The 112,441-nt window shown below is 38.2% G+C and overlaps 4 protein-coding genes across 9 annotated transcripts; 1 reads left to right on the top strand and 3 right to left on the bottom strand.

The window, feature by feature from the left end:
- Window positions 1-1,457: 1,457 nt before the first annotated feature.
- On the bottom strand, window positions 1,458-10,762 carry ncmap (non-compact myelin associated protein). Of its 2 annotated transcripts, XM_066717289.1 has the most exons (5): window positions 10,426-10,762; window positions 10,049-10,152; window positions 3,419-3,503; window positions 3,002-3,086; window positions 1,458-2,827 (listed from the first exon to the last, which is right to left on the bottom strand). In XM_066717289.1, exons 2-5 carry the CDS (start codon window positions 10,082-10,084, stop codon window positions 2,554-2,556), a joined length of 480 nt encoding a protein of 159 aa, XP_066573386.1. In that variant the 5' UTR covers window positions 10,085-10,152; window positions 10,426-10,762; the 3' UTR covers window positions 1,458-2,553. The 2 variants fall into 2 exon arrangements, with proteins under 2 accessions (XP_066573386.1, XP_066573385.1); XM_066717288.1 differs by lacking the exon at window positions 10,426-10,762 and having other exon boundaries at window positions 10,049-10,407.
- A 3,950-nt stretch (window positions 10,763-14,712) lies between these two features.
- On the bottom strand, window positions 14,713-51,169 carry rcan3 (regulator of calcineurin 3). 2 transcript variants are annotated; one of them, XM_066717286.1, is made up of 5 exons: window positions 50,996-51,169; window positions 49,368-49,662; window positions 21,114-21,287; window positions 20,466-20,637; window positions 14,713-18,226 (listed from the first exon to the last, which is right to left on the bottom strand). In XM_066717286.1, the coding sequence occupies exons 2-5, from the start codon at window positions 49,566-49,568 to the stop codon at window positions 18,072-18,074; spliced, it is 702 nt and encodes a 233-aa protein (XP_066573383.1). In that variant the 5' UTR covers window positions 49,569-49,662; window positions 50,996-51,169; the 3' UTR covers window positions 14,713-18,071. The 2 variants fall into 2 exon arrangements, with proteins under 2 accessions (XP_066573383.1, XP_066573384.1); XM_066717287.1 differs by lacking the exons at window positions 49,368-49,662; window positions 50,996-51,169 and adding an exon at window positions 39,137-39,478.
- Window positions 51,170-58,975: 7,806 nt separating this feature from the next.
- nipal3 (NIPA like domain containing 3) lies at window positions 58,976-71,119 on the bottom strand. 2 transcript variants are annotated; one of them, XM_066717284.1, is made up of 12 exons: window positions 70,751-71,119; window positions 67,208-67,276; window positions 66,647-66,818; window positions 65,961-66,020; window positions 65,528-65,673; window positions 64,822-64,918; window positions 64,509-64,644; window positions 63,949-64,037; window positions 63,700-63,763; window positions 63,175-63,269; window positions 61,372-61,397; window positions 58,976-60,500 (listed from the first exon to the last, which is right to left on the bottom strand). In XM_066717284.1, exons 1-12 carry the CDS (start codon window positions 70,835-70,837, stop codon window positions 60,423-60,425), a joined length of 1,119 nt encoding a protein of 372 aa, XP_066573381.1. In that variant the 5' UTR covers window positions 70,838-71,119; the 3' UTR covers window positions 58,976-60,422. The 2 variants fall into 2 exon arrangements, with proteins under 2 accessions (XP_066573381.1, XP_066573380.1); XM_066717283.1 differs by lacking the exon at window positions 61,372-61,397.
- Window positions 71,120-87,918: 16,799 nt separating this feature from the next.
- grhl3 (grainyhead-like transcription factor 3) lies at window positions 87,919-106,777 on the top strand. Of its 3 annotated transcripts, XM_066717282.1 has the most exons (16): window positions 87,919-88,040; window positions 91,662-91,842; window positions 91,971-92,035; window positions 92,984-93,269; window positions 93,448-93,578; window positions 94,177-94,333; window positions 95,392-95,503; window positions 96,049-96,143; window positions 97,938-98,096; window positions 100,738-100,816; window positions 101,248-101,387; window positions 102,319-102,350; window positions 102,720-102,808; window positions 102,920-103,005; window positions 104,038-104,102; window positions 105,603-106,777. In XM_066717282.1, exons 1-16 carry the CDS (start codon window positions 88,024-88,026, stop codon window positions 105,715-105,717), a joined length of 1,809 nt encoding a protein of 602 aa, XP_066573379.1. In that variant the 5' UTR covers window positions 87,919-88,023; the 3' UTR covers window positions 105,718-106,777. The 3 variants fall into 3 exon arrangements, with proteins under 3 accessions (XP_066573379.1, XP_066573378.1, XP_066573377.1); XM_066717281.1 differs by having other exon boundaries at window positions 93,493-93,578; window positions 102,720-103,005; XM_066717280.1 differs by having other exon boundaries at window positions 102,720-103,005.
- Window positions 106,778-112,441: the final 5,664 nt, after the last annotated feature.

Here is a 112,441-nt window from a genome sequence, read left to right as displayed (position 1 = left end):
CTACATGTATGGCAGCCATTCTATTCCATTCATATTTTTATTTGGAATTTGGGAGAAATGTTGTCAGTAGTTTATAGAATAAAACAAAAATGTTCATTTTACCCAAACACATACCTATAAATAGTAAAACCAGAGAAACTGATCATTTTGCAGTGGTCTCTAAATGTTTTCCAGAGCTGTGTATATATATATACACTCACCTAAAGGATTATTAGGAACACCTGTTCAATTTCTCATTAATGCAATTATCTAACCAACCAATCACATGGCAGTTGCTTCAATGCATTTAGGGGTGTGGTCCTGGTCAAGACAATCTCCTGAACTCCAAACTGAATGTCTGAATGCGAAAGAAAGGTGATTTAAGCAATTTTGAGCGTGGCATGGTTGTTGGTGCCAGACGGGCCGGTCTGAGTATTTCACAATCTGCTCAGTTACTGGGATTTTCACGCACAACCATTTCTAGGGTTTACAAAGAATGGTGTGAAAAGGGAAAAACATCCAGTATGCGGCAGTCCTGTGGGCGAAAATGCCTTGTTGATGCTAGAGACTGGAAAAATGTTGCCTGGTCTGATGAGTCTCGATTTCTGTTGAGACATTCAGATGGTAGAGTCAGAATTTGGCGTAAACGGAATGAGAACATGGATCCATCATGCCTTGTTACCACTGTGCAGGCTGGTGGTGGTGGTGTAATGGTGTGGGGGATGTTTTCTTGGCACACTTTAGGCCCCTTAGTGCCAATTGGGCATCGTTTAAATGCCACGGCCTACCTGAGCATTGTTTCTGACCATGTCCATCCCTTTATGACCACCATGTACCCATCCTCTGATGGCTACTTCCAGCAGGATAATGCACCATGTCACAAAGGTCGAATCATTTCAAATTGGTTTCTTGAACATGACAATGAGTTCACTGTACTAAACTGGCCCCCACAGTCACCAGATCTCAACCCAATAGAGCATCTTTGGGATGTGGTGGAACGGGAGCTTCGTGCCCTGGATGTGCATCCCACAAATCTCCATCAACTGCAAGATGCTATCCTATCAATATGGGCCAACATTTCTAAAGAATGCTTTCAGCACCTTGTTGAATCAATGCCACATAGAATTAAGGCAGTTCTGAAGGCGAAAGGGGGTCAAACACAGTATTAGTATGGTGTTCCTAATAATCCTTTAGGTGAGTGTGTATATATATATATATATATATATATATATATATATATATATATATATATATATATACATACACATATACACATCTCATGAATATCAATAATACAGAAACAACCCCCACCCCAAATACAATTAAGAGCAGATAAAGGTTTTTCAGGGAAGGAAAGCAGATTGTCAAGTTTTTCAGGACATATAAGTCCTTTCAGGATGGTTCAGTCAAGTTTAAACATTTATCAAAGCTGTACCTGTGAGCGCAAACATCTATCAAACCTTCATTAAAAAGCAGTGTCCAGCTGCTTTGGCATATTTTATTAACAAGTGTCGTGAATAATAATAAAGAAAGACAATCAAGTCCCGCATGTATATGTGAAATCACCTTCTGGAAGGTACTCTGGCAGTGCATATTCATATACTACACTTAGGAATTCTCTTTAATATCTCATTTTCAGTCTTATGTTATTGGTACACTATATAACATATTGCACAGCCATGTTAACAAAATCGATCAAACTTTTTTCTTTAACAATGTCACAAAACTTTTATCAGGAAATAAATATATTTTCTCTAGACAGTCTCCCTTGTTTTTAAAGTAGAGGCTAAATAAAGTACATAATAGCAGAACTCTGCTGAATGTGCTTTATTGCACTTTATAGGACACAGAAGGCCATTGTTAAAAGGAAACCCAACTCCACCTGAAAAAAAAAAAACCAAAAAAAAAGGTGAATTCAAGAAAAGCGCCATTGACAGAATGAGGGATTATAGAATTGACATGAAACCAGAGAAAAATGAGGTGAAACCTTCTTGGAGGTAACACAATTATTGTTTTAATAATTAGATATGAGAACCAGGTCCGTTTAAAATCAGCACGACCAAAGTGACAAGGACACTTATACTGAATGGATTCCTAGTATTTTTATATCACTTTTAAAAGCCAGAACTATAGGCTATATATCAGAAATGGAAAAAGACCCACACAAATAGCAATTTCAAACACAACTACACGACTCTTTCAATAAATCATGTACAGCATATACCCTGTAAGCTCGACACATGGACACACACACAATACTGACTGTGTACAGAGAGCGGCAGCACAATCTTATAACACAAGGCGCTTTCGTTCTGCGCTGCTCTGCCAATGGGAACGGTGGAACTCTGCAGATCTGCGCAGAACCTCGGAAATCTGAGCTGCAAGAAGGAGACCACAAGGCTATCGTGTGTGCCAGTCACAGAGCCCCAGCTGTGCCCGTCCTCTGCCAGCTCCTCGTCACACCTGCTGCCTGTTCTCCTGTCCTTACGTCCTCGGTTGAACATAAGAAACTCCCCAGGGCAATCGTTTTTTCAGTCTTAATGAACTGTATATAAGCTGTGTATAGTCAGGATGCTAGCTGATGTCCATTGCATTTGCCATATGTATGGTCACAACGGCCGGCTGCCCGTTTGAGTTCGCCGGGGCAAACACGTTATAGTTATTATTGTATATGCTCGGCGTGGGCAGCTGTCTGCCATTCTCCATGGAGCTGCTTGTAAAGGGAAAAGGGCCTGCCGGAGCCGGGGTGCCCGCTCTTAAATTACTCATGGCTAAGTTGGTCTGAGCTGTGGAGGACGTTGTCTTTTTGCGGCGTGTGGTTCCCAGTATCCGCGATGTGCGTGTTTTTCTGAAACAAACAAACACATTCATAAATAGCTTAATAAATTATTTGTAAGGCTGTATAAGGAAAATGTTACACAAGTTTAATTATTTAAAATAACAATTAGCCATATATATATATATATATATATATATATATATATATATATATATATTATAGGCTAAATAATGCATGGCCTACCTGTTACATGTCTTCAATATGATCAGTAGTATACACAAAATTATGGTAATTCCAATGACAATAAGAGCGATCATAGCCCCTGCACCTGAAAGAAAACATTAAAATCATGTAGAATATCTTGAATATGAATGCAATGCAATTACCTAAAAATGCAGAAACATGAGTGAGAGTGGGGATTGGTTGAGACACATGAACATTGGTGTAAAGAGGGTCCCTCCTGAAGCACGTCTGGAGTGGGCAGAGAGTAAAATAAATTGTAACAAGTATGCCGCATCTCTGTTTCTTTCTCTTTTAATACTTATGTGCATATTGAATTGCTTAATTAATTCATTTCAATTTAATTTGTTTATTCTTTTTGCAATGGATTTGCTGCTACATTCCTCAATAAGCAAACAAACAACATTTACAGAGTCTTACTTTGATAGATCATTTGTTCTCTGGATTTGGTGGTGGTGGAGTTTGTCACTGGTGATGCTGTTGTGCTTGTCATCTCCAGGAATGTCTTGGAGGGGAAAACAAAACAAACAAAAAACAAATAATTGAACTCTGTGCCATACCTTCGCCTTCAAAGCCCTCAAATCTGGATTTACCTGCTTCATATAGAATGACGTGAATTGTGCTGAATCTTAAATGAAGCATGTGAAGGAGGGACCGTATATTGATGTGCATAACAGTGCATTTCATATAGCATTTCACTATGTAAAAAAACTAGACAAATCAACAGAACTGGTACTCGTGTTAAGCCATAAGCACCAAGTATGGCGTTTTTCAAAGCATTAGTGGTGGACACAAATATGATTTTTTTTTTTTAAGTAAATAAAGCACACCACTTATTTTTACATACTGGATGTGTATATATACAGAGAGGAGTGGCATTTGCCGTCGACTGATTGCTAAAAGTAGCACATTCATTGTTAATTCAAGAAAAGAATGAAGCCGAACCACATGGGAGTTGTTAACAATGCATTAATGTTGACAAGAATAAAGTTCTTCTGTCTGCCTGCCAGACAACATTCAAATGATTATCTGTTGGTATGGCATTTGATTGTGCTGGTTTTGATTTATCTGAGATTACAATCAAGCAGCACCTGCCTCTGAATGTGAATAAAAGTGCATCTGTGAATCATTTTTAATTTGTCAAGTGCCATACATGCAATGAATGAAGAATAAGGATCATAATGTTACCGTCAGCATTAATATTTGGAAAAACTTGAACAAGCCCAGAGCCTCACTCAGACAGTAACTATGGTACACTGTTAGGTTACTCAGTACAACTATTCATAGATTGCAATTTTTAATGCCTTTATCTTTCATCTGCTAATTACACAGGCCCACCTGTGGATGTCTGACTGGCTGTGCTTGTTTCAAAGTCTTAGAGAGCTTGAACGAAGTCCAGGAATGTTACACAGACAGATGTATCAAACACAAAACTATAAAGTACAAAATAATATGCTTTACAGATGTTTAAATATCAGCAGGGAAAAGCAAAGTTTTGCCTGGATGGGGTAACATTACCAGGATACTTCAAGTCCTCAACAGCAGTTAAAGATCCTTTATCCAAATTTCTGTCTTAAGCTCACACTTATTGTATGTGTCTGTTCCTGCCACAAGATTATAACATGACATACTTATTCAAAAACACAATACTCTACTTTTTATTTTTTAAAGCCTTATTTGACAAAAATGGAATTCACAATCCCACAAAAGAATGTGAAAAGTCTGATGTTTGTTCGTGGGTCATGTATAAATCATAATTCAATACAACAATTCCAGCCTCTTTTAAAAACTTTGAAAAAGTGATGTTCAAAAGATTTTGCTACCCATCTTATTTTTTTACCTTATTAAAATAGACTGAACAATTATAGCAACAGAATGAGATATTCTTATTTCTGAAGGTGGTTCTCTTAGATGTAACTTGCAACTGCTGCCAATTTGATAATAAATAAAACAACAACCAAGAAAACAGATCAGTTCTATTTTAGTGTGACCTCTTTCATTTCCAACTGAGAGAAAACCTTAGCATCTCTTCCTGGACAGGTAACCAGAGAAGCTTTTATTTAAGAACAACAGAACAATAACGTTGTAATTTAGGCCTGAATCTGAAGCAGATTTGGGTTACTTTGGGTTGTTTTTCTATTCTGTTTTAGAAACAAAATATCCATTGTAATCAGACTACATTGTCTATAAAGGCCTCTGTTTAGGGAACATACCTAACAAGCGATGAGCCAATTAGCAAACCCCTTTACCAACTTATAGCCTTATAGAAACAGGGATGTGTGTTAGGGAGTTAAAATAGATTCTGCAAGAAAGGGAGAATAATATTATGAATGGAAAGTGTAAATTTAACCTGAATGTTTTGCTGTAGCACTTGTTGTCTAGATTAAACCTATTGTCATGTTGCATTCTTAAACCTTCAACAAATTAGTACTTTTACATTTGTTATGAATTGTTCTGTTTGGGGGCATTTACCGGGACACAAGCCTGGTTCAATCCATGGCCTACAGCTTCCACTACATTGATAACCTGTAATACATAGGCACTGTTTATACACTATATATACACCGATCAGCCATAACATTATAACCACCTGCCTAATATAGTGTAGGTCCCAAAACAGCCCTGACCCGTCGAGGCATGGACTCCACTAGACCTCTGAAGGTGTGCTGTGGTATCTGGCACCAAGACGTTAGCAGCAGATCCTTTAAGTCCTGTAAGTTGCGAGGTGGGGCCTCCATGGATCGGACTTGTTTGTCCAGCACATCCCACAGATGCTCGATTGGATTGAGATCTGGGGAATTTGGAGGCCAAGTCAACACCTTGAACTCGTGATTCATCAGACCAGGCCACCTTCTTCCATTGCTCCGTGGTCCAGTTCTGATGCTCACATGCCCATTGTAGGTGCTTTCAGCAGTGGACAGGGGTCAGCATGGGCTACGCAGCCCCATACGCAACAAACTGCGATGCACTGTGTGTTCTGACACCTTTCTATCAGAACCAGCATTCACTTTTTCAGCAATTTGAGCTACAGTAGCTCGTCTGTTGGATCGGACCACACAGGCCAGCCTTCGCTCCCCACGTGCATCAATGAGCCTTGGCCGCCCATGACCCTGTCGCCGGTTCACCGCTTTTCCTTCCTTGGACCACTTTTGATAGGTACTGACCACTGCAGACCGGGAACACCCCACAAGAGCTGCAGTTTTGGAGATGCTCTGACCCAAAATGTTCACTTGCTGCCTAATATATCCCACCCACTGACAGGTGCCATGATAACGAGATTATCAGTGTTATACAGAACAAAATATTGCCCCTTTGCAAATGAGGGGTACAATTCAACTCAAATGTCTTTAAAATCACAGAAATATTAAATTTCCAGATTCACACCAGTGATTTACTTCTCCATTCTGAGGTGAAAAGGTAAAGCAATGAAAAAGATAGGAACAATAGGATGAATATGCAAAATACAAAATACTGAGATCCGGTCATACTGAGATCTACCATGATTACCTGGCAACTGTATTATATCCAAGAGGAAACAGAAGAAGAAAATTAGGAACTCACAGCAAAGAAGCACAATAGTAAAATCATGACTTTGCAGATTTTTTTTGTGCCACAAAAGAACTTTTTATCAAATATATCAGACATGACAACTTATGCCAAATGTGTAGAATTTACAGCAGTTCAGTAAAACACACTAAACACATGACTTTGGTTTCCCATCAGAACATGTTAAAAATATACTACAAGGTATTTAATATAAGTAGCTTAGGTTGTTCTGCTAAGAGTTATTTTCCCTTCTAATTTAGCAAAACTTCAGGTTTAACATTTTTATTGATGTGACCTCCTCAGATTCATCTGATTACCTAGCAAGGTTAAGGTCAGAATATAATAACGATCAATGCCTATAGCAATCTTCTCTTCAGCTCTAATTCTACAGAGGGATCTATGAGAAAGAAGTGAGGGCAGCAGTAGCTTTCTAAGTATTACCAAACCCTCAATGGAAGGGAAAGGAGTTTGAAAGTATTGTTTTCTATTTAACTAAACTACTGAAGCACAGTTTTTTTAGAAAGGATTTCTGACATGGAGGTGTGTGTTTCACATCAGAAGTTCCTAGAAAGCCAGGTCAACTTTATAACTTGTATAGTTAACAGATAATGCAGAAGATCAAATCAATAAAATGCAGTTATCAGTTTACACAAAAGAAAACGTAAAGATTTTTTTATTTCATTTGTTCTACACTTTAGGATTAATTTATCAACCAGCTGCTGAGGTTTCCATATGTTCTCTTTGTGCTGTGTTTCCATGTAATAACTCACTATGTTGACTTATCTTTAGAAAGGAAAATTCCCGTTCTCTTTGGATTACACAACCCACCAGTGTATCGCCAATTTACTAATAATAAATGGATCTCATACGCAATGTGGTTTATGCATTACCCCTAAATCATAAAATTGTCAAACTGACACATTATTGCTGGACACTGAAGCCACAGATCTAGCCCTTAAGCTTCCTTGCAATGAGGAATGATCGTGACCAGAAGCAGTGTGGTTTTCTAACATGATGCAAAGTATTTAGACAGCAAGATACAATCACTGCAGGCATGTCAGTGAACATATTACAAATGAGAAAATAAAACGTTTTTTTAATGAGGGTACTTCTACTGTTTATCAAGCTTTCTGGAAATATGTTAGTTAACTGTAATAAGCCTAATAAGTGGGTAATACCCTTACCCACTGGTCAGTCCTTTGCCAGCTTTATATAATCAGACCCATGGTGAGCCTCAGCATCAACAATTCCAATTTCTTTCCATATTTGAAATAACAAATTAACCAGGAGTTTAAGCTTTAACGTATCACCCACAATTGTCCATATTTACTGTAAACATAAACATTCACTGAAAACATTCAGCGATCAGGATTATGTGTCTAGAGTATATGTATATCTGTATTATGGGCACTTTAACAACGCCAAAAACAAAACACTTCTTAAATTATAAGACCTCTGCTAGTAATTGCAACTCCACCAAACATCACCAAACATCCTCTTAAGTACTGTGAGTTTATCTTTTCTATTAAAAGACATCTGAGCAATTGAGGTTCAAAAATGGCAATGCCTGTTAGTTTGGTCAAGGTTAATGTAGCATATATATTTAAAATATCTCCTTAGGTTGGCTTCCATTGTAGGCACATCCACGTTGCAGAAGCATACTTCCACCAACACTTTATAGCGTATTTGACACATGAGAACATGCATTCTATACAACCCACTTCTGTCAATTCTCTGGGCTGTTTGTTGTAATATATAATGCTAGAGATTTATTGTAATGTTGAAACAAATGAATATAAAAAAATCAAATACATTTAGAGCCATGGTCTATATCTGAACTGTCAAATCACAGCCAAAAGGCAGGATTTACAGGATATGTGCCTATGTTTAGGTCTTTATTACAGAAAAGTTGGTTTCAGTGTATTTCTTTTTTAAGTTTCAATGATCAGGTAAATTGTAAATCAGTGGTAAAGTGGTTTATCCATCATCTTATAAAACTGTTCACTGATCTCTGTTCATGCTGGACATGCTCACAATATATATCAACCAAATTAATTTACAAGTAATTGGATAAGTTGGGTAGGACTGGACCAGAGGTTGCGTGTGATGGAGGGTTTCTTTTAAAAATGAAGGGAACTATGATCATATATTACCAGCACTGATTACATATTACATACAAGTGAGGGTCTGTACATCTGCTGACACAATATCACATGAACTGCCCAGAGTCCTGACGCCAACGCCATACAATCACTGTGATGTAAACTGGGCTGCTGCGTAAGAAAGGGTCAGCTGAAACCCACTTCTATCATTCAAGAAACATTTCTGCTCTTGGAATGGCACAGTAAATGTCTGACTGACAGTTGTCCCAATACCTATAACATTTCAATGTATTAAAATATATGTAGACACACACATACATATACATACATGCATACATTTTTCTCAGTATTTAAACTGTATTATACAGGATTTTAGAAATAAGCAACTTTGGAGAATCTGACTGGCTTGATTTTGGATGGTAACGAGTCATTACACAAATTAGGGTAGTCCTTTGATGATTTCGAAAGAAAAGTGGTTGGGAAAATGTCAGCCTGCTGGTATGTTAATTGAGGTGTAATTGCACATTTCTGCATTTTAGGCATTTATTGTCTTTCAGTATCATCTAATAAATCAATCTTTGTGGAATTGACTGCGCAGTCTATACCTCAGCATTGCTAATGCATGACTCCCAGCTACAAAACTCAGTTAAGAACATTTTATAAAGTTGATACCTTTTGTTTTACTAAAAGTTCTTTTATATTTTGGAAGCATATCAAAAGTCTGAACTGTTAATATTTTTTTAAAGAAAGCCTTTCCCTTCTAATTTTGTGATCTTTCTGAATTTAATAACTGGAATATTTTATATCTATAATACAGAGCCTATTTTGTAAAGTATGTATCAGATTTGTGAAGCAGACAAATCTCAGTGTGTGTATCACCTGCCTTTTACTTACTTTAATATTTTATACTGAATGGATCATTTGAATGTGTTAGCCATATTTGTATTACTCTTGTGATTAAAATAAAAAAACATTTGAAAACATATGTATACAAGCTAGCAGCATATTACATCAACATAAAATTTAACTACTTCTTACAAACTCATAAAATCATAATATATATATATATATATATATATTTTTTTTTTTTTTTCCCCATGGAGTAAAAATATAATGTATAAGAATAATGTACAACAGAACCATTGACTAAATACATATTTACTCGAGTGTCAGGGAACAAAAAGTCTCTGGATGATACCTGAAAAGTTCAGCCCACTGACCTACAGTAGTGCTGAAACAGATCTGTGCTTTGAAGTCTGGGCTATGTAAACAACATTTATTCACCAGCAAACATCACAGTCTTACTTGGTCCCCTGTGTTACCTGGCCTGTAGCTGAAGCAAAATAAGAAAGTACATAAAAAAAGAAGAAAAAAGAAGAGAGAGATAACTTTCTTTCCTTACCTGTTCTCCCAGCCGAAGCTGAGCTAGTGCCTTCATCTGAACTCGGGGCAGATCTTCTCTGATTCAGTTACACTCTTTCAGGAGTGACACAGACATAGTCCAACCTGGAGTTAAGGAGCGTGAAGAAGATAATACCAAAACAACAATAAAAACTGAAGAAAGAACCAGCCACAATAACACAAATCAGTAATCCTCTTCCTGCAACCAGAAAAGGTGAAGCTGCGACTGACTTGCGAACGCCATGACAGCGTAATTCCAATGTAAACTGGTTTTTCAGGTTCAGCTGCTTCTGTTCAGCACTGCAGGTGATCAAAGGCTACAGCTATTTGGTCTATCTCAGATATGACTAGCAGCGCGAACAGAGCCTGCCCACTTACTCAGGTTCGCTGGGTGGCAGCCCCGGCTGTCCCCTCCACTCCTCTATGTTTCTCAATTCCCCGGCAGGATTGTGACATGGAGGAAGAACACTCATGTAGGTGTGCAATGTTGGAGTATAAAAAAATGATTGTATTACTGAGTGATCTCCAGTTGATTAATGCATTTTATTAGAAAGCCATAGAAAACATTATTTTCAGGCATCATCACAATACTAATATTACTGCAAAATGATTATGGCTATATCTGTACTTACTGTACAAAAAAAAGACACCCAGACAGATTTGATCCTAAAACAGATGGATATTGTTACCTGTAAAAAAACACACCGAAGGTTTAGCCAGTGTATTTGAGCAGAAACATGATTTTAATCCTGGAGAATTATTTTACACAAGATCATATGATGCCAGTTTTTTTTTACATCATAAAGGTCCAAACATATCTTTAAAATCTTACTCAGATTACCACTGAGGTGTGGTCCCACAGCATGCAGACTGAATTGAATTGAGTTTCATTGAGCTACTGGGCATTGTTCAGCAGATAATAGCAAAATGAAACAGTTTGCAGGTTTCCAGGTCCTGAGATGGGATATACCCAGGAGAAAATGAATCAAAGGCAGAAATATGTAGTTTCACAAAATACCCTGTTTCACCTCTACTGTACACATATTAAATACTTCTATTATTCTTAAACTCTTAATTAATGTGAGGGTGGTTGCAAATATAGGATGATGAAATCAGTCAAAATGATGAAAACTAAACTTGTTCTGAGCGTGCAAGTTTGGACTTATCTCCCTCCCTCCCCTTCTTGACTGACTCAAGTCAATTCAAACATCTGCTATAGTTGCTGGTTTTCCTGTAGAATATTTTGTTTAACTTTTTCACAATATTACTGCCTTTGTAAAGGTACAGACATTAAGTTTTGCACGTCTCATGTTTTTAATGCTACTGTGATTTTAGAAAGCGAAATACACACATATGTACATAATATATTTATTTATTAAATATTTGGTACATCAGGTGGTGTTCATCCACTAATAAAAAAAGGAAATTATTACCCCTAAACTCTTTAAGTCTAGCTCTGGGATCTGCAGAGTCATTGATTACTGAAGCAATAGACATCTGGGGAAAGATTACAGTGTTTGCATAGTCCATTTTTCTGTTTGCGGTTCTTTATTGTATTTCAGTGCTATCTGATTTTCTAGTTATATATAGTTTATAACTAGAAAATCATATATATATATATATATATATATATATATCAAGAAAGAAAGAGCAAGAGAGAGAGCGACATGTTGGCAGATTCATGTTTCAGCTTTTACAACTACTCCAGAATATAGAGAGAAGCAACAATGCAAGAGTAAATACAGAGTGTCATCTGTCTACAAAATATTGGGCGACTTCAAGTCAGAAACAAGCTGACAAGTGGAAACACTGATCAGCAGCAGCTAAAATACCTTTTTAGGTTTCAGTACATAGTAAGATCCATCGCCGCTGGGTAATGTGCTGACCACCAGATGAAGCTGCTGCCAGACACTGTGGAGATTAGAAGAGACTATCACTTGCTGTTGGCGGCACCCATGTGCACAGAACCCATTCACCCCCCCCCCCACTTTACTGTAGGCTGTAAAGAATCCCTATATCACACCTCGGTGGAGGCAAGGTTAATGATTCAACCCCTGAGAGACACTATAGTCCAGCAAAACTACGCATCACAGTCCATCATCGACAGGCACATTTTCAATGAGGTCAATTTGGTATCAAACCGTTGAGCTCCGAGCCTGTATAAATGACAGCATTAGAAATCATATTGACCATTGTCATCTGAAACACCGGAGAGCAGAATGTGTCTGTACTATATATATATATATAGTCTTACCTTCCGCATCCTGTGAATCTGACACTTGTGTGTCTCCCAGCTAATAACACCACCAGCAGCACATTTCACAACAGAAGACAGGACAATAGAAATGTCAGCAGTATGGCATTTACCGTGGTATGCAGGCCCTGCTGAAGGAGGTGCCAAATCTCAGCCCGTTGTCACTCATACAGTATGCCCGAAGCCTCTTGCTGCTGTTCAACACATGAGTCAACTAGTGTTAACCTTAAGACAAATGGGTGAGAAACTGCTTGAGTTACATCCACTGTACATTTATGAATCATTTCAAATTGCCCTCTAGAAAATGATTTTTTGTAAAAACGATCGACTAATATTACATTATTGATTGATCTGGTTTCACAAGCATCTTAAAACTGAAGTCATAATTCATAGTTGAGCTCTGAATGAGTTAAGCTGCAGATTAACTATTTTTTCCAAGTCTTTGCTTATTGACTTATTGGCTTATTGTTTAAATTTACACCAAGTCTAGCAGTACAGAAGTTCTCCAAGACCAGGGCCTGGAGACCAATGTTTCTCTCTCTCTATCCCTCTCTCACATGCTGCCAACAAAATGTAGGGTTAGGCTTTAGAGACTGCGGTGTATTTCACAAGATGCTGGAACTCTTCCGTGAACAGACGCATTGCAAAACTGTGTGGCATTTCCCTCCGATATCACTAAAGTTGGTTTGAAATGAGTTTACTGGCTCCAAAAAATGAAATGAAGCAGATAAGGTTTACGAGGCATCTGGGATTTCAGTAATTGCTTCACCTGGGAGAGCTGTTAAAAAAGCTCCCTTCACTTCTGAACACCTGTTGAGTGTATATCATCGAAATTGCCTGAGCTGTTATCAGTTCATTAATACAGCATTGAGTAAGAAAACGCTTTGTTCTTGGCATCTCTGATTCAGGCAATATAATGGTCGTTGTTGTATTTTTCTTTTTTTTGGGGGGGGGGGGGGGGGGTTCAGCAGCACATTGTAAAAGACAATTTGTTAAATGAAGTCCCAGCAGCCTTGATGGGTGACTGACTAATGCAAACCTGAGACAGATATCAATTGCATATGAGGGGTTTAAAGTCCAATTAAATGAAATGAAGGGGAACACATGGATATATTGCAGTGTTGGCTGGGCTTCTACAGACTCTGTTTACCTGTGGTGGTGGTTAATAGTGCTGCTGGCAATATTCCCGATGGCAATTAAAAGAAACTAAGCAGTCAAAGGAATAATGCCATAACCCCAGAGTTGACACCAAGGTGAGTAGGTGTGATTGAAGCTGTTAAACTTAAATCCATGAACAATGAAGTTCACATGCTCTTCTTCTCTAATACAATGCAGTTATTTCCAACTCCATTAGGTTACTTCATAACCAGGTGACAACTTACTTACTTGATTACTTACCTTGTGTGTTTTCCACAGCTTCTGTATGTATGCATGTATCCTATTCTGCATCAACACAACACAGTACAATACAAATCACACTATGTATACATATGTACAGCATTAGCACAAACACTGTAAGAATTCATTAAAGCCTTACACACAATGATACAAAACCCTACAAGAATTCAATAAAGCATTACACACACTCACACACTAAAACTATTGAGTAAACTATGTAGAACACTAACCTGGAGATGGTATTTTATTTTCAGGAGCTCTTAAAAATTAGAGAAGGTTTAATTCACATAAATTTAAAATACAATCCTTGGTTCGATTGTGGAATCTATTCAATGTCATTGGTAAATTATTTTTTTATCCCTATTTTATTATAATAATTCCATGCTTATGAGTTGCCAGTATATTGAACAGCAATTAAAAATGAATAATCAGGTGTCACTCCCATTAGCCTGGGAGACTACTGACTAATGAGATTATACGTGTAAGGTGGTGTACCTGATTTGCTGTTGTGAACATGTCCTGATTTGCTGGTATTTGCTGCAGAAAGCTGTACGTCATACAATACATGGATGCGTTTTCAATCTTGAGCACTGGGAAGTCAGGTGAAAATACTGCTAGCTAATTAAAGAGAATTTTTACAGCACCTTGTGAAAAGAACATGTCTTGTTCAAATAGCTACATGCAATGCAAACTAACAGAAACACACATACTTATGTAAGACAGAGAACTCATAACCAGTTCTCTAGGACAGTTCTCAGTGAATCACCATCAAACGGTAGATAAACATGTACATTACAGATGTGTACAGTGACCAGTTTACAGCTAATCATTAAAAAACTATAATAGATTATATATTATGATTTTTTTTTAAATGAAGACAGTACATAATGCTAGAGAGTGTCAAAGCTTTTATAGATGAAAACATTGAACAGTGTCATATTAACTGCTTTCAGTTTTCTACTAGACAGGTCACACAAGGAGAAGGAAAGAAAGAAGAAACGGACAAAAGAAAGCATGTTTAAGAATAATCCTTTATATACTTCTATGTGAAACAAATTACATTCATACTTCTACACAAATAAAAGCAAGTAACAGTCAGATAAAACAATCCTGGAAATTATTACATACAATACAGTAAGTACAGATATAACCATAAATTATTGCTTGATTGCTACTTTTTTTTCTCTTAACAACTACAGTACAAGAAGACACGGTATTTATATTTCAACAAAACAGTACAACAGTGACGTTATTGATTTGTAATAGACGTCCAAGAAGAATAAAACTGAGTCCATTTTCGACACACCATGTGATTTGTGAGTGCGAATCCAGTCAAACTAAAAGCAGCTTTTCCGTTCTCACCGTTTATATAATTTCTGGTTAATCTTTAATAAAGCAACCTTCATTTTCCTTTAAAGCCATGAATGATAATATGATTTAAAAACAACAAACAAAAAAAAAACAGACCAAGCTTATTTCATTGGCCACCATAATGTAAAGCTCTGCATACATGTTTTAAAAAGAAAGTTTTGAGACAGAAAATGCACCCAGTTTCAAAGACCCATACTCCAGACGAGTAAGATTACTAGACAAAAACATCATCACATGACAATGCTTATGTGAGCACACATCCTCAGGTGTTTTACACTTGAACACACTACACTGGCTCTGAAGTTAAGCTTACATTAGATAAAACGTATATGTGCAAATACACACAAAGTCATACAATTGTTTCTGATGGCATCATTACAATACCCCCCTCAATCTGAATAAGCCTGCCATCCCCTCCAGAACATGAGGAGCTTCTTGTGCCCGTGTCCCTCTCAACACCAGTCCCTCTGAAACCGGTTTGAATATTGGTATCTGAATCTGGAATTCATAATTCTCACGCTTCTAGGCCGGTGAAAGCAAAGGCTACAAGGTGTTTGTACGCAAGAAGTAAGAAAAATTATCAATCTTAATTAAATACAAAATAAATAATGCTCTTCCATGGAAACCATAGAACGCCCCCTCAAAATAAAGTGCTATAATGCAGACTTGTAATAATCATTATAATAATAACAATAGCATTAATATTAAATCCCAATTAGGTAGAGCATTTGTCATAGTTGTCATTTTGTACACATCTTTGTCATCTTCCATAAACAGTAGGACATGTCAACGCAGGAGTTCTTAAAAAACAAGTCAGTATTCCTACAGCTTACTGTATCAAACATTAATGTGGGGAGACTAGCAAAACATGTTTGTTTACATTTGGGTTTACTGTGACATAGTTTCGTCTTTATGCTCTGGACCAAACTGGATGTCTCCACTTCAAATCTGACTCAAATCAGGTTAGACTCTGCTGAGGATAGCAGTAGGAACTCTAGGCTCAATTTTAAAATATATACAAAAAATAAACTCAACGACACATATTTTAATAATAAATGCCCAGAAAAAGGAACAAGATGTTTGTCCATTGCCATACAGGCTAACAATAATCACAGGCCTGAGAAAAAAGGATTATGTAAAATATACCGTACTTGATTATGCCACTTTTATATTTTGTACTGTTAGGGTACAACTAATCAATAGCAATGAGTATAGAAAACAGCAATGCAATTTGCATTCAAATATAGTATATATATAGATTTTAAAAATAAAATACAGTATAATAAACCAAAAAAGGATAAAGCATGGTTATTTATAAATACATGTTTGACACACATTTCCCCTTTAGATGTCAGTCTGGTGCTAATTACCACCACAAATAGGCAGAGTTTCAAATAAGAACGTGTCATTTGCAATTCACATTTTTGCTTGAAAAAATTCAGTGGATGTTCGTGGTTAATTTTATTCAAGAGTGGATTCTGAAAGGCTAAAGTTTCCCAAACTTAATCAAGGAAACTATGAAATGAGCCCAGTTGAATAATTTTATGTCTTCAATTGGTTAGACTTTTTGGCAATGGTAAGAAAACATTACATTTTTAACACAAAAATGATTTCAACTATTTTGTAATCTATTTTTAAAAAGGGAATAGTAGATATCCCACTCTTGTGAATGACGAGACCTCTGGTAGCTAGTAAACAGAAAGAACAGTCACAATGAATAGATAAGCTTTAGAGAAGCAATAATAATTGTACTGCTCTTTACAGCAAACATCCTTATATATCCTTTCAATCTTCTCTGACAACCTAGGCTATTTACAATAGAAAAGTCTTGATGTTGCTATGGTTCTCGTTTGTAACTTCACAATACTGCCCCTGATATGCAATTCTTTGCCTGACACTTAGCATTATGGGAACATTACAATTATTCTGTGCCAACCTTGAAGCAGGGACTGTAAAACAAGATAAAAACTAACTACTTACAACGTTCACACAGAAAAGTAACTGGATGAATGCAGCCTCACATTAAAAAGTCAACTTAAAAACGACAATGTTTTTTGGTTACTCCATTTGTGTAAGCAGACTGGACATCACAGCTTTGTTTCGTTTTGCTTTCCGTTCACACTGTATACAGTTGTATTTCTCAAACCCGTGCCCTTGCATCATGGGGGTTTAAAACAAGCTTTAAACCAGATCAAAGACTGTCCACGGTTGAGCGCCATCACGATCACAAGTTGCCACGGAGAATAACACAAGTTTTGCTTTCCGTTTTGCCGTTTCTGACCCTTAAGACACCACAGCTACGATACGCCTTGTCAAAAGCTTCATTCCATTTCTCTGTCTCGATGACAAGTAAAAAACACATCAGCTCCTGACTGCTTTAGCATGCATGTGTGTTTTTAGCTTTTACATGTGGTATCAAAGAGGAGAATATACAGTTAATTCAGTCAACATCCTTCCCCTGAAACACTCCAACACCTCAACCAAAGAACAGGGCAAGCTGTGTCTATGCCTTCAACAGTTTGACTTTCCTTTTTTACATACATGAGTATATGTAATGTAAAGCACATCTGTCCCCTCTCAGAGTTTGTTTTTCGCAATGCGACCGGTCAACTGCTATGACTGAGAAAAGCAGAGCACTGGCGATAAAAAAGACTCCCGGTCCGCTGCTTAATTTGGAATCACATGAATGATACTTGTTCATGAGTACGTAAAGAATCAGAAGATTAACATTAACAACAATAGGAATAATAATCATAATCATCATACAAAAAAAAGAACACGGTAAAAGAAAAGCAAGCGAGAAACCACAGTGCTTAAAATGAACAGATGATGCGAGTTTAGTCCGTCTCCGATTCACCTGCCCCGTGTCAGCTTACACAGGTTCCCCCTTTTTCTGTACAAAATGTGCGTGCATGAAAACTCCCGTCTGTACAGGCTTGCCACCTCTGCATGCTCCTTTCCCAATGTTACTGAACTGAAATGAAGCGAGAGAGTCACAGCTTTAGTTGATGAGCTTCGGGGGAGCCTCGGGGCGTCTCGTCTGCATGATCTTCTGTTTGGGCTTGGCCTCCTCCTCTTCCTCGGTCTCGCTCTCACAGACGTGCACCACCACGCTCGGGGTGGACTCGGTGCCGGCGTGCAGCTCATACTTCTCTCCTGAGGGACGGCGAGAAAAGACAAGAGGCTCGGATGCTGACAGGGAATGGATTTTGTGTCCCCCACGCCCCCACCCTGGTGAGAAACGTCTGCTGCCCGACTGAACGCACATCACAATCCCACAACCTGCGTGTGGACTTCCAAGAAGGAAAGGAGAAGATATATGGCATCTAATTGGGTTCAGCTGAATCACATTCCCTTTCTGCAAGAGACAATATTGTGTGTTTATCGATCTTAAAGCCGGAGAGAAGAGCTAGTTCTAAAAGCTGAACTATTAAACTCTTTTCACATTTATGAGATTTTCTGAGAAAAGGACTTATGAGATACAACCTTCCACTCACCTCGTGATCCCTAGAGTTTGAAATATATAACATGACAGCAACAATATTGACAGCGACATGTCACCCTGCCCCCTCTAATTTTATATAAATATTAAAAAATGATTGTATCTAGGATGCCAAGGAGACGAGGTTGGTGAAGGAAATGCGATAAGAGCTTTCCCACACTTCTGCTCCCTCCCTGAGCTCAGGCCCGAGTTCATGCCATCTCCCCGGCTAACCACCAGGTGACGCCACACTGCTGCACAAATTTCAGTTCTGATTTCATAGTAACAAACCCCAAGCGTCTGTTCGTGTTGCAGTAAAAATTCTAATACTGTACAGAGTTTTTAAATGCTCCCAGTTATGTTTCCCAGTTATGCCCTGAAGTGTCTAGCTTCATATTCATGTCAGGCAATTCTAGTACTTTAATAAAAAAACACTCAATTGTTTAATTTTCTTAACCATCTATGTCTTCAAATATGTTTTTGCTCTTCTGGATGTGAGGCTTGTTTTATTGGCGTCTTACTGGCGTCACAAAGGCTCAGATACATGGATCAGCTTTTGAAGCCTCACCCTTTTTGTGTTTGTGCATGTGTGTGTGTGTGTGTGTGTGTGTGTGTGTGTGTGTATGTATCTCTGTATCTCTCTAAAGGTAAAGGTATTTGTAAGAGGATAGATTCTGCACAGTGCACAAAACAAGATGCTGCATTTCCACATAAATCCCTGTGCATTTAATTAACAATACACTGACTTCTTTAATATTAGAGTCCTCCAATATTATGAATACTTATATCCATTGTTATCATTGATTTTCTATCACAAGTCACAGTCCTGGTGTTTTTTAAACTGAACGTCACGCACGGCCAAGAAAAAGTATTCAAACAACAACAACCCAAAAAATCGAATAAATAAAATGGACTGCTAGCCACCTCCGTCTGCCCCACACTCCGCTGATTGCTCTCGATACATTTCCTCAACTCTAATCATCTAACTTGAGTGGCAGTCTTAAAATAAACCCTGTCTGCAGCACTGCTTTCACCTAACAAGATCAGTGGCGTAGTACATTGCGCAATGCTCGAAGACGCTGGTCTCATTAGGCCCTTTGATGTGTGATATTCTCTAAAGGTTAGTGTGAGCCGCAGCAGTCCACCCGCCCGCCCGCCGCCGTGTGCTGCGCATTGCTGGACCACATGAACTGAGCCAGGTCTCACTGTAGATATGGCTGTCTAAGACATAATACTGACGACGGTATTGCAGGGGTCTGCAAATGCAGAGCTTAAGACAGTACAGTATGTTGAGGCTGAGAGACACCAATTGTAAATAAGTATATATATATGTGTACGTGTATAAATATGTATAAAATGTATTTAATAATATTTATAATCTAATACGTATTGGGGTCAAGGAGAAAGAGAAAGAGACAGATATAGGTGCATAGATGGATAGAAACATAGATACGCAGACACAGATAGACAGATTTTATATATATATATATATATATATATATATATATATATATAACTAACAGCTCTGTTTTTCCGAAGTGGCCCAAAAGATTTACTTATAAGAAAAAACAGCAGTTTAAAAAAAAAAACTTTCAGAATTTCAAATTAAGATTTTTTTCAACCTTTTTGTGTGAGTAGCTAAGTAAGTGAGTATGTTAGCAACTGTAATAATGATGTTCCACCCTGATTCAATAATCAGTCGCTGACCATATTTGAAAAATCAGGCCAATGTGTATTACTCATGGCTAGGTACGGTGGCCTGTTGTGATCAGTTTTGTTATTTAATTTGGCTGCACCACACTGGCCCTAGTCAGTAAGTACTTACTGGGGCTGCTTGGCACTGTAGCTGGACTACAGAAACATGAGAAAACATGGACAGAAGATCTAGCTGGCAGCCATGTGTTTTGTACATACCTGGGCCTAATTTGGCGACAGCACACAGAAGGTCGTAGTTGATGCCCGGTGTTGCATCCTCACTCTGACTCCAGCCCACGGGGGGAGAGGCTGGGGGGGAGATGAGAAACTGCTTCACGGGCTGGGGGGGGGCCAAGTAGGATTTGTCAGTGTCCTCCCCCGAATTCTGCACCTGAAACACAGACAAGTAGCGACCAGGCCTCAGTGTTCAGCCACAACAAGCGTCTTCCCGCACATGTGTTGACCTAACCTCTGGTGGAATGGAAAGTTAGCTACTTCAGCCCTTTCCTGTATACTGCACATCGCGGTAAAGATCTCTTTCCTCCCCCCGCCCCTGCACACTGTACGTCTTGGTAAATATTTTCTTTCCTTTCCATTTGTTTGGCTTTGCAGAAAGTCTCCTCCCTGACCCCAATAAGAGTACACAGTTGGTCTGAAATTCTAAATGGAGAAAAAAGGGTCTCGCAAAGAACAAAAGGCCGTGTGAGTTAAAAGGTTATCTATTTTGAGATCGATGCCAAAACAAACAAACAAAAAGGAAGAAATGCCGACTCATCGCTGCACTAACACTCAGTATTGTATAGATGGCAGCTGGGGTACGGCAGCACTTCGATAAGCTGGCCTCTCAACGTGCATCGCAAGCCGCACCTGAGCGAAGTACAGCTTGAGCTTCTTCCCGCTGAACTCGGACTCGTGCAGCTCTATTCGGGCCCGGGCCGCTGCCTCGGGGGTGGAGAAGTTTATCCGCACTCTCCTGAAGCTCTTGAACATCTGAAACGCCACTTGCTCATCGTAGATCCGGAACAGGGCCTCAAACCTCTCCTGAAACACAGAGGAGGTGAAAGTGAATGATCATCCGGCCAGACGGAGTCGGCCAGGATTCAGGGCAGGACAGGTCACGGTTCTGGCAGCAGAGAACTATCACAAAGCCAGGGGAGCCCGGGAGAATAGAAACCACAGCCTGAAAATAGAAACTGTTCCCCAAAACAATTGAGAAGCTCTTCAGATGCTGCTGATAACACAGAAACAATAGGCTTACAGCTACTGAAACATATTTATTTTTATTTTTGTTATCTAACAACAAAATGTGATCATTGGAGGAATTTAGAAATGTTAATATTTGTATAAATGTATAAAATGAGCAATTTGTAAAAACTACTTTCTCTGCAGAAGTGTTGTAAGGAAAGAAAGAATGTGACATGGAATGAGTTACTAATATGATGTTATAGGAAATTATCCTCAAATTATAGGGATTTTGCACTGAGGAGTCTGAAAATTATTTAATGATATAGTGTGAACCTCTACGCATAACATAAACAGCCTTATTTTAACTTAATGATGGGTTTAAACTAGTAATGAGCTAACCTTACAGGTAATTATATAGTTTGTTCAAGGCTTTTCAGACCAGAAAGAAAATTAAAGTTGAAAATTGTCTTTGAAAGCATTCTCACCTTCCCTTGTACACAATGTTATTCTGAGATTCAATTAATTTCGTAACTTGATCAAATATCCTTTTTTTAGATTGTGTTGAGCTTTCATTTATGCTAGAATAAAATGGAAGGCTCTAGCTAGCTATGTAAACCTTTGACTGACACTGCAATACTCACTCTCAAACATGCACTCTCTCTCCCCCTCTCTCACACACACACACAATGCACACACAATCACCCCATCTTCAGCAACAGCACAACCCTGTACTGCAAATAAACAAGTGTTTCAGCCTTCAGTATCAGGGGAATCAATTCATCACTAACAGAGTCACTATGGGTCGTCCGTGTGACCTTCCCCTGCTTACAGGGCAGGCCGAGGAAGCTTTGAGTGCTAGTATGACATAATCCCCTCTCCTCCTGCCAACAGTCAAACCACCTGTGTCACACCAGGACTATGAATAGTGGCGAGAGAAAGGGAAGCAGGAGGAGGAGAAACAGTGACATTCAGATCCGTGTAATGCATCTCAGATTAAACATCGCAAGAGACACTCTGCATCTGCATCGGTGCTTGGCTAAACCAGGACTTGATTTTGTGTGGGGACACCAGGTAGCAGACACACACAGTGGAAGGGAGTGAATTCTTGACAGGCTTTTGGAGAGATGCAGAGAAGGTTAACAATCACCAGTCAGCAGAATTCCAGTCCTGCAATACAATCTGCCATTTACTTGGCATATATATATATAGAATGCTGAAAGGAAGACTGACACAATTATATAAAATGTCAAACTGTAAACCATGTGCACATTGTTGGGCGGGTCAGATTCTGTATTGATGTTTTGATTCACACACGGGTTAACATCTGTAAAGCATCACCTTTAGTTTAATGGATAGGCCTAATTAAATCAGCAAAAGAGGAACAGACATTGGAAATACGAAGTGAAATGCTTTCATAAAAATGCTTATTTGCAATTCAGAGAAAAAAATTACGTTTGAAAAGGGGATCAATGACATGCAAGTTTGTAAAATCACAATCTAACTACAAGTGCAAGACAGGGCAGAGTCATACAATTCACACTGTTTTCCTTAAACATTATAATGCAAAATGTATTATAATTTGTAAAATGTATTATGCCTTGAATTGCACTGTATTATTGCACTTTGTATTGCTCTTATATTTTGTAAGTCGCCCTGGACAAGGGCGTCTGCTAAGAAATAAATAATAATAAAAATAATATAACGCCAGCCACGTTTCCCAAAGCAAGGAAGCAAGTCACATTGACCAGAATCAAGTGCAAATTAAGTTCTCTGCTGGAGACACAAAACACCTCACATGCAGCAATAAATCACCACATAATAGTTAAGGTTTAATACTAAACACTTTGTAGACTATAAAAGGCAAACAGCTACCAGATAAACATCTATTAATGCTTAAAAAAGGCATAAGAAGGAAAAGGGTCCAGGTAAATTTGAATATTTTAAAGCTGATTATGCAACTAAGCACTTCAACAGCCTATTAATTCCAGAGTGCTTTCAATTACTGAGATTAAGTGCCGTACTTTGGAAACAAAATATTATCCTGGAGTCGAAAAAAACAAACAACAAGGCTAAATAATTCAAAGGCTGTGTATCTCTTTCAGGACAATGTGACACCAGAACGCCATAGGGGGACTAATCAGTAAATGGCCAAGTGTCAGGATGGGTGTAGGGCTACAAAGCAGTAGAGGGGACATCCTGGGGCTGCAGAGAGTGGACAATCCACTTCCTCTGCTGGTCACAGCGGTCTCTCTTTCAAGAGAGACCGGGGTGGCCGTTGACATCGTGCCACAGTGAAATAAACAAGTGTAACTCTCCATGCTTTTATCCACAGGCTAGCAATCCTTTTTATTTTTTAACAATACTACTTTTTCCATTTACTGAAACTGTGCCCATTTCTGTTTTTCTAGTTTATGGTATTTATCTTCAAAAATGGTAACAATTAAGCAAATTGCAGTGCAAGCACAACAATAACAGATTAAAATGAGACAATCATACGTTGTGGGATGAAATTGCAGTTTTAGTCATGTTTACTTCTATTCCATTTGAAGACCTAACTCTCCCCAGCAGTGCCTTATGAACAGCACAACGGCTCTCCTTCAGATTTCATCAGAAACAAATACTATTATTTGCCATGACAGTCTTTGTCAAACGGTATACTTAGCAGGCCAGAGAGAGCACAAAAAGAGTAGTCAGTACAACCGAGATGAACAACTGACTGTGATCAAATGAACCAAGGGAATATTTTCAGTTCTGAATCATTCTTTTAAAAGAAAAACATATTCAATGTCAAAGCTCAATGTCTAATTTTCAGCAAAATTATATAACCTATGTTCCTTCTATCTATAGACAAATGGATAATAGATTTTTTTCATACATTTTAGTACTGCTGCTTATGGTACACCACTAAACTGGCTTGAAAATGTACATGTATGAAACTGGTCTGCTTTAGCACACATAGTGTATGTAAAGCGTACTCTGTGTTTGGGATGTAACTGTGTGAGCTGGACTCCTGAGGCGAGTGGTAGGCCAGTAGTCTGCAAATATTATCTAGTGCTATGAGACATATGGGATGTAAATAAGTCAGGAGAAAGGAGAAAAGCTAAAATTACATTTATAGTGGTTCTATTCCTGCAGTTATACATTTGTATGTGTGAATATATATTAGTTTGTAATTCTTTCACATCTCCTGTTTTCCTGCATATTCAGGAAAGCTCTACTCTGAAGACTCCAGCTTTCTTTGATTTCCTGGTTCCTGTAAAGCGTCTAACTTGGTAGTTATTATTGACTGATGCCCTTTGTGGAAGTATCTCATATTCCTTTTCCTGCTCTGTAACATACAGCAATCCCCTAATCCCTGTCACACCAGAAACGTGAAAACCGTTTGTGCATATTCCACAGTTCAAGAAGCTTTCATTAGCATAAGATAATTATATATTTACATGTGTAACTAATAACCCATAGCAGCAATTAAACAAATCTGTCTTTTCAATTGGTTTTTGCCCTTCTTGGAAGTTTAAAGGGATCATGGTGCCTGTCTGAAAGGAATAAATAGAATAATCATGTTAGGGCTGGGCGATATGACTTAAAAGTAATATCTCGATATTTTTAAGAAGTTTGGGCAATGCACGATATATATCTCGATATTTCTTATTTTTATCCAATCAAGCTACAAAATAAGACCAAAGACATTCAAATTACAAGTATTTCGTTAATCATTAAATATACAAAAATAACAAATACTACATGCAGGCTGTCTTAGTAAATATATGCAGAATGCAACATATTACAGCGCGTGTGTTATGTTATGGGATACATATATACACACACACACACACATATATACATACATACATACATATACACATGATTTACTGTCACATAACAACAATAACACAAGTAATAGTAATCCCGCAAACATGCGCTGTAAAATGCTATAGATTCAGGCCGATTTCCCACATCTGCTGGACAGACATTTCTCCTCCGACTGTCGCGTCTCGATTCTACTTTTCGGTACAGCACGTGTTAATGCAAAATAGTTAATAATAATAATAATAATAATAATAATAATAATAATAATAATAATAATAATAATAAAAAAAGCTGTTGTACCACTTCACCATCTAATAAAAAAATGTTTGCATTGCTTTGCAATTTATTAAAATGCAAACAAACTATTATTATTACATTTTTATACAAATTATATCAGTCTAAACGAGCAGGGTGGGGGAGCGATCGCGTTCAGCCCGGAAACGAGAGCGGGGCGCAGTGTGTGCGCTTGCGCATTAAAGTTTCTTTTGTCTATGTTGGTTATTGTCAGGTCTCTCTCCTCATGTCTCTTTGTTTCTGATGCTCATTTCTTTACTCTTCCAGCATGTGTGGAAGAACCGGGAAGAACGCAAAGCTTCATAATGACGAGAAATATTGCCGTAAAGAGTGGGATTTGCGACACGACGATATAAACGATATAGCATAATAGGAAACGATAGACGTTTTTGTATCGTCATACGATATACACTCACCTAAAGGATTATTAGGAACACCTGTTCAATTTCTCATTAATGCAATTATCTAACCAACCAATCACATGGCAGTTGCTTCAATGCATTTAGGGGTGTGGTCCTGGTCAAGACAATCTCCTGAACTCCAAACTGAATGTCTGAATGGGAAAGAAAGGTGATTTAAGCAATTTTGAGCGTGGCATGGTTGTTGGTGCCAGACGGGCCGGTCTGAGTATTTCACAATCTGCTCAGTTACTGGGATTTTCACGCACAACCATTTCTAGGGTTTACAAAGAATGGTGTGAAAAGGGAAAAACATCCAGTATGCGGCAGTCCTGTGGGCGAAAATGCCTTGTTGATGCTAGAGACTGGAAAAATGTTGCCTGGTCTGATGAGTCTCGATTTCTGTTGAGACATTCAGATGGTAGAGTCAGAATTTGGCGTAAACAGAATGAGAACATGGATCCATCATGCCTTGTTACCACTGTGCAGGCTGGTGGTGGTGGTGTAATGGTGTGGGGGATGTTTTCTTGGCACACTTTAGGCCCCTTAGTGCCAATTGGGCATCGTTTAAATGCCACGGCCTACCTGAGCATTGTTTCTGACCATGTCCATCCCTTTATGACCACCATGTACCCATCCTCTGATGGCTACTTCCAGCAGGATAATGCACCATGTCACAAAGGTCGAATCATTTCAAATTGGTTTCTTGAACATGACCATGAGTTCACTGTACTAAACTGGCCCCACAGTCACCAGATCTCAACCCAATAGAGCATCTTTGGGATGTGGTGGAACGGGAGCTTCATGCCCTGGATGTGCATCCCACAAATCTCCATCAACTGCAAGATGCTATCCTATCAATATGGGCCAACATTTCTAAAGAATGCTTTCAGCACCTTGTTGAATCAATGCCACGTAGAATTAAGGCAGTTCTGAAGGTGAAAGGGGGTCAAACACAGTATTAGTATGGTGTTCCTAATAATCCTTTAGGTGAGTGTATATCGTCATATTGCACAGCCCTAAATCATGTAAATCTACTCCTAGTTCTCTGACATTTCAAATACAAAAACATTCACCTTTCGGTCAATTAATTCAATTTTTTGTCCACGTAGTGTTTATTTCTAAAAGAATATGTTAGTAAAAGTGTGATTCTATTAAGGAAATAAACCTCAATTCTATTAATAAATAAAGGTTGAGTTACATGATTGTAATTGACTGTCCGATATTTGCAATATTTTATGCAATACTGACTGAGCAAAAAAAAAAGCACAGAAAATGAGGTAAGGTGCATATCTCCCTGGTATTATGGAGGTGCAGGTCTGTGGTCAATTTCTGCTGCAGTAAGCTGTGTATGATTTCTGCAAGGCGCATAAAAAAGATCTGTTCTGCAGTGCAAGATAACTCCTCTCTCAGGGCCCCACTGTGTTCAATTTCCTGTACAAAGACCCCCCACAGCCCCCCTTGTCGGGTCAGATGCTTCTTCACTGGGACCTATTGCGAGAAGCACATTGCAGATTCACGGTCAGCTGCTACACTGCTTATTTAAATGACTCAACAGCAGCCCTATAAAACCTGCTTCTTTCATCTTTTACACTAGAATTAAAAACGCTGATCTTATTCTAGTTAACGATTCCCAATAGCGACTTCATGTTGTTGTTTTTTTTACATAAAAATCTATTTTATTTGTTTAATCTACTGAACGTTGCATTTATAGCGCTCAATATTAACCTACAGATGTAAATCATACCTGACAGTAATTGTTTTTGTTTCTTATGTTTTTTTAAGTAAGCTCTCTACTATGCTGAGCTTCTGGCACATGTCGACTGCATGGTGCATAGGAGTTTTAAAATGCACAACGGTAACTCAATCACAACCAATCACTCATTTTGCTAGCGGTTTTAGACAACAGAACAATTTATTATTATTTTAATGAGGATTTTCAAGAAATGTTTCCAGAGCTCCAGCGTGCACTGCCTGCCTGCTGAAATATCCAATATGATCTGCGTCACAGAAGCACGTCCAAACAGCAACTCAAAACCTGAATTGACGCAATTATTAAGAGTGCTTTCTGTCGTCTCCCTGGGAGATTTGGGCTGAATTCGTTACACCCTGAAGCCGAAATACTTCTGTGCAAGGAAAAAAAGAAAAGAAAAATCAATAGTAGAACATAAGGATCTCTTCAATTCCAACAGCATTTCACTGCCAGGATATTCATTAACATTCACAAAGGGTTTTATTTCTCTGTGTCCATGTTTTCTGAGGGGAAAAATAAACCAACAGAAACAAACATACATTTTCACAAGAGAACCACCAGGCTCCTATTATCCTATATGCCTTTATTGCAGGTTTTACAAAACAGCATTCCCACAAGGTCAGTGCCTATGAATGAATCTCATGAAATGCAGGATGTCTTCTTCTGAAACTACAGTATATTAAACTGCCCTATTCACTTATTGCTGTCGATAAATAAAATAAAAACAAGCAAAAACTCCCTGCCTGAGTGGCCTGATATAACAGAAAGGCATCAAAGACTATAGACTGTAGAAATTGGTTGCATTTGTACTGTTGTTGCATACCAAATAGATTGGGTAAACATCATGGGAGGACTCATTGTGCATGTTCAATGACAGCTGACATATAAATGGATTTTAAAGGCTGCTACACATTTAAAAGATATTTTACTGAATTAGGTTTAACAATAAACAGAATATATAACTCCATAAATGTTTTAAAACTACATTTGCATAAAAAGTATTTTGTTGTTATCCTCTGCAAAATCTGTTGCATCCTACAATATTAAATATTGATAATATACAAACATTCAGGACATAGCAAACTAACACAATGAGCAGGAAATAAGATAAGCCCAAAAACTTCACCTTAACAGGCCTACCAAACCCTGGTGGTATACTACAACACGAGTTTAGTTTTCACCGCAGCTTGTTGCCAAAAGCAAGAATCCAAGATTTACACCTCGGTGGTAAACAAATACAGAGTAAAGCAACCAAGTTAATCAGGTTTATTTCCAGACAGACTAACTGCAGTCTCTACTAACCGCATAAGGAAGCTTATGGTAGGAGTTTTTTATGTTATGGAATGCAAATGTCAAGAGCATGAAAAAGATATGTACATCAGCAAGAACCTACTAAACCCAACTTCTGTCTCAAATTTAAAATCAATCTTCCATCACAAATGAATCCTGTTTGTTTGTTTTTCATATTAATATAATATGACGAAGACTGCCCTGCCTTTCGAGCTCAGTCCTTTCATATCACATTGTAATATCCTGTGGCTTAAAGACGAACTAAAAAATATTGCAATGATCTCAACCATGTAGTCAGGAAGATTCAAGGATGAGATTGTCTTTTCTTTGTTTTCTGCAAGGTGTTCTGCATGACCCAGTTAACTTCAAATTCTTCCAAAAGTGCTCAGATTTAATTTATTTATTTATGTATTTTCACAAACCAAAAGTGTAATCTTATCTTTTGTACTTACTTATTTATGCTATATTCTTTGGATGAACTTCCTGAGCAGGGTATAGTGTTGCAGGCACAGACAGCAAGTGCAGTCTCTCCTCCAGTGATGACTTGCTAAACATTCTGCTGTATGCATTCATTTTAAGGACCCCATGAAAATGCTTTAGACTTTAACATTCAGTTATATTTATGCCAGACTTAAACCCTTCCAAGGCAGCACACATAGCTTTAATTTATTAGCTGTCAAAACTACAATGGAGGAAATAAAAATAAAAATGCAAATGATAGCTGTGGCACTCATGCTTCAATACAGACCATACACATATTTGTTTTGTAAAACAACATCAAATTGAAGTGCATAGAACAAAACTAAACAAGACCCAGACCTTAACAACCTGTAACACTGAAACAAATATTTCCTTAGGGCACCATCATATTTTAATAAAGGTATGATATGATTCCTGTACATGTACATACAATGTTCACAGATTTAAAGAGATTTAAACAAATAAATAAAAACATATTTCTACTGATTTCCTAGTTATAAATAAAGGAGTTCCAAAATGACAATTTCCATTTCAGGGTTTCTCTCTTAGATAGGCCTAGTTAATCTGACCAGTGTAACATTTTCTAAAACTGATCTATTTTAATGCAACCTATTTATAAATTAAAATACTTCAGCTGCCACACAACAGTTTGTTTCCTGTATTGAACATGCACAGTAAATTACCTTGCTTTTATTCGTAGAGGTTTCCAATTGGGTTTTATTCATATATATATATTTATATATGTTGTTTTTGAGATGTTCCAGGATTGAACTGAGCTCTCTAATTGCCTTTCTAGTTATTGTGTTACTATTCTAATCAAAGTGGTTGGCCCCAGAAATCAGTGCATTCTGAGAAAAAAGATAAAGGTGGATTGTTTTTCCATTGCTAATGACGTTCACCTCTTTTCCCTATCATTACACTTCCATTTTTGGAAATTTGGCTGGCACTCACTATTTTTCTGCCTGAATTAATAGTAATGCTCAAGGAAGAGCACGATAATGAACTCTCAGAAGATGTACACACAACAATAGAATAGAAAAGAAAAGAAAGAACATTTGAGAAGCTTTCTGCTTTCTAAAACAGAGTTATTGGAAAGTCTTCTCCACTGCCGTGTCAAAGGTTGCCTCCATGGGACCTTCTAATCTGAAGACAAGGACGCCTTCCTTCTCTGGCATCTTCTCAGTGCGGCCTCATGAAGTGGTACAGAGTCAAGGCAATTTCATTAATGGCGAGCTGACAGTTTCCTTTGAAGTATTAGTCTTTAGGAAGCTTATAGGCACTACAGCAGGAAACACCGCAAGGGCCTAATGCAAGCCAATGCACTGAGTATTACAGTTTAATGGGAGGAAAGTTTTGTGCTTGACGGAACACGTCTTGGACTTGACAATCGGTAATCAGCAAATACGATGAAGTTTTGAAATGGCGAGGTCCTGTAAGAAAACTGACCTTTTTCAAATTATAACTATAATTGAAAGAAGGTCTGTTTATTATTTATTTTCTAATACAGGTGGCTTGTCACAGCCTTGGTTGCCATTTATTTAAATAACGAACAAGAACATGTCCCTATCGTCCTGCACTTCAGTCACAGGGTAATCCAAATTTCAGATTTACACAAGTATTCATTTCATTGCTTTGATATTTCAGAAACTGCCTCTTTTTTGCAGAATGTCAGAAGATTGTCATTTCCTGCTTCAATCGCACTAGCAAAAAACAAATAAGTAACAACGCAAACTCAATAACGGTTTCTATGTACTAGCTATTTAAAACCAAATGGAAACCTGCAATTCTCCCTGCAGGAAGATAACACGATTAATCAACCCTGGCTCCAGGATTATTTGTGCAGTTCGTTAAACAAGTCTCTCAGAATACTCCCCTTGCTAATGTTATTCTGAAATGGATTAAAAAAAAAAAATGCTTTCTATTCTTGTACTATACTATCACTACCCCCACATTATGTAAAAAGCAGATTAAGTTCATTGTACTTAGGGATAGTATTTATTATCAGGAACCTGGCTCAACTATGCCTTGGGTGATTTAGCACAGAAGATGAAATTCACCGATGGAGTTATTTTAGGAAGAGGCGCACAACACAGAAGAAGATTACACGTTAAAGTTCGACATGGAAAATAAATACATACAAAAACATCTGAGTTCTCAATGAAAGGTCTTAAGCCTTTAGCAGCTCAGAACAGGATTAAAGGGCAGGAGAACTACTCCACTATACGCCTGGCAATTTATCCTTTCAGACAGGACAGTGGGCAATTTCAATATAGTTTATATTCCGACTTCATTTACAACTTTGTTCTTATGTATTTAAAAAAAAGGGCTTAGGTTATTACTTGAGTGATTAAATACTCTGGTTGATTGAATAAAGTATTTTCTACCCTTCGGATTAGTACGCACAGGAGGCAAAAATAACCCCAGCCTATGATGAGGGACATATCCTAAATACCGAGAGCCATTTCTCCTTTAGGGAAGATGGGATTTTAGTTTAAGGGAATACTGCATCTTTTTTTTTTCTTTTTTTTTTTTCCTTACACAGAGGGAACTTGAGCAAAAAAATAATTCATAGTGCCAGAGGGATCTGTACAACTTTGAACTAAATATAGAATTAGCTGAAATAATTAAAGATTTTTTTTTTAATAACCTTTTAATTACTGTTACTGTCTGCAATCATGGTGAAAGAAGATGTAATCAGACAGAAACTACAGAGGCCTAGTTTCCACCACCCTGACCCCCCAATCCAATCCCCCACTTCCTTAGAGGTCTACTGACCCTCTCTCGTTCTCGCTTCTCGCTCTCTCTCTCTCTCTCTCTCTCTCTCTCTCTCTCTCTCTCTCTCTCTCTCTCTCACACACACACACACACACACACAGCTAACCATATACATTTCAGGTTAAAGGAAATATCATTACAATAACCTCTCATGCAGTTAAATCAGACTGAACAAATAGCAACCTTTTACAATCCATTTAATAGCAATAGTATCTATTTATAGTGTAATTTCCATTACATCAATGGATGACCTTAAAAGTGCAGTACAATGAGTTGTGGTAGGCATTATTGTTGTATTATAAATAGAGCTGAATAAGAGTTGTGGCAATTACAAAAATGCTCAGCAGAAACACTATTGTGTGTGTAGTCTAGTGTGCAGGCACTATTTTGATTTATTTTTCTACAGCTATTAATTACATCACAGATCATGGAAAAAAGTTTGGGACAATAATACTGACGTCATTCAGATGGACTTAACGGCGTTCTATGTAAACACCAAGATTAACTGCAACCTATAGTTTCATAAACACTGACGTAAGCACTGCAAGGGTTTAACATCACAAACAACCGACAGGATACTGTTAGTATCCCCCAAAAAATGCTGACTGTAATAGCAGGGAAGTTTCCACTTCCACTCAAATTACCATTTAATTTCATCCCGGTGTCCATTCCCAGTGTCATAATTAGTAAAGTGCAAGACGATGTATTGGAATGTGGGGAACTGGGCATTTCCACAAATCTGAATCATGACAAAACAACAACAACACAATTATGCAGGTCAAAAACAGAGCTATCACACATACCAAATACGCAACATAGTCCGTGTTGACTTTACGAACCATACTCATTTGTTTCCATTTCCTTGTTTAGAACTAGTTATCATCATATCGACCAGATTTGAAATATTGCAGTCTAATGCCTCGGACATAAACACTGCAGAGAAGCCCATAAGCTGTATGCATCATGTGGGATATTAATCCTATTACTTCAAGCTCTAATTTATGTTTTCACTAAGATGTGTTGTTCGTGGCAATCTGTAACGCTTTCTTAATGTAATCCTGCCCACATAATGTTACGCAATTCCTAAAGAGGTACTGGATGTCGTCTCCCGGCTCCATATGCTATCCATCTGCAGCACTGATTCTTATGTCACCAGATATGTTTATGCTGATTTATTGGTCAGCAGGTTTAAAATGGTCCTACGGGTCTGTAGAAAAGAACTGCCCAGAAGGCTCTAGCTTTATTCCAATGAATATAATAACCAATACGTAGATCTACCAGAAGGCTCTCTATGTTTGTGTACATGTGTCTCGAACAAGATCGTGTCATTGTAAGGGCCTCAGCCCACTCAACGTGTTTCACTTTCCAATCATGCAGGTGAGAGGATGGACAGAACCGAGGAACAGGTGAGTGAAAGGGAAGACATATTTGTTTTAAAATGCTCACAGCCAGCCCCCCTCTCGCCTGCACTGCTCACCCATTGTTTGTCGGTCTGTGTGATTGTATTTATTTTAGAAAGACCTAAAAAATAAACAATTTAATTGTAAACCGTCTGGCTGCTCTCTCCCACAACGCCGCTCTCCTCATTCTCACCCCTGAGCCCCCCCGCCGAGGTCCCAGATGCTACATCATGTTTAGAGAACTATTTTAAAAAGTGAATAATACTCTTACTCTTGGACTAGCATGATATTAATCTTATGACTACTGTATAAACTCCACGCAGGCATGCACAAAAGCTGAAGGGTTGAAAATATTTTTTTAAATACTGAATCCAAAATTCAGTTTAAGAAATCAAAAGTGGCTAAGATTAATTGTTTCAATTATATATATATGACACAAATTTAATGGAATGCAGTTTGATCCCTATCGGGGTTTCTCAGCTTGAATCTATTGTCCCATCAATACCGATGAAGTATAAAATTAATACATTTCATGATTTCAAACTCCACATGTTCAGTATATTCAAATTGACAATAAGGCAATTGGTTAGAAATCTCCTCAGTGCCTGTAGCTAGTCAAATTTGGGATGGAGAGACTACCATGTAATGCAGGTTTTTACATTTAGCCTGAAATACAGATGCATACAATTACACCACGGTGCGTATTTGAACACCTTGGGGATGGAATGGAATGGCAAATCAGTAAGAAACTTCCAAGATCAACTGTCAACTTGTAAAGCACAGGCCATTTAAGATCTTGATATCAGCAGAGAACACGGGCTGTGAATTAAAACAAGCTTCCCTTCCTTGAGAGTTCCTAATATGTACAGATGCGCTTGTGAGATACCGATAATAAAATGTCCTCAACTTTGTCAGCCATTTTCCTTATATAATCCAGAGAAAGGAATATTAGAGCATACGAGAGACTGCACAGGTGGGACACAGTATGTGGCCACTACTGAGGGAATAAGGAGTTCTTATATTTGGTACTGATACACAAATTAGTGTTTGAACCAAATTATTTGGATATTTTATAATGTGCTAAATATTCGAGACAATCACCAAATACCATAGGCTGCTCATGCTCCATTGACCTGGGCTTAATGAGACAGAAACAGAACATTTCCTGAAGTTCAATCCAGCTCTTTCAAAGGAATAGTTGCTGTTCATCCTAGTTGTCTGAAGTGTCAGGGGGAGAGCAGCGCTGTCTTTTTCACCACTTAATTACCTTTTTTTTAATCATTTTACAGTCTGCACTTCATTTTTAATTACATTCTGCTTTTGTTTCCACACATTTAACTTGATTGCCTTTTCTGTTTCAGTAGGCCTTTCTAAGCCTGCCGAGACAGGGCTGAGTATTCATACAGTACACATACATGGGTCAAATGTGGATGAAAATAATATATGCTGAGTATCAGGCAACAACCAATTAACATTAAAATGCTTTCTCTTAATTTGATACTTAGAAACCTTAAGGGCCTTTGCATTTAACATTAAACGTTCTCCTTTCTATTGTTTCTGGGTTTTGAAACATGGGATTAAGGGGGAAAAAAAAAACACTGCCTATCTGTTAATTTGGCTTTGTACCAATTCCCAAAGAATGACAGGTAGCGTGGCAGATCCCTAATGTTGTGTCGATTCTACAAGGCACTGTGGTGTAGGGGCTACGCTCTGAGCCCAAGGCTAACTCCTGTGATGTACAGATATCCCTAAATGCATACAGGACTGGCTGCAATTGCCCTTCACTTATCAGATTCCAAGGACATGGACTCATTTTCAAAGCAGTCTGAAGCTGGGCTTTAACCCGAATGAAATAAAAAATGACAGCAGTGCTATAGATAGAACAGAACTATAGTGCCATTAAAAAGCACGTGCCACTCTGAGATGGGTACCTGCGACTACAGACTGGGCTTGCGCTTGTCATCGAAGAATCTTATGTCTTATCAGCTGTCATTGCATTACCTTCATGCAAAGTTTCATTCGAATTTTTGATTGAATTGTATTGCTGCACTTTTGTAATGCTTGTGTAACCTATAAGTTGCCCTGGATAAGGGTACCTACCAATAACTAAATATTATTATTATTATTATTATTATTATTATTATTATTATTATTATTAATACTTTCTCCTAAATAAAGCTGGGGCAGGAGAAAGAGTAGGGCGATGGGTAGACATTATTTCTCTATAAATATTTAGCATCATCTTGAGGATTACAAAGTCTCATGACTTCAGTAGATCCTTCTCTGCTTCAGTCTGAATCGGCTAGTCTGCCCTTGTCTCATTCTTTAGACATAGATATGTTAATTGGAAATAAAAATAAATTAAAATAAATCAGACTGCTCTGCTGTCTGCACAATCAGCACAAAAAAACAAACAAACAAAAAACGAGATATTCTATTTTCACCCAGTAACACTAAGACTGTGCCACTACTTCACTGTAAACCATCACACAAAAAAACTAGAGACAAAACCGGGGGTCAATTACAATACTGTTTTGTAATTACGATTACAATTGTTCAACAGTTCAACTTCAATTCCTGAGTGCATAAAAATGCACTTGTAAGTGTACCATATAATTGATATAACCGATCAATAACATGTGAACAAGGAATATGCTCTGTTTACATTATCCCCATTCATTATTTGATACAGCTCCGTGAACCTGTGGAAATCAGGATTATTTTGCTGATTGGCAATTACAGCAGCATTGTGTGCTTGATACCAGGAGCTGCTTTAGAAAATAAGACCTGATTACCCTTAACAAACAACGAAGAAGAACTACATATTGATGAGAGACCAATGATCCTCTCTAATGAGCTCTACAGAAGTAAACATACAGTCAGGCTTTACTCATTTGGAGGCTCATGCATTATTTTACACTGAGCAAACATGCTGCTGTTGTATGAAATTGGGTTTCAGCCGACAGGTCTCATGTTGCGAGCTGCATCAGCCAGCCCAGTAGGATGCAGACCAAGCAGCCTCTCGGCAACAATGCCAAGTGACCCCTTCGCAGGATATCCACCTAGCAACCAAATATCTGCAATGTAAGCTTCTTGTGTCCTTTTTGAGAACCTGTTCTCAGTTGCTGGGCAGCCTCCCCTTTAGATGCTGGTTTCTGAAGCACATCTTGCTCAAGTGCAGCACACAGCTGATTAATGGGAATATGTTGTGGGCCTCATATGTTGGAACAAACAAACAGTACTCTTCTCTGTTTGCTCTGTTTGATTTGCCTCCTTAGAATAAACCTACTAAAACATAAGAACAAGTATAGCTTTTTGTTATTCATGTAGTCATATGTCAATTTGAAATTACTGCAGTTGTATAACTGAACTGGGTATTTTCAATCCAATGAATACAGCAGCAGTAACTGGAATCAAAAATGTTCATTATAAGTGACTCCAGATCTATTGGATCTGTGCTGCTGACAGAAAGAATGACCCTTTCATACCATGTAGCTTGCGGTATGTAAAAGACCTTTGTATAATAGGGATTGGTGCATCTTTGTGACCTTCACAATGCTATGCGAAATGCTGAGGGGAGCATGTTCTACAGCAGTAAGGCTTCATTAGTGCTACAGCATGATACAGCACCCACATTTCAATGGTACATCCACTCGAGGGAGCAAAAAAGATTTATCCTCTCACACACCTTTACGGTGACTTCAGATGGAAGAGTGGCCATGTTTCTTGTTATTCATTTTCTATGATGGGTTGCAATGGAGAACCTCCAAGCCAGGACATTCCTCCTGGGGAATTTTCAGGCAACACTTTCGACTGTTTCGCCCTGGCTATATGGACCCATTTTCTGCACTAAACTGCCAAACATGCTACCTGAATTAGATCGCCATATAAGGTGCTTTAGCTGGATCAAGTAGAGACATGGAGGTGGTATGTTGCAATTGAACATTCGGCTTTCTGGATTAATTCCATTTTGGTCCATTTGATGGTTAAAAACGAAATAAATTCTGCCACTTTGTTTCATATTGACTCTGTATGCAAGTGTTTTGTAACAAAAGATCGTTCGATATGGAACAAAGTGGCTTCATATTAAAATCAGTTTAATCACTTACCATGTGCGAGGTAATACTATGTCAAACAAGTACATGCAAGATTATATTAATTTCCCTCAGTGACACAGAAACCTTCCCTATATTTCGGGAACAAAACCAGTGCTTACTGCCAAGCACACAACTGCTGCTGGGATCTCAAAACAAACAAACAAACAAACAAACAAACAAACGTGGCCGTGTCAAATGTTAACATCACCTACTTCAATATAATGACACATCAGCAAGAGCTCATACAGTTACACCCATTATACAAAAGCGGTTGCTATACATATGTTACAGATCACCCCACTCAATAAAATGTACAAGGCATCACAGCACATTGGTTCAGTCGTACATGTGCTGGCATGTCACAGAAAAACAACGACAAATCAGAAAGCCAATACAAATTCTACGAGATAGAAATATAATGAAAATGGGATATCTATGTACCAAAGGCAGAGGAAGGATGGAGCTATCTCTGCATTGACACAAAAGCCCACAATCGAGAAACTTGTGTACATTTCAGAAAGTGGCTGTCGCTTTAGTAAGGTGACCCGACTGCGCCATTTAATAAGGTGTACTCTGTCATCCGTGACTGAATTAGAGCACAATAGTAGCTCAAATTAGTACCGATTCAAATGGATTTCACCTCATCCCTCTCAAATTCAAGAGGCTTTAAGGATCAATAGGTGGAAACGGTGCCATCCGAGAACACCCTGCACCAATCACTGCAATTGTGAATGACATCCCTGCACTGCTACAGCCTTTTATTGCTTGAGTGGAAACACAAATGCACACAAACTGAGCTATGCAGTGCAATGGCAAAGCAAAGGGACAAATGAGCAATTCAGCATTCAACACACACACACACACACACAAATTGCTGTTGAAATTCTAAAAAGGTTTGATATATGTTATCTGCAGTGCATCAAAATAAGTGCTGGCCATTTCCTTTGCCAGAGCTTTACCACCTTTGGTTTTGAGTAACTAAACCGAGCCTCAAGATCCTCTTCGACAAAGACACCTGCAATGTTGTTCTGAGGGACTGCCACTGCATATCAACTGCCTCACTACGCTGCGCTTTGTTTAATTTCCATTCATCACCCACTCTTATATGCAGCAGAGTATGTCTCCATCTGAATGGTGCGTACTTTCGGAGCATGATACCGAAATCTGTTCCGTGGCTAGATTTATTAATAATACATATAATTGCAGAAGAATCTGAAATGTACCTCGGGAGTCACCCCACACAAATGCATCTCTGAGGATGTCTCTATCTGCCGTACAGCTTCATTGATGAAGTCCAAGACAAAACACAGAAGACAAAACACACGGCAGGAAAGCTGACCAAAATAACAAAAGGAAAAAGATCTTCACAGACAGAACAGGAAGAAACAAGAGGAGAGGGTTACTGTACCTGCATTTTGTCAGATGTAAACACCTCTAAGTCTACCTCACAGGCAATTAGAGTCACGATCTCCAGTTTCATATTAAGAGATGGCATTCCCTTATACAGCAGAGAAAAAAAACAGAAAGAAAAGAAGAATTCAAATATATATATTTTTCTTGTTTGTTTGTCTTTGGCTTTAGGCAGCTGAGAATGGAGCAGTCCTGAAACACTGTAACTCCGATTGCTCCGTGTCGGTGGGTGGTGCTTCTCAGAGTGCTGGGAACACAATTGCGGTGATGAAAAGAGGCTCCAGGACTATTGACTGATACTAGAGCTGTGCACACACTCTCTGAGCCTTACAGACAGCCTGTTCTCAACGCACCAACCAGAGAGCGTGTAGCCTGAGCCATGACGTCATTCACTGCCTATTCATTTGCAGGGCTGCCATTGGCCAATCCTGATCTTCTAGTACTTGCAGAACAACACAGTGCACTGCAGGCAGGCAGGCAGGCAAAACTTAAAAGCCGTCCATCCATCAACAGAAAGACAGTACCTGTTCCGATTGTCTGTTCATTGGTTCATGACTGAGATCATTAGACATTTAATCTATCTATATACATATATATATATAATCCGAATGACCTTGAGAGTGATCTTGCCCTCCAATGTTTTATCTCCAATTAAAACTGAAAAATACCATGAATATAAAATGGAAAAAAATAATCATTAAATCCACCTGAATTTAAATATCCCTTTTGCAATTTCCTCTTCTTTATTCAATTTAATGTATTGACTTAAACATGATAGCAATTTGACTCTGGAATTCAGGGCCTATGGATTTTCACATAATTTATAATCAGTTTTAAAGATATCTTGGAAATGCCAGTTCATAAGGAAGCCGGCTCAGGTATTCGTGACAGGTAGAAACAAGAATATTCTAGTGCTGTGATTAGGACTGATGATAGGCCTTAAGAGATTCACTTTCAGGTCCCCCAGGGTTATAAATAATGCTGCGCTCTTCTTCAAAAGGCCTTTGCTTTACAGTGAATACACCTGCGTGCGGATACAAAGAATCTTTAGACTCCCATCAATTAATGCCGAACAGGATCACTTCAGATTTCAGATAATTCAATTAACTCTGGGAAATTCAAAGTGAGCAAGCATCCAAAAAAACAAAAAACAGCTACCTTATTCTATTCCTTTGTGGATGGCGCATTCATAAACCTCAAACGATGTCCTTTCGCCAAACTAATTAAAAGATAAAGCACCGCGCTCTTTGTGATTTACAGGGAATGCTAATTTCCCTATTTGCCGACGTCCAAAAGATTTAAAAGATTTTGTGAAAAAAAAAAAAACATTTGTTTACAATATTACAATGGTAATTTCTAAGAAGTGTTGTGCATTCCTCAGGGAACAGAGGTACAACCAGTGACCCTGCACTTCGTCCACACATTTTGCTTGGTTCTTTATTTTTAACACGTTTTGAGTGTGGATGTGATTAAATATTTGTTTTTATTCCTACCAGGGCACCCTTGCAAAAAGGCTCAAAGTTCTCACTGTGATCTTTTCCATTTAAACAACAACAACAGCATTATCGTTAAATCAAGCCACGTAAGCCTAAAACAATACCTTGGTTATGGATATAATCTGAATCCCAAAGAATCTGTTGTTTGTTGTCTTAAGAGAACTCAAAAGCTCACACACCAAGATCAATTAGGAGTTCAGGAGGCCGTTACTCAACCTGACCTAAACGCTGATGAAGCAACCTTTCGCACACAAGTGGTTACATGTCGTCTGGCTCTCTCATGGACTTTACACACTGCAGTGCTTCTTGCTGTGTGGAGAACTCCCACTTTTGTCAGCTCCGGGTGACCTGCACTTAGCATGCTGGTTCGCCAAATACATGGTCTGTGTCTCCTGGTAAAGATCTTCCAAAAGTACACCAGATCCAACACCTGAGAGCACTCGAAGGGGCCGATCCGTGAACGTATTGATGCGATTTGGCTTTAAGAAGCCTGATGTTGTTGATGATGCTCTTGGATCCTTGGGATGCGCTCGCTGTGCAGCTGCTAATCAACGCCTGCTGGTCTTACACGGTCTCATATGCAAATCAGCATAATAGCTGGCGAGCAAACAACTCAATCATGGCAAACACTCAGGGAAACAAAGGGATGGAGGAGAACTCCACAAATGATAATAAACTCCCTGACGAACTCTCATGATAAAAAAACATCTGCCCCATTTTAATTAAAACAATGATAAACAACACAAAACAGAGTACCTCGTTATTCTGCTGCTCTCTTTCACAGAATTGACCCGTTATTCTTAAAATCAAACAACCCAGTGGACCCTCTATGACCTTAAATTAATTGAGTTATTGAAAATAAGCAATTACATTGTCCAAATTTGTCAGAAAAAAATGCTTGATTCTGTTTTCAATGTTAAAAGGGGGAAAACTACTTTGGGAAATTCTCTTTTTACTCTGAAATTATAAAATAAACACTCAATACGATTAAAAACAAAAAGTATCATACGAAGGATTTACATTTTCTTTCTACATCTGTGGCTATTAGTTTTAAAACACTGGTGTTTATTTATTTACCTGGCCAAAGAAATGGGGGGCGAAATTTCAACTGGGCTCCAAATATTGTGTAACACTCCTGAGTAACCTACACAAGCTGATATTGCATAATGTGCATGTGCAGAAAGCAAGACTTGATAAGTCAACGTGCAGGTTTATTTATATCTATTTCAAATGCCTTAGCATGGAACATACGGCCTCAACAACAGCTTATGTCACATAATGACAATACAAAGGGACAGTTGTCTTCAAAGAAATGGGTTTGTTTTCCTCTAAAAATAATGACGTTCACGGATGTGAAACGCATTTTCCAAAGATTATCGTATAAGCACCAAATCTTGTCTACAGTGGAAAGACTTCACTGGTAAATCAAGGCAAGGGATATTTTTGGTTTCTTATTAGTGATTTTTGCAGAACCACACTGACTGGCATTGACAAAAATAGACTTTTATTGATAGATTTTACAATTAATACTTTATGATCCAGCCCTCTTACTATAGTGCCTGCATTGTTGTACTTTTTCTGTACAGTTTCCCTCATAATCTACTTAAAGGCCAGCTCCATCCTGCGAGTAAATCTCAAACTTTCCACAAGACTGACAACAAAGACGGACACACAATACAGCAAGTGAAGTGTTTTAAAAAAGGAAGCCAAATGGATTTAAGTAACCCTAACGATACAATCCTTCATTCTGTGCTCTGCTTGCAGCGCTGTTATGTAAAGACCCATACACTGATTTTAACTAGGTTGCCTAATTAGGTCACTTGAATGTACAGCCCAAAGTTAGAGTCTATCAAAACATTTGTTCTGTTGATGCAACCAACATGCAACTTAATTGTTCGAATCAAACATAAGCATTCTATTCCTGATATAATGTAACAGGAGAATTGTAATCTGCCATTCAGTATTCTGGGATCTCTGATCATTTCAGATTAATAATTCTAAAAGGTTTTTAGTTCTGCCAATTCTGTTATAATAAAACCAAACCCTGCACAATTAATCAAACTGCTATCTCACATGTGGCCCACAGAGATTACAACTATTCCTCTGTGCAGCTATCCAGGATTTAAGAGCACAGCAATGCACATCAGGTTTGGGAGTGAAATAATGAAACGTGTTACCTGGTGTTGTAGTCAGACTCCCTTAAATGTGGAAAGTCTTTAAAATTTAATTACACAGGCTAAATACAGATTGAAGGTTTATTTGTATTTATTTTTAAAAGGTCCAAAGGTCCTTTTCAGACTAAACAGATTGAATTGTAGACTCTATTTTTGCCTACAACATACATCATAATAAATGCATTGAAAGCACAATATCAAGCTCCTCTTAACTTATGGTCTCTGTATGTTCCTCTCGTTTCAAATGGTGCCCTTCATGGACCGGCAATGTGGGCGAACATCAACTGGGATCAAATCCGTGACACCCCAATTAAATGCCATTGTCCATCTAGCCCCATGTCAAATTTCTGACAGCCTGGCCAACCCCTTGTCACGTCCTTTTGCTTTGATGTTAAGCTTCAGAAAGCCATTATAACTGAGTCACTGCCACCAAGTTTATTTTTGGACCCAGACGCTGGGGTCTTTCATAAGATCAACTGAAGGGGGAAATTTCTGGAGCACAAAGATGGATTTCGGCTCCAGACAGCAGGCAAGGCTCCTTCAGTGTCTAGGACATGTCATTCGCACAATAAAAACAATCCAAACAATCCAACCTCCTAACCTAACCCAAGACACAATTTCTTATTATGAAGAGGTAAAATATAAACAAGGGTAAACACTCTCAGATTATAATTATATTCAATATATATTTTTAATGGTGCGTGAATCATGGTCTTTGGCAAGAGGCAGTGCACTATCACACTGCCTTCCACACGCATGAACACAAAATACAGTTCTGGACAAGTGCAATATTGCAGTCGAAAAGGCGGGGGAGGGGGGAATATGATTCAGTCGGCACTTTATAGTGGGAGTAGTAACCGTCATTTCCATAAATCTCATAAGCTCATGTAGTAAACTGAAGAAAGCCCAGACAAAATACATGTAGCATCAAATCCCAGTCCGGTCCATGCTGCACAATGGAGCTGCGGCAATGCTCACAAGCAGCTTCCTTGTTGCCACTGCAGTTGTTGTAATCTAGGCCAGTCTATTTATAAAGCAGGCAGCCAGGCAGCCAAGGCTAAATGAGGGAAATTCATGGAATGCTACAGTTTCACATGCAAAGGAGCAATTTTCACAGCAGGCTGTACAGCATGGTTCAATCAGGATTCTTGTCTAGCAAGGGTTTGTTTTGTTTTGAACTTTTTACAGAAACCCTGAACCCCGTGTTTGCTTCCTCCTTTGATTTTGGCAATGAATGTAATCATTTGTTGGCTGATTGAATGGATTTGAGGCAGCATTCGAGAAAACACACATTAAAAACAGAAAGGCAGTCTTGAGAAGCAGAGTATATAGACCAGGTAATTCAAGGCAGCTGTACATCAGTCCAGATTTTCATTTTTGTTGTATGTTCTCCCACCCCCCTCCATACCAGTCAAAAAGCATACTGTAAACACACTATTATCTGCCTCTGCATCCGTTTGTCCCATTTCCTCCGTGGGCCATGTGTGCGCAAGTAGTCCTTTGGATTGGTGCCGAATTGCTTAGTCTGTCAAATCAGGTCACCCTCTGTCATCATATGTGATATTATTTAATATAAATAACTTTGCCACAGAGAATATCAAATTATAACGTGCATATAGTCACCTATGGATATATACATACAACAACAACAACAACAAAAAATCAGGTTCTGTTGTCCAGAGTTTTTGAAGGAGCTAACAAGAAAACAAAAGTTTTTACATTGATGTGTGGGCAACATGTTGCTCAAGGCTAGAAAGGGTTTTTAAGAATCCATTTAGTTATACCAGATGAGGCACAAATATAGGATGAAATGGCAAATAATGTCTGAGAGAGAGCAAGAAAATAATCAGCATTGACGGGGCATAGTAAGCCACCACGACCTCTCTTCATGACTCATTACCCTGACTAAACCTAGCCAGACAACACACTACTCACTGCTGACTTACATTTACTAGTCATTCAGAAAGTAGAACATTAATTTCCTGTTTCATTATTTTGTTTTTCAATAATGTTGCTGTGTAGAATACATTCCAAAATGTATGCATTATAAAAGTTTTTTAATAGTTAACCAGCACAGGAAAAACGTGGGTTTGAAATGGTGCTTAAAATATTAAAGATTTTTTTGTTTTGTATGTTTGATTGGATTCCAACAAAAAAGATGAATCAATAAGTGTGACAGTTCAAGATAAGGTTAAGGGAAGAGAAGGAGGCCACAAGACGGATTAGCGTGAGAGAAACAATGAAAGAAATGGAACGATTCGAATGCGGTGGGAAAGTCAGAACAAACAATGAAAAAGCTCATTCGGAAAGTGTCAATAACACATTCAAGGGTTTTAGACTGGGGGAAAATCCTCTTTCAAGGCCGTGACTGATGACTCGCGATGGGAAGAGGTCACCATATTGTTGAAGTGTTCATCATCAAAGCCTTTAATTAACCCAAGACACCACTGACAGAACTCTGTTTTAAATCCAACACTTGGCCTGAAGGCTTACATCGACACTGTGTGAGTCAACAGACACATGCAATCCACACCAAAAACAGAGCAGACCATTGACAGTGTAACACATTCAATACGCCACCTACACAGGAAGTTTTGAGCTTTACCAACACAAACCCCCTTTGCCAGTTTCAGAAAATTCAAAAGACTTCTAAAGCAAGAGCATTTGAGAACTTCGGTAACAAAAGCCTGACAAGAACGTGTAGCACGATTGTCATATAAAGAGCTTATTCATGCTCTCTTCTCCCATTACCTTTGATGGATGGAACTGAAAAGTAATATTGACTCTGGTGTTCTAAAAAGACTGAATCTCAGGTAGACAAGTACTCTACACGCCAAATCGTGTGTTTGCAAGCGCTCCGGTCTGAAAAAAGGTCATTGATTACCTTAACCTGGCTAATATTCCATCTTCAAATGGAGACAAGGAAAGATTTTTCTTTTTCGAAATTAAAACCAGCAAGGGTACTTAAGAAGTAGTGTAGTGCTAACTGAGACTTTGAGGGCTTTTCAATATCATAATAATCAGGTTCACGGCATCATGGTCTTATATATGTGCAGGCTATTTTTAACCGACTTTCAGAGCAGGGCAGTGTGAAAAGGATATGTGCACAGAGACTGTACTGGGCCGCACTATGGCTGACCTTCACCTCGTGCCCTCCGGCAGCTTCACAGACCCACACCTCCCAGGCCTGACATAGCATCAAGCCCCATAATTAAAAATAGACAGCCTATGTATAGCTTATCTCAGATTATTTCAGTTTTCTTTTTAATTCCCTCCCACCACTCACTCTTTCTGAGTGCCACTACTTTACCGTATACTCTTATGGGAGCGCAATAGCTAGGAGAAAGGAAACCTATTCTACAGCAAGTATCAGGAGCTTTGAGCAGCCTTCTGAAAACCATTCTTAGGGCCATTAAATCCATTTTATTATTTTTAATTTTGGGATTAATTTTTTCCTGTTGTTGTTTCTGTTATTTTCCATTTTAGAAATCGGTGAAGTGTGTTTGATACATTGACAACAAGTTAGCTAGAAATTCATGACAATATGACGATAACAAAAAAACGTTTCTAAACAGTTTTAAATCAACGTCCTTTCAGAAAAAAGGGAACAAATAAATAGAAACCAACGGAACACTGTAAATAAAAAGGGGTAGGGGTATAACAGGATGATAATAATTACCGTATAAATAAAGGCACATAGAACATCTCTGAGAACACTGGAGAGAACACGCAGAATGGTCCACAGTTAGGTTATTTTATTTTGTCCTTCTCAGGCATAAATCCCCATTATGATACATAAGTATGAGTAGTTTTTTCCCCTTTGTCAGCGATTCCCTCTTATCCGTCAGCAGCATCTGGTAGGCTGTTTGCTGAAGCTCCTCTCCTTGTACACTCTCTCGGCCACCATACAAGAATGGGATTTTCAGTATGGCAGAGAATTTATTTTTTCTTTATTATTATTTTTATTTAATATATTAACTATGCTGATAAATGTATTTTGAATGTTTAGCTAACCACTGAGTGTTATTTCTGCATTGTATGCATCATCTTCTTTTTGTGATCATTGCCTAAATACACTTAATAAAATAATAAACTTGGGTGCTTTGCTGTGTTCACAAGAAAAACAGTGATTGTAAAACAATTAGAAGAAGAAGTAAAGACATTATAAACCAAAATAAATACAGGACCCCATAGTTTCAGAGAGCATTTAAAAATGTTATGTCTATTCAATTATGAGAGCCATAATAAGGGCTGAGTAGGAGCCATTATTGTTAAAATCAAAGCACTCTTTTTCTACTAATGCACACAATGGGGGAAAATTTGTCCTTTCCAAGTGATTTAGAATTAGAAAGCTCTGTCTTCAACTTGCACATCTGCCTCAAAAAAGACAACTGGTTAAAGATACAGAGATGGCAAAACAAAGCCGCCATTGTAAGAATGTGGTCGTTGTGACCCGGTGTGCAGGACATCATTATAGTGCCATCAGTCAGAAGGATAATAATAACACAAATAATAAATTACTTTAATGAAGCAAATGAGCAAAAAGGTTTTAGTGCATGTTCATTTATAAAATTGCATTTACAATAAGCCATGCATTACTCACAGTATTAACAGTATATTATCCCTTCTAAATATAAAACAGACTGAGCACATTCTATTTTTTAAGGTTTAGCAGCATGACATGATAATTCTGGAAGTGATATTTAAATTTCAAATTCTTTTGATGTGTTTTACCCTCTCAATTACTTGAGCGTAAACCCTTGAAATAAACAGTTTTAGGATTATTTGTAAACAGCTGATTATAATGCACAGGGAAAGTATATCTGGAGGAGGAGGGAGGTGTTTCTATGAAAGAAAAACAGCGTAACTAACAGCAGAACTCTTGGATTTCAAGGTGCTGTAAGTGATAGTTTAGATTCGTTTATTAAGATTGGGTGGGATTATTTTTGGAGGGATGCAAATGTCCCAAGATAAAAATACACGTACAAGCTTTTTTATTAGTATTATTTTAAGAAGCTCGCATAACATTCTGTGTTTTTCTTTTTCGACAAGCCTGAAGAGTTGCCAATGTGATTACTGAAACAGGATCAAGTAATTTAATTAGAACCCATGAACTTGACAAATATTTAATTTGCACCCCTGAAACTGCAAAATGCCAAATGTTTCCGTTATGAAGGCACAGATAAACACTTGTAAATGAGTCCCTTCTTTGAGAGCTGATCCTACCCCTGTTAATGTCCTAGGGAGCCAAGAATCTGGCCTAGTCTGACAAGGAATGTGGAATAATGAAGAGGCTTTAAACAGGCCTTAGCACACACACACAGTCGGGGAATGAGTGAGAGCTGGAGGAGAAATTTATTCTACCAACACAAGCCTAATAACACGGCGGCTGGGACAATCAGACGACATAGCAGGTGCACATTTCAGGAGATATGAGGACCAGGGTTGTAAGCAAGGGGCTGGCATTCCTAGAGATGCCACAAAATAACGCAATGGGCAAAATGAGTCAGCTGCTGTGTGATCTCATTACATAGATACAGAAACCTCATAGTCTCAGTTCACCCAGGCAACCTCACAATGCCTTTGTGATGAACAGGAACAGGCATAACATGAACACACCCCTTCAAGTTTACAAAACCCAGATCTCCTGGGATCCTTGGCTGCTGTTGATAGCAGAGCAGATTAATCCTAATGTTTTTAAGCCTAAAGAAGTAGTTTGGAACAGTATGATCTATGTTAGATTAAATAATGGACTATTACAATTTCCAAAAAGAAAGCGCTTAATTCAAGAAGAGATTAAGGGTAGACAGTTGGAGGAAGATTGCATTTGTCCTCAGATTGGACAAAGTTCTAGAGAACCTATATCTTCCACAAGGTAAAAGAAGACCAGAAAAAACAGCCAACCGAGCTCTCAATTACTTAATTTAACCATTAATTGAATTAGTAAATTCCTAAATCAGAGCCATTTCATTATTTTAAACAGTAGAGGTTTTAAGTAAAGTATAAAATTGCATAATGAACTTATCTTATTAAGGAACCAAGTTTTGATCAGTTACACAATTTAAAAAGTCAAATGTAAGCAAATTATTACTTCAATTAAGGGTTCAATTAAGTAATTGAGAGCTCAGTTGGAACAAAAACCAGCAGGGTAGGTGCTCCTCTGGGACCAGGGTTGACAACCACCGTTCTAGACCACTGGTGGACAAAATATTTGTCTAATTGTCAGTCCACCTGACTTACTTAATTGAATCAATTATCAGCTTCATCTAAATAAACATGGTGCTGGTTGCAGGTTTAAGGCAGACAGGGATTCAAAGATTCAAAGATTCAAGACTTCAAAGCTTCCACACCTGCAGGAAAGTGGCCCTCAGGGCACTGCACCACCGTTTCAAACAAACTTGAAAAGAATACAAGGCCGAAGCCAAAAAAACATCAACAACAAACTGTGCGCTTGTAGGCGGATGAAGGGGGACGAAATACGGCAAAGCAACGGTGAGGACCTTTTAAGGCCATCTGCATCCTGGCGAGTGAGATGAGGGGGTGAGCAGGGAGCACTTACCCGGTGCAGGTCCTCCTCGAACACAGTCTCATGGACGCTGCAGGCGAACAGGGAGGTGGGCAGGTCACTGAAGTCCATCATCTCCTCCAGGTCTTCGTCGTTCTCTCCGAAGATCATCTCCTCTTCCTCCTCCTCCTCCGGGTCACTGTTGTAGGCGTCAGACTGGCCGTCGCTCCATGGCTTCCCGCTGTCTCTCAGCATTGTGGGGGGCGAGAGCTAGTGAGGGAGGGCGGTGGGTACAGGACGGGGGGGCCCGGCGGCCTAGCAGATTGAGAGGACTCCAGACGAGGCGGTGCTAGGAGAAGAATAAAGGCAGAGTGAGGCTTTGAAAGGGAAGCAACAGTGAGGAATGTTTTCTGTCTGTTTTTCTCATCACTACGGATGGCCCTGGATGTATAATTCATGATTATCTGTTGCCACATCTATGTTAACTGAGAAGGATGTTGCATATGTTTGAATGTTTTACTTGTCTGTTTGGGGCAACAACATGGGTGGACATGTTTCATTCATTTGCACAGTTAAACAGTATATATAGCAAATCCTCACTCCACGGTCATTGACCAGAGCTTGTTCAGATCACAAATGATCCAGGACACAGCATCAACAAATACATCTAGTGCACTTGGCAGCTATTTAAACCATATTTACAGTACTCCTCGAAAGTGTATCTTGCAAGGACTAGAAACTCAATCATTTCCCCTCTTTTGATATAACAAAATTAATATATCTAGGAAGAACCAAATTCTGTTTTATTAAAAAGGTGTCTTTATAAATAACAACATCACATCGCTCGGTATATCAATGACTTGGTTGGTTTTACATTAAGATAAGCAATTATCAAATATGAAACAGGAAATGCTCTTTACCAGTGACAGTTTGCTATTAAGGTCAATGACATGTCATTATGCTTGAAATACACCAAGAACTCAATACCTTATCAAACTATGACCTTTTATGTACACGTAATAGGCGAAAGGATGGTTGAACCTAATATAAAACAAAGAGCATCTTTAAAAAGTGTAAAACTGATTTTATTAAAGACGCTCCCAGGCACAATTGTCACCAAGTAGCGACATCTGGCGGATATATAAAAAAAAACGCATGTTAATGCATATATTTTGTTTAATTTGCAAAAAGCAAAACCTAGTCTTAGTAACTTTGCATGTATACTATTTAAAACTATACTACAAATGAGCACAGTGTCTGCACCGGAAAACAAACACATCGGTGAGCATGCACAATAGCACAGACAGCTAACTTTAATTCGGATGCTTTATCGATAAGTATGTCCTTTATTATATTTGGTGAATGGTTATAATAATACTAACTGTAAAAGTAAATCCCAAAGAAAAAAAATGCATTCCTGGAAAGCATCGCATCACTACTGTCGGGCTTAATAAACGCCGATAAAGTTGTCAGCTGAGCCGCCAGCAGGACTGATGTCTGTCCAGTGTCCGCCGGCTGGACTCAATATCAACGATAACCGCGATTTCCAGCCGCACCGCCGTGCTGTCCCTGATACAGTGCAAACCTGCAGACCTGCGACTTCCTGCCTTTGCATCTCATATAATATACAGCAAATGACATTAAAACACTGCCAGGTTACATCAAAATGACCGTATACTCACCACAACCAGATCACTAATCCCTAGGTATCGCAGCCTTTTAGGTGCTAAAACCCAACAAAATCCCCCTAGAAGACGTTTCACTTTTTCAAAATCAAATGCGATGTTGTCGTCATGCACGCACAGCTATATTTGCCAACTATAACTTCAAATCTCACGTTTCCTTTGATACGGCGGCTCCAATGACAGCGCTGTGTTCAGGTGCGCCCTACTGAAGCACCGGAGTGATCCGAGCCCGGGCCAATCACAGGCCGAGTCCCCCGCGCTCTGGCCAATGAGCGATGGCCGTAGGCGGGGCACGGTGCGCTTCGTTCAAGATTGGTGGCGGCGCTCAGTCACAGCGAGAGACGGTGTCCTCTGGGGTCTGGGTGGCATTTCAGTAAGAGCCGTCTGGTGCCGGGGAGACAATGCGACAGGCAAAATGACCCGCCTGCCATCGTGGGTTATTTTACCCCAATGCATTTCACTCGCCTTGGCTTGATGGGATGTCAGAAGGAAAGGCAACACACAGAAAATGTCACATCTCTCTCATTAGGGGACAACCATGCCCTGTTTCTCTTTTGTATTCTATGTAGTTAAACTTGTGTATATAGTAGAGTAGCTGCTACACCGTTTGGAACCTACTTTTTGAAGTTCCTAGTCTTTCCTGATTTTTGTTCTTGTTTTTAGTTAGTTAGTTTAAGATTTCAAAATATCACCCCACAAAAATGAATGAATTATGATCAGCTAACAAATCAGAAACAAACAGAATGTAGTATATTTGTAGAACTTGGCTGATGAGTATTATTTAGCCGAAGCCTCTCGCTGTGTAATTCATTTACAGTAAGATATAATCTGGTGTCTGCCCAGAGTCAGACATCGCCTCACAGTGTCTCCCCAACAAGTGAGAACATGCCAGAAGAAGGCACCTGTTGCCATGGCATCAGTCGAATCCATCCCTGGCTATGATTTAAAGAGCCTTTAAATGCCCAGTCACCTTGAACTATAAAGAATAGAGCAACAGAGAGGCATTAATAACTAACTACATACCTATCTACAACCAATCTGTCGTTATGTTTTCTTTTAGTTGGTATTGATCAGATTTAAAATCATAAAAACACTGGAAAACTTAATCTAATTTCCAAGATGCAAATTTCAAAACTAGTTCCTAAATGTGCTGTCAAGGTTTGCCCTTTGACGAAGACCCTTTCAGTGCCTGCTGTTTGCATAATCTATGCAGAGAGTGCAGGGTTGTGGGGGGTAAGAACCATAAACCTCCATGACTGTACCAACTCTGAGTCAACAGGCTTGCCTTGATGACTTAACTGAAATGTCAATACACTCATAATTTATGCTAACCTGTGAGAAAAGTGTAGCTATAGGCCTATACACACACACACACACACACACACACATATGTATACAGTACATTTACACATAACTAAGGCATGATTATCCTGTGTTTACTTCTCTGGGACAAATTAAAAAAAGGAATATAATATCCTTCCTTTGAATTGAATTTGCTTATTTAATATAAAATCCTTTAAGAACTTATCTGATAGAAACATATTTGTTTTTACACTCAAGTGGAAACAAGAAAAGCTATTTTTTTATTACTGCTGCTTGATAAGTTGTTCTTATTTATACAGCATGCAACAAATGATTTAAACTGACAAACTGGTAATTATTTCTCTTATTTGAAGTGAGGAAGCGATTGTGTAGTGCTTTCTGAGATTCCACAGTGTCTAGTGAATCTCACAGAACATTTCCTAGCATATGCATATTGTAACTAAGATGCTTATAAACAAAACCTGCATTGGTCTCAATCCTTTGGTCATTACTCCTGCCTTGGGTGCTTGGAGTTCAAACATTAACTTTGTGAATAATTGAAAGATTAACTTGACTGAATCATCCCCACGTTTCAAAACCATAGTCTGGGCTACAGGGGAACATCACAAACAAGGTGTTACCATGTCAGTCAGTTGACAGGGAGCTGTGATAAAAAAACACAAAAAAAAACCCCACTATGTAAATAAAATGGTTTATAGGCAACGGCAGTTAAAAAAAGAGATTAGTTCATAGAGAAGACTGGATGCGGTGGCCAGAGAGTGGGGATATATTCTTATATTCAACCATGGGATGCACAACCAGCACAGAGGTCAATGCACAGCACTCACCAACAGAAGCCCCCAAGGACAATCCAGGTAGGATATTTCTTATGTTTTTAAATATGGATATGGAGGTGTCTTATGTTGTTAATTAAATATGCTCCTATGTTGTGATCAGTTCTAACAAGCATTAGTTGTTCTCTCTCTCTCATTTTGATTACTATCATTTCCTTTGTGTTAGTATGACACTTTAATCCAAGGCAGCTAACATTCAACAGCACAATAAAGCTTTACACCTACAGGAAACTGTAAAATGGAGCATAGCACAGAAGCATAATAGAGTGTGGTTTAACAAAAATGTAAAATACAGCACAGTGCAAGTTACACAGTGAGAAAGAAGACTAAATCATTGACCACCTACTTTAAATTAGGTAAAGTATTGTAATACAATACACTTGAACAGTAAGCATGTAATACTTATTATATAATATATATGTAATGCAGGTATATCTATAATCTCTCCCAAGCACTGCCTTCCTGCTATGGTAGAGGAATGAACAAGCTCTCTCTCTCTTTCTGTGTGTGTGTGTGTGTGTATATATATATATATATATATATATATATATATATATATATATATATATATATATATATATATATATATATGTATATAAACAGCACTGGAAACAATTAAGAGACCACTGCAACTTTTTCTTAAATCAGCATCTCTACATGTATGGCAGCCACTCCATTCCATTCATATTTTTATTTGAAATTTGGAGAGAGAGAGAGAGAGAGAGAGAGAGAGAGAGAGAGCTTGTTCTCTTCTCTTCCATAGCAGGAAGGCAGTACTAATTAACACTGGACTGGCAATACCAGTTATTAATACAGTGCTGCAATGCTGCTAAACTTAATATTTAACTAGTGCTCACTATGCCTTGGGTTTGGAAAATTTCATTAGCATTCCAAATAGGTCACACATTAACAATGTGCGAACATTCAATAATACTGTTATAGTAGCAGATTGTATTTTTGAAATGGCCCAAAATACCGGTGCCTTGGTTCTTGATCCAGGAGTTCAGTGCAGTGGTCTGGGCTGACCTGTGTTAAGCCCTCTCAGGAGGTTGAAGGTCTCAGTGCTGTCTCCTCCAGTCCACTGCAATGAATAGCAGGTGACGATGTCTGGCCCAGCGTTACAGTCAGCCTGGCCTGAGAGTGAGAGGATTGTAGCAGTACAACAGAGCTTTCAAGACAGAGCCATGGCAGGTCCAATAGGAAGGTGTATGTACCTCTATACGGAACTGTTCCAATGGCTGTTCCAGTACAAAGATTCTTCTTCCTGCTGATGAGCTCATTGATGGAACCGTTCCAATAGAAAACAACATGCGTGGCATGATATAACTGTTGTAATGGCAATTCGAATATGAAGGTACATGACCAACTGATGGAACACTTCTAATGGCAGTTCCCATTTTTAAGGTTCAAGTTCCTTCTAAAGGAACTGTCCCAATGGTAGTTCCAGTATGAGGGTACATGTGTGTTTTAAAGGAAGGGTTCCAACTGCAGTTCTAATTGAAATATAAATGTTTTTCATGGAAGTGTACATTAGATCTGCCAGTCAGCGTTCATTGAAGGACAGAATATTATTACACAGACATATCCATCACATTTTTGTTGATTTTATTGCAGAAAGAAATAAAAACCCCAACTCCAATGAAGACATGCAGGTGCTTACAGCTGTTGATGGTATGGTCACCATATTTCCTGCTTTTTGCTTATGGCTAGCTTTTAATTGATAAGGTCACAATATATGTAATTGATCATTTATATAAACGATTCATGAAATAAGAGAGCAGCAGCTTGCACACCAGTCATGTGCACAGAGTTATCAAGATCCAATGCAAGGTAAAGGTAACATTATATATATATATATATATATATATATATATATAGTACACCATGTAAAAACAAAACAAACACAACTAACAGAGGTTACTGTCAGGGACCTAAAACCTGTGCAGGACGATTTTGCTGCTAAAGAATTGTCTTACACATCATACACCAGACCTTGCGAGGCTGTATTATAAACACACAAACTGACAGCCAAGCCAGACCTAGGTAAGTTGAGTGAGAAAACCTGCGTTATTTGAATGAAGTACACAGTTCAAAGACAGCTAGGCCATTAGAGGTAACACATTCAAGGTCTCGGTAGACAGACAGGAAGACGTATGGAAACATTTCAAATTTCTTTCTGCTACATGAAAATGGATCGTGTAATAGTAGTAGAGGGTGCTAATTTGCTACTGGGAACAGCATATAGCTACGGTAAGACGCAGTTTTTCAGGGTGACACAATGAGTCAGTGGTGGACCTGGGACTCAAACCACGGATCAGCTGTCTTTAACTGTGGGACTCAAAAGCCCCCACATTGCTGGAGAAAGGTTCTAAATTATTTGTCTCTTACCAGGCAATTTGTTGATTTTAAAAAATATATAAATATTATTTCCCCCATGTGAACTGACAAAAATCATATAAACAGTCCATAACCATCCCATCCTGCCATTTGTGCTGGGCACTAACCTCCTGCCACACACAGCTGACAGAAACGAACTGGCAAACGCTTTACAGATAATATTCCAGACCTAATACACGGAGCAGCCGACAGATGTTTTGTAGAGGGCAAGAGGAGCTTTTAAGTGCAAGGCTAAGCTGCACAAACACAGCCTGTCCAAAGCAACAAGGGGACCTAATCTTCTAAAGCTGGCAACAAAACCCCAGTGAAATCACATTGATTTATGTACCAATTTTCTGAAGTGTCCATTTATATTTATTACAGGCAATCAGAAAGGTACAGCACGGTGTGCATTACAATCAAAATCCTGGGGATATAACCTTTTCTGTGGATCAGTCTGTAAAAACTGTGCACACATGCCCGATTTAAAATTAGACACTCTCCTTATTACTGGCAATTACTCAGAGAAGGAACAAGATGCTTTTAGATATGATATATATCCATTAAAATAAAACCACAACACTAGCTATTCTACATTTGTTATCACTAATTATATAGGGGCCAAAGCATACACAATACCATTAATAAGAGCCTTGCTGTAACTTATTTTCCAATCCCAAGATCCAAGCTGAAATGTTTCTGGACTAAACTGTTATTAAATTTAATTTCTGATAATTAGGAATGACCCCAATTACACCTTGATTTCATAAATCTGTCCCTGAGTGCATTTAAGTCATTTAACTAATTTCAATACCCAGCTATAAAGGGTAGAGTCATACTAATGTGTCTATTACATAATATAAATCATTGTACGTTGGACAGACAAAATAGTAGGTTGCTCGAATGATGTCATGTTTAGAGATGCCATATTGAGTGGCTGCAGCTACACGTAAACCTGTGATTCTGAGGAAAATAAATGTTGATGAAAATTAAGGTGCAATCTGTAGGATGTTAAGAAGGAAAAAAGAGTCCTGCATTACAATTACCCCAGAAGAATAAACAACTTGTATTCTTTTATCTATCGTTTCAGATGAAGAAAAGAGTGAGGAGCCTAAATCTGAAGCTGAAGTGGAGAGAATAGAAGGTAAAACAAATTACAATCGTTTTATGAAAAGTTACTGTCTGTGTGAATTACACTTCCGTCACCCAGATGGCAGGACAGAGTTGGAGAAGACAAACTTATAAAAAGACAATGTAGACCCACTTCATAGCTGAGCATTGGCTGGGAGATTTTCTAACTCAAAACATCCTACAATCTCCCTTGGTTTATATGCCCTTACAAATCCTGTACGGACCATCAAAAGTCAAACCGATTTTAACATTGTTATATTACTATTATTGTTTACACCCTTAAGTACTATGCTAATCTAATTATTTCTATCTGTAGTGGTTTCATGCTTTATTTTCAGAATAACCTCAGATTGCAACAGTCTAAATAAGGGCGAATTGTAATTTCTTTCCGCAGAGAACGATACATCACAGAATAACTCACACACGGAGGCAGATCCACCTGGAACAATTGACAGTAAGTAACGTTCAGTCACGACACAAGTGACTTCATTATAGGGTGGAAAGTGCCAGTGTTTTAACAAATGATTGAAGAACAGTTTGTCAGTACTACTGTAAACAACGAGAACACAAAATATACAAATAAAGATAGAAATCTTTATTTCTCCGGTTCAACCCAGCAATACAGATCAGCTTCATTCAGGTTTCACAAGCAAAACTAAGCAAGTTGTTCATACAGGAATAACAAGTATGTCCTGCTTTTGACCAAGAGCAAATTAAAAGCAGTTTGTAGTGCGTTCAAAGGTTAAAAAGTCACATCCATACTGCATATCAACATAGCTGCTGACTTTATAATGGCTGTGCAACAGTACTGGAGAACAATGTAAGAATTATATGCATATACATGTAGGTAAATCTCCCACCTTTAAACCATTGCTTTATGTTTGATCTAGATGCTGAGGAGAAAGAGGCATAGAACCAAACCTCTGGAAAATCTTTCTTCACTAAACAACAGGGTCAAGAGACAAGGAACAAACTATACTGTACACCGAATATAGATCATTGAATTACAAACATGTAAAGAAGTCAGCAGTAAGAGATTGTGTAATTCCTATTTCAGGTGTAAATGTCACTAGAGGAAAATAAACAGTTATGGAGTAAAAACTATTTGACAAAATAGCCCAATTATTTTAAAAACAAGTTTTCCTAATAGAAGCATTAGCATTAGGCTTTGTGCCAGCAACAGTAATGGCCAAACTGGTTCAAATCCATCACCCTCTGAGTCCATCATACACAAGATAAGTGTTGAAGAACAAACCAGAACACTGATGTTATTAAACAGCTAAATAAAAGCACATATGCAAGTATTAAAGGAGTATTTTGTTTAATGATGCATGAGTAAACAGCACTTTGCTTCCACAAATAGAAGTTAAGTATTGTTGGGTCCAAAACCTGCATAACAGACCTCTCCTATACAGTAGCAGTTTTTTTGATAATAATTTTAAAACAAAAATACAGTCTGTATTAAATAAGGCAGCTATCTTAATTTCACAGCATCTAAAAGGCTTGCAAATCAGCAGGTGTGTTCCAGTCAATAATACCTCAAGATCCTGGATACAACACACATTGGGTAGACTAAGCCGATTGAGATCTCGGGTGGAATGAAAATCTGGCAACACTGTCACCCTCGCAAGACCAGAGGTGTAAAGCTTTGCTGTATGCTGAGCCCGCCCACTCAAACAGGAACTGAACTCATGACTTTTGTAAAGTTTGTGGTTGGTTTCTACAACTTGGTACTGGAGGCAAGAAAATTATGTCTTCCTTTACTGTTAAGCACATAAGAGAAGGCTTTTCAACTGATGAGGCATTTAGGTTTAATTGTGATCAGGGTATGGATGCTTTAAACACTAATTGTGTGTATATGCCATAATTATACTTGAATGCACATCTCAATCATGCATGAAATAACTATATAAATTAAAACGGTCAAATATAGCTATTTGTTTGGAGGCAGACGCACTTGCCCCAGTGAACAAATGTAGCAGCTTTGAGGTGCAGATTGCCCAAAAGATTTGTTTGTTGTAGAGAAGTTCCTGGAGATAAGATTCAAGTTATTAATTTTTTTATTCCTTTACAGTACACAGACCATATCAATCTTTGCTTTGGTATAATCCCTCATATACAATTGTTTACATTACAGCATTAAGATTTCCATCCCTCGTAAATGACGGTTCTATTGGATCACTGAATCATCTGGATGCAGTTATTTTTTGTATCGATTTCAATTTAAACAACCCTGATGTTACTGTATTAGATTTGTAATCACTGCAATCTGAATTTACAGTATGAACTGTAACAAATACAAAACCAAAAGACAGACAAAGAAAGATACATTTATTGCTCAATTTAATATATTTTTTGTTATTTTCGGGAGAGTTCAAAATGACTTGTTAGTAGCATTACAGACTGTGCATCACCTAACCGAGTCAACACGAAACACTACAAGCAGTAACAGTCACATTGAATTAAATTAACCATATCTTATCTTTAAATGAAGGAAGACAAAACATTAATTTCGTTGTATTATCACCATATTAGACCACTGTAGGGATACAACAGTAAAAATAATGAAGTTTTAAAATGGCAACAAATAATTTAAAAGAGTTTCAACCTATGTTGATCAGCATTTGAAAGAAACCGCTTCAATACTGCCAAAACATTATGGCATATATTAATAGAACAGTAGCTAAACATCACATACTGTATTTGCAAGGGCATGAGCATTTCATCAGTATGGTAAAGCAACCAATGTTTCCAATGTATTTACATTAATAATTTAAAATAGTCCAGTTAATCCCAGGATTTACATTACTGTAATCATAATTACACTGGACATGATCAAGAGGTATAGCTTGTACAGTGTAACTTTAATTGAATATAACTGGAATAATGTTAAATATTGGCCAAAATGATGAAAATAACGCAGCACTGTCAGATAGTATGACCATACAGATCCATGCTCCGGCCCTTAGTGACACGAAGAACACAAATGTGTGCAGTCTATTCACAGGCAACAATACAAGAGCCAACCAGTGAACCATTCAATTTGTTTTAACAAACTGGAAACCTTAAAACTTGTCAGATCAGTGCTAAGGCACGTTCAGTTTCTTGCCCACTTCAACAAGCAGCTTAAAAGGTCGTTTTCATCTGTGACTAGAACATCTGTTTTTACATCCGTTATTTATTTATTTTTGTTCTGCGATCCTCACAGATGCATCCTATTTACCTTTTCATCAAGCTGAATCAATCAAGGATCATTCATTTCACAAACCTTGTAAAGGAGGTAACAATCATTTAATAAATCACAGTGGTCCATGTTGCAAGCCACAGCAACATTAACATCAACGTGAAGCATTGTGTTCCAGTGTGTGAGATGAAGGCAAGACACATCATATGCAAATACAGAAACCTTTACTTGAGCAGGGCGAGACTTCAGAGTTGACCAGCATAACAGCCAAGTAAGCTGAATTCCAAAAAGAAGGCGAAAAATAAATTAAAAAAAGCTGAAGTTTCACACCTAGCTTTCAATATTGCATTATTATTATCCAATGCAGTACATCTTCAAATAAAAAATACCTATATTAATATTTATATATATTTAAGTTTAAGCACAGACTGTTTGTTTATTTGTTTGTTTGTGTTGTTGCTGCTCATTGCTCAGTCCTTTTTGAGATTGGTCATGTGGTGGGGAAATGCAGCTGGGGATGCTGAGCTGAGCTGGTCCGGCGCCACGGGCAGAGTGGCAGGAGTGACACTGTCATTGTTCACCAGCGCCCCGTAGGAAAAGGAGCCATTGTAGTCTGGCTGGATTGCTCGGCCTTTGTCATGTATTGTTGGGAGGCCTGTAGTTTAAAAATAATTGCAACAATTAAGTGGAAATTAACTAAACTGTGCATTATTTTTTTTCACCCTCCTGTCTTCTCCCAAGACTGAATAGATGGCAAGGAATATGGTTACATTGATTTAACAAGGCCCGTGGGTGGTACATTTCCACTGCTTTTTATCAGATAGAGCTGGGCTGGATGTGCAGGGCCAGGCTGTTAACATCTGCCAGTGTTCATTTTTAAACCGGTACAGCAGATGGGATGTGTGTCGAAGGAAAACATTGGCTGCACATGGGCATCCTGTTTTTTTTTTTTGTTCTTTAGAGATCTTCCAATAGTTTTATGAATAGGTTTGGTTGGGCTATAGCTGTAATAATACAATGTAGTGGAAAAGGACAGAGAGCACGTTACAATATTTGAATAACAAATATTTGAACAATCAAATTGGTCTTCCATCTGTGCCTGAAAGACCTTCCATCCTCTGTCCTGATTTCATCCCTATATTCTGACTGTGCATTTCTTCTGAAAGGCAGCGACACTACATGGGCCTCTCTCTACCAACAGCGGCCTTTCTACCATTACTGTCCATCCCTTAATCACAGACCTCTGCAATTATGACACGTTTCAGTCGGGAACAAAAGGTGAACATGAGGCGCAGTACAGGCACTACAGATTGGCCAGACTCTCCAGTGTAGACCAAACACGGGGAAAAAGCAGTGAAAACTGCAACCACCCCCTGTAATTGGTTAGAGGGTTCAAACACTTGGTGTTTCTTTTCGAAGATGGTTAGGGAAAAGCTTTCCCCCCCACCAAAAGAAGATTGGTTAACAAGGAGCAAAGAAACCTGCATATCCAGAAAAGTAGCCCAAGAATTACAGACAACACATACCTGCCTCACAGTGAAAATGTGAATCTCTGGGAAAGAAAATATTTACTTACTTATTGAAATTACAGAGATAATTACATTCATTTATGATTGTGATGGAAGACAGAAAATGTTCACTAGCAAGAGGATGACAATTATCTAAATTGAAACTGCAAAATGCCACATACAGTTAGGTCCATAAATATTTGGACAGTGACACAATTGTCATCACTTTGGCTCTGTACGCCACCACAATGGATTTGAAAGGAAACAATCAAGATGTAGTGTAGATTTTCAGTTTTCATTTGAGGGAAGTTACATCCAAATTGGGTGAAAGGTGTAGGACTTACACCCATTTTTATATGTGGTCCCCCCAATTTTAGGGGCTCAAAACATCATGAATTAAATTGTGAGTTTCAATACTTGGTTGCAAATCCTGTGCAGTCAATGACTCCCTGAAGTCTGGAACCCATAGACATCAGCAGATGCTGGGTTTCTTCCCTGGTGATGCTCTGCCAGGCCTGCACTGCGGGTGTCTTTAGATCCTGCTTGTTCTTGGGGTGTTTTCAGAGAGATAGCAAAACATTAGGTGTGGCCAAATCAACTATTTGGTACATTCTTAAAATGAAACACACGGTGAGCTCAGGAAACAACTGTGGTGGATGACAGAAGAATTATTTCCCTGGTGAAGAGAACCCCCTCACAACAGTTGGCCAGATAAAGAACACCCTTTGGTAGGTAGGCGTATCTGTGTGAAAGTCAACAATCAATAGAAGAGCTCACCAGAGTAAACACAGAGGGTTTACCACAAGATGTGAACAGGAAACAGGAAGACCAGATTAGAGTTTGCCAAAAAACATAAAGAACCCTGTACAGTTCTGGAACAACATCCTATGGAGAGATGAGACAAATATCAACTTGTACCAGAATGATGGGAAGAGAAGAGTCTGGAGAAGGGAAGGAACTGCTCATGATCAGAAGCATACCACCTCATCTGTGAAGCATGTTATGGCATGGGCATGTATGGCTGCCGAGGAAACTGGTTCCCTTGTATTTATTGATGATGTGACTGCTGACAAAAGCAGCAGGATGAATTCTGAAGTGTTTAGGGCTATATTATGTGCTAAGACTCAGCCAAATGCTTCAAAACTCATTGGACGGCACTTCACAGTGCAGATGGACAATGACCCGAAGCATAGTACGAAAGCAACCCAAGACTTTTTTAAGGTGAAGAAGTGGAATGTTCTGCAATGGCCAAGTCAATCACCTGACCTGAATCCAATTGAGCAGCATTTCACTTGCTGAAGGCAAAACTGAAGGCAAAACGCCCCAAGAACAAGCAGGAACTAAAGACACCCGCAGTGCAGGCCTGGCAGAGCATCACCAGGGAAGAAACCCAGCATCTGCTGATGTCTATGGGTTCCAGACTTCAGGCAGTCATTGACTGCAAAGGATTTGCCACCAAGTATTTGAAACTCACAATTTAATTCATTATTTTGTTAGTTTGTCCAAATACATTTGAGCTCCTAAAATTGGGGGGTCCACATATTGAAATGGGTGTAATTCCTACACCATTCACCCAATTTGAATTGTAACTACCCTCAAAGATGATTGTTTCCATTCAAATCCATTGTGGTGGCGTACAGAGCCAAAATGATGACAATTGTGTCACTGTCCAAATATTTATGGACCTAACTGTACTACAATTTTGGGAGGGAAATTAAAAAGATTTTTTGGGCACGTTCAAGTATGTTTCAGTTATCTATAATCTAAAATGAAAACTTAAAGTTCAGGTTTGAGTTTAGACAGGCAGCAGCCGCCATTTACCTTGCATGACATCCATCGTCACATAGGGCTCAAAAGCTTTCGATTTCTTCCTGCTCCGCGTAATCAAGAAGACTCCTAAGAAGGCAACTAAGCATCTGCAATGGTAATTAAAACCCACAGTAAACACAGGGTTCCAGCATCTTATTAGATCCGACACTGTGTCAGTATCAGAGGCCAAATTAGGGGGGAGGGGGACAACTGTTTCTACCAGTTGATTTCAATTAAACCAAAGACTGGTTTGGACTCTGGCAGACAGACAAAACAACTTTTTTTTTTTTAAATAACTTCCCCAATAAGCTATAATTGATACTGGGACACCTATTTTGACTAATATAAAAGTATTAACTCATGTCTTTGTGTGGGCAATGTATTGCTGAGAGTTAGTGTATCAACTTAAAAATGAACACACTTTATTTTTACAAATCATTTACAAAGAATTACTAGATAATTAACATTCGCACTACTGAATGTATGTACTAAACTCTACAGTTATTGGCATCAATGCAATTTCCTTTTAATACTTACCCTAACAGAAACATACAAATATGGAGTGCATCTTCATGGTTAAATTCCAGATAAAATACTGCTCCTGGTGCAAGAAAAAAAGTTTAATTTAATGTTTCTTTTTTCTTTTTTTTTTTACCCCAATTCTGAATCATTGAATCTTCTTTTTCACATAAATAGTAAAGTAACTCTACAACATCCTCCTACGCACAACAGCTAGGTGTGGAAGAAAAAGACGCTTCTGAAACAAATTCTATTAAAAGCACTTACCAGCTGACACAGCAAAAGATGTTGATAAGATGTAATTAACGCTGGCAATCAACGAGGAATCATAGAGATGAGTGGCCTGAGACAAGAACCTGAAACAGGAATAGACATCGATGGGTGGATGAGTAGCAGATAAGGTCTTAAACCTTTAATGTAATATCAGGGAAAGTGATGGGCCATATTTCCCCCCCCATCTGTGCTTTTAAAGGTATCCTACAAATCAGTGGCTATCTTGTCAAATTAAGCACATCAATAATTCAATGTAAGTACTTAAGGCCAAGAGACATGTAAACCAGAAGCCCCTGTGGCAGTCCAGGACTAATCTCAATGGTCTTTCTTGAGGCCACAACCAGCCTGTATTCATCTGGGCTGAGTTGTCAAACAAGAAAAAAACATAGCAGGTTGAATAACTAAGCTACTGCCAAAGAACAGTTTACATACATAAATGGGTAACTTGCAATAATTTACCCCCCCACCCCGCCCTCCAAGGCATTCACAGCTACAAACGCCACCACCCGACCACACCTTGTTCATTCCCAGAGATCTCTTGGTGGAAAACTCACGTTGCCTGGAAGAAAGCAGTTGCTACCATACACACAAACATGATGTAGAAAATGGGGTAGTTGAGCTGCAGATTTCCCATTACAGAGAGAACGATCATCCCAGACACGGCCTTCACTGTAATAACCGTCACGGACCCTGAGGGACGCAAGGATGTTATTTCACTGGCAGGGAAAACTAACTTTTCAAGTAAAAATGTACATAATGCATTAGATATCTAAATGTTCATTATCATTATGCCCATAAGATGAGGCTAGCTTATTAGTCTTAACATTGTCAATATATACGATACTAAAAATAAAGTTAAAAACTTACCCAACAGTGCAACTAACAGGAGAATAACCACAAGGTAATTTGCTTTTCTTTGCTTATAAAAATACAGCAGGAAGCAGAAGGCAATAATCTCCAGGAGCTATAGAAAATAAAACAATAAATGAGATTAAGTTTATTTTTATTTTTAGTAAGTTTAGAGAGAGTCAACAATGACAATCTTCACAAATATGCACCGAGATGTCACATATGCTCTAATATTGTTAAATCGATATTTCTGACTGGATTTCCAAAATCTCTTTACTTATTGACCTAGGTTTATTTATAAAGCCTAGAAGATGGAAGTTCTAGGACAGTAGATGTTAAATTAAAAAAATGTCAGTATATCTTTAATAGCACACCCTAAATATTGGGCAAGACACAAAAGAGTTTGGCAGATCTGAGTATCAGTTTAACAAAAGTTTGTACAGGAAAATGTAAATTACACCATGTCAGGCGAGTCACCCGACTTCTCTACCATTCTTTGGACTACACTGTGGGTCATATTTGACAAGATTAAACTGCCTCAAAGAAAGAGTGCTTGAGATTACCAAAATCAAACAAGACTGAGACAGAAGCAAAGCACAGTTATCATGCCAATTGTGTCATTTTCTTAAAATGTTTACTTCCTGACAGAGGTTTTGCTGTTGCCCTTACAAAGCATGATCACCACTCTCACTCCTTAGGCAACATCCGGACAAAGAATACTCACCAAATACAGGAGGAAAGGCCAGCCTATGACATGCTTGACGATGTTCCCTGCTGCCAGTGTTTCGTGAGTGTTGGGCCCAAATGTAACAAACAGATAGGTCCCAACAATGGTCAGCGCACAGCCTAAAAATGATAAAATATAGCGTCCTGCATGGCAGACGGGGGTAGCAGAGATGAAGAGGAAGAGGAAGAGGAAAAGGTTCAGAGCAGATTGTTAGTCTTGAAATAGATACAAGAGGTTAACGATGATGATGATGATGATGCAGTGAAGGCACTGATAAGCTTATGTTGCATGCATGCTAATCAGTCTCCAGTTCTATTTTTCTACATTTTATACAGAATACAGTTACTGAGATAAGGTTACATTCTAGAGAAAGTTAAGTGTCAAGACAATAGGCCTTTTAAAAAGGTTTTATTCTGGATGCAGTACTTACTTAAAAAATCCCTGGGTTTCCATTTTTCCCTTAGAAATATGAATCCTAATATTGAACTTGCTGTGGAGAAGAAGACGAGAAAAAAAAAGATGCATATACAAAATATATGGAGAGAATCCTAAGGCTTTTACATTCTAATCAAGTGTGCTAAAATACAAGTCAGAACTATTCCCTCCCTGTTGCGTTACACTTTTTAAAGAGGAAAAACGCTTGGGAAAAGGGAACTACCATTAAACTAGATTTAATTAACCGATCCTGTGGGTTTCAAAAACACAGAGACAGATAATTACAGAGGAAATCAATAGAAAAACAACAATTACAATTTAGTCACAAGTCAGCCTATACAGTCAGTACAGGGATATCAGTGCTCTCTCTCTCTCTCTCTCTCTCTCTCTCTCTCTCTCTCAGAGGATTACATTTCTCATTACAATTACAATTCAATACTTACAATGAACGATTAGTTAAGACTTCACTGAATCATTCAATACAATCATTATTTTGATTTTTTTGAAATTCAATGTTTGTACATAAACATTTGAGTGTATATTTCCAAAACACCCAGGAAGCGCACACAATACAATGAGGGATGCAAAGATATTTTTAAGTAGAAAAATAAAGCCCTCCTATTATAAATCCACGATAGTTTGTCTGGAATTACATGGTCCATTAAGTGAAACATACAATACCTATGACAGAGACTGCATTGAGAGGAGCTACCAGGGAGAGCGGCGCGAAGGCATAGGACACAAAGATGCTGAGTTCTCCCAAGACTATCAGCACCAGTCCAAACCACCAGGTTTTGGTGAAATAAAAGGCCCGTGGGTCTTTCGTTCCAGCCAGGCGCACATGAGTAGATTTCTGAGAGAGGAATTTGAATTACATTATACAATTCATTATGAAGAATTAGATTCAACTGATAATAAATAAAGATCGGGTGGGGGACAAACAGCAAATTCTGTAAGCAAGCAACCTAATGTGCCTCACAACTGTGCCAACATAAATAAGATGCACAATTTGTGTATTTTTCATTCATTTTCATTCAGTTTGGAGTTTAAAGAAAACGAGTACTGGGTGAATTGGAGAAAGTGGATTATTTTATTTATGCATTCATTTATTTATCTTTAAGGTTTTGTAGGTTAGCAGCTAAATATCTGGGGTTTCCCAAAGTGCATCTGCATATTATTAATTTTTCACCATTTTCCCAATTCTGTCTCAGAACTTTGTGAAAATGACAGCCACACACCTACCTGCACACTCAGAGAAATACTGAGGAGGACATTCCCAAATATCGCAAGCAATGTTCCGATGAGATTATCCTGCAATGTGCAACACAAGAGGGAAAGAAAGATTAAGATGAAGCATAGCATCTAAATATATGTCACAGCCCATACAGCTTGAGTTTTCTATATTCCTTTGCATGTTAATGTGCAGTACCACAAAACATTTGCTCACATTCATAACACAAAAACCCAAACCACGTACAGGATGTGTCACTTCACACGGTTTCCGTTTCCAAAACAACTACATTCAGAGTTACTTAGAAATGGCATGCTTAACAGAGCAGGAAGGCCAGGGTTGTGTGCATCTTCTTACCCTGCCAGCCCATCCAGACATTGGCCCCTACATCACTGCTTATTATAAAGCAGCGATTCTCAATCTATATACTTATAAAATGGCATTGTCTGATTAAGTATATAAATCTTATATTACTTAAATAATTTAAACACTATACTTTCTTTACTTAACATACACTCACCTAAAGGATTATTAGGAACACCTTACTAATACTGTGTTTGACCCCCTTTCGCCTTCAGAACTGCCTTAATTCTACGTGGCATTGATTCAACAAGGTGCTGAAAGCATTCTTTAGAAATGTTGGCCCATATTGATAGGATAGCATCTTGCAGTTGATGGAGATTTGTGGGATGCACATCCAGGGCACCAAGCTCCCGTTCCACCACATCCCAAAGATGCTCGATTGGGTTGAGATCTGGTGACTGTGGGGGCCAGTTTAGTACAGTGAACTTATTGTCATGTTCAAGAAACCAATTTGAAATGATTCGACCTTTGTGACATGGTGCATTATCCTGCTGGAAGTAGCCATCAGAGGATGGGTACATGGTGGTCATAAAGGGATGGACATGGTCAGAAACAATGCTCAGGTAGGCCGTGGCATTTAAACGATGCCCAATTGGCACTAAGGGGCCTAAAGTGTGCCAAGAAAACATCCCCCACACCATTACACCACCACCACCAGCCTGCACAGTGGTAACAAGGCATGATGGATCCATGTTCTCATTCTGTTTACGCCAAATTCTGACTCTACCATCTGAATGTCTCAACAGAAATCGAGACTCATCAGACCAGGCAACATTTTTCCAGTCTTCAACTGTCCAATTTTGGTGAGCTTGTGCAAATTGTAGCCTCTTTTAGCTATTTGTAGTGGAGATGAGTGGTACCCGGTGGGGTCTTCTGCTGTTGTAGCCCATCCGCCTCAAGGTTGTACGTGTTGTGGCTTCACAAATGCTTTGCTGCATACCTCAGTTGTAACGAGTGGTTATTTCAGTCAAAGTTGCTCTTCTATCAGCTTGAATCAGTCGGCCCATTCTCCTCTGACCTCTAGCATCAACAAGGCATTTTCGCCCACAGGACTGCCGCATACTGGATGTTTTTCCCTTTTCACACCATTCTTTGTAAACCCTAGAAATGGTTGTGCGTGAAAATCCCAGTAACTGAGCAGATTGTGAAATACTCAGACCGGCCCGTCTGGCACCAACAACCATGCCACGCTCAAAATTGCTTAAATCACCTTTCTTTCCCATTCAGACATTCAGTTTGGAGTTCAGGAGATTGTCTTGACCAGGACCACACCCCTAAATGCATTGAAGCAACTGCCATGTGATTGGTTGGTTAGATAATTGCATTAATGAGAAATTGAACAGGTGTTCCTAATAATCCTTTAGGTGAGTGTATTTCACAGCTCATGGTTAAATTATCACCTGTTAGGTAAACACAACACTCCATAACAAACGTGCTTTATTGCTTCAACAGTATAATTCATAGAGCGTGCAACTAGTAAGTCAATATTAATAACTTCAGTTCCTTCATCTAGCCTGTAATGGACTATATTATTTTGGACTGAACTTTCATCTGGCTCTAATTGACAGGCCATTATTTAGTCCAATAGCCTGTAAGGAAATAGCAGCTAAGGTTATGAACGCCAGTGACAATACACATGCAGTTTGAAGAAAACATTTGTAAACTCGTATTTAATAAAAAGAAGCATTCAAGCTCACAATAAAAAAAAACACCACAGCAAAATTTGATTTGCAAAATGAGAGCAAATCTAACCAAATCCAAATGCAAATCTTGAGTGAGATGCTTCATTGCACCAGATGGCACACAGAAACTAAGCCGAGAACGAACTGAAGCCAGCTTGTGTACAGGCATCATTAACACAGCCACTATAGTAAACAGTTCCCCCCAGAAGGAATCAACCGAAGATGCATCGGCCACATTTGTAAATTGTAGTTGGTATCAACAAATCAGTTTCAATTAGGAGATCAATTACTCCTGTACTAAAGGGACTCAGAGTCTAAGTTTAACTGATAGGTGGAGTGTACATACTCTGGGAGGGTGGGGTTTAACTGCTGGTATTGTTAGCTCCTGGAACAAAGCAAAATAGGTGATAACCTTGCCTTTGTGATGGGGAAGGCCCTTATTTTGAAAAACAGGAATGTTTTAGTCATGCACATAAAATCTCAAGGTGTACAGGGATGCTCGTCTTTCAGAAACATATTTTATTTACTTTGATGCTAAAGAAAGCTGGGAACTCCATTCTAGTTAGTGGATGTTGTACATTCAACATAAGCCCCATTACCTGCCCCAATTAGTATTAAAAACAGTGTATTTTAATTAGAGTTCAAGTTTCTTTAAGACTACATAACGCTGCCAGACAAAATCAATTAAAATGTGGATGTAAATGGAAAATAGACAGGCCTCCAGTGTACAGGTGCAAGGCTAGACTGCTGTTTCTAGAGAAAGCATGTCACTTGATCCCTTAATTGATCAAATGAATACAAAGCACTTACTGCTTACTGTATTGACAAGGAGGCTCCAGGAACCATCAAAACATAGACCTGATTTATCTTTCTAAAAGGCGTATTAATACAAATGTTTATAATAATGTAACGCCTTCTTTATTGTTCAACTGCATTTTTAAAGAAAACCTGAATCCACTAGAAAACAACACCCATGTGCAAAGTGATCACTTCATCCATTCATCTTCATCCATCCATCCAGCTATCCTTCTCTCTGGGTTTGGAGACTGAAACGTCATCAATGTCCCTTTTGACAACGGTGTCACTGCTTTATTCCCATGCTTTAGTTTTAGACACACACTCGGAGCAGGAGCCATCGTTGTGGTGTCAGCGGAGTTTGATGGCGTGACGTGACAGCGCACATTTGTCAATATGTACATTGGGCGAGAAAGACATATTCTCGTTTCGCAGATACGAACCGTACCGGCCTGCAAGGGAACCGAGCACCACATCTGCATGATTACCAGTTTCACTAGAGCACACGGTCATGCCAGCAGCTGTGCGTGTACGTATGACGTGTGATGCGTCTCTCCTCCGGCTGTACCCAACACTATTGCTACAAACTTACGCGTAATCAATTCCATCACAACAGGCCCAGGTGTGTGTTCACAGTTTGTACGCGGAATCTCGTCCTTATGCCATTATGTTTATGGGCATTGTTATAATTGCAAACAAAACCATCGTGCCTACCGTGTAGGAGGAAGACTCGTTCCCAGAATGCTCGAAAGTTTGAACTTGTGTGATCATGACGTTGCTGTTGCTCATAACAAGATCCATTTTCAACCGTGGCTGTGTCGGAAACCCTTGTACTTCAAAACCGAGGACATCTCTTGCTTCGGCAGATGAAAAGGGTTAGAGCCGGAAAGTTGCGCTCAAATGCAGCTCCCTGTCACTCCAGCCCCACGCCATCTTTGAATGCTAATTAACTCGCTTCCTACTTGGTACAGGTTAAAGGAAGGACTGAACTGACACGACAAACCGGAGGCGCAACAGCGAGGGGCGAGCGACTGCGCTCACCTGCGGACAGGGCCAGGTGCGGCAGCTCAGACTGCGCGACACTGGGGCTGCGCTCAGCCAATCACAGGCTCCGGAGCACAGTGCGTCATCGGCCTACGAGTGACGTTTTATACAAACCAGAAGCAGCCGAGACAGACGCACATTGCGCTGGGCTGACATGTGACATAATAAAAACCAACTGCTTTGTGAACAGGAAGGAAATCGGTCGCACCTGGATGTTTTTATTACAATCTCTTTATTTTCCTTTAAAGAAGAAGGCACAGCTAGGAGCTTAATTTGACCTGTTTGTTGTTTTAAAATTGGACAACGATGTATATGTTTTAAACAGTGCATATATGCAGATATCCTCATCCAACTTGCTCCTGCCAATGTCTTGATTTTCCCTCTTGCTTTTGTTCTCCTTGTCTTGGTCATGTTATGCTTACCGTATGCAAAATGCAAACTGTGTTTCAATACAGTGATTGTGTATTTTGTTTGATTTTTACATTCCAAATCATATTCTGAACTGTGTTGCACAAGAGGAATATTAGCAGAAGTCTAGTAAAAGGAAATCACAGATTACATCATAGGGGTGATTATGTCGCAAACACTCATTAAAGCAAATGTGATGTTTGTGGCTTCATTCTCTGGCCTTCTCATTGCTGTTTCTTTCTAAGCAACATCAACAGAATGGGTCTTTACTCCAGTCAGCTTTTAGTCCAGCCCTTGTATTACTGGGTTACTGCCAGTCTCTCCTGGCTAGCCTTCATGTTTTTCCAAGCATTCTGCCTTCCTGTTGTTGTCCATAATCAATTGAAAACCCTAGACCTAACACATTGCTCACTTTGTCAAACTGTTGCTTCCTACACCCAGTTGCTTGTCTTTTTCTACATCTCTTGCACACTGTGTTCCTCTTCTACATTTCGATTGGTAATGCCTTCCCTTATGTGCCACTGTGCTGAATGACACCTCTATAAGACGCATCTGTTTACAATCCACAAGTACAAAGTTTTGTTACACATGCCTAGTCATGCCTTTTGTTGGAAGTGCATGTCATACTTATTTATGGCTTCTTTTAGAATTGTGTTGCAATGCTCCAATAGTTCAGTAGATGGAGTAAAAGAGCTTTTGATTTTGCAGCAGCTCCCGTTGTTGAAAACCTACACATTTGCTTTCATGATGTGGTACTATAATCTTGAATTGAATGTATGTCTTGTTTAAGAAACTGTATGTGTATACAAGATGTTGTCTCTGTATGAAACCATAGCTTTTTTTAAGGCTTTAAAACTGAACATACGTAATTTAAAAATATAATTTTTGTCTTGTAACTCTATTATATTATTTAATCTCAATATTTAATATTGAAGGAAATTCTAAAAGCAATCAGTTTAATTTAATTTCAGTTAAAAATATAATTTGTAAATTAGGTTTTATAAAGGTAGTAATAAGTATGTGCATTCCAAAACGATGTTAAAAAATGCATTATTTGCTATATATATATAGCAAATAATGCATTTTTTAACATCCCAAACGTATGAATGGTAGTGTATGTTTTTTTGTTTTTTTTACAAAAAAAAAAGATACCTGTTGGGTATCTCTCTCATGACACCATTCCTGAAGTGGTTTCTATATTTAAACTGTAACGCTGCCAGCAGTAATTGTATTGTTTTTTTCAACTGGGACACAATGTTTAAGATTAACGAGAGGACTTTAGTCAGTCATACTGGCACGAACATACACACACACACACACATACAATGACTTGCATTCTTGTCAACTCCTACTCCTACACATACGCACCAGTTCCTTTGCGTCAAACCCGACTCATCCACACGCACGCCCTGACATTTATACTGCAAACCTCTGGTGCGAAGGAATTGGGTGGATTACCAATAGCATTATTAAAATGTTAAAACTACAAAAACAACAAACAAAACAAAAAGTAAACCAAACAGTATTTTTTTAATGTAGCAGTTCTTGTAAATTGAATCGCACACATGCGTACTAGCAGACACACACAACAACAAATAAACAAAGTGTTAGCTTTTACCATCCAGGATGAGGGACCTCACTTACTGTACTTGCCAGTGTAAATTGTAAATTGGTACTTGTAAAATGTATTTTATATTTTGAATTGCTATGTTTAATGTGAATTGAATTTGTAATGATTGATGCACTTATGTTGTAAGTCACCCTGGATAAGGGCGTCTGCCAAGAAATAATAATAATAATAATAATAATAATAATAATAATAATAATAATAATAATAATAATAATAATAAAATATCTGCTCATTGACGGGTGCAAATAATGACATGCATTAACTGGAGTGAGACAGATGAAACTAAATGAATGGCTCTTTTGTCACATGCTTATCTGGAACACCCCAAAGCTCGGCCAGACATAATGCGATATCCCAACATAAAGTGAAGTGTGGGATTCAGACTAGACTCCTGTAACAGGTAATGGGAAAGGCATTGTTTTTTCTTTTCAGCCACCGCAGACTGCAACTAACTAAAATATACAGAGCAAAGAAGTGTTTACCCACTTAATGACAAATATGCAGGGCTATGTAATTATTTTAAACATTGCATATATATATATATATATATATATATATATATATATATATATATATATATATATATATATATATATATATATATGCTCATTTGCAGATGGGTATTTGCTGGGAATTCAACAAGTAAATAAATACAAAATAAATACAATTCCACCCAACCTTGCGCAAAACATGCTCCTGTTACCCAACACTGAGATGCATTCTGGCTACCTCCACTAGAGGGAGAAGTATCTAAAACAATGAACAAACCTGAGAGCAAACACTCATTTTAAATGCCTCCTTGGTAATGCCATTTTGTCATTCTATTCTGAAGACCAGAAACAATGTATAGTGTAATGAAGCAGTGATATATGTTCCCAGAATTCAACATAGTTTATGTTTAAATGTGTGTTTGAACAATGCTCAGCCTCTAAACATTCTTACCTAGAGACATACACACACCCTAATTTTTTCTCAGAAAATTAACAAGAAAAAATCTGATTATCTTTTTTTTCACTTTTAGGCTAGGTGTGTTTCATGCATATTTTCTTACTCTTTCTTATATATATATATATATATATATATATATATATATATATATATATATCTTATATATTTCATATATTTTATATATAGTACTTTATCATTCAAATAAATAAAAGGATTGTATGTGGTTACTTAAAAAACCTAAAACCCAGGAAACCCCAATACTGAGAAGTCTTGCCTGCAGTGCTCTGATGTGGATGTTTTAAATATATATTTATTGGATTTTGCACTACATCTGGATTAATTACATAACAATAAGACATACTGTATATAGAAGTTCACAGATTCTTAAACAGATTTACAACATACAGTGCACTCCAGATGTATTCACACCCCTGCTGAATAAATAGGATCAAAAAACAGCATAAAAATAAAGATTTATGGAGTGGATAATGTGTGACTGGAGAAATATAACTTTGCTCTGTGCAATCCTAATACAATCATAATTTTTTAAGAAAGTAGGACACATTATCCAATTTGTACATAATTGATAAGGTGCTTGTTTTTCCTGTTAATTCAGGGGCATGGATACATCTGGAGAGCACTGTAATTATATGACATGGACCACAGTCATTTTAAAAACTGTAATTCTGAATGAATGCCATTCCTTTAACTGATCAGTCTTCCAGTCACAGAATATCAGTGTGTACATAGATCAAACTTCATGCTACAATTTGTAATCAGAGTAATGTTTAGTTTTTAAATTTCAAGGGGTATCTCTAGTCTTGTGTGACACAATACTGCCAATTACACTTAATGATAAAGTATGATCTGTACACATCCCTAGACATTTATATTCAGATATCTGCAACTATAGCCAAAGGGGGCTACAAGTCACCTTTTCCCATGAGCCACTGGGCTGCAGAAATGCCGAAATGGTGAAAAAGGGAAAAGTACTTCTAAGATTAAGATAATATATTATAGCATCATGGTTAACAGTATGTAATTTCAGTTCAAATGCATGTGGAAATAGCATACAGAGTTACAATTGAAAAAAATACTTTTATAAAATACAGTTAGTGTGATTGAAAATCTGAGCTGGATAACACGTAATGCTCCAGCGGTGCAAAATGCTGCGGTTGTGACGATAATGCCACAACTGCACTGTTCCAGGAAAGTCTCCAAGTGGTAAGCACGCCCCGAAACAAAATATGAAAAAAACACATTCTTATCCCAAAGGCAAAGACGCATTAGGAGTATCAGCCAGCACTCGGCAGGGAGTGATGCCATTACAGGACTACAGGGAGTAATCAACATGTCAGGCCGTGCAAATCTACAGGTGTGCGGCTGCATGCAAGCCACTGAGCAGCATCTTCAATACAAGATAGCAGCTTGATCTGAGCTCAGGTATTCCCACTAATGGGAGCTTGAATTGTGGAAATGTCTTGTGTGGTGAAATGCATTGCTCTTAAAAAATAAATAAAAAAAACAACAATACAAAACTTTCATATCAGATTTTACAGTCTGGGCCAAGGAGACAACTATCTCAATGCTTCACAGGAAATGGGTTAAATCCAGATTTCGCAGGTGCAGAAGCGTCTGGAGTGCAGATCAATTACAGCAATTGATAATGAGTCTACAGTCCTTATGACAGTTTGTGCCCTGGGAAGGTGCAGTCGTCTTTAGGTATTTGTAGAGTGCACTGTTGCATACAGACCAAAACATCATCATGAAGTAAGATCTGTACGAATACCGCAGCCAGTCTGAAGTCCTGATTTTCATTCTTATGCAGACAATGTTAAAGGATTATAATCCCAATTAGTGATTTTCATGAGGGCTAGAAGTACCATTATGTGTGGAGTGCCAGGCAGTCTCACCAGGTTAATAAAAATAAGGAAGGGATCATTATTTGGGCATTTCTTATCTTTAAATGTATTTAAAATAAAGAATGGACAACCTCAATGTGGCAATAGGCATGTGCATGATTACAAAAGACCTGAAGATCAAAAGTGTAGATATCTGCATCTTTTAGCTTTGGCATTTATTTTTTCCCCTTCAAGGACTTGAAATCAGTGGGTATTTATACAGTATATATTAACGCAAAGAAACAGCTATGACTGTAAACTCTTTCAAATGGGGATACAGAGCTGTTGCAATCTCCAAGTTACTCTCTGAGTCAGTCACGCAATGGCAACTGCATTCTTCACACGGCAGGCGAGCAGGTGTCACCCCAGGGAACAGAATATCTCCTTCAGGGACTCGGGGGTGGAAGGGAGCCTGCATGAGTACATTCCAAACCTACACAAAAAGTGCTGCGTTTACCCAAGATGTAGTTGTGTTCTAATATAGGCTACTATAAATGTCTGAAAATTACACCATGATTTTATTATTATTTAGAATGAAATCCTACCAGGGAAATATATGCAGTCCCTAAAATGATTGGTTTATTTTCACGCATGTGTTGGTAGGAGTGCATACGTGTCTGGGGTTTGCCTGTTCCATTCTTTCATTTCAATGACTTAAATGTAAACCTTCATCACAATCATAGCTTCTGTAAATTGCCCATAGGAGAGCGTTTTCGTAGTTTCAGGATGTGGCGTTTCAACACTTAACGAGTAACAGAAAAGACGACATCTACAAGAGCACGGGATTTGTCTTCCCCACAACATAATTACGCTCAGTGGGAGTTTGACTTTATATCTCCTTCTGGACACTTTGAGACGGGATGAGATTTTAAAGTAGTGTTTAAACGGAAACACATTAACATTTCAATCAGGCATTATTTACACCACTTCCAGATTGAGTCCCCTTGCACTGCAATAAATACATCCAATAACAGCTCATAAGTATGGCCCTGTTTTGGTGACTTGTTTTTTTCCCATATCCCATATCCTCCCCAGATATAGTAACTGAATCCTCAATTAAGAAATTAACTATTTTCGCTTTGATAATTAGAAAATTAAAAACTGATTACAATTAGTACAAATGGTAATTGAATAAATGGATGCGTTTACATTGAGAGACCTACACATTGAGTTACTCTTTTGCTGACAAATAATGTGTTCCTACCAGTAAATTAAAACATTTAAATGATTTATTTACACATTCTAATAAATAATATTGAATAATAATAATAATCATAATACAATTATAGTATAATATTGTGTACTGAAACAATCATTTTGATACACCTGATCATACAATGGAAGAAGCCCCCAGGAGCAATTAAGCAGTTTTTACACGATAACCCCTTTATATTATGTAAATACGAGCCCAATAAGGAAAGACAAGCCAGCCAAAAATATGAGATACATTACATATTAAATAAATACTTTATTATTTTAATAAATTAAAGTTAAGATCCATTTCATTAACTAGTTAACTAATTATAATGCTTCTTTATATACACAAATTACGAATATTTAGATAAATATTTTTGTCAATTTTTTCTTCAATTTTGGAAACCAGATTCTTTTAGTTTTATCAAATTATCTTTAAACAGATAAGTGTGTGCTTTTGCTTATACATATATGACAGATATGAAGATAAATAGGTAGAATCATAGTGCTGAACACTACCAATGAGAGTTATGTTATGCAATCATTTTATTATTATTACTAGGGTAAGACGTTAACAGCATTACAGGCCTTACACATTCAAATTAGTTTGGTTGCCTAAGTACGGCCAACAGGTAGGCTAACACTGATCATTCACTGCTCCTGCCACCGAGCAAAAAGCTGAGAAATGTGACTGATTCAACCAGGAAAGGACTTGTTTATTTATTTATTTAGCAGACACCTTTACTCCGGTTGTCACAAAATACACTTAGCTAACTGACAATTACCTAACAAATTCAAAAGTGCAGTGAATCTTGTGAAACATTTAATCACTTTGCCACACTCAAACACATTAGCAAGATACACCTGCATGGAGCCCCATGTTTTCCTCTTTACTCCGTTCCCAATACATTTTCATTTCTTAAGGAATGCAAGCAAGTTGAACGAGAAAGCAAAGCAGGCCCTGTTAACATCTATTGCTTGTTCAGACTTGTCATTGTGCATATTTCAGAATATTTCTGTCCTGAATCAATGGTGACAAAGCCATAAAGAAAAGAACATATTTCATGAAACATGCGTGCCAGTGTGTGAGGTTTCATCAAACCTGTATTTCAAAAAACAGAATTTCTTATACGCGCAGATTTTGGGGAGACGCTCTCCACCCTTCCAGTTTCTATTTGAATATGTGTACGGATAAAAAAAAAAAAACGATAAAAACATGTCAGAACAAGATGATAATTCTTTGCAAGAAATGGAAAAGGAACTATTATCCTATACGATCCACCCAAGTGCTCAATAATATGAGTCATCAATCACTTTTTGCATGCTGACAATATAATCTCGCTTTTATAACCAAGGCAACAGATCCATCATGTTTTGGGGTACTTAAAGCAGCAGAAGCAGACCACGTTGAGGTAGGGGATATATCAGATTTCTTCTGTGGCATTTCACACAGTACACAGTATTCCAGATGAGCTCGAACTAGTTTTAAATTGGTTTAAATTCTACACTTTTGACAATATACCCTAGCATTTTGTTTGCCTTTTTAATTAACCCCTATTTTTTATTATTATTATTTATGATTGATCAGTACATGCTTATTATAAATCAATTTTCCTCACAAAAAGGAACTAGAAAGAGAAGCTGAGACTGGCCCATTTACTATGTAACTGATTATTTCCTTTTAGAAATGTAGTCAAATACCTTTTTATTTCGTAACATAACTCTCATTGGTAATGTTCAGTACTACGATTCTACATATTTATCTTCCTATCTGTCATATATATACAGCTCTGAAAAAAATGAAGAGGTCACTGCAAAATTATCAGTTTCTCTGGTTTACAATTTATAGGTATATTTTTTGGTCAAATGAACATTTTTGTTTTATTCTATAAACTACTGACAAACATTTCTCCCAAATTCCAAATAAAAATATGAATGGAATGGAATGGCTGCCATACATACAGTGGTCTCTTAATTTTTTCCCGAGCTGTATATGCAATAGCACACACGTATCTGTTTAAATTTTTTTTTTTTTTTTTTTTACAAATATAAATATTCATCATTTGTGTACATAAATAAGCATTATAATGAACTAGTTAATGGATGTTAACTTGAATGTATTAAAATATGTATTTAATATATTAAAATTAAGATCACCTAGATAATTATAATGCTGCTTTAAGTACAACAATGACACACATACAGGGGAAAATGTATTGTTTTCTTTAAAGTGGCAAACATACATTTAAACATTTAATCTTGTAATAAAAGCAGGATAAAACAAGTTACTGTGTTCTACAACTTATTAATTTAAAGTTAAAGGAAAGGGTCACTTTGCACTTCTTTCACACCTTTTATCACTTAAATATAATAATCTTTCATACTAATAGCTGAATCAATTTCAATAATAATTGCACTAACAGGCCACCAATCACTGTCTCTATTTCCCAGGTCTTTTGAAAGAAGTGATATCATATAGAAACTAAACCTTTGCTTCATGAAACTGCACTAATCACAACCCCCCTACTCAAACCCAGTCTGTGTGCACAACACTGTCCATCAGTCTTTCAACATTAATACAACTTAAAACTGGAAAGAACATGTTTCTGAAGCACAAGCTGTCCCTTAATGTCCCTGTCATGTTTTTCCCCTGGTCTTCCTCAACTTGTATTGACTTGGGAATGGGTAAATCAACCTGCTTATAAATGTGGAATTGCTTTTTTTAAGGGTTTTATAAAACCACATTTCCTCATCTTGCTTAGATCAGTGAGTAGAAAGAGCAAAACTGAAACTACAACCTGTTAAGCATTAAAGAATTAAATAAAGTAAAAACAAAATGCACTTTTGAACTCATACTGAGAGTGTACAGGCACAGGGTTCAGGGCTGTTTAGAAATACAACACAGGGATTTCTGTAATTAAATCATGAGAAATGAATGGCAAACAGCTTCCTACTGTTCAGAGCTCAATAGGCAGGATGTGTGTGTGAGTGAGGGTGCAGGTGTGTGTGCAGGCAGGATGTGTGCGTGTGCCTGCGCCTGTCCTGTTGAGCTCTCACAAAAGCCCACAACAGGCAACAGCACCACTATCAGGATAATGGCCTGCTCCACACTTGGCTTCAGAAACACATACAAACGCAGTCATGGTTAGCCTGTGACAGCTTTTATCCTTGTCAATCTCAGGTGTCTTAAGAGACTAAAACATGAGTTAAAAAAACAAAACATGGAAACGAAACCTGAGTAGTAATTGAAAATCATGTGAACAAAAGACACTTTTTAATTTTTTTTCCCTTTCTTTGTTTCTTCATATGCTCAGCACCCCGCAATCACAGCCCTTTGTTTACTCAGGATACAGGTAAAACCTGTCACGGGTGACCCCCTTCATTTTAATATGGTCCTAGACTAATTAGTGGACTTTTACAGTAGTTTAAATAAGTATAATGAAAGACTAAATTTGTCCCAAAGGCAACTGATCCACCAAACCCTTGAAGAGATTTCATACTCTTCCCCCTCATAGAAACAATGCAGCTTTGTTGAATTTTAACTGTGCTCTTTATTAATTCTGCCAAACTGATAATGATAGCATTTGATTCCTTTATGGAGTGACATTCAAAACTTTTTACTCATCTTTAAAATTTGCTCTACTTTTTTTCTCTCCAGATGCAGAGCAGAGTTTGAGAGAAAGCTATATAAAAAACAACCAATCCATCTACATATCTACCTATCCATCTGTGTTATTTGAACATATAAAAGTATTTCAAAGCCAGAAACCACCTGTACTAAACAATCAATCCTTCAGCACAAGTCCTGTAATTCTCACACATACACACACACACACACACACATATATATATATAAACTATTTGGGAGTCTGATTTCCTTTTTTCTTTTTTCCTGCTATATCTAGGAAGAATACAGAGGCAAGACCAAACTTGTGGAGAGTACCTGATGAGTGAGACTCAGCATGCTTCCGTGTGGGGCAGCATGGTAGCCTACCACTGACAGACCCCTGGAGCCAGCGGGGAGAGGGGGGTCTGTACATGTTGAGTGCTCAGTGGGGCCTGATGTGGCAACAGACCCTGGAAAACGTTCCCACCTGACTATCCCACGGGAATATCGCAACTCATCCATAGAGACACGAGGGCCTGCAGCAATGTTAACACTGCTAGCAGATTTATTGTACTGATTAAAAGTCCAGGGATAGTACACTTAATATGGCATTATTTATATTCGCTGCTGCTTTCAAAAATATAGAATATTCTGGTACATGCAAGCACCTACTCTCTTGTTTTTAATTTTTCCATTGTTTTTGGTTAAATGTTAATGTTTTTTTGTTTATATTTATCTATTTGTCTATTGAATTTTGGAGCATATCTGATTGGATGGTGACTGTTCATTTGAACTGGTATATGTGGGACTTGTTAGCCCTCTCTGCCTTGTATTTGACATTAAGAGATCAAATAAAATAAAGTCTAATACATCCTTGAATGCACCTTCCTTTTGTGATAATCTTACAGATACAGCACAACACCAGAAAGGATACAGATGAGAGAAGGCTTTTCAGTACATCTTGTTCAACCTGCTTTTCTGTAGCTGAACGATCCCTTAACAACAGGTAACATCTGTATATTGTCATTAAATAAATAAATACACTTCTGCACATGTCCTATTTGTAGGTTTCGATTGTACACTAAAAATGGCTACCAGCCCTGAAGGAAATATGCGATAATTATACCCTGTTAAGTGAAATCAGATGTGTTTCTAACCTGAAGCACATAGGAACCTGCTGCAAAAAGAATTTTGACGCAGATGCAATAAGATTGGCCTTAAATTATCTTTAAAACATTCTTAATCCAATGTGAATTACAGTTAAAAGCTAGTTTGGATTATAATTGTACAAAGACCAATATGTATTGTAGTGTACTCAGTGCCAAGTAGGTTAGACATTTAGAGCCTACAATATATATAAATATATCTAAAAAATTAAAAACTATGAAATAACAATGAGTGCTGCAAAGTGTATACATCAAAATGAAATGGGACGATTTGGATTTATGCCTGAGATGGTAAATAATATCACTGCTTCTGTCCTGGTGGAGTGCGTGAAATGAGCCCAATATTACAAATTGTTACCGGCACTTATTTAATCTTATAAATGTGACAGAGATGTTTATTTTTCACAGAAGCAACAGGTTTTTAAGTATGTCTATTTTGTAAACATGCAGGTACCTTTGAAGCTCTGCTGCATCCGAAGAAAGGTTAGAGTCTCAAACAAATAATGACACAATGCCATTCCTAATTTGTTTTTATCCTGCAGCCTTATTGCTATAAACATCTTCATGCATTTGAACAAATTCTTTCAGCTGCACTGGCAGTAAGCTCGAAGAACAACTCAGCGGATATGAGGGACTTAACAGGGTCTGTGGTTCCAACAATTCATTTTAAATTGCTGTTATTGGCAGCCCTTGTATTTTTCTAGTGTGAAGCACAACCATTTTTGAAGCTTTTCTCTTCATTGTTTCAAGGCCTGGGGAGCATTACCAAAGCCTCTTTTAATACCACGAATTGAGATAACAGAGACGTCTCAGTGGAAATAAAAAGCACACATAAAGCAATAAAGGTATGCCTTCTAGTAGAACACGTTGAATGGCCTCCTTTGAAGTCCCTTTAAATTCTGTGCATACCAACACCGTCCCACAGCGCTCCTGGAAGTACGGGTGGGGTGGGAAGGTTTCCCTGTTCTCAGGATTTATCTTACTAAACAAACTGACAGCTCTGGGCTCCCAGACCACTCACAACAGAGTAAAAACACCTGTCTGGGGTGAGTTTAAGTAACCCCTAAGAGGCGAAGGCCAGGCTTTTAGGGTTGTAGTGTTTTGCACTGGATAATTTCAAACATACTGGCATTGTCTCAGGTCCACTGAGCTGTCGCAACAGGTGTGCTGCTTACTTACCTTTAAGACAACTTTGACAGATTCTGTCAGTCTGTAAATCTGTGGTAAAGCCGTACGTATTTCTGCAGTGTCCACGTGAAATTTTTCAAGAAGAAGCCTGTGACTTCCCAATATGGCACTGTCATAAATAGGGCATAATGAAGAATATAGTGTTAACAATGCAGGCAGATTGTGGAATGTTTATGGTTTTGTTCTAATTAATATATAAATAGCATTTAAAGCCATATATATATTATTTTAATGAATATCTATTTTTCACAGTATAAAGTACAACGTTGCCCTACTTCAGTGGATTTGACCAACAAAAAAGTGAAAAAAGTCTAGCAACTGTTACATTAATGATTTTCATGCATAAACTTTGCTTAACGGCAAACAGAAGGACCCTGTTACGTACAGTTATTACATCTGTAATATTCTTTGCCTTTTTGTTTTTAGATAAAATAAAACCTGATGACACTTTTTCTCAGGAGGAAGCATAGGGATAATGCCAAATCCATATATTATAAACCTTGGATCATTCACAAAAATAGAAATATTTGCTCCACTGAGAATTACTATTTTTCTCCACTGAGAAAACTAACACCACTGAAAATGATGATTAAATGTTTTTTATTAAACAAAACAGTATATTGTTTTCGATGGCCTATTTGATGTACGTATTATTATCACTGCAGGTTAATAACCACTTTTTTGTGGATTTTGTCAAGAAAACAGAAAGTGCAAATGGGTATGAAGAACAGAGAGAAGTGTTGAAAAAGACTGAAAGGTGAGCTGCATAACCCCTATAACATGATCCTTGGAAACACGTCGGGTGTTTCTCCGCTGCCTAAGAGTGTCAGCAGCTCCAGAGAATGAGGTACAGTTTCTGTTATGCAAACACATTTTGTCTCTTCTTTTGCCTCTTCCATACTCTAAATGGCCGACCCAATCTCTTTTGCCATTGTTTCAGTCCAATGTCTGCAAGTGTCTTCCAATACACCTGCTTCCACCAGTTCTTTAGCATTCTTATTGAAGTCATCTCCCTGAGGAGAGTCAAAGACAGACACTTTGCATACTGATTGGCTTATTATTCTTTCTAGATTGACATCAATATATAGGTGTCACTGAAGACCAGGGGCAATGGTGATGTATGAGATGGGCAGGGGCACTTTTAGTGGGATTGGTACATTTAAAAAAAAGGTCTGCAAGGCAATTAAGAGAGGAGTCAGCCAGGGAATCTGATTGTGCCTTAAAAACAAAGTAATTTACATTCCAAGAGAGTGGTGAAAGCGTGGATGAATATGTGTCAGTGTGGGCATTGTCTCTGGCCGCTCTCTGTGACAAGCAGAGCCGAAAAATGGCTGTGCTAAGATCACGCCTCAGCTCCTCTCTAAAGGATGGCATCATGACTGCCTGAAACTCTGAAAGTAGCTTAACTGCTTTCCTGAAGGAAAAGTAAAAGGGACAGAGGCACAAGAAAAAAGTCTCCCATGGCGAAATCTGTAGAATACAATCGAAAAATAAAAAAAGTTACGTGAGCGTGTGTACTAAGAGCTGACAGGTTATTTTTTTTTCTGAAACATAAACAGTGTTCCTTTTGCAAGAGGCTTTAGGAACGCACCGTGTGTTTGCTTTTCTTTCACATTCTGCATCAGGTTTAACATACCCTGAGAGAAATGGACTGAATGTGTTGTCACCCTATAATCAAAAAGTTCTAGTTTATGGCTGTTATGTCAGAGGTCTGTAAAACGACACCTACAAGATTTTCCTCAGAAATCCCCTCCATCATAAGTAATAACCAGGGACTACAATGAAAAAAAAAAAAAAAAAAAATAATAATAATAATAATAATAATAATAATAATAATAATAATAATTAAATTGATGCCATGTAAAATAATGTTGAACTTGTGTGCTCATCTAATAGACAGAAAACGTACAGAATGAGATAAAGGTCCTGCACAGCACAGGAAACATTAGCTGCACAATGTGGTTACAGATAACACTGGTAGAGGTGACACACCACTATAAACACATATATATGTTCTCCTTCTATAGGGGGCCTGTTTTGTTATGGTTAGACATTTCTCATAACTATCAAAGAGGCAATTATGTGCTGTTTGCACAACTGTAATCAATTCAACAAGCTTCATGTGCTTTTTAAACTTGAGATAAATAATTTTACATTCTCACGACATTCTGGTGGTGTAAAATTCCATTTGTACTAAAAACAATCTTAAATGTGGTTATGTAATGTGGAAAAAATATGGATTATATAAAGACTGTCGTGTTTGGTTATTCATTACAGTTGTTTTTTGTTTTGTTGTGTACATGTAAAATATTTACATTATATAATGAGTAATACTTTATGTGTAATACTTTGACTAGTAACACCATTACACAACATATGTACAATTCAAGTCTCTTGTGTTCCTGTAAGAGGGTGTAGGTAACATTAAGCAGGCTGTAGGAAAAATTATAAAAAAATAAATAGAAAAAAGTTAAATGTGACAGTGAGGTGAAAACTGCAATACCTGGATGTAACTTGGATACTCTAGTGTTACCAGATGACTTCTGGTGATTTTAGAGGGGATGACTAAACTTCATACAATAGTTGGCGTGGCATGGCGTGTGTGTGTGTGTATGCGCTGGGAAGGTGGGGGGTGGGGGTTGGCTGACATTACACACTGCGACTGGGATTTCGTGGCAGCTAGGTCTGCAATCGTCTGCATTCAAAACTCTCACCCTTACAGAGCAGCCCGGTCAGGGTGCTATGCTATACCCACAAATCTAAGCACTAGACATTTATTGACACAAAGGGGTCACGTTCTGCATTTAGAGTGTGTATCACTTCCACACTGACAAACATGTTATGAAATACTCCCTACACTAAATGAACTATGAACATTTTACTGAACCCATTCCACTCTTTATTTCCTCGCACTTCTTAACTCATTCCGAGTAGTTATGATAAAACTGGGCCACTAAATGCATTCGAGTTTTTATTACATAGAAGATTCTGTTGTTATATTAGCTAAAAGCATGTCACATTTTTGAAAGACAAGTGTTTTCACAAACTATGGATGGCAAAAAGAGCTCAGAAAGAATCTCTAACTGTACAAATTAAATAATCAATGACTTTTCTTGCCCTGCTAATTTGTATGCAGCTACAGGAAAAACCCTGAACCTTTATGAAGTGTATGACAGCAAAACCACAGAGCTGTTGCTTCAGTTTGCCTCATTTTGTAAACTGACTTTAAAAGATATGTTTGTGTACTGAGGCCCCGAAGCAATGACTGTGAGAGAGCTGGCCTGCAGTGCTGATTTAAAATTCCTTATCACAACAACTGATCTGAGAGTGTCCAAAGGCACCATCATTCCAGAGACACAACCCCTTAAAGAAAAAGATCAGAGACTACCCATGACATCATTACTAGCCAATCCTCCCCTCACAATTAGGGTTGAATGAGAATAGCATGTCTTTTTTTTTTCGTATTATATACCTATAGAAAATAGCAAAACAGAAACCCAAAAGGCGATTCTCTGTGAAAGGAGTTCATTACCTACATTAATTCTAGGAACTTTTACATTTTTGTCAGTGTTCCAGTTGATTGAAACCTAAGTAGACCGACAGTTAGTTTTGCTTTGTACACGCCTTGTGGAAAGACAAAATAAGAACGAAAATAAAAAGCTACAAGAAATATTCTGGGGGTCATAATTAAGAGACTGTCAAGGTGACATATAATGCTGATTGATATTAAGATGTTAAATAAATGGAACAGCCAATTAATATTATAAGCATACAGATGTTTGCATCAAACTGCCCAATCATGTAATTGGTGCTGACGTTCTTGGTTCCTTCTTGAAATTTCTTTTGAATTTCCCACAAAGTCAGCTTAGAATTGGCTGCTAGTCCATTTGAAACCCAGAGGTGTACAAACAGGAAATAAAAGTCAGGAAAAAAATTAAAAACATGTATATTTAAAATTAAGAGGTGAAATGCCAGGGATTTACTCTCATGAAGTTTGGTTTGCTTCAAGTATGAAAATAAAATATTAAGAGATTTATTTATTTATTAATAATAAAACAAAAATCAACAACAATTTAATACATTGGTGTAATTCTTATTATTTCATAAAAGACAAAACACAACTGTAGGCTATCAATAAACCCTTAACCCTTCTTTATTACAGAAACTAAAACTAAAATATACAATATTAGTTATTATTAATCCGGCTGATTGGATTTTTCAGATCAACGGCCCTGTTTTATGTTTTATTCTGTATCATTCCTGCAGCTTACTGCACTCTTTATCAAACAATACAACATGTACAAAGGGTTGCACCATCCCTTAAATCAATCAATAAAAATACATAAATACATAAATAAAATTAAATACATCAATATTTGCCTAGCTGGGGAATTGCAGGGGTATCTAACTTAATGCATTATTTATTATTTATTTCTTAGCAGACATCCTTATCCAGGGCGACTTACAAAACATGCATTAAATAAATAATTTAACTAGAAAAGTTCTCCCTCATTTTAAATAACATTAGTCCATGCAAGTACACGAGAACTAATCTCACCTCTTTATCAACACGTAAAGGAGATGCAAGGAGGGCACAGCCCACGATTGTCCTGCAAAGTGCCCTGATTGTTCCTCTGGGATTGCCCATCCAGCAGTGAAAGAGTTAAGAGAGAGACACCTGTCCTGTCATAGACCTGTCTGCAGGCACCTGTTCAAGGCTCTCAGCCAATCAGACAGCTGTGTGGGAAGATACCTGTCAGGACACACATAAGAAAATCTCGGCACCCAGGTGAGCATAAATCAAACAATTTTCTCCTCAAGACATGAGGGTTTCACTCTGCTAGCTGTTCACACAAGAAGACTGTTTAAAGGGACCTAATTCTCCTCATTGGAAAGAAGTCATGACCAAGGAGATTGAGTAAGTACAAATTGCAACTTTTCTATTCTATTTGAATCTATTACTTTATATATTCATGCATACATTGAACGTCTCTGACAATCCTTTCTTGGTTAGGGAATTATTTAATTTTAATCTCTGTATATCCGACACTCAATTTTATTACATTTTAGATGTGCATGAATGTAATAATAATAATGTAATGCCTCCTAGGAGAAAAGGCCCACAAAACTTGCTAACACATTTCATAAAACAGTTTTTATTAGTTTTTGTAGAGAACTGGGATCTGATCTTTTAATCTATAGTGTCACTCTTAAACTATCTATAAATCATAGGGCTATTATAAAGACTTTAATCACTAGGGAGTTCGAGCCAAACGTCGTTTGTCTGTTTATACGCCTGCTGTTCATTGTTGAAGACCCATTTCCTAAAGAATGTGTTATAAGGAAAATAAGCAGGGCGCTGTTTCCCAGAGAAATGTGATCCTGACATGGACTGAAGGTGTTAGAGAGGAACATTTCTACAGCCTTTTATCCGATAGCCTCTGCACACCAGGGGCCTGTGTATTTCTAAATGAGCAACTTAAAAGTATTCTTGATTGAGCGGAGAAATGTTACTTTGTCTTTCCCAATAAAGTTGCTGCCATCTCCAAAAGAACAACAAGCAATCTCCCACAGGCATTGAGTGTATTACATATAGTAACCTAGGTAGCAAACTTGATACAGGACATTATGTACTCTGTGAAGAAAGCTACTAAAGTGCATCAGTTGTGTATGGCTTACCACATGGACAATATATGAATATGGACTATTTTTAAATTGGCAATAATCGCGTGCTGCTGTTGTTTAGCGTTGGTAGATGTACAACACAATGAGATCAAGCGCATTTCTCCGGGGACTGTGAGCTGCGCGAGAGCAGTGTGGGCTAGATGAGTTGCTGCAGGTGCTTCCTTCAGCAGGTGCCTTTGCTCGGGATGGTGTATAGGAATCTGTGCCTGTGGACAGGAATTGGAAAAATGGTGTGCTGAAACATCTGTGCGAGGCATCAGAGCTGCACATGCAGGCGAGAGTATTGTTGGCCAGGCAAACTGATTTGTGTTTCTCGCAGCCACAGCTGTACTGTTCATTTCTGTCCGCAAGATTGTGTTTAAGATATTTAAGGGCTTATCCCAGGAGCTATACAGCAATAGTAAACACACACCGGCTGAGTCTTTTGTATCCCACTCTAAGGGAAACTGATCCTCAGAATGCCCTGTTTGTTTTGCTGTCTGTTGTTAATGCCAAGGCCTAGCACCTTTCAGTAAAGACTTGCTGTGGTGACCTCTGACACTCAAGTCTACTCATCCATGGAGGGAGATCCCATGGGACTTGGGACCATTGGATCCCATGGGAGTGAGTTTCGGCTGCAGGTAGATCATAGAAAAAGAGAAATATCAAGGCCGGGGCCCTTACATTTATGTATTATATCCGAAATATACAGCAACGGTATATTATTTAAGTATAACTGGAATACAGAATGCAGTTGTGTGGGGTTTTCTTTTGGCTGCATTTTCAGATGAAATGTATGTTTTAACCTTTTGAATCAAAATAAAATATGCATTGCGGAAACTGAAAGCAGGGTTTGTGCTCAGGTACAAGAGGCAATTAACTTAATAGACTCTAGTTTGATTTAAAGTTGCAACAGTTGTGTTTATATTATACTAAGCAGCAGAGTGAAGTGGTCTCCGCACTGTTACTGGGGCCAGGGCTCAGTCTTTCTCAGGGTTTCAGTGAGGACTGAGGTGGTGTGCTGAGAAATAGATGGTTAAAGTCCGCTATTACACTGCATTAATGGGGAAGTAAATACCTCAGCTTTGTTCTCTTGAATACATTAAGCGGTCTCTTCAGTGGTTATTGGGTTGAAGAACAGCCTAGGAGTATCTTGTCAGGTGCATTAAGCTTTTCCTGTATATTTTTTTAATTAAAAAATCAGAACATTAATTTATTGTGATTAAAAATCGCAAAATTCAAACCAGAATGGTCACTCAACCAGTATATTTTAACCAATAAAAACTCACTGTACAGGGCTTCCTGTTGTCTTAAAAGCTGGCTTTGGGGGCAAAGGTTATAGCCTGCCTGGGACAGTTTTAATAGGCTTATGGACATGCTAGCAACCTGACAAATGCCACCAGCAAATGTGGGCTTCAGCGGCTGGATGCTGCACCCTGAACTTGGCTCCAGATAAGTAACTCTGACAGGAAGGCTTTAGAAAGAATATCTTCATTACAACAGACCCCAAACTACTACATCACTTGACGGTAAAAATTTATTAATGGAAAAGTCTTAACTGCAATACATTTAATTAGTGAACGTGCTACCCTTTCTGTAGATAGATTACAGGAACTAAACCTTATAGGAGACTAAAAAAATAAAAATTGATTAGTTGATATTTTGCCTTTCAATTCAGGCACCTGTTTTGACAAACTGTCAATGTAGTTTTGGTTTGGTTTTGGTTGACTTGCATGAGCAGGGTCAGATTACAGCATGATGAAAACTAACTATGTTTTTGTCACTCAGTTAATAGGGTTACTGGAAAAACAAAAAAACACATAAAAAGGTGTACTAGATACCAAAAATGCTTACAAAAATGTCACCTTTAAAATTCAATTTTAAAATCATGATACTATACTCCACAAAGCTCATTAGTGTGTAATTGTGCAGATGTAAGTGTGTGGTGTTATCATGTTAATAACATAGGCAACCCAAAAAAAGTCATAACTTCCCCATAGCTATTTGCTTTCTTTAATATATGCTATACATTGCAAAGTATTATGTAACAATCCAATGTATTTGACTTCAAACAGCATTACAGCACCCACTGCCCTTGTGCATTTCTGTTGGAACCTTTATTAAGGTTGTGGTTTTGCAACCGAAACCATTGTTGCCAGAAGCAAATATCTATCATGCTTAAGGTGTGTTATTATAATAAAACCTGACTTACAGTACAATGCCTCAGTTTTGAAGGAGAGTTGTAACCATACAGGGAAAAAAAAGAAAAAGCTCCCTTTGGAAAGATAGATTACACCATTGTGGCATTTCTGATCTGGGGTGAAAGATACAATGGAGACTCGCACTAATTATGGTGCCGTTATCAGGCTTGTAACTCATTTGAAAAGTGATCATCCATCAAAAAAGGCTAGGCTTCGTTGCTTCCCTCAAAACAACAAAGTCATTAACAATGAGCATCAGTTATAGGAGGAGCGCTTCAACGACAAACGAAATGCAGTCATGTCCGCGTAGCAATTATGTTGAACACCGTGCTGTAATTATCTGTAGCATCTTAACTGAACCCCCTCATCCTGAATGCAGGGGCTGAAGAGAGTTAATTAAATATATATATATATATATATATATATATATATAACTGAATCCTCAAGGAAAATTATTCAACTGGTTTAATGTTTCAAAAATCTGAGGTAACAATGTCTGTTCAAACCACTTTACATTAACCATGTCTAACAAATGTAGAATGGTAATAGTTGTTAATATGATTTCTTTAAAGTGAAAATAAAGACCTGTATTCCTCAGATCAACTTAATTTGCCAGGTATTGGCTCTTTTGTTGGTCAGTGACTGAGGTGTTTATTTTTGTCTGTTTTCCATAGCTTGAGGTCTGTGATGGGTCTACAGAATGATAGTTTAAACTGCCAGCGATACTCCTACCATGACGATTTAGATATTTGGAAGACCTACCCTGAAAACCAGCTGCCAGCTTCCAACAAGAACAGAGTGAAACCAAACAGCGAAGAGGACAACATAAACTTCTATTACAACCAGTGCAACAAGGTAATGGCAACTGTGTTTGGAATATGAAAGAAACATGTATAGAAGAAATGTGTTAAATTGCAAGATGAAGAGTATTTAGTAATACAATTTTGTACTGATAATAATTTCTTAATGCATTTGTTTTTTAGGCCACAAAAGAGCAGAAGATGTTCTCTTCTCACAGATTAAACGGCATGCACGAACCAATCAAGAGGTGAGATTAATTTTGAACCACTCTATTTATTTAAGATATGAATGGCTGAGCAGCACTACTTGTCATTTATTTTTGTTAAGCGAAAGATGCATGAGTTGTGTGGCATGTATAGAAAGGTAGGGCGGGAGCAACATGAAGAATAAATCTACCTTTAAAAAGAAATTGGGTGAGACACCCGACAGCTATTGAGAGACGAGACTTACTGAGACAGAAGAAGGGGGTGTTGTTTTAGTGGGCTGAATGAGACCGACTCCCATTGCACCGCTTTAGCCAGCAGGAGAATAGAGAGATTCAACTGGGGTTGGGAAGTAGGTGACTTGATAATCCTAAGAGCAAACAGCAGGGGATTATTTGGAATACCTCATCCCTTTGCTTATACTTTATCAACAAAAGAAAACACTGATTTGGGTAAGAACATTTGTGCTTTTCAAATTGACCTTGGGCAGCTCTTTTATTTAAAACTGCAAAGAAACTCAAATAAATCAAAAGGAATAAAGTGCTGGTTCAATAGTGAAAGGGTTGCTTAATGGGATGGATTACATCGCAAACGCTGCCTTTGTGAGGCTTTCAGAGTGTATTCAGTATCGCGGTGCATTGCTGTGGAAATACTGACCTGCTAAATGAGATCTAGTTGTCTGAGAAATTAAAATAGTGAACAAAGTTTAAAACAGTGGCAATGCCAACAATGTCACCATTTGCCCTCTAATACAAAGGCTCACTAGTGATGAGTTATTTAGGCATAGCTAAAACAGTCAACTTTAAAGGCAACACAAACCAGATAGCCAGATAGTGTTCCTGGATCTGTAAGGAAGGATGTCCTACATAATTATATTGTTAAGCATTGGGGGGAAAACATCAGGGAACTGACTTGTTATCTAACCTCTCCAAGTCCCTGAAATGTCACTAGTATGCTCAGAGGTGTTTCTAACCATCCCTGGCCTCTCCTAGGTCCATCAATGGAACCACTCCTGAACTGATCAACCTTGAGAATCAGGCTCAGATCATGAAACTGCTCTCCGAAAACATATCTGCGCCGCAGGAGATCACAGACATCAACAAGAAGCCCCAGCTGACTTGCTTGGAGCAGGCTCCCCACTGCCTCGTCCGGCAAGCCTCCCACCTCGAGGACTTCCTGATGCCCCCTGCGGAGGCCTACTCTATCTTCGACTCCATACTGCTCCCGCCACAGCAGAAATGGGTGGCGGAGAACAATTTCAAAGAAGCAGCTCAAGAGGTAAGACGCAAAATTGTCTCCGGCACAGACACCTTTTGGCACTTTGGTTTTAAATGGTTGTTAAACGCAGACAATATACAGCATTGCTACCGACACACTGTTGCTTACAACAGTGAGAAAAAAGTTATAAAATGTCCCCCAACATAACAAGCACATCATAATTATTTGGTTTTTGTAGGGTGCTTTTTTTGTATCTACAGCCAATTTTTCTGTTCTCAAACAGGGTCTTCCCTGCAACGATTTGTTCGGACAGCAGACCAGTCCAGTTTACTCCGAAACCTACGCAAACTCCCCTTCAGAAAGACACAGGTACGGTCAACATTTTATGTATTCTTTGCTATTCTTTACATTAGTGTTAAGATACATGAATAATTCAAAATCTCTGAGTAAGAGTGGCATATATGACTTATAGTATTTAGGATTAAGGGTTGGGGAGAGAGGTTGTCAAAGCAGGCTTTTAAAAGTTTAGTGTTTCCAAGCCTGCTGTTTGATTAAACTGATAAAAATCTGTGTCAGCACCGCTCAGCTCTGTGAATACAGATGTAGTGTATCACTCACTGTAAAAAAAAAGCATTGTATTCATAGTATCATATAAAAAATAAGTTTAGGAGTGAAATGCAAGTGTTATTACATGTCAAAGTAATGCACACTTTCCAATCTGTTATTCAATTCAATTCCATTACAAAAATAAAAATAAGGAAGGCGTCTGTGTTATCAGGGAATCTGTAATCTTTATATATCAGTTCAACTTCAGTAACTACATTTTAAGAGACCACACCTTCAAGACGTAATTTTAGATGCCTGTTATGTTCTCTTTTAATCACTGTTTCATACTGTCAGCCTGGTTACTAATACAAAAGCCGACTCAATTACCACTGCTTTTAACGTTTTTAATTTAATTTTTAAGGAATGACTTTCAGTACATGTTGGGCACTCCCCAGGCTTCCCAGCACAAGTCCTGTGAGGTCCCTATGGCCTACCTGAACAAGGGCCAGTTCTACCCCATCATACTGAAAGTTACCGGGGCAGACAGCTCGGTGGGGCTCTCGTCCAGTAAAGTCAAGGTAAGTTGCAGCTCTGTCATCCTGTCAGTCAACTCCTTCACTCTTGTGAACGCACCCAGGGGCCAACTTTATAAGCCCGCCTCCTTAATCAAAGTAAATGCTCCAGTAACAGCACAGGGTTGAAAAGATGTGCAAAACATGCATCAGTGTGTCCTATTCTCTGCAGGCAACACAAATCTTAAGTCATATTGGCTTGCTGATGAGGAAATTCAATATCCCTCATTAAGCCAGTATAATCCAGTATAAATTCTACAATATAACTACGTCATACCCATGTTTTATGTTTTTAATTAATATTACACTAATACAGCAATGGTTAATACAGGAATATTATAAATATTTATTTAAAAAATCTGGGTGTTTGCATACTTACTATTATTTAAATGCTAAGGAAATTAAAAATACCCTTTTTTTTCTTCCCTGAGTGACAGGAAGTTTTCCATTGTTTGCATGTTAGACACAACCCAGTTTCTAACATTTAGAAGAACCTCCTAAAATAACAAGACACTAGCATGTCATTCGCACAGCTGAGGTTTGGGTGCAAACATACATAACTATACAACCCATAACTGTGTGAAATCCTAATAATACGAGGGGCAGGTGAAGCTCCTATGGCAGCTGAATGCATGCCTACCACGTACCCAGCTCTGTGTTGCCCTGTATTATCACGATGAGTAAGCAGCATATTTTATTCAATAGGCAATTAAGAGGTGTGGCTTTCTAAACTTATTACTTTTTTTTGTCAAACAAAAAGGGAAAAAAGAAAAAGAAAGAAGCCGCTGTAGTATAAGGATATAGGTGTGTTACTGAAGAAAGGCAAAAGAGGGGTAAAAAAAAAAAACTGACCACCTTTTTCAACTTTTTTCTTTAAATCTCTAATTGTATTTCATAGGCAATCTCTTAAAGCAGTCACATCTCTCTGATTATTATTATTATTATTATTATTATTATTATTATTATTATTATTATAAAGAGGGCAAAGCAATTCATCGTGTTTCACCAATTCAGGGTAATGCATGCATCAGTAAGAGTAAAAGTGGTTATTTGTGTTTCCCCAGACTGTGGTCATGGCCGTGTTCGAGAATGAGAAGAACGCAGAGACACAGCTGAAGTGTTGGAATCACTGGCATTCGAGGCAGCCGACCGTTAAGCAGAGAGTCATTGATATCGGTAAGTGGCTTTGTGAGACCGATCACTCACACCTTCCTCACAGACTAAGGCAAATCCTTACAGGACCGGGTTCAATAAGATCCGGAATAAGGAGTAAGGATAAGGGTACAAGCAAGGGGAATCTGAAAGCCTTGTACACGCATCCCTTTATGATACAAACACACTATCTTCCTCGATGTACAAAATAAGATTTAGGGCCATAATCAATTTTCTTGTGATGTAATATTCCTGGATGCTCCCCCACCACCTACACCGTTTAGTATCAACCTTTATTAACTACATTGCATGCATGATGAATTTCCCTAATGTCTCAAGTTCATCATATCTGTTACTATCATTAGATCCCTGCCAGTTTTCAGACAATACTAATATTCACCCTAATTATACACTCAGCTACTCAGATCACACACATAAAGCCCAATTCCCCTGAAATACTCCAGAGTTATGATTCTTCCATAAATGTTCTTAAATATGTCTATTGTTAGTAGACATATTTAAATATGTTTATTTACTTTTTTCTCACATGCTTTCTCTTTCTTGGACAGCCGACTACAAAGAAGTCTTCAGCGGTGTGAGCAACGTGGAAGAGGTTGCGTTCAATGCTCTGTCATTCATCTGGAACACCAACGAGGAAGCCAAGGTACGGCCCGGTGAATAGATAAGGGAGAGTGGAAGGATTGTGTAGGGGGAAATGTCTATTGTACTTCAAGACACAACTTGTGAGCGTTAACTTTCTATCTGGCTGGTCTGTGATTTACTGGTGCCATTGACAAAACAGACCGCAGGCTAACAGTCAGTAATGGCGTAGTGGAGAATGAAATAAAAAGTACTCCTAATTCGAAAAGACACTTGAGAGGTTGATGTGTCTTACCAAAAGCGAAACCTTTATTTTCTTTGAAATGGTTATTACAGGTATACCTCACTTAAAGAATGAAGGAAATATCAAAGTATATAATCAACATCTCAGAATCTTCTGGCATTTGACAATTCCATACTTCAAATATGCAAAAGGTTGTTTTTTTTGTTTGGCTTTTTTTTTTTTTTAAACGGGATAATGATAATCATCATTTTAAGGCCATCATTTGAAGCTGTCAGTGCAACATAAAAATTCCCGGCATGTGGAGCCCCAAGGCGACTGTCATCAGTACACAAACTTTGAACAGACCTCAGTCAATCAGCCCTGCAGTTCGCCTCGGGCCTTTCAGGGGTGGGACAGTGAAACTGGGAGCAGGTGGAAAAAAAAAAAAAAGGAGAGCGAGAGAGACAATTCAGTCTTGCTCATTGACACCTGCTCCCTGAGCGGTTATCACAGCAAAGCAGCATAACCTACAAACTGGAAATGGTCCAACATTTCTCATGGTATTCCAGTGTTACTGAAAGGCAATACATCACCCTTAGAATCTGTGACAGGATACGAGAGTGAAATCTTAAAGCAGCGTGAAAACCTGACCAGCACAATTTGTGCTTCAAGGCTCATGATTCCACTCTTTGCACGTATCTGTAACACTGGTTGAATCCAGGACTTGGTTCCAGAGAGGACATGCAATCTGTTCAATTCAAAAGAAGGCTGTCTGTCGGCTTTAACTAGACATCGCACTCCTTACGCCATAGTCAACACTACTCATGTCATACTCATGTGAACTTGAAGAATTTGCGTTATTTAGTTTCAAAGATCTTAAACGTAACAGAATGTTTGAGAAACAAATATATATAAGGAGACTATTCTACATATACCTCAGTATATATAATTGTTTAGTTTTGCTAATTTCCCTCATTCTAATTCCACTGTTGACTTTAACAGAAAGCCTATTAAAACAAACGCACAGATTTCGCTTAGGTGTGATTAAACCCACACAGTTTCTACTCCCAGCACCCCTTTCTCCTTCTGCTCTGGAACAGGTCTCTGCTTGCTCCTGGTGCGTTCTCCGGGAATGATCTTCCACACAATCATCCTGGTCAATGAGACAGGTTGCCTAATTAGCGGGTGGGGATTTGCACTGTTCTATTGTGCGCTAATGGATGTTGCATGCGAGACCAATAGCTTGACAACGTCCTACCAGGACACACCTCACCTCACCCAGAACTGAGTTTTCAGACCATTAACAGCGGGCGTGTTCTCAGCTCTTATTGAGATTTGTTCACCACTTGCAGATACTGTTAGGTAAAGGAAGTTACATCACCACAGGAGACAAGCATTGCTTTCCTGATTGTAAATCACCTGCTGAGGCCCACACTCTGATACAGCAAACATTTTAATAGTTTACATATATTTTTTAAAGCAATAAATTAGGCTACAGACTTGCTTTCTTTGCATAATCTGTCCCAGTATAATGAGTGGAAGTTTTTTGTATGTATTTGATCCCTACAGACATCCTGCTTAATGTCTTTCAGTAACATGTATGTGCAGTTAGTCATTTTGTCTTTCATTTTCCAGGTCTACATTGGGATCAACTGTCTCAGCACAGACTTCTCCTCTCAGAAGGGAGTGAAGGGACTCCCTCTCAACCTTCAGATCGACACCTACGACTGTGGCACTGGAACCAACCGCCTCATCCACAGAGCTGCGTGCCAGATCAAAATCTTCTGCGACAAAGTAAATATCCCCTTCCATTTATTGTCCTTTTTTCATTTTTCCTCTTCATCGTGTGACAGTCTGCTAACTTGTTGACACATGTTGGTGAGAACTAAAAACGTAATGAGAGCCAACATTTAAAACGCAGTGTGTCTACACAACATGGCACAATGTGAGAACTACTCAAAAAAAAATAAAAAAAACATACTTTCGACAATAGTTGGGACTGAGTGTCTTATGAAACAGGTAGACATCCAAAACAACTGCAGAAAGCTGACATGTAATACAATCGTGTAATTTAAGATGGCTTTTTAAAAAACATATACAATGTCTCAAATTCAAACAGAGAAGCAGCTTTGCATTTGAAGCAGTGAATTTCATGCTCCATTGCCAATAAGTTCCCGAGCCCACGAAAAGCACTGCTTCACTTATTGCACTTTCTGTCTGCAATGTGTCGCAGCTCTATGACTGAAAAAGCAGTGTGATAAAATCAGTGCCTTTATTTTTTTTCCTGTATGGAAAGGAGATGATCTCATTGAAATGCCTGTGGGCACCACAGAAGTGGATAAGGACTGTCAACTGACACTCCACACTACTTCACAGTATCTAGAAGCCTCCTAACCCCGTCAATACCCGGCATGTCCCTTTGTGAGATAGCAAATTAACGTTTCATGCACATGCATATCTTGATTCTATGTCCTACCATGCTTTCCCCAGGAGGGTAGAACGTCACCATGTTGTTACTGGATTCTCCATAACTATCGTTTACACAGGCCATTGCAGCCACAAGTGTTGGAATTTTTTACCTGCAATGTTTGATATCTCTGTGTTTATTAAGACCCCCGACAATGCATATTTTCTGTTGTTACATCGTTCATCACAAGAGAAGCTGGAAGCTTTGCTCTGTTAAACAAAACAGAGTTCTGGGATAGACCTGTCCTAAAGGCAGAATCGCCCTTTGACCTGACTTACTGTGGTTAGAAATACCAGCATTGTCGCTGTCTGTGCTTGTTCTGTTCTTCAGGATAAATACATTAGTCACATGCATAAACAGTTTATTTGAGAGAAAAAGATCTATTCAACCCGGCTTTATTTGTAAACCACAATTATGATGCAACCTTGAGAAGGCTCCATTTAGTCTTGTGTCAGACTTGTAAGACATTGTGTGAGAGGCAGTGAATGGTTTAACAGGTGCCGGGTTAGCAGTCCACCTCTTTTAACAACAGAGCGCTGGAGGTTAGGGTTACGAAAAGGGACAGGCCCCAGGTCGCTGTTGGTATCAAAGACTCCTGCTCCCATTGTTCAGTAATCTCCAGTATCTGCCTGTCTGTCTGTCTTCAGCGTCATCTGCACAATTATCTATTTTGACACAGTAGTGTGAGCAAGGATAGAAAGTCTAAAGACAACACACGCCAAACTGGTTTTTCCATGATTTTTTTTTTTTAGCACATTTTAGCATTGGAAAGAATGGAAGACCGAGTGGTGGCGGATCTACACAGATTCCCACATTCCACACTGTATTGTACAGTTAGTTTTTTTCCACACACTGCTTGGAACAGCAACCTCCAATGTTTTTTTGGTTCGTTCCTAAATATTAAGACATTTCAGGTAGCCATTTGGTTGTTTTCGAAAAGGAATTAAAACAAATATAACAGTTCATTTTCTGAAATAATTAGTTTAATATTTTGAGGGATTTTGAGGGGATGACAGATTAATCATTGTGATTGTGCAAGCATTAGAGAAACAATGTGGAAGTCAAACCTAGTCTGACAGAGACGCAAAGCACACAAGAGGAGTGAAGAAAACCTGGGTAGGGATCATTAAAACCTGCCATTTTCAACTTTAAGTCAAATTGCAGGGTTGCAGAGGAATTAATGTACAAATACATTAGAGTTTTAGCCACTGAGAGCTGGAATGAGCCCCAAGCAGTAAAGCAACTAAGCTGAAACAAATAAATCCCCCAAAATAATAATGATAACACTTTCAGAATCACCCTGAGAGCAATGACAATACAAGGATGTTTAAAGGTCAGGTATTTGTCCTCTGGGTTTTACACAGTTAATTTATAAGGTTACTACATAGCTCTTCCTGACAGAGTTCTGGAGGAAATAGATGATTCAGTTTTGTATACCAGGCCTACTACTGGAAACGCCTTGAGGGTTCTGTGCAAACCTCGGTTCTCATTAAACAGAACAATTACAAGGCCATGAAAGTGATTATTATAACATATTTCTTTTTCAAAAGCAGGTAGTGTAATACTGCCAGGTTCACACAGTAAATTACCACATCTGGAAAAGACAGACACAGCACACATTTCTTCAATTATTTTCTTCCCTATATAATCAGAACAGAGCATTATTAAAAAAAAAAAAAACACCTATTATTTTGTATGTAATTTGATTTTAAAAATGACCTGGCCCACATTCATCAATTTGCCTTATTTTTCTGACAGAAACATGATAGCGTTGTAATACAAATATGTAAAACAAACTAGTTTAAAATCTAAAAATGATAGTGTGTTGTTTTTTGTGACAATGTTCGAAATATAAATGCATCTGTGGGCAATACTGTGTGTGTATCTGTTGTGCACTTATGCTGCTGCAGTGTTTCCTGTAAAGCTGTCTGGTATCTGACGATCTCCATTTCACATTTCATCTTGCAGGGAGCAGAGAGGAAGATGAGAGATGAAGAGAGGAAGCAGTCAAAAAGGAAAGGCAAAAATGCAGAATCTAGCAACAACAGTAAGTTCTGTCTCCACTTTGTGCCGGTATATTTACTTTAACTGCCTCCAAAATATGCCACGCATTTTGCACTATTAAAATAATATCAGCTTATATAAGCAAAGAACTAATTCCAGGCCATACTACGCACTACAGGGAAACACCCAGTGACTGTTTTTTTTAAACATCTTTCAAACCCAACCCAATTATTTTTCTTGGGATGCTTCCTTCCAGCTTATCAAAATATGCCTATGAGAAAAACTGAAAACTAAACTAAAACATGAGTTCCTTTTAATTTCCCATTCACTGACAGTAATCCAAACTCAGATTCAGAATTATAAAGAATATAAAGTTAAAATAGAGAACAAAATAAACTCATTGTCTATATTCAAATATAGTTTTGAATAAATTGTGTTATTGGGAAAAAAAATGATCCTCTACTGTTTCAACAGGTTCCAACAGCAAACAGTCAGTGGTGTCGAGTTCGAGCAGCAGTGATTGCACGTATTTCAAGACATTAGAGGACCTCACCACACAACCTGTTCTCTTCATCCCTGAAATCCACTACTCCAACATGCAGAGATGTGGAATGGTATGTCTAAACATCTCTGATTGGGGGGCTTTATCATTAGAGGTGTGTTCAGTGAAGCACTGGGAAATCGGTTTATGATGCAAGGGTTGAATGGACGTTATGCTTGATGTATACAGGCATAAAATGCAGTTTAATGGGCATGATGGGAGTTTCCAAACCATGAAATAGAAGTCATGGGAGGTCTACTGGATGACTTAAGGTATTAACCTGCCCAGACTTGGACAGAGAAACTCAACGCACTTGAGTGTTTGTATCGTATAGTCTCTCTCTTTTTTTTTCTAATGTTAAGCCCACAACCTGGCAGTGTCTCTTAAGGAGACGGTTTTCAGCATGTTGACAAGACCCAGCGCAGATAGTAGGGAGTTGTTTTGGTGAGCAACTTTCCCACAGTCTCGGGGTATGTGCGTTGTTCACCTGGCTGATAAGGCCTGCATTCCTGAGCACAGGACAGGATTAGCCTGGCTGTGTTAACAACCTCTTATGGAGAGGAATTTGGTGCTGGACCCTTGGGGTGGGGTGGGAAGGAGAACACCACAGGGCTTCAAGAGTTGGCATTCATCTCTAATGCCTCTCCTGGGCTTTTTCTGAAGTATTGCTCATTCTACAGCGGGGTGAAAATATTAGACTGTTTCCTTTAAGGCCACTCGAGGCACCCTACTATCAGCACCGTTTGCAGGAGTTCTCCATTCATGCTTGAGTGTTGACTGGAATGTGAAGATTCCTGTATCACCCCCCACTACACATACACCTTCCCTCCGTTAACTTTTAAGGTAGATTGGCAAGCATGAATGAGAAGATGTTCTTCCCCAGATAAAATGTACCCATATGACATGAGACGCCTTCATGAGGCGAAAATGTAGATTGTGCAACTAGGTTTGTGTAGTAAATGACAATGTCCCTCATTGCCTTGTTATCTTTTGTTTTTCTGTAGGTACTTCCTGCAACTGTGGAGGAGGCAGAAAGGTAATATCACCGATGCTGTTTACATTTCCATTGCAATGATTGTGCCGAGTGTGTCCCAAGACAATTGCAAAACCTAGTAGTTGTACTTATTGAAAAAAAAGTGCATGCCATATTTTCGTTACACAACCATTCAATACAGTGTCAATGTCAACAGAGGGGACTGCTAAATTAGATCTTACAGTGTGGTGCACAATATTACATGTAAGATAAGCAGATCAGATCACACGGATAATCCCTTTACATTGAAATGTCAATGGATAATTAGATGTTACAGGACTCTGATTTATAAATATGCAAAGTCTTTGAAATAAAAGCCATTTCCACCTGTAAAATACCTCCATAATGATGGGCAGTTTTCTTCTATTACAGGACTTCACTGAAAAGGAGCTGTCCGCCCTATCCAGATACATACAGTCCGCCTGTGTGTAAGCAACCCAAACGTGAAGAGCAACAAAGAGGTAAAGACAACTTTGGAATGAATCCTGATACACTACTTGAAAGGAAGAGTATTTTACAGATTTTGTTGTGCATTCTGTGCTGCTCACATCCAGATTGCTTCTGCCTTACAGTCCTCCTGTACGTCCGCACGGAATCGGAGGAAGTGTTTGATGCCCTTATGCTGAACACCCCCAATCTCAAAGGCCTGAAAGATGCTGTAAGTACAGTCTGCTCTGTGGATCACATGGCATGGGACACCAAACTCCGCCTCCTGAGCTGTGCCACAGTCCTGACAGTCCTCATCGGGTTAGATAAAAGCATAGAAAACACTCTGCTACTGTGGCTTTAGATTAATGGGAGCTCAGAAACTATGGTTTATGTACTAATGTTTTTGTTATTAATCCAGCACAAATAACTGCAAACCACTTGCATATAATATCACTGCCTCTGATGGGGCAGTTTCTCAACTGACAGAAAGCTTTCACGAATTAGCACTTTATAGTTTATTGGTATTTTTGTATCTAGGACTTACTCAGTGAATAAAATCACACCATTTTGTTTGTGCGTATACCACCAAGCTACACAGTTTATGTAATCACAATCATTATACTACTTATAGTATATCAAAGATTATTAAGCTTTCCCAGCCATAGAACATTTTTGTACATGTTTCCTTTTATTTTTAACTGGAGTTCAATGCATATTAAGTTTTCAACAATAGGTTTTGATGTTGCAAAATATTTTTACACAGTAATAGTACTGAGTGAAATTCACTGCAATTTTAGGAATGGCAGGCAATCTTATAATTGCACTCATATTTGAAATAAGCTTTCTTCACAATTATGTTTAGCAGGACAGGTCTTTGGAAACAGAAAGTGATAAATCACAAATATTTGTTTTAAAAGGGTTATGTAAGCATGTGTGCTAAAAGGATACTGGAAAATAATGTATTTTCTTCTTCATACAGTCTACTATTTATACATTTTAAGTCTTTTTTTTATGAATAATATGATAGTTTATCCTGAATTGATAGTTAGTTTTTTCGGTCCACTGATATCACTCAGGGACTGATATGTTTATATTGTATAGATATAGATACATATAGATAACTTACTTCCACCTTTGACAATTTATTTTCAGAGAACTTTGGAAAACAAAAAAGTAAACAAGATTAATGGCCCATTTAAACACGAGGAAGTTAGTGGTTGCCAACTGGGATGACTCATTAAAAGCTATTTCTTGCTTTCAGATTTCAGAGAAGTACGGACTCAGGGAAGAAGCCATTGGAAAAATATACAAGAAATGCAAAAGGGGGTAAGTAAATTTGAATATTAGAGTGAATATTATTTTATTGTTAAATATGCTTTCACGATTTATATATCTACAACATACACTGCATCAAAGCAGCCCACCCTGAAATAAAATTAAAATTAAAACCATAGCAACACCCCTACATCAAAATAAACATCCAATGCAAATAACATATTGTTAATTCATCTATTTGCATTCCCGGAAATACAAGGTATAGTCCAAGGACCTGAGGATACAAGGGGTGTATCTTTAGGAATGTGATAATTGCAGCTCTTCAGAGAGAAAGACTTCATGAAAACCTTTATGAGTCATTTGCGTTTAGTTTTTTTCTTGCCTCTAATCTGAACTGGAACACCAGGAAGTTTCACGGTTTATTCCATAGGCTGAAAAGAGATACTTGCTTTGATTTGTGAAGATCTGATTACCACAGAAGAAGGCATCCGATTGCGCAAAGGATTAGATGCATTGTGCTAGTTGAAAAAAAAAAATCTTTCTTCTGGTGTACAGCGGACGTCAAGCAAAAACACACAATTGGCAACCAGTCAAGCATGGCTAGGCGTCTGCCATACTTGTGTGTTCTGGCTGCTGGGCTCGTCATAGACCTATTTTACCAGCTTACAGAAAGTACTCATGATTGTCTCCGTCTGTAGATGAATACTTCAGGCAAACACAGTCCGCATGAAGGGTTTCATAGGGCCTATCAAAATAATGAGAACATTTTCCTCTGCATGTGTTCTTTAAAGCAGCAGCAACAGTAATTGTAATTAATTTTGACAGTAGGAAGGATAACATTTTTGTAGTATTGTAGCTGGAGAAATAAAATAAAAGTTGCCAGAGCACTGACTGTGTGTGTCAAGACCTCTGTTGTGTAAGGCTCTGTTTTGCCGTGTGTTTTTTGCTGTAAAGTTTAAATAGCTTAAGGGTGGAAGATGTCAGGGAGTAGGAAACTTACCAGTTCTATAGCATTTTATCTCCACTTTAGCATCTAGCTATTGCCCCCGAGTGCTGAAAGTTGGCTACATTTTCATTAGCAAACACATAGCCCAGATGAGGTATGCTTACAAGAAAATCACAGTATCTTCCTTTAGCTGGTAAAGTGCTTTGGGACAAACGGCGCTGTTGACTGACAACTGAAGGACGTGAGCAGCATGCAAATCTGTGTTCCCGTTTCACAAGCAAGAATCCCTTCCCTCACTTGCAGAACAGCAGAGCAGGAGACATTTTTGCATTGTGATTTTCAAGTTTAGAAATCCTGTCCCCTGATGCATGCGGTGGACTTTTTTTTAGTTCTTTCCGCTGTGGCTTTGCGCTGTGTAAGCTATACTTGTATCAAAGCCTGTCATAGGAATGGATGATTGGTTAATCATTGTTTCAGAAAGTAGAGTAGAGAATATACACTTTCTATACATGCCTTAACCTATGTATATACAGGAAAATATTTATAAATCAGAAGGTATTGAGGTTCAATACATTAATGGAGCATTCCCTTTTCTCTCTCTGTAGGATTTTCGTTAATATGGATGACAACATCATAGAGCACTATACCAATCACTCAGCCTTCCTAATGGAGTTCACCGATGTCATGGGACAGTTCCAGGTCACACTCATGGAATTATAACGGCACCCCCCCCGTGTCAGGATCAGGTTTCCAACCCCTCCCAGCACTGAAACCACAGTGCACAGAAACTTTGCAAGGTTGATGCTAAATTTCAAAACTTTGTAGCACTGCCATGCTGAAGCACATGACCCGACCGACAATTCATAGAACCAACAGCCTGCTACCAATTCAACAGGATGTCATGCGTGTAAATACTGATGGCCCTCTTCAAGGCTTCTCCTGTTTTTTTATATACAGTACATATAACTTTTTATGAGTATTTTGTAACACCAGAGCAATTATGAGAGAATTATGTATGCTGTAATATATATATATATATATATATATATATATATATATATATATATATATATATATATATATAATTAGAAATCATTACCACTGAGAAGTTGTTCCAGGGAGATGAATGTGGATTGAATGCAGAGGCCTGACTTGCCATATAAATATTGATATTTCAATATTATGTAAGAAAAAGTGTATCAAGTCAAAAAATGCATTTCCTTTTTTTTTTGGTATATGCTTTTATAATTGTGACATACCTGCTGCTTCAAATATTTGCCATTTCTTACAAGTGTGGGAATGTCTTATGAATTATTTGCTTGGAAAACTAATCTGGTGTAACACTGCCATGTATTCAACTGCTACCACCTGGAACCTGCCATTTTCACATCTAAATAAGCCAACAAGGGCTTTTTAGAATTAATGTCACACATTTCTCTTTCTAAGCCAGATGCTATGTGTTCAGTTTTTCCCTTACAAAAACTCTAGTGAGGTCCTTCAAAATACACATATACATTTGTAGCATATTAGTTCATGACAACTTTGGAAACTGCATCAAATCTGTGCAATTTAAAGTGTATCATTTCAGGGAAAATATAGCAGTCAGTCAGCTCAAGATCTACTATAAGAGATAAGAGTTTTTGTAAGGGTTTAAAAATAGTGTTTTGCAACATTTCAGTGCTCTGTATATCTGTATTATTTTAGTATATTACTAAAGCTATTTGTGTTTTTTACCATTACCTTTTTATGTGTTTCAAAAAAATTAAAAATTAAAATACAATATTAGTGGGTTCATTGATATATAGTGTCTGTATAACAGAAAAAAAACAATGTAAAAAAAAACAATATTCAATTTAATAGGCAGCTACTTCTGCAGATATTGCAATATTGTTTCTATCCTTAAAATGAAAGTTAGTCTAACTAATGTATAAGAAAGGTAACTAATGTATATATGAGGTATAAATAAAATGCAAAAGAATATAAATCAAGGCAAAACCAGAAAATCATGATATTCACACATACAACACATAGTTGTATGCCCGGTTATATGAAAAAGGGAATAACACCCAAGGGGGACTATGGGTTGTATCAGCATCAGACTTCATGAATAAATTATACCAAAGCTGTTTGATAAACCAAAACAATAAAAGTCTGAAACATATTTCTCTATCAACTAGAAAGATAGCACCCTCCTTTAGTCATTATGTATACATTTACAATATTTAAAGCAAATGGGAAATAGCACCTTCTTCTGGCTATTACGTACACATTTACAGTATTAAAAGCCGAAGTGAAATAGCACCCTCATCTGGCCATTATGTATCAATTATGTATCACTTTTTTGGTTTAATTCTGAGCACAAGGATCTATACATATCATTAATAAAGGAGATTACACCATGTAAAACTGATTAAATTCACAGAGAATACATCTGCAGTTGGCCCATTAAAGAAAAGTACATTACAGACTATGAAATGAGGTCAGAATACATGTTGCCGATTGGTGTATAAATGCCATGTGCGAAGGGTTGAAATAATGAAGAATGAGATATTAGAGTATTATAGCTTGTCAAAGCTTGTTTAACTGGCATTTTACCAACAGGCAACCTTCACCAACAGGAATGCGTTACATTTCCCAACAGGAAAAGCTGTCCCATATGAGAGCTATCTGGAGTGGACTTGGTGGGATTTTCCGAGTATCCGTAACGGATATCAACCTAGTAGCTGTGATTTAAAATAATAATAATAATAATAATAATAATAATAATAATAATAATAATAATAATAATAATGAGCTCTTGGTGCAATTTCAAAGTTAAGGAAAAACTCGGAGAAACCTTGAAATGGACAGACTACACCAAAAAAAATTTAATTGAGCAAACACATTCAACAATATATACCTGATGTACTGTACAGTGCAGATAACTTTGCATAACCTGCATTTTATCTTTGGATAAAACAATCTGCCCTCTGCCTGACTTGGCACTAGCACTAGGATTTTAAAAGTGTGATGGGATTAGCCTCTGATAATGTCAGACAAGATGACTGCATCTCTAAGACCACCTGAGACTTACAATCGAACAAAAGGTTGTACTTTACCGATTGCAGTGACCAACATACTGTGCTGGGTTAATGAATAAGAATTGAAACTCTAATTCTTTAAATCTTCTCCCTCTCCACATCTCTGGTCACTACTAGCAGGCAATCACATGCATTAACATATTCTGTGTTGTCCCTAAAGTCCCCAGTTACGGGAGTACGGACATCCTGATAGAAAAATATTTAACAGATGGCACCTGCGCCAGCCTCACAAAATCAAAATCTTCGATGCTGCTTCTGGAAGGTGTCAATCGGCCCCCACCACATTTCACAATCGAAGGCGAGGTAATGCTGTAAATTCACTGACCGCTACCTGATGATCAGCAGGCGATGTATCTATCCCGTATGGGACCAGCCAACGAGGTATGCAGCATGAGGGCCCAGACCAAGGCCAACAATTAGAAATAAACTGATAAGCGCATGCATTGATTCTGGCATTATTGTGGTGATTACTAAAAGCACGGTTAGTGACTTTAAAGCATTGTCAGTGTGCCTTTGCTGTATAATACAGTTGTTTGTATCTTTTGAACTTGTGTTTGTGTCTGATTTATTCTAATTAATCTAGCCCTACTTGTAAAAATTACACTTATTTTGCATAATTGAAAATTAAAGCATATTATAAAAAAACACAGATGAATGAAAGAAAAAGCAACAAAGGCTTAATGGCTACTTTATTTGTGACTTGTTTATGTTCTGTGCATAGCTGTCACAACTAATTAATAAATAGAACTCACAAATAGCAGGAAATATGCAGTTCTGCTGTTTGTGCAGACATTAGTGTAGCTGTACTCACCACCAGATCTTTGAGAGTCTGAATCTTCTGAGAGATCACAAACATCTCTCTTTCACTGAGATCATGCATCATGTACTGGTGCTTTTGCAGCTTTATTCATTTCTGCAAATACAAAATACAAAGTAAGAAGGAGAAATTAAATAAATACCATGCTTGAATTAAACACATATAGACAAACAAGTATAAGACACAAAAGTGAAACTGACCTTAACATACTTAAAAGTGTCCTTAACATACATTTATATGTAAATTACATATAATATACATGTCCTTGGACTTTTCCACATTTCATTGTGTTACAACATGAAATCAGAATGGATTTAATCAGGAGTTTATTTGTACAAATAATCTGAATTTTCAGATTATATTTTTCACTTTGACATTTGAGAGCCACTGTATCTATCTTCTATCCTTAAACACTCAACTAAACCCCAACTGAAACATCCCTCAACTGAACAATTATATCCCAGGACTTCCCTCCTTCTACAATTTCCCTTGAGCATGTATTAAGCAGCAAGGCCTTGACACTTCAGTTTCATTTTAGTTGCAAAAGCAAAACAGTAAAACAACCTGAGTTTTCTTTATGGTACCTTCCACAGCACTGTCCCTTTCAATTAAAGAAAGGGTACACAATGTCAGCGTCACAAGGGAATATTAACAGGGATTTGACGGCCTCCCATCAATCTACATGTATGAATGAAAATAACCCTATTTGCTAGCTTAGTATAATGTGCATCTCACGTAATGTCATCTGCTGTCAGAGGAACTGAATCAGAGCTTTACCACAGCAGGACGAGTGGCTCTCTGATGGTCTATCTGCAGCATGTCGACAGTGGGCCCGTGGCACTCAATCCACCAGTTCTGGCACTGTGCTCAGTTGACAATCCAAGTCAAACTCATTAACTAGAAGATGCAATACAAAATGGTAATTTGTTGCACAGGAAAAATAACAAAATGCCACCCTGGTCCTCTGATCCAGAATTATCCAAGCTCGGAAGCTGCTTCAGTAGGCTGGATGGCTTAGATTGCAAAACATGAAATGGCTTCTACGATATTCAAACAAGCACCCGCAACAAGGGGTGGACTTCTCACATAATCCCATTAGAGGGCCTATCGGCAGCTTTGACAAAATCTCAAACGCTGAACTCTGGACACCTGAAACGAGGTGCTGTACTTAACACAGGACACCTGACTTGAGATGCTGCTCTGAACAGACACCTATCTTGAGATGGGAAGATAAATGGTAACCAACTGTAGATGCCTGCTCTAAAAAGACAGGGATCTCTCTGTTGCTCGAGTTGCCCCACAGGACAGACTCTCTGCTCCAGGCCCTGCTGAACAGACTGAACAGAGTAGCAAGAACTTCAACACAGACCTTTCAGAGCTGGAAAGTCTTTTGATTTAATGTGGCCCTGCAACCATGCACTAGTAAACTCTATTTTCCTTCAGCATATAAAGTCTCTTAATTAAATGAATGTACTGAACAATATATTTGTGACTTAAAGCTCAATTGTGGACCCTTACGAAAAAGGGTTAGCAGAAATATACAGGCAAGATTGCAGTTACATTGCAGCAACCCAAGAATGGATCTACCTAGGTAGCAGCAAGGTTGGCATTGCATTTAGCTGCAACCTTGCTGTAAGTTAGCAGGAAGATTGCAAAGAAAATTCTGGTTTATATGTTAGGAGGAAGGTAGCAGACAATTATCATACAGAAACACGCGTAATTATACTACACCAAACAGCAAAATATTTAATGATGTATCCTAAGATATAAGGTTAGGCTACATACAGTAGTAAAATAAACAGAGCTATTGCACTAATACCAGCGCACTCAGCGGATGAACTGTGGACTCGTCACTGCAGAAACGGACCGTCGCCTCCACAAATTTCACCCGATTTCCTTCTTCTTCAAAAGAAATAAAAATACTAAAGTATCGACTATGTTGCACTGGCAGTAACCTGCATCTTAACACAGAACAATGTGCGTCTGAAAAACAGCACCCTAGCGCCGCCGTGTTTCCCACTTTAAATCATCTTCTGACCCACAGTCTTCAAGTATCCAGTCACTGTGTCACACATTAGTCTGAATTACACGCACATGTGCAATACAAGTAACTGAGACGGGCCACACATTGTATACATCAGAAAACACATGAGCACAATAATTATGCTTGTTTACTTTTTATTCTTATTTTTGTATTTAATGTACATTTAAATTGACTTTTCACCAACATCTTAAATTATTCGATTATGAAACACCAGAGTAAACATGCTATAACCAAACCCTGTTTCATTTATTTTTTATTTTGTTGGTTGCTCTTTTTAAATGACTTTCACAGAACAGGCTATGCTTGAAACGATCAGGTCTGGGTGCGCTGTGCTCTAAACTGAAGGGTGAAAACGAGACAGAAACGACTCAAATGGCGTGTACCCAACTTCAGAAGCAAACACGTTATTAACATGAGATAACTAACATCATACTTGAAATTGAAAATAAGTTTATGATGTTGTTTTTCTTTTTATTACCAGTTCATTGAAGTTTTATGGAATGTTTGTATTTTCATGTTCTTAATGTTCTGTATACGTTTAAGTAGGTACTGTGATGTCTACTAAACCGCGATTTAAATCCTGTCCTGTTCTTCTAAAATACTTAATTTCCAATGTCCTGTCCTTCTTTGCCAGCCATGGGATTGACAATGACAATTATTGAGAATGAAGTGCAAGTCCTGTCTTCCCCGCTAGATGGGGTATGTGGCACAGTAAAGGAATTTGAAGTCTTGCATCTTGGTGAAGTGCTAACTTTCATTAGCCATTTGTTATTATTAGCAATATTACTCTTCTTCAGGTGGAGTGGTCCAGTCAGGAGGTGCAGGTTACGGATGTGCACTGTTTCTATGGATTCCAGATTACCATGGAGAACATCCACTCCGAAATGAACAGCTTGCTCATGGAGACCTATATCAAGGACTCCAGTGAGAGGTCAGGGATCCCTCCTTCATGCTGTGCTGTGTGGAATCAGCTGTAATGGCCACTAATGGTAAACTTGTTATAGCATGGTAAAAATTGATACTGTGTAGTAGTAGTCCAACTGGAGTCTGCTGCAATAGTGTGTTCCAAAATACAACATGCCCCTTGTCTTCCAAAACCCATTTCACTTGATAGTAGGTGACCATGGATGCAGTGACGATCGAGCAGGAGTTCCAGACGCAGGCGCTGCCTGTCAACCTGATTGGCATGAACTGGGAACTGATGCAAATTTCAGGCCTCTGACAGAATACCACAAAGCTGTGTTCTTCAAATCCACCTCTTGAGGGCCACTGTGCAGTAGGTTTTGAAGGCTCCTTCTTCCTCATCAGTAGCCTTAGACCTTTTTTAGTTCAGTTTCCTCTGCAACTTAATAGGCTACTGCCCTGTAATATAGAGGAGAAGATCATTCTGACTTCGTGTGTTAGTGTCCTGGGGGAAAAAAAAACTAATCTTGCTGTCATTGAATTGCATTTTATCTGGGAGGAGATCGGTAGCACTGAGCATCTGGTCAGTCATGTCATAGT

The sequence above is a fragment of the Amia ocellicauda genome, chromosome 11, assembly GCF_036373705.1.
Source record: "Amia ocellicauda isolate fAmiCal2 chromosome 11, fAmiCal2.hap1, whole genome shotgun sequence".
NCBI lineage: Eukaryota > Metazoa > Chordata > Actinopteri > Amiiformes > Amiidae > Amia > Amia ocellicauda.
Note: the sequence above shows the minus strand (reverse complement) of the source record. Positions and strands in the feature narration are given on the sequence as shown.

What these genes read in the sequence shown, in the direction of transcription:
- ncmap (XM_066717289.1), bottom strand. Translation starts at nt 10,084, where the DNA reads ATGAAGGCACTAGCTCAGCTTCGGCTGGGAGAACAG. An exon ending in AGCTTCGGCTGGGAGAACAG is followed by an intron (nt 3,504 to 10,048) that starts GTAAGGAAAGAA and finishes TTCCCCTCCAAG; the next exon opens with ACATTCCTGGAGATGACAAG. An exon ending in AGAACAAATGATCTATCAAA is followed by an intron (nt 3,087 to 3,418) that starts GTAAGACTCTGT and finishes GTTTTCTTTCAG; the next exon opens with GTGCAGGGGCTATGATCGCT.
- nipal3 (XM_066717283.1), bottom strand. Translation starts at nt 70,837, where the DNA reads ATGGATCTTGTTATGAGCAACAGCAACGTCATGATCACACAAGTTCAA. An exon ending in ACGAGTCTTCCTCCTACACG is followed by an intron (nt 67,277 to 70,750) that starts GTAGGCACGATG and finishes TGCACATTGCAG; the next exon opens with GATAATCTCATCGGAACATT. An exon ending in CAATGCAGTCTCTGTCATAG is followed by an intron (nt 66,021 to 66,646) that starts GTATTGTATGTT and finishes TCTTCTCCACAG; the next exon opens with CAAGTTCAATATTAGGATTC.
- grhl3 (XM_066717280.1), top strand. An exon ending in ACATGCAGAGATGTGGAATG is followed by an intron (nt 101,388 to 102,318) that starts GTATGTCTAAAC and finishes GTTTTTCTGTAG; the next exon opens with GTACTTCCTGCAACTGTGGA. An exon ending in ACTGTGGAGGAGGCAGAAAG is followed by an intron (nt 102,351 to 102,719) that starts GTAATATCACCG and finishes CTTCTATTACAG; the next exon opens with GACTTCACTGAAAAGGAGCT.
- rcan3 (XM_066717286.1), bottom strand. Translation starts at nt 49,568, where the DNA reads ATGCTGAGAGACAGCGGGAAGCCATGGAGCGACGGCCAGTCTGACGCC. An exon ending in TCAAGCTGTACTTCGCTCAG is followed by an intron (nt 20,638 to 21,113) that starts GTGCGGCTTGCG and finishes TCTGTGTTTCAG; the next exon opens with GTGCAGAATTCGGGGGAGGA. An exon ending in TGTCGCCAAATTAGGCCCAG is followed by an intron (nt 18,227 to 20,465) that starts GTATGTACAAAA and finishes GCCGTCCCTCAG; the next exon opens with GAGAGAAGTATGAGCTGCAC.